At 41.9% G+C, this 144,179-nt stretch overlaps 5 protein-coding genes across 12 annotated transcripts; 3 read left to right on the top strand and 2 right to left on the bottom strand.

Moving 5' to 3' along the window:
* Nucleotides 1-39,777: 39,777 nt before the first annotated feature.
* Nucleotides 39,778-43,128, bottom strand: CRYGS (crystallin gamma S). Its single transcript, XM_016200136.2, has 2 exons — nt 40,432-43,128; nt 39,778-40,051 (listed from the first exon to the last, which is right to left on the bottom strand). The coding sequence occupies exons 1-2, from the start codon at nt 40,600-40,602 to the stop codon at nt 39,779-39,781; spliced, it is 444 nt and encodes a 147-aa protein (XP_016055622.2). The 5' UTR covers nt 40,603-43,128; the 3' UTR covers nt 39,778.
* Nucleotides 43,129-47,017: 3,889 nt separating this feature from the next.
* Nucleotides 47,018-65,447, bottom strand: TBCCD1 (TBCC domain containing 1). 2 transcript variants are annotated; one of them, XM_016200082.2, is made up of 7 exons: nt 65,069-65,447; nt 61,893-62,048; nt 57,957-58,323; nt 55,874-56,060; nt 55,229-55,726; nt 50,111-50,261; nt 47,018-47,904 (listed from the first exon to the last, which is right to left on the bottom strand). In XM_016200082.2, exons 1-6 carry the CDS (start codon nt 65,402-65,404, stop codon nt 50,132-50,134), a joined length of 1,674 nt encoding a protein of 557 aa, XP_016055568.1. In that variant the 5' UTR covers nt 65,405-65,447; the 3' UTR covers nt 47,018-47,904; nt 50,111-50,131. The 2 variants fall into 2 exon arrangements, with proteins under 2 accessions (XP_016055568.1, XP_016055569.1); XM_016200083.2 differs by having other exon boundaries at nt 61,893-62,003.
* Nucleotides 65,448-70,703: 5,256 nt separating this feature from the next.
* DNAJB11 (DnaJ heat shock protein family (Hsp40) member B11) lies at nt 70,704-87,963 on the top strand. Its single transcript, XM_016200081.2, has 10 exons — nt 70,704-70,873; nt 73,562-73,718; nt 77,415-77,512; nt 78,773-78,905; nt 82,991-83,133; nt 83,907-83,989; nt 84,622-84,679; nt 86,016-86,127; nt 86,583-86,742; nt 87,480-87,963. Exons 1-10 carry the CDS (start codon nt 70,806-70,808, stop codon nt 87,542-87,544), a joined length of 1,077 nt encoding a protein of 358 aa, XP_016055567.1. The 5' UTR covers nt 70,704-70,805; the 3' UTR covers nt 87,545-87,963.
* Nucleotides 87,964-106,478: 18,515 nt separating this feature from the next.
* Nucleotides 106,479-113,149, top strand: AHSG (alpha 2-HS glycoprotein). The gene is made up of 7 exons (XM_016200188.2): nt 106,479-106,691; nt 108,911-109,021; nt 109,197-109,281; nt 109,644-109,810; nt 110,995-111,096; nt 112,105-112,185; nt 112,841-113,149. The coding sequence occupies exons 1-7, from the start codon at nt 106,479-106,481 to the stop codon at nt 113,147-113,149; spliced, it is 1,068 nt and encodes a 355-aa protein (XP_016055674.2).
* A 16,889-nt stretch (nt 113,150-130,038) lies between these two features.
* On the top strand, nt 130,039-143,939 carry FETUB (fetuin B). 7 transcript variants are annotated; one of them, XM_087817899.1, is made up of 7 exons: nt 130,039-130,263; nt 130,609-130,719; nt 132,014-132,101; nt 134,024-134,187; nt 134,919-135,020; nt 142,636-142,719; nt 143,640-143,939. In XM_087817899.1, exons 1-7 carry the CDS (start codon nt 130,039-130,041, stop codon nt 143,937-143,939), a joined length of 1,074 nt encoding a protein of 357 aa, XP_087674025.1. The 7 variants fall into 7 exon arrangements, with proteins under 7 accessions (XP_087674025.1, XP_087674023.1, XP_087674022.1 ...); XM_087817897.1 differs by having other exon boundaries at nt 143,550-143,939; XM_087817896.1 differs by having other exon boundaries at nt 143,538-143,939.
* Nucleotides 143,940-144,179: the final 240 nt, after the last annotated feature.

The following is a 144,179-nucleotide window of genomic DNA, read 5'->3' as shown; positions in this document are numbered from 1 at the left end:
GGGAATGAACAAGGGGACAGGAGAATAGCCCTTAATCATTAAGCCCCCAGGACAATGAGGTTCTGACCAGCATCAGATACGTCTAGGCCTCAGTTGTATTTCAGCTGCAGGCCCAGAAAAGCAGCAAAACCAGAAAAGTGACATCATGGCTGGCATCAGGACCAGCTGCATTGACTAATGACCCTCTCCCTGACAGTGACCAATCAGTGGAGACCATGGGGACACACCTGGAAAGCTGATAAATATTCTGAGATTCTCCCCTGAGAACTCAGATAAACCCCTTCAGAAATAAGGACCCAGCTTGTGTTCTCTCTCTCTCTCTCTCAAGCATACCCACACCTTCCCCCCACCCCACCTTCCCCCAGGCACATTTTCTTTTCTTTTTTTTTTTTTTTAATATATCTTCATTGATTTCAGAGAGAGGAAAGGAGAGGGAGAGAGAGATAGAAACATTAATGAAGAAAGAGAGTCATTGATTGGCTGCCTCCTGCATGCTCCCTACTAAGGATCGAGCCTGCAACCTAGGCATGTGCCCTGACCAGGAATTGAACCCTGATCACCTGGATCCTAGGTCGAAGCTCAACTGCTGAGGCGTGCCCGGCCGGGCAGGCAAATTTTCTTTGTCTCTCTTATGCCCCTAAACTCCAGTAGCCCTTCTTTTGCCCATGTAACGTTTCCTGAGCCCATATCTTCTACGGCTCACTGCTTCTACCTCTGTGACTTTCTAAATAAACTTTCTCTTATAATTTGAGTCGTGGCTCTGAATTCTCTTAGCCAGAACTCACGAACTGAGGTTGCTGAACTGAGGTCCAATCTCCAATAACACCTGGTGCCATTTTCGCTGCCAACAGACCCAGCCAAGTCAAATCACTGCACACACTGTGTTCTCCTGTATTAAGTAGCACCCTCTGGCAAGTCCATTTGTATCAGTGGCCAAGATAAAAACAGAAGAAGCATTCTGATCAAATCTGAGACACCACGGAGCTATAAGAAAAAAACTAAAAAACTAAAGAGCAGAATTCGGTTCTAAAATCATCTCAACAAATTTGGAAAATTTGAATTTAAGCAGATAAATGGAAAAGTTTTCACTAGAGTCCAAAAATCACAGTCACATGTACAGAATGAGTGAAGCATAGCTTGAGAGCAAGCAAAAAGTGTAGCAATCTTTTGGACTTTTTAGTTGAGTGCAAAATTAGCTGGGGCCATATAATGTGGTCTCCTGAATGGCTGTGAGTTAGTGGTCTGCATTGTCTCCATACTGGCCAGAACACCACAGGGGGCTACAAGCAGTTTTGTAGGAAGGGCTTCTGCAATGGAGAGATAGCAAGCATGAAAGTGATAGGATGGTAGCAAGATTCAAAATCATGCCACATAAAGGACAACTTAAGGACTTAGGCATGCAGCCTATATGGAAGAAGGCTGTGGGCAGGGTGGTCTGTGTAATTTGTAGGGCCCAGTGCAAAAAAATGCAGGGCAACTTGTTGAAAAAAGCAGGAAAAAGGGCCATTAAAGGTACTAAAATATTAAGCTTTTTTCTTTAATAATATTTTTTTAACTTATAAAACATAATGGGTCATAAGTAGCAATATATGAGTAGCAACAAAAACTTAGAAGTTGCAAAATAATAATATTATGGTGTCATGCTTTTATGTAATACAATAAATAATTATACTTTGTTAATGTGGTAGTTTGACTGGTCATAAGGTTTTTTAAAAATTCATATTTATAGCAACTTCATTTTCAATCAATATAAATTAAAGACAGTATGAGTCACTCTTGGCAAATGCAAGACCATAAACTGACAATTGATCATGTTAATTTTGAGAATAATCTCTCATATGGTACAACTCTTACTGAGCTATTAAGAGTATTTTATAAGTTATGATGACATTGGAATAAATTTCTGATAAATTATTTTGAAATATACATTTTAGTACACATCTGGAGATGTTGATTCTCATGAAAATTTTTCTAAAAAGATTTAACTCTTTTTAAAAAAATATGTTTTTACTGATTTTGAGAGAGAGAGAGAGAAAGAGAGAGAGAAACATCAATTGGCTGCCTCCTGTAATTGGGCCCGCAACTCAGACTGGGAATTGTGTGTCCTGACTGGGAATTGAACTGGCGACCTTCTGGTGCATAGGGCAATGCTCAACCCACTGAGCAACACCAGCCAGCACAAAGATTTAACTCTTCATTCAAACCAGTTTTGTGTAGTCTGAATTTAATTTTAAGGTAATTTTATATGCTAGCATTTCAAAGTTTCCTCTGACATTTCCTGTAACTTGTGAAAATATACAAGAAACCAAAAGTGGCTTCATGATATCATATACATAATTCAGAACATCCATTTATGCATTCTATCTTTGTGTCTTACCAGGAAAATTAATTTTACAATTGTCTTCTTTACTAAAAATTGGTTTATCTAAAGCTTCACATGAAAATCATGTTTTTTCCATCAAATGCAATAATCTAAATTTAATTTTTACTCTGAGGCTATGCATATTTTGCTTTGCAATGTTACAGCAGTTTTCAAAACCAGAGAGTTTAAACTATTTGAATAATTCTAGTAACCCCCTGATATGCTTTGTTGCAATGTGTACATCTTTATTAAATTCTTTTTATTGATTTGAGAGTGAGAACATCAATTTGTTGTTCCATTTATTTATGCATTCATTGGTTGATTCTTGTATGCGCCCTGGCTGTGGATCATTGAACCTGCAACCTTGAAGTATCAGGATGACGCTCTAACCAACTGAGCTACCTGGCCAGGGCTGTATGTCTTTATTTTGTAATATTTTGTCCTGACACAGTTTACTGTCTGAGCTTTGGAAGCTCCTATCTCTTGTTCAAGCCAGAGAGTTGACTTCGTGCAGATGCTGCAGGAATGGGTTGCAAGGACAGTCAGACATGTTTCTTTCTACCAGTGGCCCTGTTGCTGCTCTTATGCAGAGTTTTTCCTCCTCCCAGGGCTTGGCTGCTGTGGCTGCCACTGCTGCTTCTGCTGCTACTGGCACTGTCATCACCACCAGTCTTGGCCCCAGTCCTGCCCAGGCTGCCTGGCCAACTGTTTGGCTCGCATGCTGGCCACTGTGGCAGCAGACTTGGGACCATGCATATCCCAGTGGCCCCTGGGGCATTTCCTCTGCTCACACTCACATGCTCCGTTGTCCCATCAGAAATTCACTTACAGAGCACAAGTTCTAAGATAAATGATTAATAATTCACCACAGTGACAGCAGAGCATTGAACCAAGTGCAGAGCCCCTTGTGTGGGTGGGCCTGTGTGACTGTGCGGGTTGCACACTCTGCTTGTGGAAGAGGGTCAGGCATGTGATGGGGTCCCATGCAGGACTTAAACATAACTGAGTAGTAGGGTGGACCCTGAACATTGATTTTCTTGTTTTGCTTTGTTGTGGTTTTTTCCCCCTTATACAAAATGCACAAAGAAGCTTGTGCCTCAGAAAGGAGGGGGTTGGGGGAACAAGATGGATCAGTACTTGAACCCTGGTCCATTCCAGGGACAGGCTTCCTACAGAGCCCTTTGCAAAGAGAGGTTGCAGGCAGAAGCTGAAAGAGCCATTTTTCTCAGGGACCCTGTGAGGTGTGCAAATTCCACTGGGTTGCTTGGGGCTCAGGTGATGGCATGGTACAGAGCCCCTCCCCCACAGCTCTGAAGGGAAATCAGTCATTTGCTGGTCCACCAAGTTCTCCAGGAAGCCCCAGCTGTTCTGGCCTCTCGGGGCTGCAGTTCTGGGGGTACTAGGGACACCAGCAGCAGTAAGTACGGGGGTAGTCTAATCTCAAGGGGCCTCTTGCTTTGCACTGAAGGGGCCAGGTTGGAAAGGAAAGAGAACTGTGGAGCCCAAGGGAATGGAGGAAGATTTGTGAGCTGGCATGGTACATGCCTTCCAGAGGGGCAACACCAGTACCATTGAGTTAAAATCATCACTAGGACTCTGTAACCAAGGGCTGCTGAGGCCCAGGGGGAATGGGTTGCAGAGAGGACCTTGGTTCTGAGTATTTAAAGGTTATTGATAGCCAGCTCTGTGAAGAACATCGATGTATGTCAATAATGGGGAGACTCTTTAACCAGACATTCTTTGACCAGGAATGGAGAACCATTCCAACTGTCGAAGCTGTCCAGCCTTAATCCTGAGGCCTCTGTCACCCAGGAACAAAACTATCAATGAAGAAACAGGTCTTTATGGAGGCTGGAAATGGTTAATCTTAAAATCAAACTTTTAAAATGACATACTTAATGTTTTTTAGTAAAGGATACGTCACAAATGACTGATCATGATAAAATCTAGAGATTATGCCCAAGTCACACGAATCTAGAAATCTATTAAAACATAGATAAACAAGCAAGCAAACCAACCAACCGCTGTCCAGCCTTGAATGAGTTCCAGCTGAGATTGTGACGTGGGTCTGAAACCTTATGCAGAAGATGCAAGGAGGGGGTGGGGCTAGATGAGGGGAAGCAAGTGGTTTTCAATGTGCTGCTGGAGGACCACCTGCATCAGGTACTCTTTGAGGGGGACACATTCCTGCCTCCCACCAAGATTCTGATTCACTAGGCTTGTGATAGTCTGGGGATCTGCATCTTAATCCCAATGGGCACTGAAGTTGGAGAACCACTGTGGTAAGGCCTTTGCAGCTGAGACTTGATGACTGTCTCCCAGCATCATTCTCTTGCCCCTGCAGTCACGCCGAGAACTATTGGAGAGAACCGCTGAGTCTATAACCCACGCAGGTCCCTGTACTCTAACATTAAATATTAGAAAAATGAGCAGGAGAAGGAGTGAGTCTCCTACTAATTTCTTTCACATGAATTAAGTCTTATTTTCACAAAAACACTTTAAAGGTTTCCTAAAATCTCTCTTTGCAATCCAAACCATCCTAAGCACTTGGTGTAGGCAGCTTTCCCCACAGCATTCAAAACACTCTGCAAAGAGGACACTCTGTGCAGGGTATTGGCCAGGGTCTGAGCTACTGCTGCCAATTCAGCATGGAACTGGGGAACAGTCACATTTACCCATCACATGTCTCCCCCACTCCACTTTCAATATGTTATATCTAGTCCACACATTAGCCCAACAAAATAAGTGGTATCATCCACAATTTGCAGATGAATAAACTGAGGCTCAGACAAAATTGCTTAAAATTCTGGAGTAGGCAGTGGAGGCAGGATCTGAGACAAGAAGGCCGGGGTCAAATCCTGGGCTATTCACGGTGCCCCTTTCAGGGACCGCCCCCACTCTCTATGGCCTCAGTAGAGCTTTGTAAATGGTAGCTATTAGTCATATCTGTTCCCTCCCTGCCTTGCAGATAGGAAGAGAGAAATTGCAGATCTTGTGCCTTGTCAGTGAGATGTTATTAGCTATAAATGCAGGTGTAAGCATCTGTAAGAGTCAGGCAGATTACATAAGTGAATAAATTAAGCAAAATTAAAAAAATTAACTTAGATCCACTTAGCATATTAAACATATAAAAACAGTTTTTGTTCCACTAGGAAATACATTTCAGTTTTTTTAAGTGCATGGCCTTCTCTGCCTAGCTTTTGTTTGTACCACCTTCAAGGAGACACGAGAATAAGTAAAGAAAAATATTTCACAGTCATAAAAAATAGTGTTTACAACTGTTTAATGATGTGAGGATGGTAACAAAAGGCAACCAATATTCAACCCCAGTGTCGAGGAGGCAGAAACCGGTGGGAGAGATTGTGTCAAACGAAAAAGTCCACATCTTGTCTAAAGGGCATTATGGAATATTAGGCTCAAACTTCAAAATGTCTTTATTGTGTATTAAATATGACCACAGGAAGGATGGAGGGTGCTTTCTCCAGCAATAGCTGAATACCCACTAAACCCCCCTTCCTGTTTTACTTGACAAAAATCACATGTTTTACTTGACAAACAAAATCACATCTTTTACTTGACAAACAAATACAAATCATGACACCTTTAAGAATTGCCGGGTGATCATCAGGGGAGGGAGGGCCTCCTGACACTCAAGTAGGGAAAGGGAAGCAGGACCTTAGAATGAAGGTCTAGCAAACTTTTCAAAAGCATGAAAGAATTCATGAAATATATTTGAGAGGGGAAACAACGTTCATCCCGTGAGATGTTAAGGACCTACCAGCTTGAGGAGCCTAACTTCCGTTCTTGCACTCCTGCTGTGCAACGCTGTGGTTTTGTGGATGAGCTGATTTCTTCATCTGGGTCACAGTTGCTTTCAGTTCGAGTCCATTACTGCCAATAAGGGCCCAAATGTTGCCAAAGTTTCCTAGTTTTGTAAGAGAAGCTAGAGAGCAGTACGTTTATGTGAAACTTCTAAGTTTTTAAAGGTTGGCAGGAATTAAAAGTAAACTAGTAAAACCCAATGCAGACCAACCACAGCAGGTGTGGTGGTCACTATCAGCTTACCACTTTGCATCCTTCACATGGACTCCAGGGTATTACACCAGGATATCATTATGGGGCCTGTACAGAATCTCAAGGCTGGGAGGAGCTGTTGTTTGAGAGATAAAGACTAGATGATGGACTGGCAAGACAGAAAAAACTATACTCTGTGAAGGTTATACAATTAGGTTTATCTTGCCAAGTGTATGTACCCAGGTAAAATATGATTCGTGAGAATAGGGACCATTCCTAGTTTCTCTCTTCCACCAGCATCTGTCATAGCCAATGTTCATGGAATGCAATGAATGACTTGCTTGGAGGGAGGTATCCCACTCTACTGACAGGCTCTCTGGGGGCAGACATGTGTGACGCAGGCCCCATTACCAAGTCACATCTGAGCCTCACAGGTTTCTGGAGGTATGAGAAGAAGCTGGATGCTGTGTCTTCATCTCTGAGGTGTAAATGAGGAGGATTTCTTCATGAAATTTTGCTAAGAAGAGGGTCGAAGTGAGGCAGCCTCTTAACAGTAGACTAAGGCCACTTCTGACCAATCTAGGGAACTTTTCCATTTTTTCATGTTGAGTTGAAGAGGCAGTGGACACAACTGGCATCTGGAAATCTCAGGCAGCAGATTGTTGGAATAAGACCTGGCCCAGACACTCACAAGGCCGACCCTCCCTCAAGGCTCCACCTTCTGCAGGAGGCAGACTAAGTCAGGTAGGTAAAACTAAGTGAAGCCAGGTCATGGGGCTGTGCCTGCTTTTTTGGGATGCAACATTTTCCTGCAGGTCTGTTGCTCCCCATTTGAAGAGAGTGAGCCATGGGAAGCCCTATAACTCCCTATCCCCAGACTTTGTACTAGCCAGCGGTAAGTCCCCTCTCTCCTCCAGACAGATGTGTCCTCACAGAGGGTTGGGACACAGGACCTCTAAGATCCCTCCCAAGCCTCATGACCATTTGATCTTCAAGATGAGTTCTAGCACCCCTATGGAGTTCTCCTGGGGCTTTTCCCCTCTTCCCCTCCTTCCAGCCTCACCAAAGAGCTGCACCATTTGTTTTTCCCTAGACCTGCTCCCTGTGGTTCTCTCACCTGCTGCTCTTGTGAAACCACTAACTTTAAGGTGCAAAGTTTCCCAAACCAGCCAATTGGTCTCAGAAAGCAGTTATTACATTTGTTTTCTCCTTCTGCCCCTGCACTTTACTCAAAAAGCCTCTTAATATTCTTTTCCTTCCTGAACAATTTGTCAGATATTATTTAAAATTCGATTGATTCATTTTCCACTGAGATGGCTCCTCAAGCCCTAATTACTCACCTCTTTCACAAAATAGAAGCACAATTTACTCAGCGTCTACCATGCGCCCGGCCCCCTCTTCCCTCCCCTCTGTCCTCTCTCCTCAGGTCGGTCCATTCACCTTCAGCATCTCACTTCTTCACACCTTGTGAAATGGGTATACTGAGCCCTGGCACAGGACCAAGGTCCGCCCCTCATCCCACACCTCTCGCTGTGGTGGGACCTGGGTTACAAGAGGATCTGCTTGTTCCTAAAGGCTTGTCCTAAAGCCTGTGATGCATTCCAAGCACCTAAACACCTGTGGGTGCAGCACCGGTTCATGAAGGCTGGGATCTTTGCTTAGTTCAGCACTCGGTCCCCAGGGCATAGAGCAATGCCTGGCATGCAGTACTCAGTAAATGTTTGTGAATAAATGAGTGGGAATGTTGATGCCTGGTGCTTATGCTTGGAGATTTTGGTTTAATCTTCTCTTTAATAGAAATTAATATTTTTTAAAAGTTTCCCAGGTGAGTCCAATGTGCACATTCCTCTGCCTTTCTTTTTTCTCATTCTATTTTTTTTCTGATATATGATCTATTTATTGCATTGTGTGCCCACCACCCAAATTCAAATCATCTTCTGTCATCATATATTTGGCCCCCTTTACCCTTTATTATCTCCCACCCCCCCTTCCCTACAGTAACCACCATGTTGTCTGTGTCTGAGTTTCAGTTTTATATCCCACATCTGAGTGAATTCCTATGGTTCTTAGCTTTTTCTGACTGACTTATTTAGCTTAGCATTATATTTTTAAGGTCCATCTATTTTGCCACAAATGACAGTATTTCATCTTCTCTTATGGCTGAGAGTATTCCACAGTATAAATGTAGCACATCTTCTTTATCCAGTCCTCTATCCCAGGACACTTGTGTTGTTTCTATGTCTTGGCCACTGTGAATAGTGCTGCAATGAACATAGAGGTGCATATATTTTTGCAAGTAAATGTTTTCACATTTTTTGAGACCCAGAAGCAGGGTTGCTGAGTCATATGGTAACTCTATTCTTAATTTTTTGATGAACCTCCATAATATTTTCCATAGTGGCTGTACCATTTTACATCCCCACAAGTAGTGAACGAGGGTTCCTTTTCTCCAAGACCTCTTTAACACTTGTTACTACTTGTCATGTTGATAATAGCCGTTCTAACAGGTGTGAGGTGGTATCTCACTGTAGTTTTGATTTGCATTTCCCTAGTAGCTAGTGAAGTTGAGCATCTTTTCATATATCTGTTGGCCATTTGTATATCTTCTTGGGAGAGGTGCCTGCTCAGGTCCTCTCCCCAGTTTTTAATTGGATTGTTGGTTTGTTTGGTGTTGAGTTGAATGAGTTCTTTATATATTTTGGATACTGTATTAACCCCTTGTAGGGTACTGATTTAACCAAACAATGTGATGTAACTATGTTTGGGAGATAGGGGAGGAAAATGGGAAGGAATATTGGTATATGAGAGCCAAGTCCTTGTCTACCATGGTATGAGGTTAACAGGAAATGGCTAAAATTGATAGATTAAGAATCAGAGAAGAATTGGAGGTAAATTCTAGAAGAACTAGCTAAAAGAGTGGTGGGTAGTTTTCTCTAGAGAGCAGGACTAGAGGATGGGAGGGTTGCAAAGAATGGGTGAGGGACTGATGTTTTCACTATGAGCCTTTTAGTTTCATTAGACTTTCAAGTTATGAAGATGCATCACTTTGATTTAAAAAAATCATTATTGATAAAAAGAACATGGCTAAGGATTGAGACAGACTTACTTGAAATCAATGAACAACAGCAACAAAAAGACATCATAGGCTCCTTATGGTACATAGTAAGCACTCAAAAAGTGTCAGCAATTATAACAATGAGCAGAGAAACTAATCAGTTGTGGCCCTTAGTTTTCCTTTCTCATAGACTTTGCAAGATCATTGCCCATCCATGACTGGCCTTTGTCTACAACTGGCAGGGATTTTTCATGTGTCATCTGCAATATCCAGATTTGATTTGAGAGCTGAGCACTGTGACTGAACAGAGGTCAAGGGAAAGCCTTAACTTGGGAGGAAAGAGTAACTGCAGTGGAGAAACCTGACAGACACCCCCTTACCCAAGTGATCAAGAATAACATCCTCAGTGATATCATGTAAGTATCTTGTGTAAGTTTAATGTTATTTCAAATATAGAAGTTAAAAAATATATAGAAAAGGAAAGGCAAAATCTATAAATAGACAATTTACAGAAATACAAAGTGGCCAAAGAACCTAATGAAAATATGCTCAGCATTCTTAAAAATCAGAGATATTCAACATTTAAAAAATAAGAAGTGTCACTTTAGCCCCACCAGAATGGCAAAACATTGAAGAGAAGGAAAACAGCTACTCCTTATGATAATGTTGGGGGTGAGTTTCTCACCAACCCCCAGATGCTATCTTTCATTATAAATTGAATGTGACAATAACCCTTTTTGGAGATCAACTTTGCTCTATCTTTTAAAATAAAAAATTCACATAATCCATATATCCTTCCACCTAACAGTCTCTCTCCTTGAATCTATCTGGTAAAATAGAAACAAGAGTCCATGAGATATAATGACCATATATTCAATGACATTTTTTTAAGTGGCCAGCAAAAACCACAATTAAAATTTAAACCAAAGGAAAACAGCAAACAAACAACAAATCACCAGGGACCAAACTAATAAAAGGAGTTAGACTTAAATCAGAAGGCTTGGAGATATTTCTAAACCTGGAATCATTTCACAGATTGGATGGTCTGCTCTACCCACTGCAGAACAGGAAACCAGGCTGAGAGGAACTAAAGCCCCTGGCCACATCACACAATTGAGAGTGCTCCCCACACAGCCCCCAGGAACAGGAGATCACTGGAATTCGAAACCTTCTCAGTCTCCCAGGCCAAATTCTTCATCTTGCTATAGTGTAAGCTTCCATGCCAACCCACCCTCCCTCAAGGTCAGGTTGCAGAGCCGCCACTGCCCCCATGAATGCTTCTTGATTAGAGCACCACTACCATTCTCCTACCAACAGCCCATGGCAAAAAAATGCAGTCCAGTCGGCCAGCTTACAAGACGATGCTGGCTGCTTTCAGGCCCTAGGCATTGCTGCAGCCCATCCGTGCCTCCTGTGAGCCTGTTTCATCATCAGCTCCCTGACCAGTTACGTAAGCCAGCAAAACTCCCACAACAGAAACCACCTGGAGGAGAGCCAGGCGGAGGTCTTGACATCAGTGCTCTAGGCCCTGGGAGGAATGATACACAGGCCAGCATCGCAGTGCTGTAGTGATCGGTTTCTCCAGCCCCAACCTGGCCCCTAGCTGCTGCCCTCGGAATGAGTTTTGCCTCTCAATTAAAATAACAGGCTCTTAGAATAATAAAATCAGCATCTTTGAATACAGAACCATTGACTCTTAGAACCTACCCTCTTGAGAGCGGGAAGCAGGGAATCCCAGAATCTCGCAGGGGAAGTTACCCTGAGGTCACCTGGGCCTATCTGCCCGCCTAGGTGACAGGAATTTCTGAGAAAGCTGAGTGCAGCCGTGGTGTGGCTACACCATCTTGTGAATGTGAGGACATGCCCAAAGTAGCAAAAGTAAGATACATGTTTGTGTTTCTAACTTCTGCCCTATTACAGGCGGCCCCAAACTAGTCACTACCTGAACTACTGCTCCCAGAAGCCTAGGGTACTTTTCACTCTCTTAAAGCTCCATCCTCTGCTGGAGGAGGTTTGAGGAGGAAGAGGAGCCTTTGGAAATTCTTAAAAATGCCTCCACCACTTCTTCCAAGGACCCAGTCTTACAGATCATCCGTGAGAAAACAAGAAAAAAGGGGGAAGTTCCTACCTCCCTCCACTTCAGAGCCATGGACTATTTTTGTTGACATTTTGCCCCTCCCTCACAATTTTTTCCCCTCTTATATGTAAAAACAAACAAATGAAAACAGCCTGTTGTGTGAACTATGTAGAATCTAAGCTAATTTGGTCTTCTCCTTCCTCCCATCCCTCGCAGACTCTGGCCACGGCCCGTGAGCATTAGAAAATAACTCGTCACCCGCTCAACTCCTCGTCTCATTCTTAAAGGAAAATATTTATATTGTGCCACAGAAAGGGTTTCCATGGCAGTGACGATGGTAACACTGTTGCCTTGGCAACCACTTAAGTCCATCTTGAATAATCTGCAATCCCCTTCAGAGACAAATAAGGAAAATCTGTCAGAAGTGCTGTTCTGCTGGGGGAGGCCCCTTCCCCCCCCCACTTCTCCCTTCCGCTCCGTCTCCCCAGCCTCCTCAAGCTCATCTCCTTTACACACACTCTCTTGGGAACTTTCCATATGTCCTGTTCCTCCAAGGGCTTCCCCTGCCCTTTCCCTGGCCCACTGTGGAGACACTGCCCAGAGCTCTGCGAAGGGTTAAGGACTGGCATGCAAAGCCACGCCAGAGATAACCGGGGCAGAGTAAGCTCACAGATCACCCTTTTTATAGAGCTTGCTGCCTGCCCCTGGAGACTGGGGGCTTATTCTCTGTCAGCTCAAAGCAGCTCTGACTGGACAGGTTTACAGGAAAGAAAGACTAGACATTCCTGAGGTACAGCCCCCAGTCGCCACCTGTGGGCAAGTCACCTCTGGGCCTCAGTTTCCTCATCTGTAAAATAAAGGAGCTGGATGCAGGGTCCCTCTGGCTCCTACATTCCAAGAATTTTTATGAATCAAGAATGTATTATCCTCTATCTCACAAAGACACCAGAGATGTCTCTTAGTCTGCCTTCTGGGAGCTGAGAGAGGACTGGGGAACAGGAGAAATCCCAGTGAAGGAGCGTGCCTCCACTGTGTGAGTCAGCGCCTTTTAGAAGCAACATGTACACACAGGCAAGTATCGCCATTGTTACTGACCTCATTAGTAACACAATAAGCACTAAACTAGAGACCCCATCTCAGGGTCACCCTAACTCAAAACCTTTACTGAGAAGGTGTGCCAGCAAAGCTAATTAAATAAATGGGCCCTCTCTGGGAACAGGGCCTTTTCTCCTGGAGAAAATATCTTTAGCACAATTCATGTCCATCTCTGGAGTTTTCTTTGCCTCTTTCCTTACTGAAAAGCAGCTTAACAAGCTAGCATCCTGAACTGTTTGGTGTGTTTTTTTCATTCTTCTTCCCGCTTCTGCTAACTGATGGGGACACTTAGGTTTTTTTAAGTGAGGAAGAGAGCAGTTTAAAAACCATCTTTCTCATTTTACTAGTAGGCAAGGAAGCCACTCTTCTAGTTTGGTATGGAGACTAAGAAAAATGCAAGAACTCATGGGAAAAGAAAGAAAGAAAAGAGAAGCGAATGCTACCTTGAAAGGAAACTGAAATACCTCTCCCCAAAGCTCCTCTTGGAAAGGAGCAAGTCTGCAAAGCTGCCTCAGACTTACTGAGCCCTCTGGCCTGACTGAGAGGCAGGAGGGTACAGGAGTGAATGGGTGGGCTTTGGACTCACACAGCCAGGGGCAGAACCTGACTCCAACACACACCACCCTTCCCACCGTGGGCAGCTCACTTAACCTCTGTAACTCTCAGTCTTTTCATCTATAATGGGAGAAGCAATATCTACCTCATTGTGCTATGTGATGTTGAGATATTTTGTCAACTTGGCTAGATCATAGGACCCATATATCTAATCACTCATCTAGGTGTTTCTGTGGAGAGAGGTAATCTGTAGATGGGGTTAACATCTACAATCAGTTGTTAAGTCAAGGAGGTTACTCTCAATAATGTGTGTGGGCCTCATCCAGTTAAAGCCTTTAGAACAAAACCTGGAGTTTCTCAGAGAGGAAGAAATTCTGCAGCATTCTTCGAGACTGCAGCATCAACTCCTGCCTGAGCTGCCAGGCTGCCAGCCTGTCCTGTGGATTTTTAACTTGCCAGCCCTCACATTTGTGTGAGCTAATTCCTTACAGTAGATCGATCTATCTATCATCTATCTATCTATCTATCTATCTATCTATCTATCTATCTATCTATCTATCTATCATCTATCTATCTATCTATCTATCTATCTATCTATCTATCTATCTATCATCTATCTATCTATCCATCATCTATCTATCTATCATCTATCTATCTATCTATCTATCTATCTATCTATCTATCTATCTATCTATCTATATCTATCTATCATCTATCTATCTATCTATCATCTATCTATCATCTATCTATCTATCTATCTATCTATCTATCATCTATCTATCTATCTATCTATCTATCTATCTATCTATCTATCTATCTATCATCTATCTATCATCTATCTATCTATCTGTCATCTATCTATCATCTATCTATCTATCTATCTATCTATCTATCTATCTATCTATCATCTATCTATCTATTTATCTATCACCTATCTATATTACATATAGTATATATATTATTTAGTCATATGTGTATATATATATGTTTATATTCAGTATATATATATATATTTTTTTTTTTTTTTAATTATTTTTATTTTTATTTTTTTTCTTCTTTTTCTCTGGAGAATCCTGACAGATACAAGCTGTCTGGGGATTGAGATGACACACATGTACTGACATGTTTGCTGGGCCTACCCAACTGCAGCCCATGTAGGGGAACTGGCCAGTCCACAAGCTCTGCTGTTTGAGGGGCCTCCTTTGCCCCCACATCCCCTCTTGCCTGATGGCCACAACTGATTGGACTAGACAGGAGTAAGCACTCTGTCAGTCTCTAACCAAAACAAATTCCTACAGTGCTTAAACCTCCAAATTAATTTCTTCGGATAATAAAGCGCTATGCAACACCTGCCATGTCCCAGGTCTGCACAGGTGTGGAGGACACCAGTGATTCAGTCGAGTCTGCCATCAGTGAACCACAGGGCTCCGGAATGTGAGAGTGAGAAAGGTGAGGCGCCATCGGGTGCAGCCTCGCATTATACCAGGGAGGAGGAGGAGTCCCAGTGTGGGGACGTCTTACTTCTCCAGGTTCCACAGTTAGTGTCAGAGCTGGAATCAGGACCTTATTCTTTGGTCTCTTGGGCCACATCTTTGCCATAAAGAGGCAAACTTTAGGTTTCGACACTGGTGACCCAAAAGAGTGATGTGGGCAGAACTGGGGACTATGTTGAACTGAAGAGTATAGACCCCTCTAAAGGTGACCCCCACTTCTTAACCTTTCATACCTCAGCCACCTACTTATCCACTGGGCAGGATGCTTTGCTGTTCTCTGCACCATGCAGACAAAGCCAGAGGAGGGTCAACAAAGTCAGCTAAATCTAGTCCCTTAGCCCTGCTTGGTAAAACACCCTAATAACTGAAGTCTGTTTAGCCTCATTTGCATGGCCTAGCCAACAGGCTCAACTTTAATAGGCATAAGAATTGCCTTGGGGCAATTTTTTAAATGCAGATTCCTCGACTCTCCCTAGAGATTCTGGGCCAGAACCAGGCTGATATCCAAGCTGGTGACAGCCACTGGGGAGGGAACAGAACACTGGGCTGGTCACTGAGGAACGGGGAATCTGGAGCTGGCTGGTGAATGAGCTGTGTGACTTCACTTCTCCAGGTGTTGTTACATAAGGAGGTTCAATGAGATAACGCCGGGGACCTTCCCGTTCTGGCATCCCAGAGGGGCGTTATTCAGCATATCCTGGACATTCAGACCCCTTGATTGGGCCAAGCAGACAGACACAGTTTGACTAGGGGTATTGACCACACTTAAATCCACCTGAATAGAGTTCCTCAGACAATACTCTCTCCTGCAGGTAAACCTGGAGATAACTCCCTGGCCCAACTGGAGCACCCTCTGCCCACTGACAACTTCCCAACACCTGTGCTCTTTCCAGAGGCCCTGAGAACAGAGGCCAGCCAAGCCTGTCTAGATGGGTCAAGTCCTTCAGACTCAGACACTGTGTTTCCTCTTCTTTCTCCCACTAATGTGTGTTACTACTGAGGATGCTCATTTGTAACCTAAGAGGAAATGAGCCCATAGACACATGATCCAGAGGTGAGAAAAGGAGTAGTGCAGGGGCAGTTGAATCTGAACCTGAGAGGTGGAGCAGCCCTGCCTCTCTCTCCCCTTTGAGCCCAGAGGCACCACGGAGGCTAGAGAGGCTTTGGGGTCAGACCTGAATTCTAATCCGGGCTCTGCCACTTGCCTGCTGGGGGTAATCCAAGTAACTCAACTTCTTTGAGCCTCAGTGACGCCTTATCTGAAAAAACGAAATGGGAATAATCAAGCTTATTATTTGCAGGGTTGCGGTGAGAATGAAATCTGATCACATACATGGAGCTCCTGACACTTAAAAGGGGCGCGGTAATCCTCCCCCCTCCCGCCTGCAGCTCTTTTTGCGGCCACCCTCTGCTTGGGGGAAGGTGTCCCTGCGTGTCTCTCCAGCTTAGAAGTCATCAAGATAGAGTGGAGGGGGCAGGAGGATGCCTTCTCCCTTTAGCATTATTGAAAACGATTCAAAAGAGACATTTATACCAGAAGTAACTCTGGGGAAACAAAGGGGAGTGAACAAAGCAAATATAAATCCATAAAATGAAATGCAGATTGCAGCTCCTACAAGAGCCTCTGATAAACGCCCCACAGTTCTCAGGGACAATGGGGCCGATTGGAGCTGCGGATGTCTCCAGCTGGAAACTGAAGCCTTGTCCCTCCTGTGGGGCCTCCTCTGCTTCTGGGCTGTTTTCTCAGCCCAAGAGATGCCTGAATCGGAGGCACAGACAGTACTCCACTTGCCAAGATCAGCTTTGCAGCTCCTCCCTGGCTCCTGGCCCAGTCCACACAACCCTTTCCCACACCCTCCACCCCTCTGGTGGCCCCTAAAAGGACAAGAACTATGGTCCCGCCTGCGCAGATCTGCACAAAGCCTGTCACGACTCGGGGCTCAGGGGGCCTCGCTCTCATTTGGGTGGGTGTTGGACAACAGCGGAAGCAGGAGGCTGACAGCACTGCCTTTTCTGCAACTGGGCTAGGCCCTGTGCAGGCTGCTGGGGACATAAAAGAACCAAGAACAAGGGCAGAGGGACCCGATCCTGGAATCCCTGGCTCACAGCCAACCACCTGGACTCAGCCCTGGGAGGGCTGGGGGCTTGGAAGGGAGGCCCGGTGCAGCAGCCTCCTCAAGGACAGAGCTGGTTAAGGCAAAGCCCTGACAAAGGTGTAACACCTGGAGGTGAGCCCGACCCACAGCTGGCTGAGACTGAAGGAAGAATGAGATCCTCAACTGCCAAATGCCGCCAGCCGGAAAAGCAGGAGCAACACCACAGCTCAGGCTGCTTTGCTGGCACAGAAGGGGTTAAGTAAGGCCTCCTGGGCCCACTCAGATGTGGAAAATTTGTGAATGGGTGACTGAGGGAGCTGAGGGTGCTTAACAGGGAGAAAGTAGCCTAGGGGCCTCTGGGTTTACATATGTGGGGGTCCACCTGTGGAAGAAGGATTTGCCATAATTAGGGACACCTCAGGGGAGAACTAGAACCAGAGAGTAGAAGGTACAGAAAAAATTTTCCACTCCTCAGAGCCATTAACAATAGAGTAAGCACTGAATGAAGTCTTTAGAGGGATGGTCTGGTTTGAAGTTTGAAGAGAGATGCCCAAAGTGAGATATGTTGAAGGGCATTATACCAGTTAAGCAGCTAACAGAGGGCCTGGCAAGCTCTCTTCAGTATTTTGAACAGGCTCATGATGCACAAGGATAGTCTGAACACAGTCTATATGTATGAATTCCCAGTTGGAATATAAAAACCAGGATTTCCAGGAGTAAACTTCTGGAACCCTGCTTTCTAACATCTACTCAACTCTCATAGCTTATTCTGAATTGGACCTCTTCTCAGTTTGAGGCAGCTGATTGCAAGTTGATGCCTGGCAGTGTGGTGCTCTGTCTGGGCCTTCCCTGAGCCTGGGGAATATGCATTGGATCATAGGAGTGCAGTCATGCCCCCGCTGATGGGGGCACAGGTTCCTACAGAAGGAAGTGATAGTGTGTCATTACACCTTGGCAGACCTTCCTCCTGGGCATCCTTTTTGTGTCAGATCCTGGTCCAGTGGGTCCAGCTGCTCATTCATCCCAACCCCCATCCTGTCTGAATACACCATTTATGGTGCACTATCTAGGAGACCTAATAATCTATAAACAGAGAGAGTCCCACAAAAGGACACTCCAAATGGCTGCTCCTGCCCATTTCCTATGTGTCGCTGTTGTTTTTCTTTGTCTCTTGGCCGGAGTTTGCCCTGTTGTATCCTAAAAAAATTAGCCCGGCCGGGTGTGGCTCAGCGGTTGAGCATCAACCTAGGATCCAAGCGATTGGGGTTCGATTCCCAGGCAGGGCATATGCCCGGGTTGAGGGCTCAATCCCTAGTCGGGGACGTGCAGGAGGCAGCAGCCGATCAATGACTCATCATTGATGTTTCCATCTCTCTCTCTCCCTCTCCTTTCCTTTCTCTGTAATCAATAAAGATATATATTCTAAAAAAAATTAGACCTAAACTCAACCCTCCATAACTGCCATATCTTTCCATCATCTCAAACAAGAACATCTTGTTTAGACCAGACAAAGGGGGAGAAGCTGTTTATACATTGGAAACAAACTAGTGGAACAACCCATTTATTGCGTCCAGAGCCCCACATCCTCTAATTTATCCCTCACAGCAATGCTTTTAGTGTCTGCCATGACAAAGTAACCACTTGAGCTAAAGCCAACCTGGAACAGTGCTTTTAGATGGGCTGCATCCCATGGCTTTTTGGATCAAGTAACTGTAGCAGGATGTGGACTTTCCATTTGCTTTGATAAGGCACTGAATTTGTTTGGACTTCTCTATTGCATTGGAAGGTCTCATCTAGTTTCCACCAGGATGGGATGAAGCATCTTCCAACCCCTGCAGAAGATGGCTGTCTTCTCCTAACACCAATCCTCTACATCTTCTAAGAAGAGGGATCCTGGTTTTCTCTTATTTTTGAATTGCTAATGATTTGAGCTCCAGTTTTTATAGATGGAGTAGACGTTTGTTGTTTTATGTGTATATTCACTTTGACTATCCAGCATTCTTTTCCTGTCTAAAAACAAAATAACTCCCTGTCCTTTTGGGGAGTTACCCCCACAAGCACATTGTGTGCAGGTTGGTGTGTGGCATATTGGTGTGCTTTGCACCTATTTCAGGAGACTCCCTTCTTGAGATCCCTTCTCTGTCACTGCAGTACTGCCAAGGAGGTAGGCATGCCACCTAGGCTCAACCAATCAGACTCTCCCTTGGGGCTTTGGTTGTTGAGCATAGTAACCCAAAGATGCAACACTCTGATGGTCAATTACCTCCTGTCCTGCTCCCAGGCTGTCTTTAGTCTCCTTATTACTTCCATGAGCTCCCTGATAAATTTCCTTTTTTGCTTAGATCATGTTTTAGGGCTTGGCCAAAACCAGTGATGACTCCCTTCCCTGGCATTATTTTGATTCTTTATAAAAAGCAACATGATGAAGAATCCAGTTACCGAGAGACCCAAATTTTGTACTTTCTACTGTCCCCCTCCTTCTCCCCGAAGACATCGCTGCTTAGTGAATAGGCTGAGAGAACTGCTTCAAAAGACACATTCAGGTAAGTACTGAGGAGCCAGATCTGACAGCTTGCAATCCACCCTCCTTATTCCCATAAGTGGCACCTTCACATCCCCTGCAATGGGCCTAACCCATCTCTCATGTAGTTTTGAGGTGAAGGCGTACATCATTTCAGATGTCAATCAACCACAACCCTAGGTTGACACCTGGTCCTTGCTATGAATCATCATGCTGCTTTCATTTGGCCTCATCTATGAGGATACCCTGTATAGAGCACCCAGGACAACTGGAAGCCCAGAAAGGGCATGGACTCCCAAGAGTCTAGAAGCTCTTGTGCACAGGTTCAGAAGCTGAACTGAACCCTCTGGAGAAGTAATTGCTAAGCCAGTGGGATGTGGAGCCCCTGACTCACCATGTTCAACAGAAAATGACTCAAGAGCCAATGGGGTGATGTGACTCCTGACAAGCTCATCCAATCTGGAGACTCGTTCAATGATGCCTGGAATGTTGGGACAGCTCTGCACCCTCCACTGAGGCACATTTACTCCAGAAGATGGAGTGACGTCAGAGCCCCAGCAAGAGATCAGGTGGGGTGAAAGAGTGAAGTGGGCAGCTAGCTAAAGCACTGTCATGTCCAAGAGGAGTTGGAATTTTTTTTGTATCAGACAAAACTAAAACTAGAAGTTCTAGGGTAGCAAACTTGGATCAGAATAAGGAAAATCTTTTAAACAGAGCAGCACAGCAGCAAAGTGAGCTGCCTGAGGAAAGGCTCTCAGGAAAGTGGACAGGAGTGTGACCTCAGGGGGCAGCCACCTGGGTCAAGTCCCAGATCTGTTACTTAACAGTTGTATGAACTTAGCATGTTTCTTAAATTCTCTGTCTTCATCTGTAAAGTGAAGGAAATAATGGTATCTACCTCCTGGGGCTATTTTAAGGTCAGAAGTCAATGTTTGTAGTGAGCATTGAATAGTGCCTGACATATGCTTACATAAGTGCTGGGTACTCACTAGAATTATTACTGTGAGGTGGTGAGACCTCATTGCTGGAAGCAGTCAAACCCGGGCTGGATGATGAGAGTCAGGGATGTTAAAGGTCATTCCTGCACTGGCTGAAAAAATTGGACTAGACCACAGTGCAGAGAACAGAGCACGAGGTTTTGTGGAGGAGAGATGACTTCATGTTGTGACTGGGGCCGAGCTCACAGTTAGGCCAGAACAGAGGCCACTTCTTAAAAAATCCCCTTGAAAACTATCTGATCACCCCTCCCCTGTGCCCATAGTGTGTTGGTTTGTACTGTTCCTGAAAAGGGTTGTTGCCCTACCCCATGAAAGTATGTAAGGTATTTTCCCCTTATCTGGGGGGGGGGGGGAGGATTACATGCTAGGACCACTATCCATTCTGCCCTGTCCTATATAACCCCTTAGCGCCTGCCGAATGGAGTGTAGAATACCTGTGTCATCTTGCCACCTCCTGAGACAAGCCTTGTATATAAATTCCCTTAAGAAACTCTTTAAAAAAAAAGTGTTATTTTTTTATTTCAGGGAGAAGAAAAGAGAAATAGAAACATCAAATCAAAAAAGAAAAAAAAATAGAAACATCAATGATGAGAATCATCAATCGATCAGCTGTCTCCTGTGCATCTCCCACTGGGCATGTGCCTTGGCTGGGAATCGTGATCTCCTGGTTCATGGGTGGATGCTCAGCTGCTAAGCTAAGCCAGCCGGGCCTTAATAAACTCTTGATATAATGATGGAGTTGTCAGCCTCTTCCTATGGGAAGTTGTCAGCCTTTCGGCCCTGGGAAGTTTTACATAGCAGCTTTGGTGGCAGATGGCTCTGGTTTCATGTCACAGAGCTCTCACTGTGACTTTGGACAAACCACAAATCTCCAGGTCTCGGCTTTCACATCTGTAGATGAGGCTGATATTGCTCCCCGCACAGCACTGTCACAGGATTAAATAACCATGTGCCCAGGTAGCTCTCTTGTTGTTTGGACTGTCCTGTATTTTTTAAATCTCAAAAATTAATAATAATGTAAGATCAGCTACCTGTGAATAGTCCATAACACATAGTGGGGGCAGAGCAGGTATGATTATGGTTCCCTTTCCTGCTCACCGAAAGCCCTGTGGCTCTGACACCAGAGCTGGCCTTCAGCCGCCTTCTGGATGGCCTTTTCGTCCTTTCATGAGTGCCCTTTCCATTCAGGCAGCTTTGTGTGACTCACCGTTCTTTGCAATTAACTGTGATGTTCCGCTGGAGGCTTCCATTACAAATGACGAGAACAGCCACCGTGGCCTGAACAGGGTCTGCTGGAGGATTGTTTTACCTCCCGCTACACTGCCAAAGAGACAGAAGATGCGCCCCTGGGCATGTCGTGACAGGCCTGCCTCTCTCCCGCTGCCCAGTTTTGTCCGTGACCTGGGATCCCAGGGCACAGTCAGTCTCAGGGGCAGGGCCTGCACACTCACACATGCCTGCTGGCACCCCGCTGCCCGGTAGGAGCCGGAAAGCTAGGCTGACGAGGAAGTGTGGCAAGGAGAGAGATGCCGTTTCTTCTCTTGGAGTTCATCTTCCACTGGATTCAGGAAGCTTTAATTGAACACCTACTCTGTGCCTGGCACACTAGGAATCAGACATGGATTTGAAGCAGTTCTCAATCCGGAGAAGCTTAGAATTCACCGGGAGATGAAGGCAGGTCCCTGAACAGCCCTGAGCCTCTCCAGTGGCACAGAGCAACTGCTATGTAAGTCGAGAAGAGACTCTCCAACCCGAGGGGCCCTAGAAAGGCTGCATATAGTTGCCATTTGTTGAATCTACTAAGTGCAGGGTGCTTCTCTTATCTCATTTAATCCACACATCTCTGTGAGGAGTAGGATTGCTATTACCCCTATTTTACAGATAAAGAAACTGAGGTTCTGAAAGGGGAAATAACTTGCCCAAAGTTACATAGCCAGTAAGAGGTAGAATCAGGACAAGATTCTTAGTCCCAAACCCTTGTTTTTTCCAAAAAACCAGGCTGCACACTTCTTAGAGGAGGCTGAGTTTGACCAGGGCCTGAGAGAAGGCTGATATTTTAGGCAGCTCTGGGGGTAGGGCACTCCCCCTGCCTCCCTGCTTCTGAGTACACACTGTCTGCTCTGAGCCCCAGCTACTATCCTCCCCTCTTCTTCCCACAAGCGGCTGATGAAGCCTCAGCCAAGCTTCGGGAAGGGCACTTCTGGTTTCTGTCTCCAGCCCCCACCTGTGATTCAACCCTAAATAAAGAACCACACTATCGATCCAAATAGCACCGCCTATCCAGTGGAACCAACAACCAGATTGATTTAGCACCTGCTGGGAGCTATTACTCCATTATGCACCATTAATGACCCATTCAACTCTAACTTGTCAGGCACAAACACACCCCTTATGTTACCTCGAGGCAAATGTGTTCTTGCCTCAGTTGGAGACTTTTAGACTATCAGTGCTGGAAGATAATAACCAAGTTCTGGTACCTCTTTTTACAGGTTCCCACACTGAGGATCAGAGGGGAAGCGCTGGCCTGGGGGTGTCAGGAAAGGACAGCAGAAGAAACACTGTCTTAGTTGTGCTCTTCACCTGCCCTGAGGGGCAGAACTAAGGTGCACAGAACCCATCCTTATATGTCCTGATTGTGCTGTCACATTTATCTTCATCACAGCCTTGATGAGAGGAACTGGCACCCATTTTCAGATGAGAAGTCTGATGAGAGGAATTGTGGGACATACTCAAGGTCATATGAGAAGAAGACAGCCGGCTGTCTCCAAAATCCCACCTCAGAGTCGAAGGAGGCAGGTGTTTTTTCCCTATCCCTTCTGGGCTTATAAAACAGACTTAGGTTTGCTATGGACCCAGGAGGCCTACGACCCAGTTTCTCCAGCTCAAAGGGGCCCATTCAACACTGGACCTCCCCATGGAGGAGGGAGAAGTCCGAGGTGCCTGAAGTGATGAGCAGCCGGGGGCAGGCACAGGTTGACACACAGAGGGCTATGAAAAGTGTACGTGCATTTCTTGCTTTGTTCCTGGATGACTCATGCAGCCCACATAACAAAATTAATGTCTTCTCCAGCACCAGCAAATTGTATTTCCTTCTTTAAAAAATCACATTCAGCCTGCAAATGGCCCTGGTTTATTCTGGAACAGGGAGCCATCCTGTGGCCACTTCCGTGGACAGGCTGGAAGCTGCACAGGACCCCAATGGGAGGCCTCTCTGGGGTTGCCTCTAAGTCCTGCGCTCTGCCTCCCACTAAGCCTTCTGCTCCTGCAGTAACATTTTATCACACCCGCATCTCCTCAGAACTGATGCTTCACATGAGAGCAGGTGCTCTGAAAGCCCCTGTCACCACTCCCTCATAGCGCCCCTCCCCCAGGTGGCCGGCCCACTCACCTCTCCTGCTGCAGCTCCACTCTGTGAGCTTTTTCTGCCTCTTCTCTCACCCCAAGTAGCATTGGCCCTCCTCTCTTAGTTGTTTTTTTTTTTAATTCTGTTTTGTTTTGTTAGTGTCCATGAGTTCCCTCTCCCTCTTTTTTCTTTTTTGCTCAATCCCTTCATTCTTCCCCAGCCCCCAACCCTCCTCTCTTTGCGATCTCACTATCTCTGTATACAGGTCTCTCACAATAATAATAAATGACAGCCAACATTTATATAGTATTTACTGTGTGCCAATCACTGTTCTAAGATATTGTACGGTAGTCTGGTTTGTTACCCCACAGAACTGAGAGAATATAATCAATTGTTGTTTTAAGCCACTAAGTTTTGAGTGGCTTGTCACACAATAATAGATTCTGGAACAACTTCTAAGAGCAGCTCAAGTACCCACTCCCCAATGAAGAGACCCCGGAGCCATCGGAATGAAAAAATTGCCCTCTTCCGTGTGTTCCCACAGCTCTCCATGCCTATCAGAGATGAGACCTATCACAGTCTGACACATGACTTAATTAGTAAGGGCAAAGATCTGGCCTTATTCATCCTCGAGGTTCTGCTGCCAGCCATAGTTCATGACACCGAGTAGATGCTCAAACAAAGTTTGCTGAATTGAACTGATTTCCTTTCCTTCTCTGATCCCTCAAGGCAGACAGGCAGCCTGAAGGCAAAGAACCAAGGAAGCCCAGAGCTTACAGTATTGACTAGTGATGTTGGGTGACCCAGTCAGTCGCCGAAAAGGTTTCCAAACAGGGGGAAGGAAACCTTTGAGACAATTTTTAAAAGATGAGTTGAAGAGAGATGGAAGAGGCTAGAGGTAACCATCTTTCCTCGCTCACTGCCAACAGACAGACACTGTAGGCCCGAGCTGTCCGTGCCAGCAGCATGCTGCCCCAGTTCCCTGGGGGGTTCCCGCAGGTTCTGGGCTGGAGGAGTCTAGTTCACGTGGGACACGAGGGACATCCAGGGCATCCACCACGGGTCCACCTGAGATGGACGCTGGATACATAATTCACTGGACAATGCCAACCCAGGTCTTTTAACTACTGTTGAGCCTCAGACAAAGAGAGCACCAAAGCCCTATTGTGGTCCAGGAGTAAATCTTCTAAGTCATGACCCTCCCTTTCAAAACACACTCCCAGACCTTCGATCACCTTCACTCCCTTCCTATTAAACAAGCATTATTCTGACCCTTATTTTGCCAAACAATTTTAGGTATGTTCTATGCAAATTGCAGCTATCACATTATACAAATGACAAGAGTCTCTACTCTTATAGGATAGGATTCTAAATTCTCTATGTGACATGTGATGAGGCTCTTTCTAGGATTTGGCTTGTTACACCAGTAGTTCTCTATCTTGACTACATATTAGAATCCTGGAAAGTTTTGAAAAAAATACCAATGCCTGGGTCCCATTCCCTAACAATGAAATGAGACTCTCCAGACATTGGGTCCAGGTATAATATTTTTAAAATATGATTCTAATGTGCACGAGAGATAACCAATGTTCTTGAAGATCATAAACATCGGTAATGTCTGGGGCTCCAGGCAAACCCAGGCAGTTTCCTCCCCAGTTCTTCTTCTCATTTTAGCTACAAATTATCTGTTTGTAAAATATGGTTTGTCCCAATAGGACAAGAGGAACACTAGACAGACAGGAAGCTGTCGTCAAGAAAACCTTAACTAAATTCAGGCCAGTCCCATTCCATGAGTTCAATTCTGTGTCACTGAACATTGATTTACTGTCCAGCTATAAAGTATGTTTTTTGTAAGAACTCTGAAGATTGTAGAATGAGAGAATATCACACTATTAGATGAGAAAGCAGATTTTTCTCTCTTTAATGATTGCAGGCATATAAAAATATTTTTATATTTTTATATTTTTTAAAGCCTGAAATGAAAACACAAAATAATCATAATTAAGGTATTGAATGATTTCCCCCTGTTTTTCTAAAATTCTTTTGTATTGATCATCATACTTTTAAAACTTAAAAAGCAAAGTCTGAATATTTGGATTTACTTATGAAGAGACCTCCTTTAACCTACGATCTGGATGAAGGCACACTGTGTCACTCAGACAAGTACCTTCCTTGCTCTTGGCCTCAGTCTCCTGTCTGCAAGTCACACCAGAGGAGGTGAAAGGCCTCTCACAGCACCACACTCTAATTCCAGGCTCCCATGGTGCTGTTTCTATGAGATCAGTTAAACAAATGTTACCCAATATGCTTCCTTTGGTGAGGAGTGGGCTCTGAGCCAAGCTGTTCACCTTCTCACCTCCTGAGCACACCCACCCACAGCTCTGCCCTTGCCTCCTCCTACACTGTGCCTTCCCACATGCCAACTTTCCTCTGTGGTCCCCTTCGCCCACTCATAACTGCAGGCCTCCTTCCGGGCCACCCCTACACAATGAGCAGTTTGCCAGTTAATATACATCAAGCTGCCACCTTCAAACAGCTCTGAGAGCCCCATCTGTTCTCAGGAACATTCTGGCTAGAAGGACCACCCACCACCAGCATCATACGGGCCATCCCAAGAGGGTCCCTCTGAGTGTTAAGCAGGGGGCCCCCTCCCAGACCAGCAGGGCTTGGCCAGAGAGAGCATGAAGCAGGTGCACCCGATCACCTGGCTGGACTAAAGGCTCCACACTGCATCTAATAAGAACTTTCTTCTCATTTTGGGAGCCTTTGTGGGTCAAGGTCTATCCTGAGCCACTCTCCCATGGAGAGATCAGAGGGCTGAGAACTACACAGCTCTGGATACTAGCACAGGGGTTGAGGAAACTTCATCCAGTGTGGATCTTGGATGCTTGTCCCTTACAAAGCATCACATAATAGTTGCTACCATTGCTTCCTGTGTGCTGGCTGCTCCAGACTTTTTATCCCATCTAATGTTGTCAGCAACCCTGAATGTAGGTACTATTACTATAACCATGCTTTTAGATCAGGACACTGAAGCTTAAACAAGTTAAACAGTTTCCTCCAAACACCCAGGAAGTGGTAAGAGAGTGTGAAGTATTGGTTCTGAATTCAAACTGCTTGGATTTGAATTCTGTTTCTGTCACTTACAAAGTGTGTGATTTTATTATTAATCTCTCTGAACATTAGCTTGCTCTTCTATTAAATGGGAGTGATAATCCCTATGTATCAGGATGGATGTGGAAGGATTAGATGACATCATCCATGAAAAATGCTTAGCACAGAGTCTGGACTCAATAAATACAAGCTATTGTTTTTAGCTGGATCTGAACCCAGATTCATCCTCCAGGTCTCAAAAATGATTTTCTGATTGATTGATTGATTGATTGATTGATCTTTAGAGAAAGAAAGGAAGGGGGAGGCAGAGAGAGAGAAAGAGAGAGAAGAGGAGAGATGCTTTGGGGCCATTATTAAGTAAACTAAGCTTACTTGAACACAACACTGTGATACCAGGACAGTAGATCTGATAACCGAGATGGCTACTAAGTAACTGGTGGGAGTGTGGATGTGCTGGACAGAGGGATGATTCATGCCCTGGGTGGGACAGAGTGGGATGGTACAGATCTCATCTGCCTACAAAGAACGATTCCCAATTTAAAACTTATGGATTATTTATTTCTGGAATTTTCCATTTAATATTTTCAGACTGAGGTTGACAGCAGGTAACCAAAACCATGCAAGGCAAAACCACTGCTAAAGGGAGGACTACTGTATTCTCTGTCATTGATAGAGAATTCAGTATTTAGTATTTTGACAGAGAAATTGAATTATATAAAATATCTCATTTAAACCCCATAACAACTTTATGCAGGAGATGAGATCAACACATCTTACAGAAATTGGGGCTTAGGGAAGCAGATGGGAAGCAAGGATTCCCACCAGGCTTGCTTCTAAAAACACATGTTCTTTCCACTCTACTGCCTCCCTCTAGTTGCACGATACATGCAGTTTATAAAACAACTCACATAAACTATCCCATTTAACCCTCACAACCCTGAAATCTAAGAATTCTTTTTAATTCCCATTTGCTATGGACTGAATGCTTGTGTCCCCCCAAAATTCATATGGTGAAACCTAATCCTCAGTATGATGGCCTTTGGAGGTGGTGCTTTGGGGAAAGTAATTAGGTTGTGAAAGTGGAGCCCTCAGGAACAGGATTAGAGATTTCCTCTTTTGCTGCTCCCTGCCATGTGAGAAGATGGCATCAGCAAACCAGGACCTGGGATCTACAGCACCTTGATCTTGGACTTCCCAGCCTCCAGAACTAAGAGAAATAAATGTTTATTGTTTAAGGTCCCAGTCTATGGTAATTGGTTAGACACCATGTTAAGAGGGGGAAATTGGGGCTCAGAGATGGGCATATAGAGGCAGCAAAGTGTGGGAAGAAAAGGACCCAGATCCTATCCCTGATTTTGCCCCAGTGAACTTCCCGGACCATGGGCCAATCATACATCTTCTCTGACCCATAATTACCACACCTGCAAGGTAGAGCGATGGGACTCGACAGTTTATAAAACAACAGCTCAGTCTCCATGTCTGAGTTTCTACAGTTATGATCTCTTAGTCATAATGACACTGCTTCTGGAGGGCCACCAACATTCCCATCGGAGATGGAAATGCCCAACTGCTAATAGCAGTCCAGGGGCTTTGCGCCTCATGCTATCATCAACCTAGATAAAATTTTAGCATAGTTAAGTTTATTAAAATATCAACTTTTTTTTGGTTTAGAAATAGGGAAGTCTATGCCAGTATTTGTACAAGGGCAGAAAAAAATTAAAAACTCAGTCCACCAGAAACAAGACATTCCACATGTGTACCCAACTCCACTGAGCTGATGGAAACATCTGAAGAGCCCAGCTCTGCCTGGCTGCCCGTGGCGGGGGTGAGGGAGGCTTCCCTTTGCTTTGGGCATTGCAGCAGCAGCAGCAGATTAGTGCCGAGTTGAAGCAGCAGCTGCAGCCAGTGTGGGTGGAGGCCCATGACCCTTATCTTGCACGGTAAGGTATTGGGTGAAGTGGAAAGAGAATGGGCAGGCTAGGTTTACATTTGGGCACTGTCACTTGAGGCTCTGTGATCCTAGGCCAGTTACTTCACCTCTCTGAGCTTTAGTTTCTTCACCTATAACTTCCCAGCATTTCTGTTTTAGGATTACTGCAGGATTGACAGGGCGTAAGGTGTGGAGAAAATGACAACAACTAAGTAGGTAGTTTTACTATTCCCATTTAGTAGATGAGGAAACTGAGGCAAAGAAAGATTAAATAACTTACCAAGATTTGAACCTGTGCTATTTAGCCCCAGAGCCTGCATGGTAACCATTACACCAGGCTGTCTGTCTAAATTTTAAAAGTTCTCATTTGTAGCCACACCATTCCATGGATGTGTCACCTCCTGGGGATGCTGTCTCTGTCCCAAGTTTTCCCAGAATATTTTTCACTGCTTTGGTAAAGTTGTCCAAGTCCAAGATCTGTCTCTCAGACTTGTAAGCACAGAAACCAGCTTCTGTCAGCACAGTGAAGATGGACCCACCTCAGTTGGTTATTATAAATATAATGACGAATAACTACCCGAGGACGCAGAACCCTTGAGCCCTATGACCAACAGCAAACATGTTACTTGGAAGCCAAGTCAGAATCAGAAGGTTATCTGAAAAACATGATAGTCAAGATATGAAAGCAACCTAAGTATTCATTGATAGACAATCGGATAAAGGAGATGTGGTACATATATTTAGTGGAATATTGCTCAGCCATAAAAAGGAATGAAATCTTGTCATTTGTGACAACATGAATGGACCTAGAGGGTATTATGCTAAGTGAAAGAAGTCAGACAGAGAAAGACAAATGCCATATGATTTCACTTATATGTGGAACTTAAAAAACAAAATAAACAAACTGACATAACAGAAACTAACTTACATATACAGAGAACAAATTGGGGAGTGGAGGGATGGGTGAAAAGGTGAAGAGATTAAGAAGTACAAATTGTCAGTTATAAGAACAGTCATGGAGATGTGAAGTACAGCATAGGGAATATAGTCAATAATATTGTAAAAACTATGTAGAGTGTCAGATGGGTACCAGACTTATTGGGGGGATCACTCTGTAAGTTATATAAATGTCTAATCACTATGTTGTACACCTGAAACTAATATAATATTGTATGTCAACTGTAATTGAAAAATTTTTTAAAATTTAAAAAAAGACTGAGTGGAGTTACAGGACTTGTGTCTGATAGCTGTCAACTCATGAATCCACTGTAAGCATGCTGCCCACTTGCTCCTGCCCTTGGAACTATGAAATCAGAAGGTACCAGCCCAGGCTTCCTCTTCCAAAGGCAGCATTAGGACATACTCACCTACTCACCCAATATTTGTCCTAGGACTTGACTTTTCTTGGATAGTTTGTGTCCACACATAAGGAACTTCTTGCTTTCAATCAGAATACAGTAGAACATGGAGGATGGGGAGCCTTTCTGTCTCCCTAAGATGACTTTGAGGATCTCTGCTGTGATCCTTGACAAGGTATGCTTACGTTTAGGTCTTCAAGAGAAATCTTTCTCCTAAGTTCTAGCCCACCAGTACTGGCAACAGTACATAAAGCACCTGACATATAGTAGGTGCACAATAAATATCAATGTAACAACAGACATATCTGGTAATATATGGACAAGACGCAGTGCTTTACCTCAAGGAGTCCACTGTCTAAAGAGGAAGAGAAACATGGATAGACAACCACGACTCAGTATACACAATCACAACTATGTTTTAAAGAGAATACTCTGAAAGCAGTTAGGCTGATGGATTGGAGGGGAGTGAGAGAAGGCTGGGAGGCCTGGGACAAGAATACATCAAGGACACAAGCAGAAGCACAATGCAGGGACATGGAGCAGAAACAACAGCTTTGAGAAATGCTTGGAGCATGGGTGGGACAGGATTTTGTAACCAACTGAATATGGAAGATAAGAGGGTGAAGATACGATGGTGGCTGGGTTCTGAAGCTCGGGAGAGAGTGTGGCCCTGGAGTCATGATTTGGGAATCATGTATATGGAGAGAGAATAGAAACCCATCGATGAGTCTGGTGGGAGAAAGACACAGAGCAAAATGTCAGGGAAACCTAATATTTTAGAGACAGAAAAAAATGTTCTTGGGTGGGGTGGCTGAGATCATGCTGGCCTTCTAGTCTTAGTCTTTCTTTTTTGCATTAAGTAGAAGGCTGAGGTATCTGTAGAGACCAGCCTGTAGTGTGCAGGGGCTGGAGTGGGAGGGGCATGTGGAGAGTGAGGAGGAAACAGCTGCTGTGGGGCGTGGGTGGGGGAGTTGACTGTGGCACTAGAAGGACCGCGAAGCACAGATTGTTTTCTCCTGGCCTGACAGCAGCTGTCAGTCAGGGGACCAGATGGAGTAATGAGGTGAGATTCTCCCAGTGTAGAAGCTACGCTGGAGGAGAATAGGTCCCTTTAGATACAGACTCGACTTTACTCCTCCAGACCACAAGAGGGCCTCTGGTGCTGGTGTAATCCTTTGCTTATGGGTGTAGGATGCAGCTCCCAGGTGCCTCTCCAGTTACAGCCTGGAGCGGCCCCTCACAACCTTTGTGGGTGTGCAGCAAGTGTTGAAATGGAGGCCCCTATAGCAGATGACTAAACATTTAGTAACTATAAATTAAGCTATTCCCACAGCTGGCCTGCATTCCCAGCCAGGGCCTCCCAACCCATTCCCAGGCATCACCCTTGCATTTCCCTTGGCTCAGCCTGCACCTGTGGGGCTGAGGGGCCGCTCACATCTGCTGGTCTGGTCTGGGACACAGGCTGGACCTGAGCCTAGGACCACCAGCTGTGACTAGACACTCTGAACCCAGGACAGAGACTGACACATTCAAAGTCCCCAGAAAGCCAGGGCAAGCAGGCCAGTCTCCCTCCCTGTATGTTATTTTGCCAACTCAGGATTTCCAGGCAGTTCTAAGCACCTCCCCAAACCACATCACCCGTGTAGAGAGAAGGGAAAGAGCATAGTTCTCTTGTGGAAACTTCTCTGGCTAGATCCTTACTTTGGGTGATTTGAAACAGCTATAAACAAAGCAGAACTTCTGGAAACAAACCAACCTCCTTCAAATGGTAGATGGTAAAGCACAATGTGCTACATACAATTGAATACCAGTCAGTAATAAAAAAAAAAGAATAAACTACTAATATATGTAACAAAATGTAAGAAGTAACTCAAAAAGCACTCAAAAACATCACTGTAAGTGAAAGAAGCCAGGCACTGAATGCTATATACTGCAAGATTCCACTTATATGACATTTTGGAAAAGGTGAGCTATGGGTAGAAGACAAATCAGTGGTGGTCAGAGCAGGAAGAGGGGAAGTGATGAACATCAAAGAGACATGAGGGAAGGTGATTGGGTGATGAAAATGTTCTATATCTTGATTGTGCTGGTTGTTATACAACTGTATAGGTTTGTCAAAAGTCATCAAATCAAACACTTGAGAAAGATGAATTTTATAGTTTGTAAATTTTACCTTAGTAAAGTTTACCCCAACTAAGTCAAGAGGTAAATCAATCAGACCCTCTTTCTTTGGTTTTCCAGGACAGAGGTTGTGCTTTTCTCCCTCTTCCCTGGTCTAGGGGTCATTTTAGCCCATATGACCCTCTCCTGTGATTGTCCTTCACTCAATTGATTATCAAACCCGAGAGAGAGAGAGAGAGAACTCTTTGATAGTAAACCTTCTATGAAAATTGCATTTTTGTTAAAATTTTAAATGTGCATTTTAAAAAAGTCCTATAGCTAGTCATTGGAAAATGAATATTTCTCCCCTTAACTTACCTGTTTCGCAAATTTGAAAATTTTCATGGAATGGATTTTCTTATGAGGGAGTGTACCTGAAGGAGAAGCCATCAAGCCCCCATTTGCTTGGTAGATCTGCCATATGTGTCTTTTCATTATGGGAGGGCCCAGCTGGAAACCAGAAAAACAGAGGGCAAAAGCGTAAGAGACAATACGAAATGATGGGTAAACAAAAGGCATTTCTATTTGTCTTCCTGATGCGTCCTCACAGGTCCTCACACAGTCCTCCCCAGTCTAGCACTCTAGCCTAGGAGTCACTTACTCTGAACGGAGCCTTAGACTTGTGATACAAATGACAAAAGTGGCTTTTTTAAATTGTCATATCATAGAGAAGACTTTTGGCATGAACACCTGCAACACCAGAGAGCTGCTCCTAACTATGGGGGTCTAGAAGTGTGTGATCCTCCCTAAAGCCACCAAGCCTTTCAGTGACTCACTTCATTCATATGTAAAATGTGAATAACAAGAACTGTCTTTTCTCACATAACCACAGTGAGGGTCAAGTGAAGTATTGTATGTGAGAGAGCTTTATAAACTTTGAAATGGTACAGCCGGGCAAATGTGAGCTGCTCCTGAGAGGCTGTAAGACACAGCCAAGGTGGCATAAAAATTCGACTCCCTGGAAACTGCCAATGCCTCTGCCTGTGGTGGAGGCCCCGGACTGTGGTGGAGGCACAAAAACTTTGTTAGTGATTGAGATACTTTTTATTTCTAATTTATAACCAACCTGCTGAGCCCCCTTCCCCCTCCTCCTACTCACAGGAACACAGTCTAAAGATTTCTCTTTCCGTTCTGAGCCCTGGATGCTGGAGCAGCAGCCTAGTCAGGGTCATGAGGTTGACAGTGAGCCGGGGCAAGCTGTCCAGCGTGTACTGAGAAACCGTGGAGGTCAGCACCACAGCCAGGCCACCATTGTCTGGCCCCACGGTTCAGTGGACAGGCTAATGTGGCCTGTTCCGGGAGGTGTGGCGTGAACAATGGGAACAAATCTCTGCCCACTGTGCTCCCAAGGGGCAAATTGCTGGCAGGATTTTCCCCAGAGCTAATCAATTCCAGAGCCATTGAACCAGGGTTTTGAGCCAGTTGATTGCTGACTCACAAGGGGTGGCACTGGTGCTGGGGAAATGGGAAACCATTTTCACTAAAGTGAAAGGAAATGAGATCATTTAGCAGAGAGAAGAGAAGACCACGGGGGCAGCACAGACCTGGCAGAAATGAAGTGAGAGAAATTAACTTCTGCTTTCTGTGCACTAGCTACTTCCCTCTGCTGCACAGAGCTCTCTGGCTCTCCTGTAGCCCCCACCGCTGCTTCGCCTCCACTCCCTGCCCCCTCCATCTGCTCCCAGACAGCATCTCATGAGTCATTTAGAGACACCCCAGTTACTGATCATTAAACTGGGGAGGGGCTGGAGAGACAACTGGTCCACTGGTTTCCAACCTTTTCAGCACCAGTGACTGCTCTTATGCCTCCTCCTGCAGGGATTCCACATTTAGGAAATTTTAGAATAGCTGTTTTTATTGAGTATCTGCCCCTTTGGGTAGTTCACTGGGCTATGAATTTTCCCTTATTATTTCATCTAAAGCCAATAAGACCCCTGAGAAGTAGAAGTAGGTATAATTCTTTCTATTTTACATATGAGAAGACTCAGACTAAGAGAGGTATAGTTGCCTGAAATCTTGCAACTAGAAAGTAAGAGAGTTAGAATTGAACCTAGGTCTCTGTGGCTTTAAGGCCGCACATGCATTTAGGGAGAAACAGCTCAAGCTCCCGGCATTTGCACTTCTAAGTATATACTCAAGAGAAATGAAAACAGATGTCCACATAAAACCTTGCTTATCGCCATAATATTCGTAATAGTCAAAAGGCGAAAACAATTCAAATGTCCATCAACTGATGAATGAATAAATAAAACATAGGCTGTCCATACAGTGGAATATTATTTGTCCATGAAAAGGAATGAAACATGGGTACAGCTACAACATGGATGAACTTTGAAATCATTTTACTAAGTGAAAGAAGTCAGTCACAAAAGAACACATAATATATGACTTCATTTCATGAATTGTCAAGGATAACCATATATATATGTGTATATATATACATATATATGTATATATATGTATGTATATACATATATATATTACATATACACACACACATACAGAAAGTAGATGAGTGATTACTCAGGGCTAGGGGAGGGGTGGGAGATAGGTGGAGATCCCTAAAAGGTACAGGGTTTCTTTTTGAGGTGATGGAAAATTTGTAAAATTGGCTGAGGTGATGGTTGCACTTATCTGTGAACATACTAAAAACCAATGAGTTGTACAATTTAAATAGGTGAATTGTGTGGTATGCGGATTATATCTCAATAAAGCTATTTAAAAAGGAGTAGCTCATGCTATGACTGACAGGTACCATGGTTCTGTCTTGTGAAGGGTGAGAAGCAGAAGCTTCATGGTGCAGGGAAAGAGCAAGAGGTTTGGGACCAGTGGCCTTGGAAAACTTGTTTAGCCTCTTGGAGCCTTAGCTCCTTGTCTGTAAACTGGGGTTAGTAAGCCCCATCTCACCATATTATTATGGTATGTGGGAAGCACCCAGCCCCTCCAGTTCTAAAATTCCCTGATTTTGAAGTTTGAAGCTTGAGTGAAGAGGTAGAGGTGGGAGGTGTCTGTGGACAGAGAGGTTTCCCTTGCTTTAAAATCACACCACAGGAATCCTTCTTTCCTGTGTGTACCAAAGGGTGGTCAAGCCAGAGGGCTAGAAGGAGAGCTTGGCGATTCACTGCCTTCTGTCACCTGATAGGCCCCAGGTAAGAGAGACTAGGTAGAAGCTAGAAAACAAGGAGGGGTTGTGTGAACACTAGAGACAACCCTACTGACCTTGGAAACTGGTGGTACCTAGAACCAGGAGAGAGGGGAATGAAAGAGCTAAGTGGAGTCCAGGCTCCTATAAAAATGTGGCTGTTGCTAAGGCAGTGGGATGGGCTGGGTGATTCTGATGTATTTCTTCCCAACTATAAAACATCTGCCAAAAATGCAGAGATACTTTTCTGAAAACAACTGGGGAATATAAAGAGATATAAAAAAGCTAAACAAGTAGCCTTGGCTGGTGTAGCTCAGTGCTTAGAGCACATCCAATCAATGTGTCTCTCTCACACTGAGGTTTCTCTCTCTCTCTCTCTCTCCCCCACCCTCCCTCACTTCTATTCTCTAAATACCAATGGAAAAAATATCTTCTGTGAGGATCAACAACAACAGCAAAAAAAATAAAATAAAATAAAATAAAATAAACAAGTAAACTAAGCAAAAACAAAAAAAATTGCCAAGAGAGGTACTTAAGTACAAAGGAATGGTGTTAACCATGGTGGTAAAGTACAGTTCATCTTCATTATTCACAGATTTTATACTTGTGAATTTGCCCACTCACTAAAATGTATTCATAATCCCCAAATCACTACTCATGGTGTTTTTAAGGTAATTCACAAAATGAGCAGAGCAGCAAAAAGTTTGAGCCTCCCAATGTATATGTTCCCAGCTGAGGTCAAACAAACGCTCGGCCACTGGTTTGAGCTCTCATACTGTAAACAAGTACCTTTTTTTGCAGTCTGTTTAGTGTTATGTGTTTTGCATTGTTTTCCTTTGCTTGGAGATCTTGCTGTATGAGAAGACCCTCAGTGTAGTGCTCAAGTGCTGTTCGGTGTTTCTTAGCACAAGAAGGCTGCAATGTGCCTTACAGAGAAAATCTGTGTGTTAGATAAGTTTCATTCAGGTATGAGTTGGCCATGGGTTCAATGTTAATGAATCAACAATATATTAAGATGTCTTTAAATAGAAACACATATTTTAAAAGGTTATGTATAACCTGTGTGGAGGGTGTTTTTAGCTAGAGTTGGAACTCATTGATAAAGGGACATAGAACATGGTAGAAATAGTATCTTAGTTATCCCCTTTATTCCTAGTGCCTAGAGAAAATTTCTGACTAACAGCTAGGCCTCCATAAATAAATATTTTGGAAGTTTAAAAAATTAAAAATTAAATTAAAGAAGGTTATATATTGATTGGTTCCCAAAAATGTTGTGACCAGAGGCTCGCAGGCACCTAACCCTATATTTCCTCTAGGAGCAATGATTCAGTATTCACTATTCGTGTTCGCAGTCTTTATAGAATATAACTACTATAAATAATAATTGTATGAAGAATAATAATAATGTATTCTTCATACATTATCTCTTTTAAAGCCCACAGAGTAGTGTTGTCTTTGCTTTACAGATAAGGAATTTGATGTTATACATATTAGATTGCGTGACTTAGAGCTAACATGTGGAAGTGACAGGATTTGAATCCATTTCTAACTCTCCAGAGGGGAAGGGAACTTTCTCCTTGAACTGGAATGCTAGTTCTTAGGAAAGGGTGGCCAGGCCCATTATCAGGTGCGAGGAGAGCTGAGCTTAGTCAAGAACAGTATATTTCTAAGAAAGGAGGGTGCAATCAGCAAAAAGGGAGGCATCAGGATGGTGAAGAGTCTGGGAAACAACCACATCAAGAGAGAAACAGTGGAAGGAATAGGAATTGTTCCACCTAGAAATGAGAGTTTGGAGGCAAACAAGAGGCACCTTTAAATACCTACAGGGCTATCTTGGAAATGAAGAATTAGATGAAAAGCCTAACTAGAATAGAGGTTGAGCAGATTTTGACTCAATGAAAGGAACATTTTCTGATGTTCAGAGTTCTCCCACAAGATGGGGGACCGAGGGTCCATAGACCAAATCCAGCTGCAGACACATCTTGTAGGCTCACAGTGCTTTTTAAAACATATTTAAATGCTCTCTGTAGGGCATGTGTCCCCAGCTTCCACAGCCTGCACCACCCCTGAGCTTTTAGCCCCGTGTCACTCCTTTGCCTTGTCCTTTATGTATAGGGATGAGAGATTTAGCAAATAGAAATACAGGATGCAGATAAATTTATATTTCAGACAAATGACAAATAATCTTTTAGTGTATGTCCCATCCAATACTTGGGGTATACTTATACTGTGTTTATATTTATGTCTGACTCGGGATTTACTAATACTGTCCTGTATTTAATCTGACGACCCTACAATGGAGCTTTATTTTTTTATTTAAAAGTTTTATTTTCCCTCAGTAAAGGAACAAATAACTGGTCACATTTAACCCCCCTCCCCCTTCCCAAGTCCTTTCCCCCCTCGTCTTTGGCAACCATCAACAATTCTCTGTATCTGTGAGTTTCTTTGTTTTGTTTTTTTAGATTCCACTACTGTAAAGGCTTTAAATAGGAGCCCCTAATGTTATATTTTGAGGAAGTGGGCTTTATATTTGACGAATATTCAAAGACTTGTCTCCCAGGAATCCTCAGAATGGAAACAGCACTAAAGTGGTTTAAGTGAGCCATCGTCCTATTTTGTTGAGACACCTCCCTCCCCCATTTTAGAGCAGCAAAACCACAGAAAGCAGAGAGAGAGAATACTTCTGAGTAACACCCCAGGTGTTTTCCTGGGTGTGCTTGAAGGGTAGACTCGGGCTCCTGGCTCTAACAGCAGAATGTTCCACCAGAGCTGGACTGACGAACAGGTAAGGACACAAGATGGTTTTGACTCTAATATCAATTGCTACTAAAATTCCTTTTAAGTGCAAGTTGATTGATGTGTCCACAGCTGGGGAGAATGGTCACAAACTCTTTCTGGATCAGGGCATGAACCCAGAGGCATAAACCATCCCCAGATGATCATTGTTTTCTCTGTCAAAAGCCATCTTCTACTTCTCTGACACTGTCGTTAGTCATCCTAATGCCTGTTTCCCTATCCTGCTGCCAGGACTGCTTTTCTGGCTGTTTTGAACAGACTGTGACCAACTCACCGAGGACTGGAACACAGCAGCAGTCAGTCTGAGGGGAGAGGCTGGCAGTAACTCACTGTTACCACAGCCTCAGTAGCCTGGATCTCCGAGGTCATTCTCAGAAACTGTGCCTCTAAAAATAGGTGTTAGTCGTCTTTAGACACCAGCTAGTCTTTCAGCATCCTTCTGGCCTTCAGAGAATTAGAATGTTTATGTTTGATGGGACTTAAGCATTTGGTCCAACTCCCTCATTTTGTAGATAAGGAAAGTTATCTTCATGGAAGGTTGACAAGGTCCAGAGCTCTCTGCAGCTGGCAAGTGACCTCCCATTCCTCCTGCTCAGGTTACTGTGTCTTCCTCCCTCACTGTCACACAAATTTTTCAAAGTCCTTCACTCAAAACAAAGAAATGACAAAAGGCAGAGCAAGTTAACAAAATGAATAAAAGTATTCAGGGGGGAGTGTGTGCTACACACCAGAGTACAGACTGAAGTCTACACAAAGGGAGGGTCCTTGGCTATTTTAATGTGTCCTTTCTAGGAAAAACTCCTAGGAGTCACGAGCTTTGCCATCTTTTAAAAGACAGGTGCACCCAGAATATCCCCGGGTTCAGTAGGACACTCACTAAATATTCCTAGCGATGCCCTATTTCCTTCAAGATTAAATAAAATCTCAATAAGACTCTATTTCAACTATTGTAAAGTAGGGACAAATTGTTTAACATGTCCTTTCTTTTTACAGAAAAACTGAACTTAAGGGTTGAGCAGTAACTGGCACAGGAATCTCTGGATCGTAAAGAACTTAAAGGGACTTACGGCATTGCTGCTCTTGCCATAGCCCTGTTTTCACTGGCTGTTCTTGATAGGTATTCTACCCCAGGGTTGTGTACTCACATTATGCACACAGATCCCCAGCCAATATGTCCAATGAATGAGTTAGAAATAAAGAAAAAAGAACAGGTTTTTGGAATCATAAATATCCTGGTCCCTTCATTCACCAGCTGGTGAACTTGGGCATTTTTAATTTCTCCAAGCTTCAGTTTCCTTATTTGTAAAATGCAGATGAACCACCTCTCTTACAGGACTGTTGGGAAGGGAAAAGGGAATAATGAAAGAGCTCCATGAATGGCAGCTATTATTATTGCACCTGTGAACTAACACAAAACGTAAGCAAAAGAACCACTATGTGGTGGTATGACTTTCTAGACTTTTCATGCAGTCCCATTTTGAGTCAGTTGCTTTGTGTAACTTTCCACTCTGGTGGGTACTGTTTTATTGATCCCTAAGAGTGTTTAAGGAGACACATAACAGTCAACAGCGGATGCATGCCAATTGTTTTATTTATGACGCCTATTTGGATGACCAGGCCAGCCAGGGTTTGGCCCCCAGAAAGAAGCTTAAGGCCCCCATCCATGTCATTACTCCACAACGCGGCGGAAAGACTGGACACCTGGGGAAGCTGCGCCCCACTCGACGGGCTTCCGGTACTCCTTCTTGTCCAGGAGGTACTGCCGGCCGCGATAGTTGGGTAGCTCGTAGAAAATCCAGGCACCCTGCAGCACCTTACAGGAGTGCACCTCTCGCATGTGAAACTGCTCCAGGATGGAAGGACAGTCTTCAGTGGTCTCGTACATCTGACCATTAAAATCTCCTTTCTCAAAGATCTGCAGCTTATACTGGCCTCCACCAGACTGAAAAAACACAGGAGGAAATGAACAGTAACCATTATGGAAACCACCCAACAGGCCACAGCCTCAGAGAACAGCATGGCCAGAACCATCATCTTGAAATCTAGATGATCTGAACTCCCATCCCCACTGTGCACTGACTGAAACAGCTGACTTTCAATAAGAAAAACTTAATTCCTTAAAATCCTCAAGGGGTAAAGTGCTACGGAAATAATTAGTGTATTCAGTCTTGTGATGAACTGACCTAAGATTTAATTTAAGCCTCCACAGCTAAAAAAGACAGCTCCCCATTAAGAGGTAGAAAAACCTCAAAAAAGCTTTCAAGCAAATGCCAAAAAAAAAAAAGGCTGTGGGGAGGAGAGAGCCAGCACCACCAGACTCACCAGATGAACAGCTCTGCAGGAGCCCAGGCGGTCGTTGAGGCCCATCCAATGCTGGTATTCAGGGTACTCGCCCCGAGGTAAGATGTACATGTACCCAGCAAAGTTGGGCCTTTCATACACAGCCCAGGTGCCCCCTTCCACTCTGATGGAGTTGCAGCGATTCAGGTACATGTGGAAATCTGCACAGTCGCAATCACAGTCATAGTGGCGGCCTTGAAAATTTTTGTCTTCATAGAAAGTAATCTGAAGTACAGGGCAAACAAAGAGAACTGAGGAGTTGGGTGGCAGTATTCATACATAAAATAAAAATTAAGAACATATTCCCCACTTCAGAAATTCCTTCCTCCTCTATTTTGCTCTACCTCACCTTATAACATTTACATTCTGGCAGACAACTTTGGTTGTCAACAATAGGTATGAGTACTTTCTGAAGGCTTAAAATGAAAAACAAAAAGTGCTCTAATACAAGCCAGCAATTTCAGACTCAAGCTCATTGCTTCCTCCTTTTTGTTTCCACAGATCGCTGTACTTATCACGTTATATAATGAGTTATCAACTAGTATGTCTGTCTCTCTCACCAGGCTCCTTGTAGACTTCTTCCAAGGCCGAAGACCAAACCTTATTTGAGCTAAGAACCCCTGTGCCCAACGCCTGACACACCCTCAGATGCAGACATTCATTCTAGGTGATGTGGAAGATATGTAGGAAAAATTAAACATAGATCTTAGTTTTAGAAAGCTTATTTTAGATGGGTATCAAGCAAACGCACATGAAAATGTAAGATATTGTTCTGTATTATGATTTTATTGCCAACAGAATTGTTGCACAGTGACAATACAAGGCAAGCTGTATTCTTTGTTTCAAGCTCCTACCCAGTTCCTAACAGAATGCTTGGGGTACACCCTGAGATCTGTGATGGCCCTAGAAAACACGCAGCCCTGAGAAACCAGAAATAATAAACCTGGGCTCTAGAGCTGCATCTTCATAATCAGCACTACTACCTTAGCCAAACCATCTGTCAGCTCCAATCCCCCGTTTGTCAATGAAAGGAATAGACTACATTGGAAGGCTTGACTGTAAAATAAAACTCAGAGCTTTTCTGGTTGAAACAGTAGATGGAGTTCCTAGAAATTCCTAGGGCTTCATGAAACCATGTCTGACAAATGCTAGAGTTTGTCCATTCTTCTATAATTCTGCAATCCAAGATCAATGCTAGGTTATAATTTAAAACTGAAATCACAGGGGTCACTGATTCAATAAATTAATTCTTTGGCGTTATGCTGCCACCTTGTGGCTAATTTCCTCTATTGGTTTAAAAAGAGAACGCCATGAAAGGAGCAGAGCCAAGCAGCCTGGAGAGGACATTTGAGGTGAGGCTTGAAGGGGTTTTCCAGAGGCAAAGAGAAAAGGATCGCCTGTTCAAAGGAATGAAGGAATGAAAGATCATGACCCATCGTAGGGACCAGTAGTTCATTAAACCTGGTACATACTGAGCATTTGTGAAGAATTAGGAAACAAAGCCAGAAAAGAGACACAGGAGCCATGCTAGAGTCCCTTTGGTGATTATGTGGGACATGTTTCTGTTAATAGATGGTTGCTATGGGCAAGGTGAGTGATGAGGGCCAATGGAAAGGCAACTATAATGTGAATGATGAGGAAACAGTTAAAACAAATTTAGGATTTGGTGACTAATTAGATGTAGAGAATGAAGGACAGGAAGAAATCAAGAATGACTCACAAATGGGCATAAACCTTTCTCTTCCACCCCATGTGATTCCTTCTAGATAGTTCCCTATTAATAATTATTTCCTTCTATCTTAATCCCCCCTCCTTACCTTTCCCATTTCTTTCAACTCTTCTATTCAGACTTAAAATGGAAAAACAAAAGTGCTCTAATATAAGCCAGCAATTTCAGAAGTTTTCTAAAAGCTTCCTTACTCCTTTCCACCTCTAAATCATCTATTTTATCTCTTTTCTCCCATTTCCAAATTTATCTCTTCCAGTGCCCTTTCCCATTTTAGCACAGCACATATTTAGAGCTGCACGATGCCCGTTTACAGATGAAAAAACCAAAATCGCAGCACCACTAGTTACTGTCTCTGTGACCTTGGACAGGCCATTGAATCTGAGGCTCAGTCTCTTCATTTGTAAAACTGGATAACAATATCTACTGCACAGGGTTGCCCTGAGGGTCCAATGGGAGAATGCCCATTAAGCACTTAGTTTAATATCTTGCAGGCAAACAAGTGGACTGCAGTGCAAATTGTTGCAGGCAAACAAGAGGACTGCAGTGCAAATTCCTGGTTAGTAATCTGGTTCATGTTATTTTACTTTCTCTCCCCCTTTGCTGTCTTCCTACCTGCACAGCTATCTCTGTTCGACATACAGCATTTACTCTCTTAGAAATGGAATTAACACTGATCCTGAGTCTGAGGGGCTTTTCCCAAAACCTGTGGAAAGATCTTTAGGAAAATAAAGGTAACTTTTCTAAGAATAGATAGATCCAAAGTTCTTAATTCAACTTACCTTATGTTTTTGGCCAACTAATCAGAAAAAAAGAGCCTATGTTATGGGAAATTAGGTTAGTATCATCTATTTCCCTTCATTGTTTCTCACACTTACTGCCATCCGCACATGGGTCTGACATCAGTAGCTGAGAAATGAAAATATCCAAGATGTTCTACAAGGTCACCTTGCTGTCCAGCAGAACAGCCAACCATCTCAAGATTGAAACAAAGCACTAACGTTGCCGTGGAACCATTAGTGAGCTCCAGGACCAAGCTCCCCTTCAGTGGGAGACCTTCCAAATCTCAGGGCCCAGAGAATGTTGCATAGCTACTCACTTTCCATTTGTAGGACAACGAAATTTATGGGCAGCTGAGGGAAGGTTTTAACTCTTGGGGGGAGGGGGTGTAGAGAGCTGCAAAGAAGGCTAAGAAATGTGCAGAATACTTGCCTAGAAATTATTTCACAATTCCTCTCATTTTTAAGTTTTGTTTTGTTTTTTTAAAGAGTACTATTACAATATAGCAGAAAGGTGTCTCAAGTATTCCAGAGGTAACAAAAGCAAACATAATACATTCCTTTTGCCAAGCCCTTAACTCCTCTGATTAAACTGCTAGTAAGAGTGGGAAAGGGAGAAGTAATGAGAAAGAGTAAGAGATACTATCTTCTTTGGTCTAGCAAAGAAAATTTAGTTAAGCAAAAGGCCAGCTACAAGAAATAGAAGAGAGCACACCATTACTACTTTGGAAATCTCTGAAAGCAGGGATGTTTTCATCTAAGATGGTTCTGTAACAGCCTTCCCTCAAGCCACATGGATATCCTTCTAAGGACTTCAAATTCTTTTCAGTGGGATGTGCATGGCATATTTTTAAGAACCTCAGAGCACTAAAGACACTGTCTCATTTTTCTCCTCAAACCTTCTGAATGACAAGAATGATTACTAGTTCTATTTTCTAAGTGGAAAAACAAATCAGGCACTAACCAATTCTGGAACAAATTAACAGGTGCTCCCTAAAATGATGCAATGGGAAGTCCTTGACATTGCCTATGTAGCTTTCTTGCCAAAGATGGTTAGTTGGAATCTAAACATGTGAAAACAATTAGACAAATCCAGCTTTCAGGAATTTCTACAAGACCGCTGTTCTGGACTTTGAAAAATGTCAATGTCTCAAGAAACAACCACCAAAAAGGCAAAGGGACTGTTCAATATAAAAGAGGCTAAAGGAAAAAAAAGATCCCTGGCTGGGTAGCTAAGCTGGGTAGAGTGTTGTCCTGATATGCCAAGGTTTCAGGTTTGATCCCTAGTCAGGGCACATATAAAAGTCAACCGGTGAATGAATAAATGGAACAAAACTTGATGTTTCTCTCTGTTCTCTCGCTATATAAAATAATAATAAAAAAAATTTTTTAAAGAGGCTAAAGAAATATGACAACCAAATGCAATGCATAATCCTTGGTTGGATCCTACATCAGAGGAAAAGCCAGCCATGGGCACATTTTTGAGAGCAATAGGGGGAAATTTGAATATAGTCTGAATATTAGGTATTATGATAAATTTGGGGGATGTGATAATGATATTATGTTTGTACAGGGGGATGCCCTTGTTTTTAGGAGATATATGCCTAAATATTGAAGGCAGAAGTATTAAGATTGCTATTTTCAAATGGTTTAATAAAAAAAGACAGAAGAGACAAAATAGGGGAAAATGTTAACAACTGAAGAATGTAAGTAAAGGATATATGAGTATTCATTCACCATTTCTTTCTTCTTCTTTTAAGATTCAATGGGTTTGGAAATTTTCAAAGTAATAAGTCAGGGGTGAAAATCAGGCACCAATGGCTTTGTTTTAGACAGTGGCCAGTGGAAGAGCTAAAAAGTGAATGAAAGTATATTCCCATTCCCAAAACTCTGCCTGAGGAATCAATAGCCAGTCCAACTGTGAATCAAATATTTCAAGGCAGTTTTCCTAACTTAGCAAGCATTTGATTTGGGGGAAGGGGTAAGAGTAACTACTTGAATGAAGAGGATATGTAGGATTTAATTCACTTGATTGTTCCATCCACCTTGGCTTTTAAAATATTAATGGTTGAGGCTAAATTTCATAAAATTTTCATTGAATACCAAAAGATTTCTACTTCATATAATCATCCGATCAGCATATCCTATTCCTGTGGAAGTTCATGGAATGTTAGTTGCTAGAAGACAGAAATCATATTTACATGTTACTCAACATACTAACCCTAACCCTTAACAAACTGTTTGGTAATTCTGTTAGAGTAGAAAATATAATAAGCATTTCTTAACCTCTCCTAATTCCAACCTTCTAACCACTATCATACTCACCTCCAGGCAAAGTAGCTTTTCTCCAAGTTTCTTTCAATGTGTCATTAGGTGAAAAGAAAGTGGGTAAGCTAACAATCAGCACGACCATTTACTCACCTTGCTTCCAGTTTTAGACATTTTTGGTGCATAGACTGGTTTCCCCAGTGCTGAAATCCAGGAATAGCTACAGAGCTAGAGGTTCAAAGACATTTATACCGAGCTGGTTTCAAATCAAACATTTGCTTGGTCATGAGAATAGGATCCAAAAATTGAGTCAGTCATTTAGAAACTATTGATGGTTTCTAGAAAAACAATTGGGATTATGAAATAAAGGAAGGCTTCAGTACCCACTTTAATGCTTACAAAGCCTTGCTGTACTATAGACTTTGCTGAGTCAAGACACCAAAACTCAGCCAAAGTTTTCAAAATGAAAATGGTCCTCTTACCCGGGCAGTTTGATTTTCTAGAAATCAGCCACCTTGAAATCCCAAATGTGTTTTTTTTTCTTTAATAAAACTTGCAGGAGATGAGTCAAAAGGATATCCTCTATTTCTGAACAGAACTGACATGGTGCAAAGCAACATAACTTACATAGCTAAAGGCAATGCATGATCTTGTGTTTGAATAAAAAGTCACAACAAAGGACATCTTTGAAACAATTAGAAAAAATTTTAATATAAACTGTAAATTAGACAATACTATTGTACCAATGTTAAACTTCCTAATTTTAATCACTGTATTATGACTAGCTAAGTAAAAGAATGTCTGTGTTTTTATTAAATACACGCTAATGTAATTAGTAGTAAAGGTCCAAGATGTTTGCAACCTACTCTCAAATCACTGAGCAAAAATAAAGTAATAATGGTATATAGAGAGTGGTGAAGTGAATGTGCAAAATGTTAACACATGGCAAATCTAGACAAAGGCTATGTAGAAATTCAGGTTCTTGCAACTGTTCTTTAAATTAGAAATATTTTCAGAAAACACACATACACTTCTAATCCACAGAAAGGGTGCTACATACATAGCCTGACAGACAGAAAGCTACTATGAGGACTCCTGAATTTACAAAGGTTTAGCTAAGCCAGGTGGCATTTCTCTGCGATGATATCATATTGTGACCTGTTTAGAGAGCATTTGGCACTAAATATACCTCTGTCTTTAGGAATGATATTACATCTTAGATATGCTCAAAAAAACAACAGTAAAAAACAACAAAACACAACAAATCAACTGTTCTCCATTTTACTTTTCCTGGTCAAGTATATTTTTCTCAAAAGTCCAATTTCCTTATCTTTCCACTAACCAAGTATCCAACAAATATTTTTATAAATGAGATGCCCCCAAGGTACATTATGGTCAATTCAGAAAATGGCAAATGTGCCTTGATATGAAGATTTCTAGGGAACAAAGTATTAAGTTATATGTGCAGTTTTCTGAATTTTATCAACTTTAAAGAAATTAATACCATTAATTTCATTAACCAATGGCAATTTACAAAACACACTTCTATTACTCCAGTATTTATTTGATAATGCTCTGCTCGCTTGCATTTCATCTTAAAATAAAAACTATGAAAACCCTAATTAGAATTAACACATCCCAAGGTTTAATTTTCATTTTAGAAATAAAAGATCAAGCCCTTTTTTGATATAATTACTAAGTAAATGGTCAGTGAGTATATAAAACAACGTTTAACAGCAATCAAATTCATTTTACTAATTTGATTACTGTTGTATGTTATCTTAAAGAACACAGCTTTCCCAATCAAATGTAAACTTTATTTTGATATAATATCACAGAATAACATTCGAAACCTTTTCAAAAGTTAAAAGTGAAGCTTTATCTTTTTATAAAAGGAGAAAATTACTTTTTAGAGTTTGTTTATTGAAAATCTGAAGCAAAATGAAAAATAAAGGTTTTACAGTTTTAAGTTTCATACTTTAAGGACTAAAATATCTTTGTAGAAAACTATCTCTGCTATATTTATATACCAACAATCATACTCTCTTTCCAATTATTTTTGAAAAAAGTAGCAATTTCCTTTTAAATAGTTACAAAGAACTATAGAACTCCTCTTAACTCCAGAAAGGATGAAACCTTTTATCATACAAATTAAAATGTGAAGTTAACTTGTAAATCTACATTCAATCCCTTTAATATTAACATATATTCAATGGGACTAGCTTCATCAAATTTTCCATTTTGGCATCACAAAGATGAATCTTCTGATGTTCTATAAATAGTACATTAATGATAGTCAGTTTACCTAAAATTCAACTGAAATGGTAATAAATGAGTATGGAATGGAAATCAAGGAAAAGTCTTAAATAGGAAGAGAAAGCCCCAAAGTCTTTTAAAGCAGCAAGAGCACCTTCTAAATTTAGTTTCAAGATGTACATCATTGCCTGGCCGGGCGTGCCTCAGCGGTTGAGCGTCAACCTAGGATCTAGGCGGTTGGGGTTCGATTCCCAGCCAGGGCACATGCCCGGGTTGCGGGCTAGGCAGCCGGTCAATGACTCTCTCATCATTGATGTTTCTATCTCTCTCTCTCCCTCTCCTTTCCTCTCTCTGAAATCAATAAAGATATATTAAAAAAAAAAAAGATGTACATCATCTTCCATTCATCCTCATGTTTTCAGGGCCCTGAAGATAAAAAGAAAAATTAAAATTAACTGCATTTTCTATTGCCTTCATGCAAATAATTAGAAAAAAGCCTTGTAATTATAAAATCACACAACTCTTCAAGGTCAGATGATAATTAGGAGCAATAAAATACATAAAGTTTAAAGTTAATTATATTCCTTTTTCTGAAGAAAAGAAATTCATACATAAACCTTAAAATTTGGCAGGCTATGGGGATTAGTTTAATCTAAAATTTTACCGTCATATTTCCCATTTCCTTATAATCTTTATCAGATTTACGATTCTTAATCTTAGCATTTACTAACTAAATATTGTAAAATTCCTTTTTAATAAAAAGTAATACCTTTGAAATGTAAAAATATATAAAGTAAACAATAAAGAATAAGTACACAGCTCTGGAAAACAGTTGAGCAGTTAGTCAAAGGTGAAACATATGACCTATTTCTAGGTATATATCCAACAAAAATAAAAACATGTCTACATAAAAACTTGTACACAAAAGTACACAGCAACATTATTCACAATAGCTAAAAAGTGGAAACAACTCAAATGTCCATCAACTGATGAACAGATAAACAAAGTGTGGTATATCCATACAATAGACTATCATCCAGTCATAAAAATCAATAACATACCAACACATGCTACCTGAATGAACTTTGAAAACATTATGCTAAGTGAAACCAGACACAAAGGCCACATGTTATATAATTCCATTTATATGAAATGGAATTTGACAAATTAAAAGGCAAAAAGATTAGTGGCTGCCAGGTACTGGAGGAAGAGGAGATATCCACAGTTGGAGGAATTGGGAGTGACTGTCTATGTGTATGGAGTTTATTTTTAGGGTGATGAAAATGTTCTGGATTTGTTAATGGTGATGGTTGCACAAACCTATGAATATAATAAAAGCTGAATTTTTCACTTTAGAAAGGTGATTTTTATGTAAGTGAATTATAGTTCAATAAAAATTAAAAATAAGTTTCTCGCCACTCTAGACACACAGTCTCACTTCTCAAAGATAAATACTGTTAATTTCTTTATATCTTTTCCGAAATTTTAAGGCATATAATTAGCATATAAATGTGTGATAATCCTCTTTTTTCAAACACACAAAGGAACATTTTACATACATATTCACCCCACACCTCCCACCCCTGGCTTAGCAATCATTCAGTATCAGCACATTCAGATATACTTCATTCTTTTAAAAGATGTATTCCATGACATGAGTGCACCAATTCATTAGGCACCGGCCCTCTATTGAGAAGCATTTGGGTTGTTTCCAGTCTTCAGCTATTTCAAACAACGCTGCAGTGATCGTATTTTTTTACAGAGACCTTCTCATATATGAGTGTATCTATAAGATATATCTAAGAAGTGAAATTACTAAGTCGAAGAATATGTGGGTTTTTAATTTTGATTTTGTCAAACTATCCTCCAAAGAAGTTACACAAATTTAGACTTTCCCCAGTGGTACGTGAAATGTCTTGCCGGTGTTGTATATCATCAGTTTTTGATCCTTGCCAATCTGACAGATGAAAAATAATATCCTATATTTCTTTAATTTTAAGTGAAAGTGAGCATCTTTGTGTTTGTATTTTTCTACCTATTTATGTCCTTTGTTTTTCTGTCAGTCTTTAAAAATATTTTAAATGGCAAAGTATACTAATTTCTATAAAAAACTACTACATATTTGAGTTAAATAATTTCCATTAAATTTGTCTCTATCTCCTCCATTGAATCTGTGATCTCCTAGAGTTCAGTATTCAAATCTTTGTTTGGATTAATTCTGGTAACTTATTAAGGTTCATGTGCAATTAACAAAGGCAAGCTATTTATTAATTGGTGTGGTGGGCGATGGGAAAGAAGAAAGATGTGTTCTAAAAGGGGAATAAAACTAAGACCTTTTAAGGGAAAGTAGTATCTTTGGACAGTACAAATTTTGCCAAGCAAGAGACCAAAACGACAAAACTTGGCCGTTATGTTTGCCCATAACTCAACAGGCTCACCTAAATATTTTGTTGGTCTTCTCACTATAAACTGGGGCAAACATGGGTATGTAAAGGTCTGTACATGCTGGTGGGAGTGGTAGAAAAAATTTGGCAACAGTTGGTAACATAATATTCTGTGCAGTTTTTTTAATATGCTTATCATATTTCCCCAAAGTAATTTGTTTTAAGTGGTCTGCATTATAAATGCCTACCAGTGTTTTGACGTAGGAGTCTTATCCTGCTGCTTGTTTGGAACCTGCTGCAGGGGGCACAAGGCTGTCCAGCTGTTGGAGGTGTCCTGTATTAATCAACCATTCATAAAACTTGTTCTCCACAAGTACCTGGAACTGCTTCCTTTGATCCCTAAAATTGCAGTTGAGAGCAAAAAGAATGTAAAAACACTAATTCATATTAATTTTACTCTAAGTGACTATAAAACACGTTAATGGAATAAATGTTAAATTATTTCTAGCTACCCATTTGTTCTCTGCAAATAACTGTTCTGTTCAGTTCTGTACTTTGGACCACCACCCAAAAAAATTAATTTGGTCAGATACAATGTCCTCTTTGTAAAGACTTATCAATGATTACATATTTTTTTGTGGTTATTTACTCAACAGATATTTACTGAGGACCACGTGATGCTGGGTAGTGTTCTGAGTTATGGGGATAAATGTGCAAAGAAAGAAGAGAAGGCTGCTGTCCAGGCAGGTCTGCACTGTATAACTCGAGAGGGCGTCATTCACACTGTGATCTGGGTAGTCTATGTGCCTGCTCGACTGTATATTCTAGTAGAGAAGACAGGTAATAAATAAAATAAATATATGATATGAACTTAAGTAGTTGTAAGTGCCTCTGAGAAAAATACAGCAGAGTAAGGGAATGGAGAGTACTGGAAATGCTATTTTAGAAAAAGAATGAACAAAGAAAGCCTCTCTAAGATAACACTTAAACAGAGGTCTGAATGAAATGATGAGTTAAGCAAATAATTATCTGGAGAAGTACATTCCAGGCAGAGGAAACAAAAAGTGCATAGGCTCTAAAGTGAGAGCATATTTAACAAATTCAAGATAAGAGAAGAGTAACTCCTGAAAACCAAGAGCTAGCTTACTATCAGTTAGGCCTTAATGTAGCTAGGATCTAGACTGGCGTGGTGGTCGCGCTTTGAACATAAACGATTCCATAAAGACCAACATTAGACAAGGCCACTGTGGGCTGATAATAGATCAAGGCAAGAACAAGACCACTCCATAATCGTATCTCAGCCCAGACAAAAAACAAAAACACTTTGTGGTCCAAACCACAAAAATAACCACACATCACCCTTTCCTGGCTAATGAGTAACTGCTGCTTCTTTATAATTATAGTTTTAGCTCCACTTTATTCTTCCTGCCTTTAATATAAAAATTACTAAGCCAAATTATAGAATCTCTTGCTTCCAGATAGCATCCAACCCACAACAAAGCCTCGCTTCCTAGAACTCTCCCCCAAACCACCTAACACAAGCCAAAACCCAATTATAAGTTCTTTTTAACAGTCTTTTCCTGAGATGATACACAAGCCTCTTCCTACTTGCAATGAATAATAAAACCCAGGTTTGTTCTACATATTAGTTCCTGGTGATCTTTGGTCAGAGGGCAATGGCTAAGTAATAGCAAGACTGCAGTAAGGTAGAAGGGGAGTAAATATGGAAAAGAATAACAGAAGATGAGACAGGAGGGCTGGTAGGTATGGTAAAGATTTTAGATTTTATTCTAAGTATGATGGGGAGCCATAGAGGGGTCAGAGCAGAGAAAGGATATGATCTAACCACTTTAAAAAGACCGTGTTGGAAGTTTGTTTTCAAATTGATCAATACTTCTTCTGTTTTCCTATATTCCCAAAATTAAATTGAGTGCTTTTCCTATTTTTAGTGTTATCCTGGATCTTATTACCTGAATACACAATGATTCAGATTCAACATTTATTAAATACCACATTCCTGACTCTGCACGTGTATAAGCTTTTCACAGGTGTAAGGAAAATCTAGGCATCTAAATACTAGAAGCATTCCAACAACTTGCTTTAAAAGGATATTTTTCCAATGATCATTTTTATAAAATATCATTATAAATATATATCATATTGTATTATGTTACATTACATTACATCATATTGTATTATATATATAACAATAGTTCCCAAAAAATAATAGAAACTAAGAACCCAGGTTCTGGAACCAGGATGACTAGTTGTGAATCCCAGCTCCTGTGTGGCTTTGGCTAAATTACTTAATCTCTCTGTTTCTCAGTTTCCTTTTCTGTAATAGGGTACTGTTATAAAGAATAAATGAGTTAATACATAGAAGGTGCTTAAAAAAGTGCTTGCTACATAGTCAGTGCTCAATACATATTACTTGTTATTATGGTAATCATTATTCTATGATATGCTAAACTGAGAATGACTTGTCTGTAGTATTAATGTCTTGGTGGCTCAATTCATGAGATACAAACCAGGTGGAATGTTTGCAAAAGATAGCACCATTATCACAATGAATTCCCAGATAAAGCTTGAGCTGTAACTGTTAATGATCTTTATATTTTTTTATAGGTAGCAACTGTGTAACTATGTATATATACAGGGTGAGGCAAAAGTAGGTTTACAGTTGTGAGTACTCGAAACACAATTTATTCTTATATTATTATTTATTGTATTATTTTCTATAAAAACAACTGTAAACCTACTTTTGCCCCACACTGTATTTCATTCCTTAATCCATATGATGAGAACAAAGCCACAAGAATGCATCCAGAAAATTACTGTGGCTGGATCAAGTCTTTTTTTTCTTTTAAATCTTCACCCGAGGATGTTTGTTTGTTTTTTATTGATTCTAAAGAAAGAGGAATGGGGGAAGAGAGAAAGAAACATCGATGTGAGAAAGAAATATCTATTGGTTGCCTCTCCCACACATTTCAATTGGGGATTGAACCCAAAACGTAGGTATGTGCCCTGACTGGGAATCAAACTTGCAACCTTTTGGTACATGGGATGACACTCCAACTGACTGAGCCACCTGGCCAGGGCTGGATCAAGTTTTTTTTCAATTACTACTTCTCTTAGAATAAACTTCATTCTAACAGGTCAGGTCTCAGATATTCTGGGTAAACAATCTTACCCAGATGTGTCCCACAAACACTAAACAGAGTGTCTCCCATGCATAACTACTAAACACAGTACAGTACATATCACTACACACAGTGTCGTGCGCACACACACACACACACACACACACACACACACACATTACCTACTAAATCTTCATATCAATCACACAAGGTGGAAAATATGCTTATACTTTATATATGATACAATTAAAAGCCAGAAAAGTTAAATGACAGACTCATATCACATAGTCAAGGGGCATGGTCAGTACTAATTCCTCAGTCTGAGTATTTTCCAGTACAATAGAGACACAGCTATCCAAAGAACGCTAACCTTAAAATCTAATAAAACTAAGGTCTAATTAAAAGAATCATTTTTATTTATATATCAAACAGCAGTCTGGATCATCAGAAACAGAAACATTTTAGAATGGCTGACACTTTCTAAAAATAATGACAACCAGAAAAAAAATTGCTAGGAAAATGAAATCCAATTACTAAAGACTTTTTCTGTCTTAAGGAAAAGGGCCATAATGATCAAGATATCTTCAGGACATATGGCATTTATTGTAAAGATCCCCCGAAAGAACTTGATACTCTTTTCTCAAACTAGCTACAGCTCTCAAGTGGACAGTGTTGTAGAAGCAACCCTTCATCTTTTGGAGCTAGCTGTGTTTCCAATGCCCTTTTCCTAATATCCCTAACAAATACATTGATTAAATATCAAATACTTGTATAAACAATAACTATTTATATTCTGTGTACCAACTATTTCAAGATGTATATGCTATTTTTTCCAGAAGAAAACTTATTAATCAAAAGTTTCTAAACTGGGCTCCAATTTTTGGAGTGATCTTTGATTTTCTTGTGTTCTTCACAAAATCTTACATTGAATCCTGCCTCCTGTCAAACTATTTCTGGTCTCCAACCCCTTTCTCTCCATTCTAGTTCAGTTTCTTAGTCCAGGCCATTGGAATATCACCCTGACTTCCCTCTTTCAAATCTAACCAGCGGATCTTCATATATGCAACCACATTTCCCTACACATTTTAAAATCTGCCATGGCATCTAATAAAGTAGTTTGCAAACTGTAGGCATTCCATAAATGTTCCCAAATAAATGAACAGCTTTCTGTACTTCAGTCCATTGTTCAAAACCCTTTAATGGCTCATACGGCTTAATTCCACTTAAGTCTAACTTTCACTGCCTGGCATTCAAGATTCTATAATAACTTAGCTCAATCTACCATCGAAGCTTAAATACCACTATTCCATACCCAGAATCCTAGTTCAGCAATTGATTTCCAGGATACCTAAGGTCTGCTTTTGCTTCCACATCTGCTCCTCTAGTGCTATGAAAAGTATTTTGCTCAGTCCTCACTTCCTATCCAAACTTGACTCATTCTAAGGCGCAACACAAATTCTACTTCTTCCATTAATCTTCCCTAACTACCACATGGATGTTTTCTGAATTGCTAAAACGAGGTAGTGTGTCCCTGGCTCCTAGAAGTCAAAGACCAATGTTCTTAAAATAAAACTCTGTGGTAGACATAATAACCATAACTATCTACTACCACAGCATGTTATGAAAAATAACACAGGTTAGTACTCAAAAGTAGGAAGAAAATCATCTCAGAATGAAAACCAGTACTTTAAATTGACTAAATTTAGATTTATTTGAAAACACTGTATGGATTAGGGAAACATATATTAGGGAAAATTTTGACAAAAAACTGGCATTAGTCCATGGACTAGCATGAAGAATCTATCTGCGGTGTGGTGGAGCTAGGAAATCTGTATTTTTAACAAGCCCCTTGGATGATTCTGGTACATGACCAAGTTTGAGAACCACCATGATAGTGTAGAAGAGTAAATTAAAAACTAAAACCAATCCATTTAAGGCATAAGATTATGTGGCACATTCTATATATGATCTTTTATTCATATAAGCTTTATATCTGCCAACTAAACTTAAGCTTCACTGAAAAAGGGAGTCTAATACTTAAGTATTCATTCACTCTCATCTCCCCAACCAAACTGTGCCTGAAATACTGACCTGAAACACAAGCCTTAACCAAAGACATACTTTGTCTTTTTATTACTTTAGCACAGCTATAAATATGTGCAGATTAATTTGCTTTCCATGGAGTTTTACATAAAAGACAAATTATTACTTCTAGAAAATACTTACTTTGTCAAACGAGCCTCCTTCACAGTTTTCTGCCAGATCTGTATCTTCTGTTCTCTTTGACCCAGTGCTTTCTGATAAGAAGATGGAAGACCCCCAGGTATCTCTGTTGTGTCCCCTTCCATTTCAAAGGGAATAATAAATACATAGAATTCACAAGGTGGTAAGAGCCGGAAGACATTTGTGTCTCTGTTTTCTCTGCACACAATCATTGGATTATCCCAATAGTTAGGCACTGTAGCAAGGCCAGTTCTGGCCATATGGTCCTCCAGCATTGGGTAATGGGTATGGAAAGGGGCAAAAGTTACTGTGTGGTTCCCAGAGAGAATAAGTGGGCGTGTAGGCGTCAGAATGTGAAAGATGCAGCCTGTCGTGGAAGAGATGGACAAACGATGACAAACGGCAATGACTTTAATGTTGTCACAGCTGTGGAGGTGAAGAGCAGTCTCTACGGGGCCAAGGACGAAGGTGCTATTTCTGCACTTCTCAATTGTCACAGATCTGAAAAATGAAGAACTGAGGTAAATCTCTATGAATGAGAATAAGATAAAAAAGTATTTGACTACAAAATTATTCTGATGATAAAAAGATCAATCCTAGTCCAAAGAAAATATAAAAATATCAGAACACTATGAAGACTGTGCTTACCGTAAGGGAGAGAGCAGATAAATAAAAGATTCGTTGCAACGATGAATCTTTACATGTGACCCCACCAGAGTATCTGAGCTCTTGGCCAATGTCTGCTTGTAAACCTGGCTCATCACCACCATGCGGTGCATCCTAGGGGCCACATGAGTATTACAAGCAATCTTAGCTCTTTTGGTCGTCCCTTCAACTATTTAAGAAAAATATAAATAAATGAGATAGTTTCAAATGAAAGGAAAACATCAACCATATGATGTTATACATATCTACATGTACACAGTCTAAAGTTAGGTACCGGTAAGGTTTAAAAAATGTTAGATCTGGGTACTGGGTAAAGAGGCTTTTGCTATACTATTATCTATACTTTACTGTATGTTTGCAATATTTTGTCATTTTTTGTTACAAAAAAAGTTTAAACCTATAATCCATTCAAGATTGCCTAGATAAAGCTAAGATATTTTTCAAGACTACCCTTCAAATTAAGTAATGTGCCTAGGGCGAAATTGCTCGTAAGTTGGACACCTTAATTTATCATCCCTACCCTTAAATAATCTCTTCAAATTGCCATAATACTAATTCTGAACCCCTCCTAAGTTACTTACCACATCATTCCATGAATTCCTTTCTGGTTTATATCTTTACTGCCAAGATCATTACTGAAAGCACATCTTCCTCTCAAACACAGTTCCTTGCACAAACTGATACTCAAAAAAATTTGCGCCCATTGCCCTCCTAACACAGTCCTGCCATTATGGGATTGGCTTTTCAGACTGTACTTCCCTGCAAGCCACCAGGACACCCTTGTAAAGAAAACTGGCCAAATGTGAAGACATCACTTAAGTATGCTATTATTCTTCTTTTAAAGTAATTCATATTATTACCTTATATTAAATAATACATGATTATTGTAGAAAAATTTTAAATACTTGTTATCCTACTATCTACCACTATTAACATTTTTATTGTTGTTGTTACTCCTCACCTAAGATATTTTTCCACTGATTTGAGAGACTGGAGGGGATGGAGGAAGAGAGAGGGGGGGGGGGAGAGAGAGAGAGAGAGAGAGAGACTACCTCTGTTAACATTTTAGTATAATCCTAAGAGGATAGATATCCTTTTTTCACCCCCTACTAGTGCCTACTCTAACATTTAAAAATTTACTTGCACCTATATTCTTTTATCAAGAATTATGTAGTACCTCCCATGTATTTATGGGAGTCTCACATATCTGAGTTTTAAATCTCATACTAGAGCAATAACTTGGTTGAAAATAGAATTCTTAGATCACTGTTTTTGCTCAAGGTTCTGTAGATGTTGATCAACCATTTTCTGTTTGGCATTATAAAAATTTGATACAAAAATGATTTTTTTCTTGTATTTGCACAGAACCTATTTTTCTTTATCTTTAAAATTCAGAGATTATTAAAGTATATTCTAGGGGTTTGTCATTAATTTTGTCTGACATTTGCCTCAGTATAGGCACCTACTTCTCTTTAAACTTACACCTGGGTCCCTCTTCTCTTAAAACTTATACCTAGGCCCCAAGAAGTCACATAGCACCTGAACCTATCCCTTTAGCCATCACTGGACCATCGGGAATAAGTAACTGATGAAACCAAAGTCAGATGCTCTCTATGATAAATTTAAATTTCCAATTTAGAAATATCTAGTCTGCTTGTGTCTGTGGAGCAAAAAAGGACCTCATCTCTACACTATGTTGAGGTAACTGGAGAATGGCCAAATTCTGCTGTGGTGCATAAGAAATAGGAAAGCCTCAAGCAAATGAGCCTCTGAGAATGAGAGGAAGAAAGAGTCAAAAAGAGAAAAGCAGAGCAAAAAGAGGAGTAACTTAAGTTGGAGTTTCTGTTAACTGAAGTCAAAATGACCTGGACTAATAAATCAATTCTCTGAGACTGCTGCTGCCTTGAGAGAAAAGGGCATATACACTAGAGAAATGTTCCCTTTTTCTCTTTTATAGGAGCAGTATGTTTTAGGTCTTCTACAGATGTATGATCATTAATACACAAGAAAACAATAGGTTCTCTAACTTGTCATTCAATTTAATATAGATTAAAATATTAAATACCTTGATGAGCCCAAGCCAATTTCTTTCCAGACTTGAGGCAAGCAGAAGTACCAAATGGATTCCCAGTCAAACAGGCTCTCAACCAGGCTTCCAGCTTGTAGAAAGAAAAGGTCTTAGAGATCTTTGAGAAGCCACTTTCTGCATGTAGTGGCTGCCACAATGCAAGTTCATGAAGTGGATATATCTTCCTGGCTCTCCTCAATGTACCTTCAATAAGAAAGCTGAGAGCAACAACAGCTTCTCTAGAGACTAGACTACTATTGGTCGAATGAGACGATGCAGTGAGTTGTTCTGGATCTAAAAGCAGCTCAAGGAAATCTGACAGATGATCATAGACAAACATTTGGTGACTGTAATCATTCCAGTTCTAAAAAATATCAAAAGAAAGCACTCTTAACATTAGAGATTCTATAAGACCTGAAACTCTTATATTTTAATTATTTTGTATTTATACTTTGCCTCATCCCCAACAAAGAATTTAAGGTGCCAAATAAATCTTATAAGATTTTGCATGTGTATATGATCAGTATAAACAGATTCTCTCTCCACCTTAGCCAATTCAAAATACTAAAAGCTAACCCTTAGTGTGTGGCAAGCAATAAGTGCTACGCAAAGTTAAACATATTTAATCTTAACAACTTTAAGATAGTCCATTTTATAGATGAGGAAACAGATATATAGAAAGGTTAAAAAACCCTGGCTGGTGTGGCTTGGTTGGCTGGAGTGTTGACCCATGTACCAAAAGTTGGCGGGTTCAATCCCAGGTCTAGGCATGTGTGGGAGGCAACCAATCCATGTTTCTCTTTCACATCAATGTTTTCTCCCCCTCTCTCTGTAAGATCAACAACAACAAAAATTAAAAAAAGGTTAAAAAACTCACCCAAGGTCACACAGCTAGTAAATACTTTAAAAGTTTCAGATCAAACATAAAAATACCATCTTGAACATTTATTAATTGAAATTTTCGGTTTATTTACTTGCTCAAATTACAGGAAAAATTTCAAATTCCACTGGATGAAACAAGGAAACTAATCTTACAGCAACTAAATTTAAGAGAGGTTATAACTTTGGGAATAAGCTTTGAGTTAGCAGATGTCCCAATGACTTGGCTTATTCATTTGACAGATTTTTTTGTGTGTGATATGAGTAGTGTTAAGTGATGAATTATGAAAACTGAGCAAGACATAGTTACTGCTCTCAAGGAACTCAAAATCTATGTAGTGAAAAGACAATATAAATAAATAACTATAACACAATGAGCTAAAACCTATACTAAAGATCTATAAAGATGTTCTATGAGCACGAGGGAAACAATGAACTCCACTTGGGGGGGAAAATTGTAGTGGGTGTTGTGTGAATAGATTCTTGTTTGATGTTGTGAGGCAACAGACAAGGAAAAAAGGCATCTGAGCATAGGAAAACAGCATATGCCAAGACCCACAGAAGTAAAATTATCTGCTATTTTCATCCGCTATTTTCAGAGAGCTGAAAGTTCTGGGTGAGGTGAAGAAAGCATTCTGGGAAGTGAAAGGTTTAAAAAAAAACAAAGTTAAAATAGTAGCCAGGGACCAATCATGAAAGGCCTTGTATGAAACACTAAGACATCTGGACTTTATTTTTGTGCCAGAAACTTAAACCTATTTTCTCAATCGCTATACCTTTTTTTCTTTTTCATAAACTCTCATTTGGATGCCAAAGAACATATCAAAGCAGAGTTTTCCACAGCCTCACCTGTTCTTCCTCCCTCTTGCTGCATCTCTCCCCCATAGTAGGCCCCTCAGTGGTTCCATAGAGTACAATATGAAAATGAAAATGATGAGAATTCACTGATGGAGTTTGTGTAGAAGTGGGATATAAACCATCTACATTTCAGAAAGTCCAGTGTAGTGGGTGGACTGTAGACTAACAGCAGGGTGACAAGATAGGACCTGATTACAGAAATCGAGGCCAAAAAAAAAATAGCATTAGGGCCTATATAAGAGGAAGAAAAGGGTCACATTTTTAGAGTTACTTGGAGACAGAATCAGTAGGAAGATAACTAACTAGGTATGGGTAATGAGAGAACATGGGTGGCTGGTGGACTTTCACTGGCATAGGGAATACAAGTTAATTCAAGTAAAGGGTGATTATACTGTAGGGACACACAATCATCTCCTAAACTGCAGTACAGGTAGGTCTCATCAGAACTGTAACTGGAAAGCCATCTTGAATCTGGTTCTTTCTCGGGGCCAGTGTCTCTCTGTATTTCTGTTCCAGTCTCTTCTTTTTCTCTGATTTACCTCAGAGTTCCTAATCCCTCATAACTCCAGGTCACTCATGAACTTGGTGGCTATTCTGGTCCCAAGGCCACATGAGCTGTCAACTCAAGCACCCATCACCAACTGTTTTTCTTCAGTCCCTGGGAATACTTATTGGGTCAGGTCATCATTTCAAATCAGGCCAATTTAAAATATATACCAACGAATTGGCTACTCCAGTCAATTGTCCATCCCTGGTCTAATCAGTTGTTGGGAGAGGTCATGCTATAGCACAAACTGGAGTCACCATTTATTGGCGCTTACTATGTAATAAGTCTCATGCTAATATATTACTGAATTCTCACAGCCATTCAGAAATAGACATTATCATCCCCATTTGGAGAAGAGAAGCCTAGAAAAGTTAACTGACTTGCCTAAAATCATGTGATACTAAGTGGCAGAGCCAGATTTGAATGCAGGCTACCTTAGTTCAAAACACCATCTCTAAATGGTGCTCATTCAGCAGGAACTATGTGTGGAAACAGAAGACAATGGTTGGCATCTGAACTTGCACATTCAGAATTTAAGGTACAGACAGGGCATCTATGTCAAGAGGGAAGTCTAGAATGGAGAAAAACTTAGGAGTCATTGAGATATATGAAGTCATGGGAAGAGAAAGAATTATGCTGAATAAATAAGTCGAATAAGACAAAATTGCTACAGGAAGAATTCTAAGGGAAGAGTGGCTTGTAAGGACCAGGCAGAAAAAGGCTCATGAAGAGTGACAAGAATCAGAAGCAGAACCAGGAGGGAAGATCATTACAGAATATAAGGGTAAACAGATTCCTTTGAAAAAGAAGATCAAAGAGCCTACACATGACAAAAATACTGAGATCTACATTTTACTTTAAGTTTTAAAAAAATACTTTTACATAAACAGATAAAAACATTTTGGGTTTCTTTATAAAAACAGAAAGAAATGAGATTTTCTAAAACTCACAATGTGAGGCAATTAAATTTAACTTCTAGGATATCACATCATAAATAATTACTTAAGCATGCTAAGCTTAATTAAGTATACTTAAGCATATTACCTAAACATGAGGAGAAGATATTTTTAAAGAATTTTTTTCAGTATATTTCAACAGGCTTTGCAAACACTGCAGTTTCTTATTTATCCTTAGACAAATAAGTAGATCCAAATTCACTAACATTTGCAAAAATGGGAATGCTAATAAGAGTCTGGTTAATGATATATCTGAAAATCATGTGATTTTTGTGTCAGTGAAGGAACTGAAATCACTTCTATATTTTAAGATTGCACACATTGATTTTGTTTTATAATTTGAGGGGGGAAAAAGTAAACAAGCCATCAAATCAATGGTTTATATAAATAATCCCAATATAATTTTTAAAAATATTTTAAAATTGATTTTAGGGAGAGAGGAAGGGAGAGAGAGAAACATCGTTGTGTGAGAGAGAAACATAAATCAGCTGTGTCCTGCACACCCCCACCAGGATGGAGCCTCCAACCCAGGCATGTGCTCTGACTGGGAATCAAACCGGCAACCTCTTGGTGCATGAGACACTCAACCAACTGAGCGACACTGGCCAGGGCCCAACATAATATTTAATGAGGACAAATCATCTCCCTTACAAATTGTCTCTTTCAGAGAAAGACGCCAAAATTAAACAGTACCTTACTATGACAACTGGATTTTTCATTCAGGTCAGGAGACTGAGATCTGTTTCTGGGACTAGGCCACTCTTCTCCAATCAAAGATGTCCTCAGGGAGACCTTATTTAACTGCTGTATGTACAAGAAGAGCAGAAACTGTAGGGTATCCACTGAAAGCTGTTCAAGAGGAAAATAAATGATGAACACAGGTTCTAAAACCACACCAATCACTAGTCTACAACTAAATAGATATAGTAAAAAAAATTCACAACAGTTTGATGATCCTAGGAAGACAAATGTAGAAACATTGCTAGCATTGTATGTCTCTGATACCCAGATGTAGCAGTTTCTAAAACTAATTAAACTGGAGTCACTTTCTTGGAAAGCTGTGTAGCATCTATGGCCACAGACATTCTCTTTCAAAATTGATGAAGAAGAAAGAATGAAGTACATATTTGTAAAAAAGTATTTATATTATTTCAGAAGTTTAAAACTGCAGTTAAAAAAAATACCTTAGCAATATGGATAAATAAATAGATGAAAGAAAGGAAGAAGGGAATTTAGTCAAGACACAGAGGTCAGTTAATCTAAGACTCACACACAGTCTTATTGAGAAAGTTTAGGATATCAGTGCAACACCTAAAATTGTATGTAATTTTTTGGTGTATGTGCATTTTGTAGGGAGCAGGCCTCAGGGTTTCCATCAAATTCTTAAAGGAATGTTCGCTTGACTTTTAAAAAAAAGACTGGTCTGACAGGTGTTTATAAGAAGGGTGTGGTTTGAAACCCAGGTTTTGAAGCTCATGATTATTTTCATATATGCATTCCCACACCCATACAGGAAAGGCAAAAAGTAAAGTAATACACCTGGGACTATATTTATGTTCACCCTGATTCCCGACCTGGCTAAAAATTGCTACTGCTAAGGAACTTAAAAATAACAGATTCACAGGATCTCCTAGATCTATTCGATCAACTGTCAATGTGGAACTCCACGAACCTACATGTTTTCAAAAATTTTTACTTTGTTAATTAAATTCTTTGGGATAACTGTAGATTCCCATGCAGTTATAAAAACTAAAAGAGAAATCCTATGTACATTTTACCCAGTTTCCCATCTTGTAAAACTATAATAAAATATTACAACCAGGATATTAACATTGATAGTCAAGATACAGAACATTTCCATCAACCAGAATCCCTTATGTTGCCCTTTTATGGCCATACCCACTTCTCTCCCACTCTCACCCCTACTTCCTTAACCCCTAACAACCACTTATTCATTCTCTATCTCTATAATTTTCTCATTTCAAGGATATTATATAAACAGAATCATATAGTATATAAACTTTTGGGACTGGCTTTTTAAATTCAGCGTAATTTCCTAATTTTATACATATTTCCATTATTACATTGTTATTATTCCATTATGCGCCTGCCTCCCCATGACACTACAAGAGCCTTCCCTTTTTCATTTTTATATTCCTAATAAGAATAGAATCTGGTACATACTAAGCACTCAAAACATTTGGAGTTTTTATTCATCTCTGTATCCATAGTATCCTCTACTGCAGCTAGCACACAGTAGGCATTCAATAAATGTTTGATTAATAATTAACCGTAATGCCCTTCCCCTCTTGATTGCTTTCCAAACTTTTTTCAATCCCCAAAAACCATGTTTAGATATTACCCCATGTGGTAGAGACTGTCTAGATGCTAACTAAATACCTTTTCTTTTCTTCCTGGGCATACAATTAGATGGCATTTCCCAGCCTCCCTTCAAGTTAGATATAGTATAACTATGTTATAGTCAATGAGATGTGGGTGGATCTTCGCATACCATTTTCAAGCCTCCCAATGCCCCCCCTCCCAAAATAAAATAGAAGAGAAAGGCTGTGAGGATGTAGTGGGCAAGGCTGTGGCAAACTGTACTACACAGGGTGTCCCAAAAACATGTATATACATTCTGAATAATTACTCCTTCCAATGTGTTAATCTTTTCATTTTTTGAGGATACTCTGTATTTGCAACTGTTCACTTCCCTATCCTTCAAGAGGTTTATACGAACCAATGGGATTTTCCTTAATTCCTGTGAGGTAGTTTACGTTCCCCCTTCATTGATTTTAGGCATGGACATATGACAAAACATTGCAAATGGAATGAAAGTAGTCATAGTTTATGTTACACATCTGAGCAAAAGTTTTAAGAGGCATCATGAGTTTCCTCTTGCTCTGTTGCTCTTCCCTATCACAAGAATAGATGAGCTACACAGAAGCTGTTTCTTCAGCGTGGATCCTCAAATTAGAACATAGAGCCAAGCCACAGCCTGGAAGAGAGCCATAGCTAAGATGCAGCCTACATGTAAAATATGCAAGAAAAAAAAAATTTGTTACTGTAAGCCACTGCAATGTCATTCTTGTTTTAGTTTTTAACTGCAGCAAAGCTGACTAATGTAACAGTGGCGCCAAAAGACAGAAGAAGCCTGGATTCCTGAGTCACTGATTGGAAAACAGCAGCCTAGAGATCCCCTGTGTTGCACTATGCATAAATGAGATAATCTGTTATTGTGCAAGCCACTGAAATGCTGGATTGCTTGTTACTGTAGCCTATTCTGATTAATATACTTTCTCTGTGAAGCCCTTCCTGATCATCAGAATCAATCATTCTCTTCTCTATTCTATTTCTGTATGTTATGCATACTTTGATTATTTTCTATTTCACACTACTAAATAGCGCTTTTTTACGTATCAGCTTCCCCCACTAGTCTGAGCTCCATGAAGCCATGATAGCTGACATGCTGTTCTAATCTTTGAATTTCAGCACATAGCAGATGCTCACTTAAAAATAGTCAAGTGTTTCATTACCAACGGTTCATAAGCATTCATTATCTCAAAATACTTTTAAAATCAGTGAAAATATTTCCCTCTTTCAATTACAGAGTTCCTATAACTTTATTGTTTGGAAGCAGGTGAATAAAGATTGCTAAGTAAGGACTAATACATTAAATGCTGCCAAACAGAACTGCTCAAACCCAAATGCTTTGGATTGCAATGGTCATTAACCTAAAACCACACACTGTACAGCTGGTGTGCACATTAAACATTTAAAAATAAAAAATTTTAATTCAAAAATTAAAAGTTAAAATGTTTATTTCCCAAAGTAATTAAAAACACATATATATACATATAAAGCCATACCTGATTTCTCTGCTTTTCGACTTCATCCTCAGATGTGCAGTTGGACAGAATCTCAGACCATTCCAGGCGCTCCTCTGGTGTCTTTACTGCAAGACTATCAAATATTTCAAAGTAAAGCCACGCCAGATCCTTAGCCAACTGCAGCTTCCCACATGCAATGTGCCTCCAGGTAGACCAGTACAGGCGTGGGTAAGCTCCCTCTGTGGCCCGGGTTCGCACATAGGTGGATATCTTCCTGAGATAGTGAAGGCTGAACTTGGATGGAGGGGGGATCTGTAAGGCACCCACTATAAAGGGTTCTGCTTTCACCCAGAGGAGAACTCCAGACTGATCCATATTATCTTTAAGGACATCTGTGTAAAAAAGCTTCTTTGCATACCTAGGAAACAAAGTTTGTACACAAATTGATTTGAAACAAAACTCATTTATGCATTTTTTGTAAGGTGACCCTTCCCTTAACTGTTTTAAAATGTTTTATATCATTTTAAAAAGCAGATCTAGTTCATCAATCAAGAGTAGAATTTATTTTTTTGTCAGTTCTCATAACAATCTTTTGAACAAGAAAAATTTTATGACAAAACAAAATTATCTTATTTGAATTGTTCAAAGTGGTTGTTTTAGGAAGAAGTATATAAATGCATAAGGTATGAGTTAGAAAAAAAGAAGAAACAGGAAAAAGAGTCATCCTATGGCAAGACATCTTGCTCTACCCTGAAAGGGAATGCTAGTCAAAATTAAGGGAATAAAACTTCACAGAGTCAAATCACTTACACATAAGAATGGTTGGTTAAATATAAAGCACTAACACAAGATGGCAGACAAGAATACTTGTCTGCAAAAATAGACCAAGGAGAGTTAAAGCTATTCTCGGTACAGGTATAATTTATTATGTTCAGGTGCAATATTTTTAGATTTTATTTGTTTCTTTGTTATAACAATACATGATTTTTATGGAATATTTATAAAATATCTAAAAATAGAAAAGGAGAAAATCATCCACAGTCCCACCACCAAACAGAAACTAGTTAGTATTTTATTGTACTCACTTTTCTGTCTTTTTCTACACATAGCCCGGATGTTAGTTTTTGAATTTTCATAGTGGTGATTACACCACATATACAATTACACCATGTATGATTTGGAAAGCTTCATCGTAGCACTCTAAATAAATGTACCACAATTTATTCAACTCTTCTCCTGGTTTTAGACATTTAGTGGGTTTAAAATTTTTCGCAAAAACAAGATAGGGAAAATACTGACCACTGTTAAAGATGGGTCATTTATCTATTTCTACCTTTGTGTATGTTAAAAATTTCCATTATGAAAAGTTTAAATGTTTTCGCTATCACAAATAATGCTATATAATACCACCTTTCTGCATTATTTTCTGCATTAGGATTACTTCCCAGAGAAAAGTTTCAGATGTGCATTTGTGAAATGAAGTAACTGACATTTCTGAAGCTCCTGACATACAGTTCCAATGCTTTCCAAAATGATTGTATCAAATCGTACCCTCATTTGACCCAATGTACTCTCTTCACTGGGTACTCCTCAACTAAGTAACAACACTTAAAAAAAACCTTCCTTCTATGACTGATGAAAAATGTTTTGCTATTATTACATTTTGCATTTGATTCTAAAATAGTGTGTTTTGGGGAATTACTTGTTCAAAAAATAAGTGACATCAACTAATTGCTTACTATGTGCCAGGTAGGTAGCATGCTAAATATTTTTTTTCTACTTGGACTCTTTTCATCCTCTTGGAGATTCGTATGATTATCCCATTTTCAGATGAAAAAATGGAGGCTTAGAGAAGTTAAGAGACTTACCCAAAATCACATACTTAAATTGGTACAGCCCTGGATTATGATTCAAGTCTGCGACTTGGGAACTCTGTTGCTTACAAATGTACTGTAAGAACTAGTTTTGGGGAAACCTCTGGTAAATGGGAGTAGATCCAGAGGAGAATTAACAGGATGAATGGCTTTAGACATGAGGCCATATAAGGCTATGCTCCAAGTGAAGGAATATGGGAGCAGGAACCAGAAGGAAGGGTGTGAGGGGGTAAATGCTGTTTTCGAATATGGGAATGGTTTCGCATCGTTCTGAATAAAAGCAGACGATGAAAGTTACGTGAGGAAGATCGTTCCCCCCAGAATAGAGACAGGCTGCCCTGTGCGGTCCCGAGCTCCTGTGCCTAAAGTGTGCGATCAAAAGCCAGATCCTGACACGAACCCTCTATATTAAGTCCGGGACTGGAGACGGCTAAATTCGTAAACATAAACTTTCATTACCATTATTACTGATCAAAGCGTGCTGACCTTTCCAGCAGCTACTGCCTCCCACAGTTCCGTGGAGCAACAGAAAACTTCCTACTCCCCTGCGCTGAAAGGCTCGATACCAGAAGGCCGGGTATGGCTCCAGGGCGCAGCATCCAGGGAGCTCATTTGCCTCGGACAAACGTAAACTGGGGCTGTTTCCCTCTTCAAAAACTACTCGCGAGTGCGCTGGGATTAGGGTTTTTCGGGTGGGGAGGTCAGAGGGAGGCCCATGGCGGTCCTTCTGAGGCTTCGCCGCAACTCGGCCGCTGTCCGGGGTAGGACACTGCGTGGGCCGCCCGAGCGCTCCGACTGGACTTGGGGACAGAGAACACCAGCCGACAGGGTCCGTAGCCGACAGAGACAAGGCGCGAGCGAAAGCAGCCTCCTCAATTGGGGCCCGAAGCGTAAAGGACCACCCTCCCCTCCCCAGCACCGACCCGTGCGCCGTTACCTGCGGAGGCTGGCGCCGCCCGTCGCACCTCCCCGCGCACCTCCCCGCGCACCTCGGCGCCCTACTCACCAGGCCCGCCCCTCGCTTGCCGCCGCACACAGCGCGCATGCGCGAGGCCTCGCACCACCGAGGACCGGAGGACCATATTGCTAGAGCGGCCGACCACTTCTCCAGAGGTCAGAGAAAAATTTGGCAGAGGCTAATGAGCTCCCGGGATGCTCTTGGCTGGAGCCGTAGCTGGCCGCTTTCTGGTATCGAGCCTTTCAACTGAGGGACTAGGAAGTTTTCTGTTGCTCCACAGAACTGCGGGCCAGGCAATAGCTGTTGGAAAGGTCAGCACGCTGTTATCAGTAAAAATGATGACAGTTTACATTTTGGAGTGCTTACCCTGGGTTGGGCACTGTGCAAAGCAGCTTTATGTGTATTATCTCGGTCTTCCCAAGAACCCTTTAAGTACATTTGTTTTATTGACAGAAAAGCTAGGGCGTAGAGGGGTGACAGTAATATACCCCAAAGGCCACACAACAAGACTCCAGCCAAGATACAAACCCAGGCCTTCATGAAGCTTTTTGGATTCCACCCAGCGGCAGACATCACTCCTTCTTTTAAAACTCCATTTCATGATTTTTAGCCATTTCCTACTTTCTTAGTTCATTTATGGTCTCTCTAGGTGTGAGAGATACAAAAGTAAAAAGACCATAAAATGCATTTAGTTCCTCTTTTATGTAGCCTCTCTCCCCTAGTTGGCATCTTCCTGAAAGCATAACCTTATCTTTCTCTTAACTCTTCATGAGTCAAGGAGTAAACAGCAGGGGCCTTCCTTCTATTCAAACAGATCTAGGTTATGATCCAGGCTGCACCACTAAGTAGCTCAGTGACCTTGAGCAGATTCTCTCTAAGCCTTCGTTTTCTGCAACAGCAATTATTTGTTGAGTACAGTGCTAGGCACTAGGATTATAGTAGTGAACAAAACAGATGAGGTCCTTGCTTTCTTGGAGTGTATATTTTAATAGGAAGAATAGATAATACATATTAAGAAAATAATATAGGATAATATCAGATAGTGATTATTGGGGGAGGGAGTCAATGTTGAAGAATTTGAGCTGAGGCCTGAAGAATAAGAAGCCAGCATACAAAGATCACAGTCAAAGCAACTTTTATTCACAGTTCTAAGGTATTGTTCTATACAGCTAAAAACAGAACAATCAGCTTCATGCTCTCATGAAACTGGCATTCCAGTTTACTTGAGTATGGAAGGCAGGAATGGAAACAATAAAATAAAGCAAGGTGGTGTAAGAATAAGGAATTCAGCAGGGGCTAATTTTGATTGGTTGGTAAGGGAAGTCTTCTTTGAGGTGGTGACATTTAAGTTGATATATGTGTTTAAAAAGGAGTCATCCATGTTAGGATCTGAGAGAAGAGTGTTTCAGGCAAAGAGAACAGTTAGAACAAAGGCCCTAGACAGGAATGAGCTTGGTGTTCAAAAAAGAGAAAGGAAACCAGTTTTGCTGGAACATGTTAAGGTGTATACTGACTGGGTGAGGGTACACAGATCGTATAAGGTTTTCTTTGGAAAAAAATTTTTTCCAGCATTATTGAGACATATAAGGTTTTATAATCTACCACAAAGAGTTGAAGTTTTATTCTAAGTGCAATGAAAAGCCATTTGAGGCCTCTAAGCAAGGGAATGATACCATCTGGTATGTTTGTAAAAAATCATGGCGGTGGGCGGGCAGGAGGGAACGAGATATTAAGAGTGGAGGCAGGAAGACTAGTTAGGAAGCCCTGGCCAGGTGAGGGATGATGTGACTTAGCCCAGAGAAGTAGTGGAAAGTAGTGGAGAGATTCGATTATAGTTTAAAGGTAAATATTTGAATAGGGGATGCAACACAGCAATTAAGGAACACAAGAGTTCTGTTGTGAACCAGGTGGTGCGTTTACTGAGATGAGCAAAGGCGGGGGGGGGGGGGGGGGGGGGCGTCAGAGTTCTTATAACTAATAATAGTAATTCACTGCGTGAAATTTATTTCAAAGCGCTGTGCTAGACAGTTTGAAGATTCTCTCCTATTAAAATGTCACAACACTGCCAGTAAATAGCTCAAGTTTGTAAATAAAGAAGCTTAGGCTCCGACTGGTGGATAAGGGGCGTGGGTTTCTCACCGCTAAGAAGTGATGGAAGCTGAATCAGAAGTTCGGTCTGTCGGCCTCCAGGGCCTCACCTCAGTGAAACCAAGACCATTTCCTCCTGGGCTGTCAGAAGATGGTAAAGTAAGATCTCCTAAACAATGTGTTCGCAGTACCATTGGTTTTGAAGTGATTGTCCCCGCCCATTTCGCCCTCGTCCCTCCGCCCCGCTTCCAGCGCGTTGTTCTTTATGAATGAAATTCCAAGACTGGTGGCCCGCGTCAAACTTTCCGCCAGCAATTGGGCAGAGCTGGAGGAAACGCCTCGTGATTGGTGGAGAGTCAGAAGAGGCGGGAGGGAGAAGTTCGCGTACCTTAAAGATGCGGTATTGGCAGCAATTTCTCCCTCTCCCTTTGACGTAGTTTTCTACGAGTCGCGCGAGCTGGACTGAGCGGATTCCGGCGGCGGCGCGACTCTCTGACGTTCCCTCTTCTAATTGGCCAGGAGCCGCAGCTGCAGTTCGGTAGCCTAACTGGCCGCCGGAGCCTCCTCGGAGGTGAAGTGTATTGCGCTCATTGGCTGCGAGGAGCCGGTCGCGTGTGATGTCCCGAGCTGTGATTGGCTCTCATCGGCCGGGGGGCTTCTCTCACCGGGACTCGGGACTCCCGGGAAGTGGACTGGCAGAAGAGTGGGCCAGCTTGCGTCGCTTCGGACCGTGCGGGAGACCCCGGCGTGAGGCGGCCTTTCAGGGCCGGGTGGGCTGGCCGGCGGCGCAGCGGCGGCGGAGACAGTGAGGAGTGTGTTGGACAGGGGCCGGCATAGAGGCTCGCACAGAGAAACCATGGCTCCGCAAAACCTGGGCACCTTCTGCCTGTTGCTACTGTACCTCATCGGGGCCGTGATCGCCGGGTGAGGAACCGGCACCCGCGCCGTACGGGGCCCGTGAGTCAGTCTTGGCTGGCACCAGGCTGGAAGGAGGAGGAGGGGGCATTGCTGTGGTGAGACAGTGGGGCGGAGGAATGGGTAATGTCGACAAGCTAGTGGGGTGGAGAGGAGAGAGCAATGGGCGACTGGAATAAGAGGGGCTTAGGTCCAGGGGTCCTATAAAGCTAGACTTGCCTGGGGGTGGGGTGGGAGTTGGATGCAATTCCAAACACTACGCGGGGACGGGGTGCTGTTGAGCTGGAGAAGAGGGCGATATAATGTTAAGCCTGCTACGAGGCAGTGGGGAGCTGACATTAAAGTGGATGGGTTAGTGCCAGGCTGAGTGAAGTTAGCCGAACAGGTGGGGAAGCCATGCAGGGACTGAAGGAAGTTAAATTGAGGGAACAAGGCAGACCCTTTGGAGTGCCCTTGTACAGCTCCTTGAAATTTTGAGCCTAAGCTGTCATTATGCCTCGGTGTCTCTCTCCATGGTACATTTTTGAGAAGCTGAATGGTATGAGCGGGAAGAGTATTTCACCAAACAGGCAGTAGATTAGATTCTAACACACCTCCCGTTTTACGAATTATGTGACCTTGAAGGAGCCACCTAAATTGACATCCCTAACATGAGAATAATAATGTGCCTCCTGTATGAAGGGAGTAAGACCACTCGAACTCTTGAGGATCCTTCCAACCTTTAAGATCCATGACCCTATAAGCCTGGTGACCTCAGGATATGATATGCTAGGGTTATACTTTAGAATGTGGGGAATAGTAAGGTCCTGACTTCTAACAATTAATAGGTTGCTCTAAATGGAGAAAATCCTACCTAGCAGAGCTTTAAAATTTAAGTGCTTGTTATTGTCCTTAAAGGCTTTTCCCCTGTGCATACTTAAAGTTTGTCATGTTAAAGGCTTTTCCCCTGTGCATGCTTAAAGTTTGTCATGTTTTTCCTTGTAAAACATCTTAACTTTAAAAAAAAATTAACTCTGCCTAGGTAATGCTTTATTGTTTTTGTTAGTACTTTTTATACTTAAAGCAGTTAGTCCACTAAGGTGTTTAAACAAAATATCAGTATAAGTGTTGTTAATACTGTAGCTTTAAATTTCAGTCTTTCACAAAGGAGTCTCTCGGGCACTGTAATGTTGATGCTGGGCTATGCCAGCTATCTTTTCCCTGTGTTTTCCTGAGCTGTTACTTAACCAGTTTTATATTAAACAGATTTTAAGTAAACCTTATTCTTTATACAGTTAGCTCTTTTGTTATTAACTTTAGTGAACCTTTCTATTTAGTTAGTTCTTGTCTCAAGAGATGTAAAGTTTTTGCAGACTTTTGGAGACGAGGATAAAGCACAATTCTAATTAATCTTCATGGAACCCCTTGTGGTCATAATTTTTAAAACTTATGTTAAATGATTTTCCTAAAGCGTGACTAAAAGCTTATGAGTATTTTTTATTTTTTAACTAAATTTATTGGTGACATTGGTTATTAAGATTATATAAGTTTCAAGTGTACAATTTCATGATACATCTGTGTATTGCGTTGTGTGCCCACCACCCAAAGTCAAATCTTCTCTTATATCCCCTGAATCTTGGTATGCCAATGAGTGTTCCCCCCACCGCATTATAAAATTACCGTCACTGCTACATTAGTGTGTCCACTGTAAACTTTCTCATCCCCTTTGTTGACAGAATGCATTTTCAGAATAACTTCTGGTGGCTAAAGTGACTTTGGCAAAACAGATTTTTGTGACCATGCTTATTTATTCATTTCATTTGGTGAATATTTACTGATGACTTCTGTGGGCTAGATATAGTCCCTGCTCTGAAAGTTTATTGTAGTTTTAATCCATCTTCCCAATGGCCCTTCTTGCAAAGATTACCATTATAATTAATTTGTGGATCTCTAACTTGTCTTGATACCCAGCTCATGCCATATGCCTATTTGCAACTGCTGAGATTTATAAGCTCCTGCATATGGGCTTTAGCAGCTGTCCATAGTTAAGATTTGACCTAGACAAACTAGTATAACTACTAGCAATGACTGCAAGATTTTCTTTTTCAACAACAAATACCACAATTCATACATCCAAATGGGTATTATTCTCTTTTCAGGGTTCTTATTTGGGCTTTGGCTTAACCTGTGCGTTAACTTCCGAAGTTAACTTCAGTCACTTCATTTTTAACATTTCAACTGTGCTACTATTAGTTGGAACATTTATGTAATGCAATCTTTTCTAATAAAGAAAATCATCCTTTGAGATTGCTATTTGACCTTCAGAAACAATCAAAAATCATTTGAAGTCAGTAACAGGAAAAGGAGAGAGTTCATTTTATTATACCCTTATTGGTTGAAAATAACATGTAAACATAAAATAAGAATATGGTTTACTTGGCCGAAGGTAGTTCTATAACAGAAGAATGCCACATATATTTTGAATAATTCTAGCATTGCTCAAAAAGTAGATAGCCTCTCACTATGATTACTTCAATATATAAGACTCATTACAAATCTGGTGTGTTCTCTTTTTAGTCATTCTTTTTTGTGTGTATGTGTCACATATATACTTCATTTTCCTGCCTCTTTGCTCAGAGACAGGAAAAAAAATTCACATTTAAAAATGTATTATGTGACTCTTTAATGAAGTATCCTCTCCCTCTACCCACTTCTCAGGAGAGACTTCTATAAGATCTTGGGGGTGCCTCGAAGTGCCTCTATTAAGGATATTAAAAAGGCCTACAGGAAACTAGCGCTGCAGCTTCATCCTGATCGGAACCCTGATGATCCACGAGCTCAGGAGAAATTTCAGGATTTGGGTGCTGCTTATGAGGTGAGTCAGGAAAATGGATAAACTATGAAGAAAACCTACAGATATAGAAAAGACTATGTAACATAGGGAAACATTCTCTTCTTTCAGGCCATGTCTTTTTAAAAATAGGCAATAAATAAAAGTACAAGTAGTATTTGATGCTATATTGTACATTAATGTCTATAGGTACCATTTCCTGCCTTTTTCATATTAATATTTGTTTTATTAAGCAGAGTAATGTTGAAAAAGATGATTGGAAGAAAGTTAATTGATAGGTGAATAAATAGATGGATCATCAATCAATTTGGGAGCTGGAGCTAGAAACAGAAACAAACTCTAAATGAGAATCACAAATCCTCTTGCCTGTATGGGCTAGACAGATAACATGCAGGACAGATATAAGTTAAAGCATGACAGTGGATATTCTGCCTCCAGTATTGGAAATCAATAGGGATTAATCAGGACTGTGACAAACTGAAGCCTTCTTGCTGGATTTCAAGGGAGCGGCTGTTATTCAGCCCCATTCAGTTTTTGCTGTATACAAATGCAAACTGTTGCCGATAATTTGTTTCAAGAGAAGTGGAAATCCAGATTTTTAAGCAAATTCTCTTGGTTGTAAAATTTTAGTAACTAATTCAATTTAAAATTTTCTTATTCGTGCAGATCAAACAAAATAGGTATCGTTTGAATTTGCAACATGTAATCTAGAAGTCAAAACACTTTCATGTGTACCATCTCATTTACTCTTCAGTAGGGCACCATGAAATATAATAGAACTGGGTATATTCTTATTCCCACTTTCTTTTCTTTTTCATTTTTAACAACACTGAGGAATGTTAATTGAATGTTTAATAAATTATTTACTATTTGAAAAACTTATACACAGAAACTTTCAACACTATAGTGAAAAAAATTGTACAAGTAAGCTATTGATAATCTTTCATATCTATTAATTTAGGAGTAAGCTGTTTTACATGTGTTGCAACTCACCTTTCTTCTAAAAATAGAATAAGAGATCTGTGGTTTTATTTTTTTTCAGCTTTATTGAGGTATAATTGACAAATAAAATTGTTATATTTAAAGTGTTCATCATAGTGATTTGGAATGTGTATACATTGTAAAAGGATTCCACCCATCTAGTTAACACATCAATTACCTCATATATTTATCTTTTTGAGGAGATTATTTTAGTTCTGCTTTCTTAGCAAATTTCAATTATACAATAGAGTATTATCAGCTCTAGTCACCATGCATTTCCATTTGCTAAAAGGTCACAGAAAAAAAAAAAGTAACTCCAAATGTCATGGAGCTGAAACTTCTGAATTCAAACTAAATCTCTGTATAGTGAGAATGCTAGAAACAAATCTGAAAAATATGTTAGTAGTGGAAAAAACACAAAGGAAGGGATCCCAAGGCTTCCTAGATTAAAGAAGTGAATGAACTAAAAACAGAGACTTATACCCAGGTGAAACCTAGAACTAATGTGTCCCCCCTTTCTTGTCTTGGCACCTTCATGGATCTTATAGGACTGAAATATTTTCATTTCAGACTCACAAATAAACTTGAGAGGGCTGGTGTAGCCTCTTACATTATATGTAACATTTTATCTCCTGTTAATAATATGGATTCTATATTTTTGCACTCTATTTCCTATGAATATTCATTCCGGTTGTTTGCTAGGAACCCAGTACTCAAAAGTATTTTCTAAGGAAGCTGTTGCTATAAATTTACCATGTTCTTTAAAGAACCTGTCATGTTCTTTAGCCATAACCTAAATGGTTCATTCATGATATTGCAGTTTATTATCTCTAAGAACCTTTCTAAGTCACAAGTTCAGTTTGGTTTTGTTCGTTTTGGGGGCCGGAGTTGTTGTTTTTTGTATCATTCACTTGACTGCTTTTGTTTCCTAAATAAATTAGAGTTGTAAGGTTAAAGGGTCTTTTGTGAACACAAATCTGTCTTCTCTACTGAGCTGGGATTACTGCATTTTAATAAGTCAACACTTTGTGGGTTGGTTAGCCAACCAACTAACCTTAATAGTTTCTTTCCAAGACCATGGAATAAAATTGCATTCCTTACATAGAAGAAAAGTATGGAGGAAGTGAATGAGAATAGATAACTTTAAGGATAGTTTTAGGGGAGTTATTACAGAAGCCTCTAATGTTCAAAAAGAAACTGACTAAAAAATAGTCTTTGTTTTGGGGTTTTGAAGTGGTGTTTCTTATAGATCCAAATGTGGGGTTCATTTCCAGACAAGACCAGAGAAGTAGACTTGAAAGTGGAAATATTGGCAATCCAAATTGCATAATAATAAGAGTTTTATTGTTTTGGGGTTTTTTTAAAGTTAACTGCCCATTTCTGCTTTTTCAAAGTAGCTACTTTTTTAGGATATTTACCAAAACATTCCTTCTTCTCACCTGGTCTATCATAGTGGCTTTAGTCAAATACTCTCTAGTCACTTCTGGATTAACCCATTTGCCTTTGCTTTTAAGAATGCTCACTTTCACATACACTCAAATTTTTTTAATTCTTCTAAATATATCTTAAATGTTAGTAAATATTTGCTGGGCCACTTGCACATCATTTAGGTCTTGAGCCAAAATGTGTCCTATTTACATATGGCAGTCAAATCTTCCCTTTCTTTTGCTGAGTCAACAAGCCCATCTGCCTCCATCTTCTTCTCCTGAGCCAGCATGAGTATGGATTTACAATAACTTCCTCCTCCATTCTGCTGTTTAAATAGGAGTTAAAAATATCAAGGAAAGAGCGTTTATTTAATTTTTGAAGGTATATGTGTGCATATACTTAAGATTGCTCTAAGTAGACAGGAAGCTTTTTTTTTAGAGGAAAATTCTGAAGAGTATAGAAGCTTATTTTGTTTTTACATTCTTTAGTATTATGTATGGAGTGGACCTACTGAGAAAACATATACCTTTGACTGTGCATGTAGTTTTCTAAAACCATTAACACTTCAAAAAGTCTTTTCAAGCTGTGAAATTGACCTTGAGCAACTGTCTTTTTACTCTCTGCAATTCAAACACGGAAGGTTATGAACTTAAACGTATATATATGGCAGACAGCATTTTTCCAAAAATGGATTTCTACATACCCCCCAAAATGAAAAAGGAAATGTGAAAATATAGCAGTATAGGCCTTTCTGGAGAGTCTATCATTTGATTCCCTTGATTGCCAATCTCCTAGTGAGGGGACGGAGAGGGGGAGTGATATAGACATGTAGGGTTGAGCAAATTTTAAGGCTGTCCTCATTTACTGTTTCTGGAGCTAATGACAATCTGTCATAGTTATATCCTAGTTATAGTTTAGGGAGATAATATAGCAGAGTGGTCAGTAGCATAAGCACTGGAGTCAAACTGTATGGGAGGTAAACCTGAGAAATTTATCTCATCTCTTTTCTGTTACTGCCCTCACCTTCATAGCCACATTGTTAATCTCAGATATAATTTTTATGTGACTAGGTGAGTTTGGGTAAATTTAAATTAAAAACATGAATTGAGCAATCTGGAAGTTACAAAAAGAACAGTGCATCAAAGAATTTAGTCTACCAAAGAAAGTAACTTTATAAACATGCCTTAATACCATATATGATAAAAACTACATTCACTAAAATCTTAGATACAGTATCGGAGTTTTAAAAAACCATAAATATGAATATACCTTATCTGAATATTACCAATTCATGATCTTTTTTGTCCCCAGGTTCTGTCAGATAGTGAGAAACGGAAACAATATGATACTTACGGTGAAGAGGGATTAAAAGATGGTCATCAGAGCTCCCATGGAGACATTTTTTCACAGTATGTAATTTACCCATCTGCAAAGTGGTAGTGTCTGAGAATGGATCACTTAGTGATTATTAAGCAATTTCCTTGCTCCTTTGTTCAGAAACTTTTGATGAAGAGTGTGACTCAACTAATCCTTGACCAAAAGGTCAATCATCATCTTCCCTGTGGGAATGTATTCTTCCATTTTCACAAAGCTCCAGAAAAAATAAGCAAAGTTATTGTAAGCAGAGAGAAAGAGAAATTCCTACCCCCATACCCAGAGCTGCCTCTCTTTTGTCCTATCAACACGAGAGGGGCACTTATGATAACCAGCATTTGGGGAAGGAATTAGAATAGAGGCTCTTCATCTCCTGCTATGAGGTGGCTTTCTGGAAGTGCAGAGTGGCTGGAATAGTAAACACCTGTCCTTCCCACTTGTCGAATCCCTCTTTGTTGAACATTTGAATTTCCATATGCCCTGATGATGTCTTATACTAGGAGATCTTAACGTAGGGTTTCAAGTCAAGTTATAAACAAAAAAATGTTTGAATATGCATTTCTATGGGGAGAGAGTTTATTGCTTTCTTCAGATTCTCAAAGGGTTTTGTGAACCCTTCTCCAAAAGAAGTAAGAGTCACTGTGACATACAGTAGTGTTTGGGGGTGACAGTAAATTTTCAGGACTTGTGAAGATGTGTGAGTAATATGATTAGGAAATTCTTTTCTTCCCCCAGAGTTGATTTGGGTTTAGCCTGCTAGGGAAGTGTCCTGTTCCCCTAGCTGTTAGAAGTGATGCTTTTTTAGTTTATTTAATTGTGTACCCAAGATATTTGTACAGAGCAGTAGCTTTCTACAAAGTTAATTTCTAAAAAGCATACATATAAAGTGAACGTTGCAAATGTTCAAAATTACCATTAGGTTCAGCATTACATGGTTTATATATACTATACCCTTTCTCATAAGTCCATTATATCTTGATATTTCTCAATATTGAAACATTATTTCATTGATTAAGCCCAACTTTGAATTCATTGGTATACTGTATGTATGCACTGTACTATATATCTGGACAATACTATACTGAAAAGTAAATTTTTTGTGGTGGGGGCAATATAGTTGATATTGTATAAATTAACAATTATGTATGATGTGTGACTCCAGTGTATTAAAAATGTCTTTCAGTTTTGTACAATATGTTGGTAGGACACAATATTTTATGAATGTGAAGAAAACTCAGTCATTGTAAGACATGAACTCTGATTTCTTTTCCTGTTGACGTTACACCTATCTACAGCTTCTTTGGAGATTTTGGTTTCATGTTTGGAGGAAACCCTCGTCAGCAAGACAGAAATATTCCAAGAGGAAGTGATATTATTGTAGATCTAGAAGTCACTTTGGAAGAAGTATATGCTGGTAATTTTGTGGAAGTAAGTTCAAACAATGCAGCTATTCATATTCACTCACAGAACTTGTTCTTTTGACTAAAAAACAAGGGGTTTCTGTGCACCTTCTCTGTCTTTTAGTGGGTGGGGGGAGTAACCAGGTTGTAGAATTGCATTAATCATAATCCTTGGTTCATGATACATTTATTGTTTCATGAACTCATCACCCAGCCCAAGAACTAAATAAAACAATACTACCACTTCCATCTAAGTTCTCCTGCCTCCCTTCGAAGGTAACTGCTAACCTGAATTTTCTCTTTATTATTCCCTTGCCATTCTTGCTTGTTGTATTACATATGTATGAACACCTGATTAATATATTGTTACTTTTCATTGTTTTTGACTTTGTAAAAATGGTATCATGCTGTGCGTTATCTTCTGGTACTGGCTTTTTTCATCCATTGTTGTTGCTTATAGCTATAGTTCTGAGTAGAATTTCACTGTGACCACAATGTATCAATAGGCACATAGGTTATTTCCAGTTTTTTTCTATTTCAAACAGTGCTTTTATGAACATTTTTGCACACACACACACACACATACACATATATGCAGGTACATACAAGCAAGAATTTCTCTTGGGTGGTTATATGTAAGAGTGGAATTGCTTGGTAATACAACAGCATTCATTTGGACAAGATAATGCCATATTGTTTTCTCGATTGGTACCAACATTTTCACCTGCAATTTATAAAAGATCCTATAGATCGGCCCACCTCTCCAATACTTTGAATTATTAGATTACTTGGCTTTCACCCATTAAGTGGGTATAAAATATTGTCTTATTGTGGTCTTAATTTGCATTTTTTTATTAATTAGGATAAGCATCTTCATATTTTTTTGGCCATATTTGTTTCCTGTTTTGGGAAATGCCTGTTCATGTCTTTTGCCCATTTTTCTTTTGCCCTGTTCTTATTGATTTCTAAGAAAAGTTTATTCTTACTACTTACTAATCCTTTGTTGGTTGTATGTGATACAAATATATCCTATCACTTTGTAATTTGTCTTTATATTGAAGATTTATTTAGATGAACAGAAATAATTAGTTTTAATGTGGTAAATTTATCAGTTTTCTTTTATGGTTAGTTTTTGTGTTTTATTTAAAAAATTCTTCTCTGCCTTAAAATCAGAAAGCAATTCGTCTATATTTTCTACTAAAACTTTAGGATCTTTTAATTTGAGGTTATTAATCTTTTTTAATTCTGGAAAATTTATCTCTACTATAGTTTTAGATAATTAATCCACTGGCACTTCTGCTTCTATCTGCTCTTAACTTTCTTTTAAATATTAAAAAAAATACTTCTTTATCCTTCCCTGTTTCCTTCAGGGAGAGTGCCTTATAGTCTCCCAGCTCACTACTTTAATCTTCAGTTATGTTCATTCTATGCCCCCTTCCACCTCCACCCCCCCCACCCCGCAGTCACCACACTGTTGTCCATGTTCATGAGTTCTCTCTTTTTTTTGTTTGTTTGTTTTTTGCTCAATCCCCCTCTCCACCCTCACCAGAGCTGTCAGCCTGCTCTCTATCTATGAGTCTGTCTCTATTTTGCTTGGTAGTTCAGTTTGTTCATTAAATTCCACATATGAGTGAAATCATATGGTACTTGTCTTTCTCTGACTGGTTTATTTCACTTAGCATAATGTTCTCTCCAGGTCTATCTATGCAGTCGCACAGGGCAAAATTTTCTTCCTTTTTATGGCAGATCTATTTGATTCTTGTATTATTTCTTACTCTATTTCATTTTGCTAATACCTTCCTGTATCTCCTTAAGTATTACCATGTTTGTATTAATTTCTTAGACTATCTTCTTTAAGAGGTTTGCTTAAAATACATGTGTTATCCAGTTTGTTATCTTTGAGGTGTGTGGTAGGTAGTTGGGAGACCTCAGGTTTCTAGTTGTTTCAGCCTGTGAGATCATATGCCCCCTGTGGATATCAACACTTCCCTTCCCTTATAAAGCATATTAGGGCAAGCCCTTACCTAGTGGTTTTAACTGTGTTTTGTTTTCTTGGAGTTTCTGTTTGATGTCTGGTTCTATTGTTTTCTGGGGAGGAGGGGGCCAGGCAGTGCTTGTCCTAAGGCAGTTTAGGAATGAGGCAAGAGCAGAGCTTCAACTGCTTGTTGTTGTTGTTTTGTTTGTTTTTGTTTTTAATTTATCTTTATTGTTGAAAGTATTACAGATGTCCCATTTTTTCCCCACTTGACCCTCTCCATCCCACTTCTGCCCCCTCCCCTGGCCTTCACCCCATGTCCATGGGTTAGGCATATATGCTTTTTGCCAACATCCTCTCACTGCCCTTGCTAGCTCCTGTTGCCCCTATGCACACCAGTTCAAAACAGCCTTCTATCTCTGGAGTTTTCTCACACATTTTGTGTTATTATTATTTCCTGGAATTCATGTGTTTTTGCTGTGGTTTTTTGGTGTTTTGTTGTTCTTTACTTTTTAGGGAGAGAGGGAGAGAGAGAAGCATCAATCAGTTACCTCCCACATGCACCCCAGCCCAGGATCAGACCCGCAACTTGGGTATGTACCCTTACTGGGAATTGAGTCCGAAACCCTTCGGTGCACAGGGCAATGCTCCAACTAACTGATCCATACTGGCCAAGGCTGGAACTCATCTTTTCGTGTAGTTGTGCCAGGATTTTAGAGGAGAGAGCAGTAGCCTGTGCATATGTGCCATCTTGACAGGAAGCATTTTCTTCTTAGTTGTGGCTTTTGTTCTTAACATTTGAAATAGAACTAGACATTATAGAAGATGCAACTGGCTTATAATACAGTTGTTCAGTCTGAAGAATGGGAAAAGGGGGCATTCAAAATATGGAGGTCATTTCTCCTTCAAAAACCGGATAGCTTGTTCAGGTGGGAGAACAGAGGTGAACCTAGTGAACTCCTCTGTTCCCTTCCAGACCCATTGTCTGCAGTCATCGCTAATACACAGTGTACATCACTTTTTGCAGTTAATGTGTCTTTAAACAAATTCTTTTTAATCTAATTATTATGAAGGATGTAAGTGACCTTGCTATTTAAATGAGCCAACAATAAATCTTTTTTTAAGCAAAAATTATTTTGAGAGAACATAGTGATTAAAAACATGGACTTTGGAGCTAGACTACCTGGTTTAGAATATTGGTTCTGCCATGAGCTAGTTATGTGACCTGGTCATGTTACTGAACCTTTGTGTGCTTTCATTACTTCCTCTGTAAAATGGAAATAACAGTACCTACCTTATAAGGTGGTTGTGAGGATTAAATGAGTTCCTATATATAAAAGCAATTAGAGCATTGCTTAGCACATAGTAAGTGCTGTAAAGTATTTGCTCTAATTACCGTGATTGTTGTTATTCTGTTGGCCTGGGCTTTCGAATGTTGGTAGGCTTTCAGGGATTTGTCTCCAAGCATATGTGTCATCCTGTTGCTTGAGCATGTGCTGTGTGATTAGGTGTTTGACTCATTAAACAGGTGAAAGCTAGAATACATTTCTCCATATAAATAAGGTTCCACATACTTAGAGGGATCAGAATGTTTCATTGCAATCAACTCCAAAGAGATGATCATTGTATCTCTTCCTATGTGCTAAAGTATCTGAATTGAGATAAGGCTGGAAGCAATCCTAGACTGAGCTGCCTGAAACAAAGAGTTGTTTTCATTTGGTTAATCAGAGCTAATTCTCTGGTGGTAGCCACATACCAGCTCTTAAAGGCTGTGGTTGTTCTTTAGGGGTTATGCTTTACATAGCTCAGATTTCTAAATGATAGTAATTCTGTGAACTGCTTTAACTCAGTAGTATTTAACTGTGGCTCAGAAATACTGATATATTACATATTATTTTTCTGTTCTTTCTTACTCCCTTTTCTCCAACTTTAGAATGTGAGTCATTTAAATATCTGTGTGTTTCATTACTGTGTGGGGCTGATTTGTAACTCCTTAAATACTTCTCTCAGCTCAGGTCTTCCTACTGGAAAAGGGGAAGTTCCAGCTCTGGCACACGTGCAGAGCCCTGGTCAGTTTAGGAAGCCAAAGGCTGTTTTACATGTGAGAGGGAAGCTAATATTGTTTATACACTTCTTAGGTAGTTAGAAACAAACCTGTGGCAAGGCAGGCTCCTGGCAAACGAAAATGCAACTGTCGGCAAGAGATGCGGACCACCCAACTGGGCCCAGGGCGCTTCCAGATGACCCAGGAGGTGGTCTGCGATGAGTGCCCTAATGTCAAGTAAGTGACATTTGTTCTACCAAGAGACACTTTAATCATTTCATTTGTCTAATAAAATGCTAACGGTCCATTCCTAGATATTTTTTTTCCCCTTCCTCCCCTCACTCCTCTCGTGTTCTGCCAGAGCATAGAACAAAGAAATGTACATTTTTATTTTTTCCAAGGGTATTTCTTCTAAATATCTTCCCTTATGTTTTTGAACTAATAAGCAGTGGCCTGTATATCTGAATATACCTGATAAATGTTTAGTGTTTCATTTTTCCTACTTGTAATATTAGAGCAATATTTTATGTCCAGTTAACATTTCTGATTAGAGAAGTACTATTTGCTGATTGTGTTATAAATACAACTATTTAATTAAACTTTAAATTGTATATATCAAAACTAGATCAGCTGTTTGTAGGATCAGGGAAAAAAATCAGATAGGATAAACTTTCCTGCTATATTCCTGATAGACATGACTGCCCTTCCAGATACAAACATATGTAAGTGTGAGTAGTTTTCTCTGTGAGGGATCACACAGTTCAAAGTAATCATTCCACTGAAGGCTTTTTTGGAGGCAGCAGTTACATGATTGTAAACTATATAGTAGTAGCTTTGTCCTGTTTTGGCAAGTAGATGTGAATAGATAACCAGATGGCTTTGTCAACTAGAGATACAAGATAGTCTTCTGGGAAAAAGCACTGATAGACTAGAGAAAACTTTAATTATTCATATCTGGGGTTTGGTTTGTATTTTCTTTTCTTTTTCATTTTAAATTCTCTTTGTCTCAGACTAGTGAATGAAGAACGAACACTGGAGGTAGAAATAGAGCCTGGGGTGAGAGATGGCATGGAGTACCCCTTTATTGGAGAAGGTAAGATATTGGTGTTGATGTTTTATTTTCATGACTTTCTGCTCTCTGTTTGTTGTGAGTCTGCTCTCACTCTTACCTCACCCCATATTCTCAATGGCCACATGTTATTTCTAGCACTCTTCAGTCAGTTTAGGATATAGAAAGCCTGTTGTGACCATCATGATTGGTCACCTTAAGCAGTAGCATACTGTTTACTATTTGACTATCATGTTCAAGTAGCCTAAGTTATATCAAAATTTAGGATGTTCAGACATTAATGGATTAATTTTAACTCAGCAATGAAAGAAGATAATGTAACTCTAGTTGACATTAATAAAGTAGTCTGAGACCTTACCTTTAGGGTTAAATTTTAAAACTCTAAAAGAAAAAAAGCTTTAAGGCCTCAGGTACAAGAAATCAGTGAATCATTCTCTGTTTAAGAAATATGTCAAGTTATCTATTGCTGTGCCTGAGGTACAGGTGGTCACTGATTATCTGAAACTTAATATAACCAGGTAGAGACACTGTTCTCACAGAGAGACTTGATAGTGGACACCTTAGGTAGGGGTTTTAAAATATTCTCTCAGCTGAGAAGTAGATTTGTAGTGTCAGACATGTGTGGCTCACAGTTGTCTCTAATCTTTTCTGACTAGGTGAGCCTCACGTGGACGGAGAACCAGGAGACTTACGTTTCCGAATCAAAGTTGTCAAGTAAGTAAGCTAATTTTAGAAGCCTCACTTCAGCACCTGCTTTTCAGATGAGTCAGCTTATAGAAATATGGGTAGCCACTAGGGCACTCCAGACATTTTCCTCTGTTTAACTTCCTTCATACCCTAGATGATTACTTGTAACTCTACAACTGCTAAAGATTTTGAGTTGGGGCCTAGGATTAAGCCTTGTGATATATTTACTCATCACCTACAAATTGAAAAGATGTTAGGAGGAAAGAGTAAAACAAGTAAGTAACTGTTAAAGAGAAGCAAATAAGAATGGGAAGTGGAGGAGACCTGAGATTTAACTGAGGAAATGTGGCACATACAAGAATTGGGAGCCTTCTGCACAGAAAGGCCCTTCCATTACGTAACCTGCTGCTTCTGCGCAGAGAGCTCTGTGCTGGCTTCTCTTCCGCATGAAGTGCTGTTGACAAGAACTTTGCCTGGGACACAGGCTGTCTTGCTTATCATTTCTCTCCTGTCACCACTTTGGAGAACAGGGATACCTTTGCTTCTAAGGATTCTTTGAAACAAGGTTCCCACCTAAATATGGAGAAAGGGGCCCCACCACCTGGGACTTTCCCTCACGGTGCTCTTTCATCCCCACGGCCTTGCCCCTGGACTCTCCACTTGTCTGCTCATCGCTTCCCGGAGACACTGGAGCTTGTACTTTTCCCTGAATCAGCCTGGCACCTTCCCGAGTTTTTGTCTTTCCCAGAATTCCCTCTTGCCCGTCCTCATCGTCCCCTATGCCCAAGACCTTCTCCTTGTCTCCAGAGCTGACCCGGCCTTGGAAGCCCGCCCTGGAAACCTCTCCAGACTTGTTCCCAGTGCGGCCTCCCCAGCCCCCACTGCCGGAAGTTGTCTTTCTCTCTTTTCCATAAGCTAATTACTTGTACTTTCATTTGTATGCTTTGGCTTCTGCTGATTGTAAGTTCCTTAAGAGCAGGATTCAATAAATCTTACACACCTCATAGATCAATACTACACACAAAAGAGTGTCTAGTAAATGCTTATTGTTTAAATGAGTGATATTTCTTTTTTCAAAATGTTCTAAAAACGGCCCGGCCGAGCATGGCTCAGCAGTTGAGCGTCGACCTAGGATCCAGGCGATCGGGCTTCGATTCTCGGTCAGGGCACATGCCCGGGTTGCCGGCTCGATCAGTGACTCTCTCATCACTGATGTTTCTATCTCTCTCTCTCCCTCTCCTTTCCTCTCTCTGAAATCAATAAAGATATATTTTAACAAAAAAAAACAAAATGTTCTAAAAACGTTTGGAACTCTTCCCAAAGAAAGACGGAAGTTAATGATTTTTACCTTTTCTGTTTTTAGGCACCCAATATTTGAAAGGAGAGGAGATGATTTATACACAAATGTGACAATCTCATTAGTTGAGTCTCTAGTGGGCTTTGATATGGATATTACTCACTTGGATGGTCACAAGGTAAACAAACCAATGTCCCTGCTTTCTGCCTGTCCTCTTAAAGCTTTCACATGGGTGGTTTCGAGATTATTTCAGCCACTTCAGTCATTTAGAACCACGGGGACTTCTTTCTCAGTCTTTGTACTGCCTCCTCTCCTCACTCTACTGCCAACCGTCTGGATGGTTCAGCTGCTGTTGATTGCGCAGCCTGTGTCGTCAGTCTTGTCCCTACCATCTCCATGGGCAAAGCCTTACCTGTTTTACTTGTTTATGTGTTTGGTTTCTCTTTTTCTTTTTCCTTTGAAAGCCTTCTCTTTCTTTGGCTCCCAGTGTTCTGATGAGTTTCCCTTGCCCTTTAGTCCTTTCTGCCTCCTCCGAGATGTGACATGAGCTTTCCATACTAGTGTTCACTAGGCAGTGGTGGTGTACTTTGGGAGAACCAGTCCCGCTTTGGTTCATTCCCTTTTGCTCTCCAGGTACACATTTCCCGGGATAAGATCACCAGACCGGGAGCCAAGCTATGGAAGAAAGGGGAAGGGCTCCCCAACTTTGACAACAACAACATCAAGGGCTCTTTGATCATCACTTTTGATGTGGATTTTCCGAAAGAACAGTTAACAGAGGAAGCAAGAGAAGGTGAGGGATTTGATGTGTGTGAGTGTGTGTTTGTGTGTTGTATATGAGTATGAGAACAAGGTAGTTAAAGAAGACAGACAATAAAAACAAAACCCTCCAATGACACCCGACATCAACCACTAACCCTAGTGAACACAAGACTAGGAGTGAACTTGCCTTTCTGTGAAGGCAATATTAAAAATTCTTCTGTCACAGTGTGACCAGAGGCTGGGTAAGCTGGGCTTGGAAACCTGGGGAGTAGTCGTTTGTGCGGATGTGTGGGTGTGAAACAGAATCGCTTAAAACAAATGATCCGGACCAAACTGTTCAAGGAGAGATGAGGTATACATTAGGGTTATAGGCTCAGGGGTGATGTTTGCGATGACTGGTTGAGAAGAGGGCCCGGTTGGTGGGTACTAAACAAAAGGAAGAGGTGAGAGAGGTCAAAACTGGAAAGACAAAGATGAAGGGAGGGAAGACAGCTAAAGAGATTTCACTCCAGTTGCCTTTTCTTGTAGGGTTTTGTGGGATGTGTGTAGTATGTGTGCTTGAGAGACAAAGACAGGAGATCATCTTATACTTACATATGCATGTGTGTGGGTATCTACATGTGATGAAGTTGGACATTGGTGGTTATTAGTTTAATTCAGATCATGGTTATCATAAGCCTTTTGTGAGCCTCCACATGAAACATGCTCTTTATACTCCAGGGGCGTCACATTTTTGTTAATGGAGCCATTTCTTCATTCTTTCCCCAGGTATCAAACAGCTGCTGAAACAGGGATCAGTGCAGAAGGTATACAATGGACTGCAAGGATATTAAGACTGAATAAAATTGGACTTTGAAATAAGTGAATCAGCGATATTTATTATCTGCAAGGTTTTTTGAGTTTGTTTTCATTTTCAATATGCAAGTTCGGCTTAATTTTTTCCTTCTAATGATTGTCATGAAATGAATAAGAAGGCTTAGGAATTTGTCCATTTTTGTTCAGAAAAGAATGACCAGCAAAAGGTTTAATAATACCTCTCCCTTTGGGGATTTAATGTCTGGTGCTGCCATCTGAGTTTCAAGAATTAAAGCTGCAAGAGGACTCCAGGAGCAAAAGAAACACAATATAAAGGGTTGGAGTTAATTGGTAGCTATTTCATTGACAATACCAACTGGAGAAGTCTGTTTTTAAATACATTTTGTTGTTGATTTTTCTTGACTCCTGTTTCTTGTTGAGTTATCTACACTGTTGTCTTTTCTGTTTCCATTTTGGTCATTTTCCCTTTATTTGCCAGCTTCCCTCCTTGGTGCCTGTGTGCTGGGTTGTCCTCCCATCAAGCAAGATGGATACATAAACCTGCAAAAGACCCAGTCCCCATACCAGTCTTCTAGAAGGGGACTTGAAGAATCTGAATAGGCTAAAGATTAGGGTAGGTGAATCAAAGTTACACACAGATCTCATTGTCCTTCAGACAGTATACTTCCTCACTTAATTTGGGAATAATAAAATCTGATATGGGTACAGCGGTGCCTCGGTTTTTGAACATCTCCGTTGACAAACATTTTAGTTTACGAATGCTGTAAACCCAGAAGGAAATGCTACGGTTTTCGAACACACCTTGGAAGTTGAACATGCCACATGGCTTCCTCTGAGTGTAAGATCCTGAGGCCTTGCTGTCTGCTGTTGATCCCTTGGTTTTCAAACGTTTCAGAACTCCAACGGTCTTCTGGAATGGATTGCATTTGAAAACCGACGTACCACTGTACTTTTCTCTTTAGAAGGCACTTTCATATATCTGATCTCAGTTGACCTGATGATTAAAAGCCTTTGATTTGTGTTAGGAACCAGGATTACCGTTGGCTCTAGAAAATGAATGCTAAGTGGAATTGCAAATTACATCGGCCTCTCCCACAACACCTCATTAGGATGGTACATGGCCTCCTTCACTCCTACATTATGCAATCAAGTCACTCTCCTTTGCATGCACTGTTGGCCTTCTTGCCTCATCTAGTGAGTGTTTCAATGTTGTCAAACGATTTCTGTCACAGTGTGTGTGGAGCTGTCTTCCAGCCACCAGTGTAGTTTCCCCACCTTTGGCTATGAGGCTGCCAATGCCACTTGCCTTTTCATTGCATTTTGCCCATTTTACAAAAATGAGTGGAAAGGGTGAAAAAAGGGAATTTCATCAATTTAGAGAAGTTAAGAATAAAGTGAAAGCAGTACACCTTGAACTTTAGCCGCTCTTTGGACTTGCATTGTTCAACTCTGTTCACTTGTGAAAAAGAAAACAAAATTAAAAGGCTTATTCGAAATACTGCAAGCACTACCTTAAAAATGAAATGAAATGAAACCACATAAACACATGTGTAAGTCTATTGGACTTTTTATACACTTAATATTCATTATGGACTGAGTTGCTCTAGTTGAGCATTTCATAATGATCAATATTTCCCAGACATGTCTTAGACCGGGAGAGCTCTTGATCATTATTTGCACTTGCTGATGCCCCTTTCTCCAAGATTTTTGCAAGATCAGTCATATACTAAGCTAGTTACTAGTCTTGCTAGAAAGACCCCAGAGAGAATGCTCTTGCTACAAATGATGTCAATGAGGCTTTGTCACTCCTGTTTATTCATGGTCCAGACTGCCATGATTTAATGAGTTATAAAAGAATATTCTTTCATTACTTGACTCTGAGCTTCAATTCACCCTAAGTGCTTTCTCTGAAGCCCATTATAATGTGGAAGGATTTGTATCAAAGTTCCACAGATTTTCTTGTAATAAAGAAAACCATAGTAACAGGGTGATGGTGATGGAGATGATGGGAAGATCAGAAAACCAGCTTCCAAAGCCCAAGTTTTTTGCACTGTGGTACACATGTGTCCCCAGAAATTAATGCTGTCAAAAATGGAGCGGTGGTCCCTGAGGCTCATCTGTCCAGGAATGTTGTAGTGGGGGCTCCTGGCCTGGGGAGGCTATAGTAGTCAATATATAAGTTCCCTTTGAGCCAGAAGCTTCTATACATTACAGTTTCCAAGTGAAAGACTGAAAACATGTTCTCTTCTCATTCAGTAAAAAAAACATTTGAGTGTTTACTATGGGCTGGTGTCTGTTCAAGTGCTTTATATGGATGAGCTCATTTCTACGGAAGAGTGACTGTTACCCTCAATTTACAGTTGAAGAACTTGAGTTACATCTCACAGTTTACAAGCAGTGGTACCAGTATTTGAACCCAAGCAGTTGGCTCCGCAGAATGTACTTTCAACTGCCATGCGTTCATGACTTCTACCTCTAGAAAATAAATACTGTGGGGAAAGGATTTTAGGTAGTGATGGCAGGAGAACAGGTGACAGTGTCTTCAGTCCTGAAAGGAAAAATGTCATTCCAGTGAGTCATGTAATTAGACAGAAAGGGTGTTGGCCTGGGATCAGATTGAGTCTGTGACACCTGCAAAATGGGAATAACGAAGGGCCATATGTTTTAACCTGAGCTTCTGTGCATTTCTAACACATTTTAGCCATTCGTTTTATTTATGTTCACTTCCTGGTCCTCTGCTGCATTCACTATTGGTTAGGTTGCCAGATTCCTGAATCCTAGTTGGGTGTTGGTGCTCAGAAATCAGTTTTTGGAAAAGGGAACAGGATATGGAAACTTGAGACCAATTTCAAAAGTCGCACTGGTTGTTGTTAGAAATGGGAATAGAACAAGGATTTTATTGTATTTTTTGAAAAAAAGATAAGCTGCTACTAGCTCTAGTAACAACGGCTACCGTGAACAAAAAGGCACATCCAGGAGATAAGCAGAGGATAAAAACGGTTTGGTTAAGTGTTCACTCTGAAAAAAATTCTAGTCTTTCAGTCACTGAAATTGTGCCACTACTCAGAGCAAGGGTTGAATACAGGTCACAGGCAGTGGGCGCAAGTACACTTCTACAGTGATTTATATGTCAAAGAGCCCCACCCTTTCTCTTCCCACTAAAAGAAATCAATACTTAGGAGTGGTACAACTTTAGGCATAATGCCTCTATTAATGCAGCCAGCCTGAAAACGACGTAATTGAGGGACAGTCTACTCACAGACCTGAGTGTCAATAAAAACCCTCTGAAGCTGCATTGTCCAATACAGTAGTCACATGTGGCTATTGAGCACTTAAAATGTGGCTAGTGCGAACTGAGATGCTATGAGTATAAAATACACACTAGACTTTGAAGACAGTGAAAAAAAATTTTAAATATCTCAATTTTATATATTGATTACATATTGAAATGATAGTATTCTGGGTATGGTTGGTAAAATATATTAAAAATACATTGTTAAAAATCACCTGAGTCGTTCTTGTTTTTACTTTTTAAAATGTGGCTACTAAAAAATTGAAAATAACAGGTGTAGCTCACATTATATTTCTAGTGATAGCACTGCTACCAAGTCACTCCTCAACACGGGAGAAGTGAACTAGGACTTTGGGAAGAAATGCTCATTTCATCCCTATTTAATTATCTCTCATTCAATTCAGTCCAATGGTCCAGACTGTTAGGATGTTCTGGGACACCTACTCAGCTACCCAATATTTTGTCTGTGCTTCTCTGCCTGATGTTATCTGCCCTCTGTATTGGCTGAGACGTGAAGATTTTCATCCAAATGATGAATAAAAGTGCCAATCAAGAGTCAAAGGCTAACTCTAGGATTTTGCCACTTAAAGCCTCTCTCTGTGTTGTCTGTCATTCATCAAAACGTCAGGAAAGCCACGTCAACCTCCATGGAAGTAACTAATTTTGGATCTAGCCATATTTCTTTATCGTGTCTACAAGGATATGCTGAGAAGCCTTGTGGAAATCCAGTTGTACAACAGCCTGTTAGGAAATGAGAGGTGTCAACATGAGTTAGTCTTATTGAGCCCTTACTGGGTCCTACTGGTCAGCACTTCCACATCTAGGTGCTTACAAGTGATGCCTAACATGGCTGTCATGCTCTTACCTTTTAGAAAAATTGCCCATCTCCACCACCCCCACCCCCACTACCACCCACCAACCAGCACTAGGGGGACCAACTCATTCTGTTTGCCTGGGACTTGTTTCGAGTTTTAGCACTGGGAGTCCCACATCCTCCAAGCCCCCTAGTCACAGGGAAATCAGGACAGTCGGCCGCCCTCAGGTCCAGCATTGAAGAGGCCACTTGCATGGAAGCCCCTGCAGCTCATGTCATTCATAACTGTCAAGGGCAAGTGCAGAGTGATGGCTGAAGGGACTGGAGAGGCTAGAGCCAGGCCAAGTTCTGAGAATGTTCCATGAAGGAGGAATCCATGGGAAATATGCTTGGAGAACTAGAGGGTCAAGGCCATGGTGCAGCTGTTACAGGACGAGTGTGTGCAGGGTCAGGCCAGACCCAGGTGATCTTCCCGGGCTGGTTCATGGACTGGCATGTGTTAAACACAACATTCCCTTTTGGACACTTATGGAGGGGCATGGAGAGAATTTTTTTGTGTGCAAGTTGCACATGCACCTCATCCTTTATATTAAAGGTTAAGAGAATCATTCCATGTACTGACTATATAATTAAAATGCGAACTTAGTAGAATTGTCTGTCATTTCACAGTTTTCCATTTATTTTAATGAGTAACTATGTACTTATGTTAAGAACATAGGCTACTCACATGGTTCTGGGCTAAAAGTCCTCTAAAAATGCCTTTCAAACTATTTTTTTCTGACTGTTGTCATAATTCTTCCACCTTTGTTTGTTTGAATCTCTTTTTATTTCTGTTTGTTTTGTTTTTATTTGTTGTGTGGTTATTTGTTTTGTGAATCTTGAGCCAGCCATCTTTTTAAGAAACATATTCAGGGTTTTCATATTCCATAATAAAATGCACTAATTGTTTCTGTAAGCAGCGGTATTATTCCATTTCAGAATTCCAGCCACCCTGACTACTAACAGCAGGCAACAGCCAGCTGGCTGGTGTCTGAGTCCCCATCACAGATGAGCTTACAGGCTCAGATGGCACAAACCTTCCACAGGGAAAGCTAAGCACCTGCAAGGAACATTTTTTTAGAATGTTTCTTTATCTCCACGAGAGGGCGCTGTCTACCGTGAAGGGGATGGACCTGACATACATCCTGTGGACTGTATAGTCACGTATGGAACTTCCACTGCCAGGTTTCCAGTTTGTTCTAGAGTCATTTTAGCTCCCCCTTACCGAGTGGCCACACATGCCTGCCCTTCCCCATATGACTGAGGCAGTTGCTCTGTGCACTCAGAAAAGCCCACTGTCTCTGGTGTAGAGAGGGAGTGGGCAAAATCACAGCAAGGGGGGAGAGAGAGTGCAATTGTGGAAGACAGACGAGCTGCATTTTGGTAGAAAGACAATTAGGAGCCATTGCAGACTTTTTCCAATGGAAACACAGAGAAAAATAATACACTCTATTGATTCCTTACACATTTATTAAACAGCTGCTACGTACATGAAGTTTGGAAGCCCTGAGGAACCAAGGATGCCAGGAGCTCAGCCCCTGCACAGAGGAGCCAGCTAGTGCAGGTGACAGTACAGGCTTGTTCCTTCTGCACCCTCCCCACTGACCCCTACTCTTAGACTCCTTCTCATCCCAGAGCTCCAGGGGAACTTTCCAATCTACTGGGGGTCATCACTGATGAGTGTTTGCTGACAATGGTTCTCATTCATGGGAAGACCCTTTCTAATGATCTGCTGGGTCCAGTTTTGAGCCCTTTCCTCCATTCCTGGAGCATGGCCTCCATCATCTCCTCCATCCACCTTCTTTGAAATGTTATTGTGTGCCTCTCTTATGCATGGCACAGAGCTAGACCCTGTCACCAGTGAAAGCAGGAGAGTTGCAGCATAGCAGCCTCTGTGTCGTCAGGGCCACCAGGTAAGTTGTCACTTCTGCAAACTCACTCTGAAAGATGACTTCTTCCTGGTTTGTGAACTTATCTGAATGGAAAGTGCAGAACAATAGGAAATTTAAGTCAGATTTATATAAATACTTAGCAAGTTATCTTTACTGGGGGGAAAAATTAAGCAATTGAGATAGCTGCAAAAAACCAAGGTCTGACAGCCACCATGATTGTGGCCCTGTTTACACAGTAGCAGGCTCCCTGGTTTCACCCTTCTGCACCCTCAATGAGTGAAAGAGTATGGAGTGGGGAGGAGAGAGAAGAGAGAGAGAGAGAGAGAGAGAAATGTCTCCTCCCTGAGGTTACAGCTGTTCTCATCACAGCAGGGAAACTGACCCCAAAGTTAAGTGATACCATCAGAGAGTGACGGAGCAGAGGGGGAACTGAGGCTTCAAGGTGGGTTAGATTTCTACTCAGGAGTGAGGCTCAGGGTAACCTGCCTGGGGTGGGGGAGAGCTGCTGACACGTCATAAAGTGGCACTCACACAGCATTCATGTTAGCCTGAGGAAACATCAATAATTCATACCACAGAAGGTAAGTGCTGATGGAAATCAGGGCCTCAGCCCCACCAGCAGCCTCTCTCGGTCACCCTGTACCCCCTCCTGCCCTCCTGCCTCAGGTTCTCTGGTCATTACCTTTTCCCTAGACTTACCTGTGAGCTCATGGACAGAGGACTTAGGAATAACAAACTTTGAACTTACATTTCATTATATCAGAAAGTAAATAAACCTTGAACTGTTAGTTTTGGATTTTTTACAAAAAGATAACGCTGACACTCCATCTCCCTACACTAACCTGATTACATGTAGTGTCTGATGGTTTAAACTTTCCTGGGTTATCATTTCCTGTTCCTTCCTAAATGTGCTGTTCCCACATTTCTTTTGGTTAAATGTCGTATTCTCTGTTCAATTTTTAAAAAAATATATACTGTGCTTAGCTATTTACACTGAATTGACATTGTTTTCTAACAGCAATCAAATGACACAGGGACCATGAGAGCACCACTCTCTTCTGTGGGGCACCACTGGCTTTCCCTGCATGGCTGTCTGGCCCTGGGAACCGCTTTCTGTGCCCAGGTACTGCTGGCCCTTGGCCTGGCACCACACTGCCCTCTCCCGCCCAGCTGAGGCCATGGTGCACCCAGGGCCATTCTGAGTTCTGTGCAGACTGTGGGAGAAGGTCTCTGCTCTTCTGTGTTAGAGGCTGTCAGTGGGCATCAAAACAGAAATGCTTGAACTTCCCAAGGTCCCTCCTGATAGAACCTTCTTTAGTTCTTTCTCATAGTAGGACTCAGATAATGAATCCAAAGCAGAGCCAGGTCAGGAGACAAATCTGAGTGCCAGACACCGTTTTCTTGTTCCCTTGACCACGGAGGAGGCTTCAGTATTAGGCAGGCCTGCCGGTCCTGGCTCTATTCCAAGAAGGTGGGTTCTGGCCCAGAAGGCTCCCACCCCTCCTGCAAGTGGTGTCCTGGTGATCTGTCCCACCAGTCCGCAGACAAGCAGAAACACAGCCTAGGAGGAGGCTCAGGCTCGACGACTACCCAGGACCTGCTAGCTACTATGTAACTGTCCCATTCGATATAGGAGAGAGCGCTCCAACTTTAAGAAGCCATGGGATGGTCACACTGGAAGAGAAAAGTCAAAGCATGCTGATCCAGCAGCAAAGTTTAATAGTTATGCACATCAAATGGGATTACAACAAAAGGTATATTGGCGTGTCATTCATGATCCATGTTGTTAATTGAAGTAAATCTTCAATACAAATGTTAGGATAGTAAAGTTATAATAAAGAATAGAGATTGTGAGATGATGAAAATAAAAATGGCCTTTTCATTTCATTGGCTCTCATCTGTGTCAACAGGGTATGACTATAGGTAATTTTATTAGTGCCAAAGCTCGCACTGTTTTTTGGGCCACTCCAGGCTTCTGCTGAGGGAAACCCACCACTGTGGAGTGCAGAGGGGCCACAGCAGTGTGGGGTAGTGGGCAGAGCACAGGATATGGACCCTGACTGGAATTCCGCCTCCACCACTTGTCTGCTGTGTAAATCCCTCCACAGAACTTGCATTATAAAAGATCAAGAGAGAGAGCAAATTAGACTACGGGGATTCCTGATTGAATGCTTTCTTGATCTGTATTTGATCTATCATTTGACCCACTTAAGTATTTTCATTTTTATTTAAATAACCATACTTTTCAATTGAAAATTTCTGTTTGATTCTTTGTTAAGTCTGTCTCTGCCTGCCCCGTGCCTCGCTTTGTGGTTTCTATGAGTAACATGGTTAAATTTAATTTATTAGTTGGACAGGTACCTAGAAGAATCGCACTTGGAGGAAAGGACTATGAAAGGCCTTGAGAAGCCTGTCTCTAGAAAGGTCAGCCGAGCCTGGTACTGCCCTGAAAGCCCCTGCGAATCGCTCAGGAACAGGACTCCACATTTACAAGGATTTCTTCCCATTCCCTGAACAAAGGCCATCCTCCTCCACCCCTTCACTTTGCCAACATATTCCTTCCAACCAGTCAGTCATACTCATTTCTACCTGTTAAATCTTGCCACCTCTCAGGCAAATTCAAATGCATCCTCTTACACGGTGCCTTCTTCCCTCTCCCCTGCCCACCCTCAGCTGGGAATGAGTCTCCCCTTCTCCCACAAAGGTCTATAGCGCCTCTTACGTGCCACTGATGATTAACAGGGCTGCTGATGATTTCATGGTTCTATGCAAAATGAAAATGCAGGGCCTCTTGTTCAAAAATTGTTAGGAATTGCAAGACAGCTACAGTGGTGGATTATGCCAAGCCCATAGCCCTTGTAAGTGCCCTGTCACCACAGCACAAGACAAACGCCTGGTCAGCGGCCAGATAATTATACCCAGACACTCCTGGGGGAACTGAGAGGCCAACAGGCAAATGCAATCATTGAAAGGCCCATTCTAATCCTCTCCCAGGGAACCTCCTGAGCTGTCCGCCTTCCTGAGCCCGTCTAGTGCTCTGGCACCTACATACCTGGCTCTCCATCTCTTAGCACTTAGCTGAGGGTTCTGCTTCTTGAGCCGTCCTCTCCACCCCCCAGCCACTCTGATCTATGCTTACTGCCCCTTATCACTGAGTCCTGCCTCATTGACTTCCTTGGGTTGGCCACCATCACAAGAAACAGGGAAGAATGTATCAGTCATTTTTCACAGTACCCCTATCTCCCTTTTTCTCTGTGCCCTCCTGTTGCCAGAAGTTGCCAATATAGAACCCTTCTTTGCCAGCATGTGGTGCAAAAACTGCAGTCACTCTCTTCTACCTGTTCTATTTCTTCTAAGTGGCAATGTAGATACTTACCTGATGCCAGGAATGTTAAACATACTATCTCAATTAATGTTCTCATCATCTAAATATGTGTTGCTAGGTTAAAAAATAACTTGACAGACGACAAAGACAAGGAGCCCTTCCTCTGAGCCAGTGGGCTATATTGCCAAAATAGGTTCATTGAAGGCAAAGGCCATATCTTACTCATGTTGTATTCACCATGGCACTTCTTTGTGCTTTCAGTACTAATGTATTGTTGGGGTTATTAAGAACTCCTAATTACTGATAATTCACTGTATGCCATACCCTACGCTGAGCATAGCAAACGTCATCTCATTAAATCCTCAGCACATCTCCACAAGCCAGGTTTTACTGCCCATATTTAACAGATGAAGAAACTAAGGCTTAGCAAGATTAAATTTCTAGTTAGATCTCATAGTTAGTATATAGTGGCACCATGGTCTATCTTGACTCTAAATGCGAGGCTCCTAAACAAGCTAAGCTGCACCCACACCTTTGCCCCCCACCCATCTGGCCCTTCTCCATCTTACTTACCCTTATCTTCCTGCTCTATCCATCCTCCCACTGCCTCAGTCTCCATTAGAATATGAGTCCTGGAGGTTGAATTGTTGCTTAATGAACCAAATTATTTGGCCGCCTATTGCACAATCCCAGTGCAGAAAGAAATTTGCCCACATTACCTTCCCTGGCTCTATGATCAGACCCTTCTCAACTTCAGCTTGTTACCTAATGTCCTAACAAGAACACCAGAGGCAAAGACTTTCACATCCCTGAGTGTTTTCTAGAGGTCAGACCACAAGTAGTGAAGAAATGCTACCAGCTGAGAGCCTTGCTGAATTCAAGATGAATGACTTGGTCCCCTTTTACAGGTCTTCCACTAGCCTCATATATGTTCTGTCTCAACATTCAAGAAATATAATCAAGGCAATCTATGGAGAAGAATGGCTTCTCTGTTGGTTGGTTTCATTGTTATTCCTTTTAAGAGTCCAGATAAATCTCCAGAAAGCGGGAGAAAGCCTCCTGTCCTACAAGTAGCAAGCGGTCTACCTTCTTTCCTAGTAATTGTTGAATAGTCTTTCACTTGTGCCCACATGTGCATGCACAGGCACACAACCGCTCGGATAGCTATGCAATTGATTTGATTCCCAATCACAAGATGATTCATCCTAGTTTTTAACCACTGATGCTAGTCTGATTTATTTAATAAGATAATAATAAGTAACCTGAGAAGTAATTCAAGGAAGAAAGATGATGAAAGTTGGAGAAGGTTGGCAGGATATAACATGGATGTCTCTAAATACCTAAAGCCCAACATATAAAGCAGGAAACTGATTTAGTCTGTGTAGTCCCTAAAGGAGACTCTGGACCCATTGGTGAGGTTACAAGACAGGTAGGTGTTGACTCAATATGGAGGAAACTAGTTACTTTCTAGTTACTAGAGTGATTCAACTGTAGAATGGGCTGCCAGGGTGGTGGAGGGATTCCTGTATCTGAATGTCCTCAGTCAGACACCAGATACTGGAGGGAAGCTCTGAGTTGAGTGGAAGACTGGCATAGAGCCCCTCAGCGATCACGTATGGGTCTCAGTGTGTGCTGAGCAGGAAGAAGTTGCTGGGGATACAAGATTGAAAATCACATAGACACTGCTGTCCTCCAAGAACCCTTCCAACTCAGGGATTCTGTGCCTTTGGATTTAATGCAGGCTGAGGGCAGAAACCACAGCTTATGCTTCTCTTGTGTGCTCACAAAAGCTAAACATAGTGCTATGGAGCCAGACCCAACAGAGAGCACCTGGAAGGCAAGAACTATACCTTCTGTTTGTGAATCCTTAGCACCTAGCAAAATGTAAGAAATTAGTTTTGAAGGTAATGAATGTGTGTCCACAGAATACTCAATACAAGTCAATAAATGGATCCACATAATCTACAATATAGACTCTCTATTGAAAGGACCCATTCCAACCCCAGTAATCTAGATGGTGGATAAAGAAGTATCCAAATTACTAAGGTACAATGAGTTACTTGACTCTAGTGGTCTCATTGTAACTCGGATGGTAAGGCCACAGCTCTTCTGAACATGCGTGTCCGAGGGCTCCAGCAAGCCAACTATAGGGCTCATTAGAAGATGATGATTTCGCCTCTCATCTCCCTTCCTGTCTGAAAAGTGTCACTAATCTGGTTTTGAAGATATCAAAAGCTAAAAAAAGAAACCAGCAGGAGAGATGGATGTGATCCTCTGCATTGACTAGCATTCCTCTGGAAAACATTTAGCAAGAAATAATCTAATCATTTACCTTTTATTTACCTTCTAAATCCAAAGTAGAAGTCATTTCAACACCAGCTAAGTCCTCACTAAAGTCAACAGCTCTCTTCTGCAATATTGATTTCCAGGTATTTTCTACTGATTGAAATTATGTGGGTAAGCAAATTTTTGCTTTTAATTATTAACCGAATGCAATACATTTTTCTTTCTCTTTTTTCACTTTTCTTCAAATACAGTAGACAGCCATTTTTCTTATTATTAAGAATAATGGTGTGTTCATTTGTAGGCAGCGCCCAGCAGCCACACTCCTTAACTTTCTTTGGGGCCTACTTCTTTTGGTTTGGGGCTAGCAGAGATAAAGTGATTGGGCTAAATCCGGGCTCCGCCTCTTTGTGATATGGTCAAGTTCCAGAACCTCTCTGAACCTCTGCTTCTTCCATAAAGAACAGAAGATGAGAACAGCACAGCTCCCATGGAGTTGCGAGGATTAAAGCACAACTCCTTTTACAGAATAAAATATCAGCATGAGCTATGATGACAATGTCTTCCTGAGGAGGGGCCAATCCAGCCCCAGGAAGCCCAAGTCTCCCCATGCTTTCTTTAACCCTAAACTGATTCTCTCTTTTGAGAGACCATCATCTGAGTGGGTGTCAAAGCCGCACTAAACAGTATATAGTTGGAAGTCTTCCAAACAAAAAAGAAAGGGAGGTTTTCCATAGTTTCTTATGTGATGATGAAAACCCTGTTGCAAGGATCACTCTGTTCCTGAGGCCAGTTTAGCATATAGGATCACCAGTGCAAATGGGAAAAGAATTTCCTTGAAAGAGTAGAATATTTGATGAAGTACAAACTTGCTTTCTATTCTGGGTTTTGATCATGCCTCTTCCCCAGGGCTGGGGCTAGAGGCCAAAGGCACTACATTTAAGGAGGCGCGACTCCGAGAATGAGCGCGGCCTTAAATTTTGCCCCTTCACCCTCTCCGTTGCCCCACCCTAGTCCAGGCCCTACTTTTTTCTATTTATTCCCTCAAATGAGTTTCTTTTCAGGGTTTGGATTTTCAGAACCAGGTCATGATTATGAGGGCAGGACTGTGGGAAAGCCTGCAGAGCCCTTTCTCCACCCAAAGAAAGGGCGTGATCACCTCTGGTCACTGTGGTTTAATCATTTTTACCACGACAGGTTCAGGCACTTTGGTGCGCTGGGCACTGAGCATGAAGGGCTCTTCCGAATTATGTCCAGGGCAACTGGTGCCAAGTTACCTTCACAGAAAATCTGACGGGTCCTTGGACAAGGGTGGCCTGTGTTCCATTAAGCAATGTTTTACATTGGAGAATGAAATCCCAATCTGTCTCCACGGGACAAATATTATAATTTTGGATAACTTACAGTTCTTGGCTCATCAAATGTCACTGGACCAAATGGGTCCAGAGGAGCTCCTTCTGGTAAAACTGGGTCTTCCCATCACTCTGTGTCAGGCACCAACATCACAGGCAGTAGGTGTTCCATGCGTGCCGGCATGAATGAAGAAACCCCACACTGATCGGAAATTAACCCTTGGCCTCTCGGGGCCCAGGCCCTTTAAGTACCAGGAGGGCAGAGCCAGGCATCCGGCCCAGCGATCTGAACACCAAGCACTGCCGCGTCCTCTCTGCGCAGGCCAGTAGTTCCTCTGGCCTGGCTGACACGCGGCCGGGCCCCGTTCTGAGAGGCTGGCTTCCAGCTCTCAGCTCCCCGCCTGGCTTTCAGCCTCTCCCAGCTCTGTCTGCCCCGCGAGACGCCGGCTCCGGGCCCACGGGAACCACCCGGGCACCTCCGACCCCGAGCTGCCGCCTCCCGCCTGCCCGCCTCCTGCCGGGCAGCCTGGGGACAGCCCGAGGCACTGCTGCCCGGGAAGCGCCCTCCTGACAAATTCGGAGGCTAGGGTCAGCCTCACCCGGGCCAGCCTCACCCGGGCCAGCCTCACCAGGGCCAGCCTCATCCGGGCCCGCCTCACCCGGGCCAGCCTCACCAGGGCCAGCCTCACTGGGGTCCAGCCTCACCCGGGCCAGCCTCACTGGGGTCCAGCCTCACCAGGGCCAGCCTCACCCGGGCCAGCCTCACCCGGGCCAGCCTCACCAGGGCCAGCCTCACCCGGGCCAGCCTCACCCGGGCCAGCCTCACCCGGGCCAGCCTCACCCGGGGCCCAGCCTCACCCGGGCCAGCCTCACCCGGGCCAGCCTCACCCGGGCCCAGCCTCACCGGGGCCCAGCCTCACCCGGGCCCAGCCTCACCCGGGCCCAGCCTCACCGGGGTCCAGCCTCACCGGGGTCCAGCCTCACCAGGGCCAGCCTCACCCGGGCCAGCCTCACCGGGGCCAGCCTCACCTGGGGCCCAGCCTCACCCGGGCCAGCCTCACCAGGGCCAGCCTCACCCGGGCCCAGCCTCACCCGGGCCAGCCTCACCCGGGCCAGCCTCACCCGGGCCCAGCCTCACCGGGGCCCAGCCTCACCGGGGCCCAGCCTCACCCGGGCCAGCCTCACCCCGGCCCAGCCTCACCCGGGCCCAGCCTCACCCGGGCCCACCCTCACCCGGGCCCAGCCTCACCCGGGCCAGCCTCACCCGGGCCCAGCCTCACCGGGGCCCAGCCTCACCCGGGCCAGCCTCACCCGGGCCCACCCTCACCCTCACCCGGGCCCAGCCTCACCCGGGCCCAGCCTCACCCGGGCCCAGCCTCACCCGGGCCAGCCTCACCCGGGCCCAGCCTCACCCGGGCCCAGCCTCACCGGGGCCCAGCCTCACCCGGGCCAGCCTCACCCCGGCCCAGCCTCACCCGGGCCCAGCCTCACCCGGGCCCACCCTCACCCGGGCCCAGCCTCACCCGGGCCAGCCTCACCCGGGCCAGCCTCACCCGGGCCCAGCCTCACCGGGGCCCAGCCTCACCGGGGCCCAGCCTCACCCGGGCCAGCCTCACCCCGGCCCAGCCTCACCCGGCCCCAGCCTCACCCGGGCCCACCCTCACCCGGGCCCAGCCTCACCCGGGCCAGCCTCACCCGGGCCAGCCTCACCCGGGCCCAGCCTCACCGGGGCCCAGCCTCACCCGGGCCAGCCTCACCCGGGCCCACCCTCACCCTCACCCGGGCCCAGCCTCACCCGGGCCCAGCCTCACCCGGGCCAGCCTCACCCGGGCCCAGCCTCACCCGGGCCAGCCTCACCCGGGCCCACCCTCACCCTCACCCGGGCCCAGCCTCACCCGGGCCCAGCCTCACCCGGGCCAGCCTCACCCGGGCCCAGCCTCACCGGGGCCCAGCCTCACCCGGGCCAGCCTCACCGGGGCCAGCCTCACCCGGGCCCAGCCTCACTCGGGGCCTCACTCGGGGCCTCACCCGGGCCAGCCTCACCAGGGCCAGCCTCACCGGGGCCCAGCCTCACTCGGGGCCTCACTCGGGGCCTCACCCGGGCCAGCCTCACCGGGCCACCCTCACCCGCCATCGCCCTCTCGAGGTCTCCACCACCCGCCGCACACGTGGGGAGCCCCCGGCCAGCACCTACCAGCGCCCTGCTGCCACCTCCTGGAGGCGGCCGGTCCTCGTCGGCCCCTTGGCCCCTCGGGCCTGCTGTCCCCAACCTGCTGCAGCCCCGGTGCCCCCCCCCCCCCATGCTCTCAGCCCGGTGCGAGCAGAGAGAGGGGCATTTCAATACAGCGATGCGGGCCTCAGAAAACTGCAGAGCCCGGGAGTCAAAAGAGGGAGACAAAGGACCAGGAGGGGAAGCGAAAATGCCTGTCTCCTATGGGCAGGCAAAGAAGCAGGGGGTGGGGGTGGAGGTGGGGGGGTGCGGGGGCTGGGGGGTGCGTGGCGCTGACCCGGGAGCACGCAGGAGTGTCCGCGGCAGGTGAGCATCTGTCCGGGTTTGAAGGCGCCCTCGGCCCAGGGAGAGGCCGCTAGCGTCCCTCCGGCGCTCTGCTGCGGCTCTTTCGGAAAACGTCCCCAAATATCACCTGTTTTCACCTTCACTGTCAGTAAGTAAAGGGTGACACTTCTTTCTAAGGAAACTGAAAGAGTTTAAATGAGGGATCATATTATTCAGCTTGACACCAAGGTTATTTTAGTTTATAAGCATTAGACAGATGGGATATTTGAGATAAACCCAAAGATACAAATAAATTGCACTTAAAAAGAGTTCTGCTGCTTTCCCCACATCTAAGTTCCCAGAAAAGTGAGTGTGGAAGCAGAAGCAGAGGAAAACAGAAAACAGCTGACCGGACACTGCACCAGTCCAATGGCAGGGCTATAACTGGCAGAGCCTTTCTGATAGCAGTTTGGCCAAAGAAATTAAGAGCTTTAAAAATATCCAAATCATTTTAATAAGTTATTTCACCAATAAGGATCTATCCTGAAAAAATAACTAGAAAGCCAAAGATTACCCCCCAAAATGTCACTGATGCTTTTGAATAAAGTAGTGATCACTTGAGAACAAACTAAATGTCCAACAGTAAGAAAATGCTAAAATAAATGAGAGACAAAACAGAATTACAGACAATCATTATAAGCATGTTTTTCAAGTCTAATAACATGGGAAGATATTCCAGTTATAATGTTACATGAAGAAAGGAGAATACATAGACATTGGTATGGGGAAGGCCTGGGGGTGGAGTAGATGTGGGGCCCAGGGGATCAATGGGGGAAAAAGAGAACATCTGTAATAAAAAAAAGAAAAAAGAAAGAAGACCACAAAGTTATATATGCAGTATGATTTAAATTCCATTAAAAAGACAAAGTGGAAATGCACTAAAACATAAACACTGTTTATCTTTGTGTGATGAGAATTTGGATGAGTTTGTTTTTCTGTTTACAGGTGATAGGATAATAAGTGTGTTATGAATTGCTCTTTATTTTCCTAGCATCAGCAAAACAGGACAATACCTAGTGTTTCAGAAATTGTCACCCATGGAAGATCCAAGAGCAAAGATTCCAAAATAAATGATCCTTGTATAATACAGGAATGATCAGAAAGGCTGATCAAACAGAACTTGCCTTCCCCCCCCACCCTCTGGTTGGGATGGCAATAGAACCATCCCAAGATCAGTGCAGAAATCCCAGGGCAGAGGGGACCTGGGCCTCACCATGGGGACGGGGGAGGAGAAGGGACACACAGATAGCACAGGGAGACATCACATGGCATGGAGGGGCCCCCTGAGTAGCAGGTGACACCGCTGCAGTGGTAGGCCATGACTGCACGGGGGTGTCTAGGCAGATGAGCTTGAAAGCAGCTTTTTTAGGTCCCCACGCCATGGGTGAACACAGCAGCTAAATTTTCCCAAGTTTAAGGAGAGAGTAGCACTTAGGTGAGAGAAGTCTAGAAAGGGTTCCACAGGTGGATGTGACTAAGGACAGATGAGACAGATGATAACAGCATCGGCCCTTGCAGGCTAACTAGGCAAAAGAGAACGCTCCTTTCTGCCTTTACTAGCGCAGTATTTGTGGAAGACACCCCGTCCCCAGTTCAGGCTTGCTTTTAACCCCAGAGGGAGAAGAAGCATGTGAGGGGCAAACGCTCCTTGGTGGGGCTGGGTTTCAACCCAAGCACCTGGGAGAACAAGTTACATGGAAGTGATTAAATCTTCACAAAAGAGGGCTCAGAGTCAGAAACTCAATTGTGTGGTGGAAAATAAAGTTATATTTTATATACCAGAGCTTATGACATACGAAATATTCACTCACTGCATATATTTTTGTGATTTTCAGATTTTTTACTAATGACCGTATTTTGTATTTTGTATTTTAAAAAATCATTTAAAAAAAGAAAGAAAAGCATAGCATCCACAAAAAGTTGCTCATGAGTCAAGACCCTGAAGAAAATGGGGCAGAGTCACCCTCGGTTCTGAGGATCATCTTGGCCACAGTTCCTTTTGTGTCTCTAAGTGCCAGGATCTCCCTCTCACAGAGAACCTGGAATCCTGACCACACCTCTGAACTTCTGTCATTAAGAACCTTTGCTAGAGTAGGAGCAGCAGGGAATAAATGAGAAACTAGTCCTTCTGGCTGCTTCCTGTGCCTTTCACACTACTCCCTTGTCTCCCTTCCTCCCCCAACAAGTCAATATTAGTCAGCTCCCCTGTAGAAGGCCCCCTCTTTTTTCAAAACCAAGTTTTGTTCTCTGAAGCAATAGCAAACAGAACAAATCCACCCACACACAATGCTGACCTCGAAATGTTTGAAGAACATGTTGGTCCCCATGTTAGGGCTTCCTTGCTCCAGGCTAATCCAAGCCTGGTCCTGGGCTCTGGCCAGAAAGACTAACTCTAATTCTGCTAAGGCTTCAAAGGGCACTTAGGAGGCATGCTCTCAGCTGCCCCTGCGGTGTCTCAGCCTGCAGCGGGGGACTCAAACCCAGAGCTTTGCCAAGTGAGTGGCTGTTAGCCCAGGGCTCCCCTCTGCTGCACTTATGCATTTGCTGGGGACTTGGGCTACGGGGGGCACATGGCCACTGGTGCCAATCACACCCAGCCACCCAGGAGACCCAGGTCAGTCTGCCTGTGCTGTCACCTACAGGGCCCTGGCAGTGAGGTCTGGAGCCAGAAGGATGCGAGAGTGCAGAACTCCATATTGCTCCGCTGGCAGTAGCCCTCCCCCGCTCTGCTTTGGGAATCTCCTCTTCTCACCCCCATTCCCCACTTTAGGCAGAAACATCTCCCTTCTTTCCTTCTTGTCTCCAAGGATCTTACCCAATATCTTGGCATGTCCCGTAGCCCCCTTCTCACTCTAGAGCATCTATCCCTTGCTACATCTGTGGGCTTTGTTCTCCCTCCAGGACCCCTTTCAGAGGAGATAACACTCCCTGACATTAGAGGATTTTGTCAAATTGCTGCACATCCCCCTTTCCCCTCACAGACCCCATGGTGTGCTCAGGTCACAACAGAAGGCACTGCCTCTGCTGCCAAACCCACAGCACCCTGGGCTTGCCATGCCAGCCCCCCTCGCCTCCTTGCACACCTCATCCCCTCAGCCTCCTCTCTGCTGCTGTTACCATGTTGCAAAGCTGACCCTATCCCTAGAAACATTGATTTGACAGGTTTCTTGGGGGCCAGCAATGTCCTAACCTATTTGTTTTTCCAGGGCTGATGTTTGCAGGAATTTTCTTGGAACCACAACAGAAATCATCCCACATCTTTATGCAATTCCTCTGGGAGGTCTCGACAGATAAATAAAGCCCTGGGCCTGTCCACGGTCTACCTTTCCTGGCAGAGCACCTGAGTGTCTCCTGAAACCTGCAGCACCTGCCCACCTGCCAGGGCCTCTCTGGAGCAGCCATGAAGTCCCTCGTCCTGGTCTTTTGCCTTGCTCAGCTCTGTGGCTGCCACTCTGCCTTGACTCCCCCAGATATGGTTCCTAGAGTACTGAACTGTGATGACCCAGAATCAGAGCAAGCAGCCCTGGTGGCTGTGGACTACATCAATAAGAACCTTATTAGAGGCTACAAGCACACCTTGAACCAGATTGACAAAGTGAAGGTGTGGTCTCGGGTAAGTGAACCTGCTGTGTATGAGCTGAAAGAACCTGTTTGTGGAGCTTAACTGGGTGTCTCAGAAGATCACATCTCTCAGCACAATGGAACCACAGAGGGCTAAACTCTAATTTCTTTCCAGAGGGAGGGAGGGGGCAGGTGCAGGGCAAGAGAGGACACACCCTATTCTGTAGCCATGGGTCTCAAGGAAAGTAAGTGCTGGAGGTTGGGGAGATTTCTAGAAGAAAAGGATATTTTGAAGATTGAAGGTAGAAAGTGTGGCTTGATAGAAAATGCAGGATGCAAGAGATTGAATTCTAGTTGCCAAATTATCACTGACTGGAAATCACTTATCTTGCTTTTCTTCTGTTACCTCTGGATGAAGACTGAGAATGAATGAAACTAGCTTTTGGCAGTTTACCTACTATATGCCAGGCCCTTTCATATATGTTATCTGCTTAGCTCCTCCCACCCCTCAGTTCTGTGTGGTAGGTATTTTCCTTGTCTTACATAAGAAGAAACCAAGGATCTTATGTAAGAAGAAACCAAGGCTCCCCCCCTCCCCCACAAGTCATATAATTAGTAAGCATTTGTCTGGGATTTGATTCCAGACCTGTGTTCCTTCCTCTGCACATGCTGCCTCCAAGACTCTACATCCCAGAGAGAAGTCTTGGCATGAGACTTCCTCATATGCTAGACAGGAAAACAATGCAGTCAGTGACAATAAAGATCAAGCAAGAAAACATGTCTTGGGAATCAGTAGAGAGATCTGGAGAGGCAGGGAAAAGGCATCTGTCTCCTGACTATTTTGAAATTAGATTGTATATCTGATGAGGAATAATTCTTTCCAAAAATGTTGAGTATAATCCTTCTGAGGGCAAGAATCAGTGTCAGGTGCTATATTGGGTTGAGCCACATGAAATTGCCATTTTTGTATATTAAAAGCAGTCAAATATTGGCATTTTAATGGTTCAACCCAATACAAAGATGAGAAAAGACATAGTTAGTGCTCACAAGAGGTTTAGAGAGGAAAATAAGGTAAACATCAGGATATCTGAAGTAACATCTGATCTCCTAATGGGACAAAATATCTAAAATCAGGATTGTCCCAGATGGGTTTTAAGAGCTCTGCAACCGTACTGAAATACAGAGGAAACACTGATCAATTCAGGGGGAATAATACACAACATGCATATGTAAGGAAAAGGCAATGAACAGACATTGTGGTTTTCACTAAAGGTGGAGCTTGAGAGTTACTTTCTTTGAGAACCCAGGAGTGTGAGTCTCCTGTTCCCTGCAGCTCTAAGTGTTTTCAGGAAGTTAACCTGGGCACATCTACACATCATAAAACACAGCTTTCTCCAGGAGATGAGATTCCAAGGCGTCAGGTGCTAGTGATAAAGGCAGAACAGAAATAAGGGGCAAGAAGAACTGGGGTGAAATTTTAAAAAGGCATACTTGTACCTTCTTGATTTCGCAGGCCTTGAAGAAAGGATGCAGAAACAGGTGAACTGGCAAAAACGATTCCAAGGAGTTATACAAGCTCTCCTATCACTGTCCCCCCACAGCTCCTTTTTCAGGTCTATGCTAGTGACTTACACACCGCTTCCTCTGTCAAAGGGGCTCCTCTTCCCCTCAGCACCAGAAGGGGGCAGGAGAGGGCGGCAACTTTGCATCAGGCATTTACAAGCCAAAGCCCAAAGCCAAGGACTTGTCCTTTAGGAAGGAAAAGGAAGTAGGGAAGGAAGAAAAGTAGATGATGAGAGGGGAGGAAAAAAGAACAGAGGGAGGGATGGAGAAGGTAGAGACAGTAAGATATCATCCTAAAGCACCTTATTTGCTGCTTAACTGCGAAAAATCCAAAGCTGACTTTTTCAAGGCACTGCTTGAAGGGCGAAATTTTAAAAATTAAATAAGGTGTCAGCATTCCCTTTTAGCTTCTAGACAGAGCTCAGAGCGGTGGCTGTGATCCCATCATCCTGTCGAAGCCCACGCCCCCTTCTTCCCGGTAGACACCGCTGACCACCTGCCCAGCTGGCCGAGGAGGACCGGGAAGCCCAGCTGTGGCCCGGCTCACAGGGCAGGGCAGAGCGGGGCGGAGTCGCAGGCACAGCCCTAAGGACTTCCCTCACCTCTCCAACAGGTGGTGGGTTCCAACCCAAGGGGGGCTTACACTTTGCCCTGATCAACAGCACGAGGGCAATACACTGCTCACTTCTTCCTTCTGTGTCTCCACAGCGGCTCATGGGAGAGGTGTTTGAGATAGAAATAGACACGCTGGAAACCACCTGCCACGCATTGGACCCCACCCCCGTGGCCAACTGCTCTGTGCGGCAGCTGAGGGACCATGTGAGTGGCACTCTTAGGGTGGCTGCGGGTAGTGGCCCAGCCAGTTCCACCGTGGTTCTACACAGAGCAGGCCCATTTATCCAGTTGCCGAGCCTGCCCTCATGGCTAGCCGATGTGCAGTTTCTAAAACTGCCAGCCCTCCTGCAAGGCCCTCACCGTGGGTTTATTTCTCTAGGCTGTGGAAGGAGACTGTGATTTCCATGTGCTGAAACAGGATGGCCAGTTTTCCGTGTTGTCTGCAAAATGTGATTCCAGTCCAGGTAGAGATGATTCTTCTTATTTTGACCTTGTAGAGAGAGTGAGGAAGGAACCTGCATTGTTATCAGCATGAGTAGTTCTAGCCACTTGGTTGGTGAGGAAAAAGAGAAGCCAGGTTTCCTGGGTTCTAGGACTGTAAAACTGTTTTAGGGAGCTGTTCTCATGGGAGGTGAAAATTGCCCCTTGATGAGAGGGGGTCCTGCAGAAATGTCAGCATGACAGGAGCCACCCAAAGGTTTAGTAAGAAGCAGAGAAGATGCCTGAAGCCATTTGGATCATGTCTTAGCCCTTTCTAAATAAGCAGAGCTGGGGTGAATGCTGTGGAGAATTGCAACCCTGATCTCTTCTTTTTCTCTGTGCCTAGACTCCAAGGAGGATGTGCTAAAGGTGTGCGCAGGCTGCCCCCTGCTGGTCCAGCTTAACGACACCAAGGTGGTGCATGCTGTAGAGGCTGCACTGGCCGCTTTCAACTCTCGTACTGATGGCTCCTATTTTCAGCTGGTGGAAGTTTCCAGGGCTCAACGAGCTACAGTAAGACTGAGAACTTTTGACAAATCAGGCAGTTTGGTGGCACTTTGGGAATGCACGTGGTGAACGACCAGTGAGGGACAGAGCAGGTGCAGGGGCAGCAACGGGAAGGCAAGGAGGGTGGTGGGAAAAAAGGGAAAAAGAGTCCTGGAAGGTATGAGGACCCTGAGCGTCAGGTGGACCCAAAAAACTCTCAGGGCCTCCTCCACGCTGAGCCACTCTAACATAAAACAGCCAGACGTTGCCTGTCTCCAGTTTCTCAGTTCTAGTTAACACCAGGGCTCTCCATTCACTAAGTGGGAGTTCCCACATTCTCTAGAGGCACTCACTAGAAATTCATGCATCTCCACATCTTAATAGATATTTATGAAGGCAAGAGCCTACTCACACAGATAGGCGTATAGTGGCAGGATCCTAAAATGCCTTTTAAATCACTGACGAAAATCTAATTATACGGTGGATAGTTCAGCACATTTGAATGCAACAAAATTCTAATATTTACAAAAACTGGTATTGTGGATACCAGCCATGGCATACTTGGAAATGCACTGTATATATAAGTGGTAAATTCTATTAACCTGAATATGTGCTTCTCAGGACACCCTCACCCCCAGACTATACCAAATAACAGATATTTTATTATTGTAAATATCTGTATGCTCCATAAGAGCTATAAAAAAAGAAAAGCATAAGTATCTTCCATACTTTCATTTCTATTTTGCATTTGATCCTGCTCTATACAATTGGTGGGAGAGGTATTAATTAATTTCTTTACTTTCCCACTCCATCTTGGAGTAACCTGAACCTTGGGTCTCAAAGTGCAGCCCCAACAGGGAAGGCTGGGGTGGGAGAGGCAGAGTTCTCACTCAGGTCAGTGTAATCTTGGCCTCTGGGTTCCTGTTTCCTATTTGAAAACTCACTCTGCCCTGAATGATGGGCAGTGGGTACCTGCACCTTTTTCAGGGGAGACCCACCCCTGAACTCTGTATACAGCACTCCAGAACAGGAGGTCACAATAGCCACCCTATGCAACCCATCTTTTCTGGCTACTCATTGCGGTCTGTGTAAAGGTGCTCCCTAGAGGGTGCAATGACACGGCCCTTGCTACTTCCCTCCAGCCTCTCTTTCCCTGCCTTTTTCATGCCAAGTCATGCTGCCTCATGAGCCTTTTCATTTATTCTCATCAGCCTTCTGCATTTTCAACCTACGTGGAGTTTGCAGTGGCTGCTACTGACTGTATTGCTAAAGAGGTCACAGACCCAGCCAAGTGTAACTTGCTGGAGGAAAAGGTGAGTGGGCCAGGCCCTGGGGATGGCAAAACTGGTCATAGAACAGAGCATCTTTAGAGCAAGCCAGTATCTTGGGGCTGTGCAAAATACCCACTCCCGGTGGGGCTGTGTCATGCAGGCCTTCCTTTGGGGAAATCATCTCACTTGCTGGAGGTCCCTGGTGTTAGGAAAAAGACAAAGACTGTCCCTAACTAAGCCAAGTCATGCCCAGTTGCTGGGACTGTGAAGTGTAGATTTTCTAGATATATCTCTGATATGAAATCTTTCTAGTCCTTGAGCCAATAAGGTCTACTTCTAGGAATTTAGCCTAAAGAGAACATTAGAGATGTCTGACAGAAATATATCTATATACACATGAAACTAATATAAGATAATATTGAATGTAACCTGTAATTGAAAAATAAAAATTTTAAAGTAAATAAATAAAAATAAATTGTTCCATAATTGAGAAATATATCTTTAAAGATGATTTATCATAGGTACAAAATGACCCACAAAAGATCTGAATGTTTAACAGGGGAGAGTCTCTGAATAAAATAATGGCACATCAGTAAATAGAAAATTACACAGACACTAAAAAGTATGTTTTCAAGGAATAATAAGTGATGTAAAAAATGCTCTCATATTATAGTAAGTGAAAAAAGCAGAATACAAAATGGTATAGTCACAATGATCCCAATTTCAAAATGATATTTAATCAGTATTTAAAAATAAGAAAGAAATACATGGATGTTAATGGAAGCTCTCCTGAGTTACCACCATTTGGGGAATTATGGTGGACTTCTCCCACTGTCAAAGCATTTCTGTATTGTCCACATTCTATATAGAATTATATTTTATATATCTTCTGTAAGCAGAAACTATAAACTTTACAAAAAAGTTTTTTTAAAAAAAAGAAATTAAGAATTCAAGGTGTTTTTTTCCTTTTGATTGTTGGAGTATCAATGAAACTGGGGGAGAAATCCACTTATTGAACCAGTTCAAATAACTCTTGTCTTTCTGTGGCAGCAATACGGCTTCTGTAAGGGAACAGTCACTGAGAACGCTGGTGAGGCTGTTGCAGTGACCTGTACACTGTTCCAGACACAGGTAACAGGGTCATGGATACACTTGCCCTCATCTTCAGAATACAATGCCCCTTGACATTTATGCAGTGTGTTAATAATTATAGGGCATTTGCTGCCCTGTCCCTTTGAGCCCCACAATGATAAATAGTCCTGGGGTATGTGGGACCATCAACAAATGGGAGGATATTTCAGCCATTCTTTCCATTCTTTCCCCCTGGTGAACTGGTGCCTACAGGTAGAACCATCCTAGTGGGTATTTGACAAAGCCCCCTTTTTATTTGTGGGCGTGGGAGTGGTTTTCTGAGTTGCAGAGACCAGGTGGCCAGAACTGCCTGGCAGCTCCCAGTGGCTGCAGGTGTAGATGTCAAAGAGGGTGACACTGCTGGTGAAGGTTAGTGATCAGGTGGGGTGCTTTTGCTTGTGGGATATGTGTAAGTTCACAATTCCCAAGACAATTGGTGAGAAGGGGCTACCATAAGCCAGTTACCCTCTCCTGCAGCTCTGATGACAATCTTTTGCACCGAGGTAGTTCTTTTTTGCTAGATTCCTTGCAAATAGAAATTATTACTGTGAGAGAATTAGGTGGGGTTCCACCCAGAAGCATGGGTGGCCTTGTCTAGGAGGAGAAAGATAGCTAGCTAACCTAAGGAAACGGTTCTCTCTCCATGATACCACAGCCTCAACCAGACAACACCAATGCACCCACCCCTGTGGCGGCCTCAGCTGGGCCTATGCCTCCTCCAGCTAACCTGCCTGCAGCTTCAGCTCCACCTCTGGTGGAGGCAGTTCCCCAGCCAGCCCTGCCAGAGAACCGGGCACACCATGACCTTCGCCACACCTTCACAGGTGTGGCCTCAGTGGAGTCCGCCTCAGGAGAAATGTTCTATGTGGGAAAAGCACCCAAGTTCGTGCAGCCTAGCATGGCTGTTTCTTCGGTTCCAGCGTTCCGCCCTTGTCCAGGGAGAGTCAGACACTTCAAGATCTAGATGAAGGTCAGAGATGAGAAGGATTGGCGGAGAGAACATAGCCACATTTTGTCCAAGTTTGAGTAGGGGTAGGGGCCTTGTCTGCTATCAAAGCAAGTGCTACATGTGGTCTAGATTAATATCAAGTCTTGAATCCCAGCTTCTCTTCATTCTTCAGGAAACAGAAGCAGAGGGAGTGATGGTTATGTCTGATAAAAGGCATAAGGCCTACAACTTGTCACTGTTTTGATACTAAGCCACCACTATTACGTTCTCTGCCTTCTTTGACTTCAAAAAAACAATTGGAACTGTGACTTTGAGAGGTGCTCTTGCTAAGCTTAAATCTGCTTGTTAATAAAAGTGTCTGAAGGACCTTCCTTAATAAAGAAGGTTCTAAGCAGAAATGTGGTCATGATTATTGCCTACTTCTTCCAAGCTCATGTGTGGGGCCTGTCTTCCCAACAGCCACCCCACAAGTGTCCCTAAGCAAAATCAAAGTGAAAATAGAGACAAAATAGAACAAAAACCTGCTATATTACTATACACAGGAAAAAGTGACACTAGAATCTGCTCAAAACCCATAGGATATACCCATTTCCTTATGAGAAAATAATTCTTTTCATTTCATAAAGGTCAAAAATATTGCTAAAGGAGTGCTAAGTATCTTAACTTTGTACAGACAGAACAACCGTTGTTTTCCCCGATACCCAGGTAAAGGAGAGATTGGTAATTAACACAGGAAGCTCACTTTAATTACATCTGTTTATCATTTATGTTTAAAATAACTGTTAATTGTACTGTATACACTTCATGTTATAATGCAGGATTACTCTTTCTAGTCAATCCATTTCAAGGCTTCAAGTGAAAGCTCTGGTTTACAGAATGATTAGAGGAAGGGTACCTGGACAGGTAAATTCAATGGATATTTGTAGACACTATTCAGGTGCTCAGCTAACATAAAGGAATAAACAGTTCCCACTATAGAATGGTGCTTAGACAATTTCATTTTGTCTACTATCATTAGGTTGTTCTGAGCAACCTAAGTGATGGGGACTTTCATATGAAATTTTAAAAGGATGGGACTAACGACCAGTTAGTGGCTTCACTTGAACCAAGAAGACTGAATCAAGCATTGACCCTCACTTTATCACTCTTGCTTAGAGGTTTTACCAATATTCCAGAAGGAATGGCCAGGAAGGTGGGAAACCACTAGGTATCTCAGAAGCCAAGGAAGATGAGGACAGTATGGTCAGCTGGGCGAAATGCTGCAGAAAGAGCAATGAGAATGAGGGCTGAGAAAGGCCATGGTTAGTTATCTACTTGGAGGTCATGGTAACTCCTGGCAGATGCAGTTTTACTAGAAGGGGGGTTGTAAAATCCTGGTTACAGAGAGTTGATTGGTGGTATGTCTACGATAAGGAAATGGAGAGGCACCTGCGTAGGAGAAATAAGATGTAATTTAAAAGGATAACTGGGTGGAGAGGACTGCTTTTTTCAAGAAAGAGTTTTGAGCCAATTTAGGGCAAAAGATAGAAGAGATTGAAGAAGAAAAAAAAAGGAGAGGATGGGGCACAGTAACAGGGACATATTTAGTGGAAATGGGAAGATTAGAGCAACTCTGCTAAGGACTCTAGTCCTTCCTTGAGGGAGTTTGCAAGAAGATCCTGAAGAGTCACATTTCACCCAGCACTAAAAGAGACCCACCCTCAGTCCAGCCTTGTACACACAGGTATGGCTGAGAGGGAGCACATGGAATATTAGTCAGATGTTTTCCATGAAAAGTGAGTGATACTCAAACCAAGGTAGCTTAAGTAAAAAGGGAAATGCTACTGCTCTGTGTACTGAGAATTCAAATGGAGGAGTCCTACTGAAGGCACAGCGAGATCCAGGGGTTCAAAATATGTCATATCTTATTTCCACCCCCCCCACCCCATCTCTCAGCAATGCCTGCCTTTAGCCTTAACCACAGTGGCCTTTGGCAGTCTCACAACTACAGAAGCATTAGTGCTTAAGCCTGAAGAAAGAGAGAAAGGTCAGTCAAGAAGAGCCAAGGAAGGAGCTGTTCCAGGAGAATAGCAGGCATGAAGACCTAGGGGCAAGAAATAGGTTGATGTAGCCAAGGATGAAAAGGGAAGCTGGACTGAAGCAAGCAGAGGAGGAGGGCTGTAGAAGATGAGGTTGGAGAAGTAGACAGGGGTCAGGTCATGAGCAGCCTTGGGGTCCCCAGAAGGAGATGGAATGTTATTCTCAGTGCAATGGGAAACCATTAAAGGTTTTAAGCAGGGCAGTAACGTATTCTGATTTACGTTAAAAGATCACTTAGGCTCCATGGTTCTCCACCTGGGATGGGGTGAGGTGGAGTGAGGTAGCGTCACCTCGCCCTCACAGAGATGTTTGGAAGTAAGTGGAAGCATTTACTTGGGAGGCTACTGTACAGAGGCTAGGATGCTAAACATTCTGAAATGAACAGTACAGCCCAACCAGTGAAGTCCCAACAATGTACAATGATTAATTGATGCTCCAAATACTAATAGCATTCACCTTGTTAGTTGGTGTAGGGAAAATGGATTGTAGCTGGGCAAGTGTAGCCACAGGATAGGAGGTAACTGGAGCTTTTTAGGGGAGAGATAAGTGTACCCTAGACCAAAGTATTTGGGCAGCAGATGTAGTAAAACAATGATATAACTTGCCGGTAGAACTCCTAGGACCTGCTGATGGATTTGATGTGGGAGTGAGAAAGAGAGAGGTGAAGGATAATTCGTGAATTTGTGGCTTTGCTAACCGGGTAGATGGTGGTGCCATTTACTAAGGTAGAGGGCGGTGGCTCATTTCATCCGAGTTACATTAATTCTCTCCTCTCTATCTTGAAATCGTGCAGTTTATCATTCTGTGTCAGGCTAACCCATGCTTCTTAAGGAAGTAGTGAATCCAACAGATCTGCATGACCTGGGCCAAGTTGCTTTACCTTTCACTTCTCATTGCCCTCATTATACAACCAGGTGTATACAACAGCTCAGAATGGCTGTAGGATTAAATGAGATGCTAGAAATAGATGCTTGGAACCTTCTTGACACATTCTAGGTTTTCCCTCTTTGCTTCCTCTTCCTGTCCTCTGAATTTGGTGTCTTCAGACGATCATGTTTTTTACCTTCTCTTAAATGTGTTCTCTCTGCTTGGCAAGTTGATCCTCTCTCATGAATTAAACTCTTCGTCTTACACAGATAACTTCCAACGTTACAACTCCAGTTTGGGCCTCTTTTTTTAATTCCAACACTGCATTTCCAAATGTCTCCAGAATTTCCCCACTTGAATTTACTTAAAACAGTTTCTTATGTGATTTATTTATCTAAGAGATGCATATCTGAAAACTTGGCATTATTCAAAATGTGCATATCCTAGAAAAATTTCTTCCCGAGAATAAACAGAGAGGATGAGTTATGGATCTGTTAAATTTACTGTGTTTATTGCACATTTTTGCATTAGTGCTGCTCTGTATTTTCTCAAAATCATTCTTAACATTTTGCAGACTGCTCTCTCCTAAATTAATAGTATTGCATGTGTCCCATTTACTTGCCTTCTTCTCGGCTTTTTAATCACATCTAACTCACGTTCTAAAGTTATTGAATTTCAGGCCTATTTTTCAATACTTGTACCAATTAACAATATTTGATGGATGTTAGGATAATACAAACATTAATTTCCCAATTAATCATTTTTATTAAATATTGCTAGTGTTGACACACTCCTATCACTGCCATTGGGATGCCCCTTCCCATCCTTGTCATTATGACTCTGATTCCCCCAAGGACACCCCACACTCACCAATGACTTTAGTGTCTCTCCTCTCCAGCCCCAAAGAACTTCAACACCCCTGCTGATGCTCCCCCCTCAGCATTTCTCCCCCATCTTGCTTCCTCCACTGTTTCTCTGTTTCTGCCAACCTCTTGTTCCCACCTCCACACCCTCACGGAGCAGTTGATCACATCCTGATGACAAACCTTGCTCTACCCTTGCTCTGCCCTTACTCGCCTTTTTGTCCACCTCTCAGTCATCCTCGATGAGGTTAAGCTGGTTGTTCAGCCTCACTGAGGGCTTCAGCCCTCTCTTTCTATGGACTAGTCCACCTGCCAGACTCCTCCTGGTTTCACTTCCTTGTCTGTGAGCCCCAGCCCCCCCCCCCACCCCGGTCAGTTATTTCAATGATACACAAACATCCTCTTGACCTCTGTCCTCTGGACCACATGCCTTTCCAGGGCCCAACTCCAGCTGGACCTTTCCATTTCTGTTCACAGCTTGCCCGGTTGAGCTGAAGCGCTCCCCAAGGCATGGCTCTTGATACCCTAACAAATGTTGCTTTCCATCCTCCAGTGGGACCACGAGGCTCCTTACCCACATGCTCCTCACTCGTACTTTATTTCCCATTCCACACAATGGCTAATCCACGTATTTGCCTCTCTCACGTCCTTGATCAAACTCCTATATCTTGACCCTCAGTAGACTGAGACTCCCAGTTTCCAAAGAAAATAAATGTTTCCAGGTAAAAATGTCCTCCACTTCCCTCCAGTATATCTCCAAAGTCACCAGTTGCTACCTTCTCTCTTGCTCAGATTAGGTGTCTTTCTCTTCTCTCAAGCTGCCCCCCCCCCCCCGCCCCTCACCTTCCCTAATTACTATGCCCTCCACAGCATCCTTTCTACCCTCACATCAGCCTCACCCTTTCCACTGACCTCAAAGACTTTCACATAATCCCCTTGATCCTGCATTGCTCCCAAGCCACCTCCCCATCCCTCTGCTCCCCTTTACCATCAAACTTCCTTTTAAAAAAATGTTTACTTATTTTTTTACTGCTGCACACCCACTAAAGAAAATTTGGGAAATACCGAGAAGCTGAAAGAATAAAAAAGTGCCTCCTATAGTCAGTCCTATGTCTCAGATACAAACACTATGAACATTTTTGTCTTGTTTTCAGTCTACCTCCCAGCCCTTTTAGAAAGCACCTCTGTGCTTTATGCAGTATATTACCCTGTAGTTTCAATAGTCTATCCAGCTACTATGCTTTTAACTTAACATTATAACATAAACATTTCTGTCCCTATATAGGCCTCACAAACATAATTTGTAATGACTAGTCAGTATTTTAGCAAATGGACATACCATAGTTTACTTAACCATTCTCCTGTAGTTGGACATTTAGGTGGTTGCTACTTTTTTACAGTTGTAAGTGGTGTGGCAGTTGTTAACCACAAGACAACAGGCCTAAAATGGAGTTGGTTATGCTAACTCTCACATCACCAAACCAAGACAACTTAATTACAGTTTTGGCTCTTCCAGAAATGAATTTTTAAACTAATCAATCAGGAGTCTCCTGACCAGTACTAGTTAGGTAATGTGCCTGGTAGACCCCTGCCACCCCCTAAAGGAAAGTAACTTTGCAATAACTATCCTGCTTTTTTGCAGGCTGAATTCATACTAGGATTCAATATGTCATATCATTTGATTGGATATTATGTCTGTTTCACTCTAACTTCAAAATTCTAAATTTTGCACTCTTTCAACCTGGGCTTAACCTAAATGAACTTTTTTTTTTTTAACTGCAATTTGTTTTCACCCCCAACACTCCCCTGAAACTATTGATAGCACAAGCCACCAGGCACCTCCTGGGTGCTGAATCCAATAGACACATGTTTAGTTTTTTTTTATTTTTGTTCAAGTCCTTGGGGTCATCTGACCCTCTGACTACCCCTTTCCTTTTTTAATTCAATCCTTCCTTGTCCATGGAGCCTGACTTTCTCCTCTGCAGCCTTTCGATCTCAGGCATTTTATTTTTTTTAGCTCATTGTCCTCTGCTTGTCCCTCCTTGTGCTGTAAATATTAGTTTTTTTTAGAGTTTCACCTTGATAGTTATCTTATTGCCTTACCTGCCCTCCCAGAGTGAGATCATCACTGTCATGGTCTTAGCCTCCACGTTGTACTGATGATGATCTACTCAGCCCCTTTAAGCTTCAGTTCCATATATCCAACACCTCTTACAAACCTCACTTAAAGATCCATCAGGCCCTTCAAATTTAACAGTCCCAAACTCGGTTCTCCATCTATTCTCTTTCCAAATCGGCTCCACTCCTTCGATGGCAGCACAGCTCCTCAGCCCTGTCATTGAGTCTGAAACCTCTGTCATTCTTGACCCAGCCCTCCTCCTCACTGCCATATTTCATGGTTCACTAAGTCTTTATTTTATACATATCACATCCACCCCTTCCTCTCTGTTTGCACTGTCAATTCTGTCTCTGCAGCAGCATCACCTCCTACAGGTCTCCCTCTGACTGTATCAGGATTCAACTAGAGGAGGTATTACAGGGAATTGGCTTAGCGATCATGCCCCCTTATTGTGGGATCTGGATAAACAGGACCCTGTAAGGCTGTATCTATCTGATTCTGGGCAGGTGCTCAGGAAGAGATGATCAATGTGAAGTTGTGGGGGAGGGTCGAGAGCAGGCTGGAACCCACAAGCATGAACTGGAAACCCATGAGGATAGACTGACACTGTGATTGTTCTCTTGCCTCTGGTCCTGGTGATGAGGGTACCCTGCAGAAGCTGGCATCATTTATCACTGCTACTTGGAGCAATCTTTCTGAGAACCAAGCCTTTAAAACCCTTCTGTGACTCCCCAGTGCTTTGAGAGTATTATACTTGGTAGCTTGTTATTACCTCTTCATTCCCCTTCTTACCTCTTCCTTTTTGCCTTTTAATTTAAACACACACATACACACACATGCTCAATTCATATAAAACTGCAGTAGGGAAAAATTACCTATAATATTTGGGGCTTGGTTTATTTAAAATTAACAGTATTTCTAAAGTTCAGCTATTTAACTCCACAAAAGGAGAACAACTGAAAAGCTTATGTCATTATCTGCTAACTATAGAAAAGGCTGAGAATTGTCACAAATCATGAGTCACAAGCCAAGTATCTGCCATATCACAGGGAGATTCCATTCTAAGGAGTTGTGACCCTGTGATCCTACACAGGGCCCTCCCTGTAGTCACTGACTGGTCATTTGCAATTTCATGGTATCTGTTGCCTGCCACATGACACTGAAGCAAATGATTATCCAGTTGTTACAATAAAATGGATTGAAAAATAAGCACTCATTTAAAAAGCCTTTTAGAACATTTCTGCATTTGGATTCACTGGTATTTAGATTCCCGGTATAATTCCCCTGAATCTGCTTGCTCCCACTTCGAGGTCGTGAACATGTGATCCCTCTGCCCTCCCACACTTCTTGGAACTAACTACTATTCACTCTTCAACGCTTATTTAAAATGTCACCTGCTCCAGGAAATCTTTGCTAGTTCCTGTTGTCCCCTCTGTCTGTCCAGGCCAAGGACAAATGTTACCCCTAGACTTTCTTTTGTCTCGACTTACCATACTGTATTCCAATCTGCTCCTCGAGGCAAGGAATATGTTTTCTTTTTTTTTCTTTTTTAATATATTTTTATTGATTTCAGAGAGAGGAAAGGAGAGGGAGAGAGAGAGAGACAGAGACATCAATGATGAGAGAGTCATTGATTGAGCCCTCAACCAGGGCATGTGCCCTGACCAGGAATCGAACCCTGATCGCCTGGATCCCAGGTCGACTCTCAACCGCTGAGCCACGCCTGGCCGGGCAGGAATTTGTTTTCTTAATTCTGTATTTCCAGCTTCTAGCATTGTTCCAGTCACAGAGTAATGACATTACTCACTGGAGAAAAACTTACTGTATTGGTTGAATGGAGGAACCTCCTTCTTACCCTCCAAAGTCCTGATTTATCTGTCCACTGAGGAGCTGAGAAACCGCAGCTTGGGACATTCAAATGAAGATCATTTGCTAGTGTTCTATATACTGTTGGTGTGAATACTATTTGTTATTATTTGTTTGGAGAGCAATGTGGCAAAGTATTTCAAAAACTTAAACATTAAGAATTGTCTTTAACCCAGTAATCCCATTTCCAGACATTTGTACTACGGAAATAATTAAGGATGTGAACAAAGATTTACTCACAGGACTATTAATTGTAGCATCATTTTTAACAATAGATAATTGGAAACAATCTACACATCTATCAAAGAGAATTGGTTTGAATAATTGAACCAACTGTCAGTGGACAACTATGTAGTAACTAAAAATTAAGTTGTACAAGTGGGTTTATTTATATGTTAAGATGTTCACGATCTAGTGTGGGATTTTAAAAGCAAGTTACAATATAGTAGAGACAGTATGACACTATTTTTATATAAAAATTTGCATGATATATACATAGAAGAAAATCTAGAAGGATCTCAATCAACTGTTAACAGTGTAATAGAATATTGTCATCTTCTTTACTTTCTGTTTTTTATTTTTTATTTTTCTAAATGCACATAAATTGCTTTGATAATATCCTTTTAATGAGAAAAATGTTTAAGTAACTTGTATTTAGTTCTCTAAGCCCTCCACCCAGCTCCATTAATAGACATAAATGCTTCTGGACCAAAAGGAAAAGAAAAAAATTACCAAGTATTAAGACTTATGATTGGGTGGGCATGTATTACATGCATGATCACGTTTAGTCCTGTGAAATATGCATGTTGTCCCCATTTTTACTGATAAAAAAAACTGAGTGTCAGAGAAAATAAATTGCACCTGTGCTTGAAGCCACACAGCTCATGACAGATCCCATCCAACAGGTCTATCCAACTACAAGCTCTGGCCTTTCCACTGCACCACACAGCAGAGGCCCTCTTGGGACTGCCTACCTCTAAGGCCAGTGCCCACACTGAGAGGGGTGGAAAGAAATCAGTCCCTGATGTCGTTCTCCTCTGATATAAGCCCACCAGAGGCCAGGAGCCCTCGCGTTGGCAGAAACTGGGTCAAAGCTGTAGGGGCGTATATTTGTTTTGCACTGTGGTTAATGAATAATAGTCTGAGTGTTGACCCAACAAGATCCACAATGAAGCAGAACAACAAATACCAGAGAAGAACCCTGGCTTAGGGAGCCCTGGCTGGATGTATTTGTCTTGGGCAGGTCATCTAATTTCTCAGATCTGCAATTGTGTCATTTACAGGAAGTGGGTATTTGCCTGTTCATTTCTAAGGACACTTCAGTCTCCATTGCTCTACACATCTGTGATAAGATACACATCCCATAAACACGTAGGAAGGGCATCTTCTTAAGAGAAGACGGACAGGAGCATGTTTCCAGTGTCTCAAAGACTTCAGTTTCACCAGCCCTCAGAGAGAGATCCTTATTCTTATTTTCAAAATGAAGAAACTGGTTCTTAGAAAAGTTACAGAGGCAATTTCCTACGTCTTTCTTATTCTAAGAATCTGTGATTTCACGGTAACTTCCCAGTTTTCAAGAAAATTAGAGAGGGATAAATTAATGCTTTCTCTGGCAGAGAGGCAAAAAGCTGGCACATCTCTTTCCTCTGACAGAGCCACAGAAGTCTCTGCCCAGCTCAGCTGCGAGTTCTTTAGGCTGGCTCAGGAGATGCCAGACCAAATCTTTCTTAAAGGCACATTCCTCAAAGTTTATTTATTCTTTACTTATGACCAAGAAAAATAACTGAATCTTGCAGAGCGTCATCTCTTCCTAGGAATCCTTAACAGTGTGTGTTCTCTGTGTACTTTAAATGCCTGAGTCATGAGACTTAACACCCAGTACAGCCAAGATATAGCTTAGAGTCCCCAGAACTTCTCAACTGTGTCTTGAAAGTGGAAAAAAAAAATTAACAAACTTTGTGAACATTGAAAAGTGGTAAGGTCATACTCACAAAGAAAATGACTTCAGAAAATTTGTTCTCTGTCATTTTCTACTAACCGGAAGATACCGGTGCAGTGTGGAAGGGGCAGAAAATGTTAAATTCTACCTACTACTTCTCTGCTAATCCAGCCTTGTACTCTCATTCCTCTGCCCCACTCTGTTCTCCTCACTCACCCTTATCCTAATAGTACCAACAGGAACTGCTCAGTTCAGCTGGTATGTGGTAATTACCAGCAACAGGCATAATTGAGGTGTTGCATCCTGAAGAACAAAACCCTCACTCCTGTCTCTAATGCACTACAATCAGGGTTAATTGGCAATCGTTTCTTCTCCGTGCTCATAGCTGAGCTTCCACCAAAAGAAAATGTGCTAGAGCTGCAGCCCTCGGTGAGAATGGGTCATGCAATCAAGTTCTGGTTGTTAGTTTGGCAGATGTTACCACACTGAGGTATTAGAAGGGACACATGCTTTGGGTGATATAGTCACCAAATGGGAATGAAGATACCTCCCAACAAGGTATCTCATGAGGATTAGTGTAAGGACCTGGCACTCAGCAGTGCTGGCACGCAGTAGGCTCTCAGGGGTGCTGCTTCCCCTCCCATCTTTGGTCAGTGCATCGGCAGTGATGGTTAGAGTATAATTTAGCAATAAATCCACCCATTGGGAATGAAGCCCATGAGAACCAGTACCTCTGGCTGAAGGAAGCCATCTACTGGGAGGCCACACCCTCCGAGTTGGCTTCTTAAGGTATTGGTGAGGTCACTGGGGAAATGTCCAGATCTGGTCGACGTGCTGGATGGCTCTTCAGAAAGAGACTGTCACTAACTAAAGTTAACCTTCTGCCTAGGACCCCACCTATAAAGCAGGAACCAGGATGTGTTAGTGGCAGCGGAAGCCACTAATGAAGGTTGTGGCTCTGCCAAGCGCATTGTTGCCTGGTGCGCTGAAGTGATCATGCAACCTGGCTGCAGGATATAAAAGGGTGATCAGAGAGGAAGAACTTGTCAGTCTTTGTCCAGCCTGGCTCTGGAGACGCTGGAGAGGCATCCCTCCCCAGTGTAAACGAACCACCAAGGCTTCTGGTTTAGACAGCAGTTGCTTGTGCATACGGTCAGTCTGAGTCAGCCCCCAGGCCTGAGTGACCCTGGGTTCTCAGGAAAGCCTGCAAAGCTCAGGCATCCTTGACATCTCTTCATAAACTGACACTGCTGCCTCCAACCTCCTTCGCGACAGTGAGTATGAGACGTGGGTTTGGAGATCCTACCTGCCTTCCCTTCTTATCTTTTAGATTCTCTTTGGTGAGGTGCTGACAGCAAACCGTGTGCAGGTACTTCTGTGTGATCGCACCTTATCCTCACATCCATCCATCCTATGGATACACTGTGGCCTCAATGTATCAGTGAGGAAGCTGAGATGCAGACTGAGAAGCCTTTGTCACACAGCTGATGAGAGGTAGAGCTGGGATTCCAACCCAGGCTTGTTTGAGCCCACAGTCTGTGCTTTAGGCCACAACACCATAGGGATTCTTGGAGAAAATCCCACTTTTGATGTTGTAAGGCCAATTTGTCCCAAGAATATATAATCCTCACTGAGGATATGTTTTTATTGATTTTTAGATAGAGAGGAAGTGGGGGAGAGAGACATCCATGTGAGATAGAAACATTGATGGATTGCCTCCTGCACATGCCCTGACTGGGAATCAAACCCACACTTTGGTGTACAGGACAATGCTCCCACCAACTGAGCCACCCAGCTAGGGTGCTCCAAGAATATCTTTGCTACCGAAAAATGAGCTCTAAACATTCTGAGTTTTTTCATACATTGCCTAAATAGGATTGATAAGACAGGAAGAGAGGTTCCAGATGCAGGGTACTTTAGGAGACAGACTGCCAAAAGGTGGCCTGAAACTACTGAGTGGATTGGCAGTGACCAATACCATCCAGTTTATAGAGGAGACAGTGGAAAGAGTTGAAAGGACAGAAGGTAAACTATGTAATTCACATTTATTGCTTTTATTGTTCCTGCTCCCACTTCCTTGGACACCCTCCTTTCCTTACCCATCAGGCAAACTCCTATTCGTCCTTCAAGCCTCAGACAGAATGTAACCTCCTCTGAGTAGTGACTTCCCCAGCAGAGCTAGTTTCTCCCCCTGTTGCTTTCTTGGTACCCACTCACTGAGGGCAAGAACTATGCTTCTTCTTGAAAGCCATATAGGCTAGACAAAAACCCTGGCTATAAGACTTTGGGCAAGCTACTTCATCTTGCTGGTCCTCAGTTTTTCTCATCTGTAAAATGGGAATAACACTGGCACCTACAGCACAGCCCTGGTTTGGTTGTGGACCTTAAATGAGAGAAGGAACACAAAGTGCTTAGCACAGGGTTGGTCACACACTGAGAACTCATCATTGTTATTTATCACATATTTGTAACACTGGGCCTTTGCAGCGTATGGAGAAGATATTCATTCAGGGTTTGTGGAAGGAAGAAAAGATTAAGGAGAAAGGGAAAGAGAGAAACAAACAAACCAGTTGCAGAGATCACTTCTAACCGGGTCAAAGCCAGCCTGATATTTTGGACCTGTGGCTGCTGCACAACTTTCCTAAATACATAGCCCACCGTCTCAGGTCAAGACATGTTACCTATATTTCTAACTCCCAGAGACCTAATCCCATGCACCACACCTCACCCCGCTCTGTAGAAAACAATGCCTCACCTGCCTGACCTGTGTTCTGAAACCTGTCTTAAATCGCTGCCCTGAATCACACCTGTCAGCAGGAGGGGATCCAGGAGGCCTGGTACCACTCCCTCCTGGATCAAGAAAAATCAAGTCCCTTTTTCTCCTAACCTGGCTCACCTAGTGGTGACTCCATTCAGGTAGACTGGGGAAAAGCGGCCAGGGGAGTCTTGGGATCTGCACTGTGTGAGACAAGGTAAGGACACAAGGAGCAGTCATAGTACTGACAGCAGACGTAGTCACTAGGTGTTCTGTGTGCCAGGGCTGTGCCAAACACCTGGCATGCATTTCCCCGTAACCAGTCCTTACTGCATCCTCAGGAGAGGGGCTCCTGGTGCCTTCCTCTGACAGGGAGGAGCCTGTGCAGTCTAATCAGGTGGCCACATGTGACTATGGAACACCCTAAATGAGTATGAACTGAGGCATGTGGTAGTGTTAAACAAAGAATGCAAACTACCTCATTCATATTTTTATATTAATTACAGATGGCAATGATAATATTTTTAATATATCGGGTTAAGCAAAATATTAAAATTCATTTCATCTGTTACTTTTTACTTGTTTAATGTGGCTACTAGAAAATGTAAAATTAAACATATGACTTGCACTATGCTTCTATTGGAAAGCACTGGATTAGAGGATTATCCTAAGCCTGAACCCAGACTCAAACCCTGGGTGACCTGTGTCCACGGCCTTGCTCTTCACTCTGCCCTGAAACTTCACTTCTTCACTGGTACTGGAATTGTCCCCACACTTGCTGGGGACCAAGCATAGGTGTTCCTGGAGTGGAGCTCCCAGGAAAAGAGAAAATATGTCCCTTCTTTCTACAAGTGAGTGCAACTGGCGTGTGTGTGTGTGTTTGTGTGTGTGTGTGTGTGTGTGTGTGTGTGCTGGGAGTGCTGCTGTTTTATGGACAGAAAACTAAATGTTGTGATATACCCAGTGTCTCAGACCCCCTACCAAGCAAATGGCAGAGATGAAATTTAAACCAGGTCTGTCTGACCCCAAAGACTGGCCTATTCCCCCTGCCACCTCACCCAGGGCTCCCATACTTCACAACCTAGAAAGGGGCTGGGCTCAGGTTGTTTGAGACTGGGTTGAAAGCTGATCCTGGGCGGTGGTGAACAAGTTCCATTGTATTCAGGGACTGATATCTCCTGGAAATGGAATGAAGTCAGGTAAAGAGAAAGGCAGGGATGCCCTCGCATCAGGATCGAAAGGGCTCTCAGCAGTTGTGTGGTTCTACACCTGACTTCACAGGTGAGGAAACTGGGCTTCAAAAGGCTTACGCCACTTGCCTTTGGTCACACAGTTAAGGGCCGAATCAGGACGTTGGGACAAATCTGATTTATTCTCCCATCAGTGTTTAATCTCCCTTTAAAAAAATTTTTTTTTAATTTTTAAATTGAATGTATTGGGGTGACATTGGTTAATAAAATTTTATATGTTTCAGGTGTACAATTCAATGAGACATCATCTGCATATTGCATTGTGTGTTGTGTGTTCACCACACAAAGTCAAGGCCCCTTCCACCCCCATTTATCCCCCCTATACCGTCTTCTGCTTTCCCCCACCCCTTCCCCTCAGCCCACCTTTCATTTCAATCGCAGTAAAGGCCTTCACAGATGCACATTCGATGCACTTCCTTAGGCCTCAGACTGTTTCCTCCTGTTGGGCCCCTCTCCATTCTTGTTTCCCAGTCCTTCCCAACCTCTTTCGCCTACATCACTCCAGCCCTGAGAACGTTTGTTCACTCACTGGCTGCAAATCTTTGTTGTACCCCAGAATTTGAATGTCTAGTTTCCATGCCCATTTCTGGTTTTTATACCCATTTTCCTAGTGTTGCTCCTGTTTGAAAACAATGTTTAACATCCATCTCTAAGGAGCTGGGATCATTAAATTTGGGTTTGTAAATCAAGCCTGGAAACTGTTGATTGGCTTGTAGAAATTAGTTAAGAGCTGTATCTTATTAATCTAATTACCTTTATTAACCCTTGATTCCAGAGAGCCTGACACAGTTCCTGGCATTGTGGAGGTGCTCAATAAGTGCTTGTGGAATTTTAAGTAACTACCGTAATTATAACAAAGCTGCCACTGTATGCCACATGTGGGTCTAGCCCTCCATGCACATAATCTCCTATGAAGCGGGTGCTATGATGAGCCCATTTTACAGATCTGGCTACTGAGGGTTATAGTAGTTTAGTGGCTTTCAAGGTTTATTCAGTTGATAATTAAAAGGGTTACAGTTAGGCTACTGCTATAATGCTTGGTTTGTTAAAAAGAATTCTAAACTAGAAGTTTTCTGTACTGGTTCTGCCGCTAATTCAGTTATGATTTTGGTTTAGGCACACTCCACCTTCCTACACCTCAGTTTTTTTGCCTGAGATACATGCTGGTTAGATTCACTAAATTCCTATTAAGGGGACTTTTCAGTGATTCTATCTATATACTGCCACCAAATGACCTACAATGCCATAACTTGGTTATCAAATGAGAAGAAACTATTTTCCACTCAACTTTTTAATAAAAATTTAAATTGTATCACAGCAGCTAATTACAGTAATCCTAACTAGCAACACAAATCATTATATTTAAGTTCAGTGTGAAAGTAAATTTTTAGATAAACATAGATAATATTAAATGCCTTGCTTATGTTTAGTTCACTGTTATCAGTCATGGCTTAACACACCTTGAATTTTGGTTTAGGCCAGAGTGAACTTTTTATTTTTAATCCATTTAAAATATCTTTACTTCCAGCCTAAATCTTCATAATGCTGAACAGTTTCTTATCAAAAACCCTCACAGATAGCCATCTTTATCTACTAGTGCAATATATCCCAGACTGTATTTTGTGGGTTAATAAGTATTACGAAGACCTCTCTTCTAGTCAAATAATGTAGGACATTGTGGTATAAATAGGTTTCTTTACCTCAAAGCTTTGGAGAGCTGTTAATATCTAACGTGTGTTGAGAAGGTGTGAGACTGTACACCTATGATAAGTTCCCAAACTTATCTGAGCACAGAACACTGAGGATGGGGTGGGAGGTGGGGGTGAGGCTGGGGAAGGCGTGGAGTGGGGAACACATCTCATAGACTAGGGTTCTATGGAATAACTTCTGTGTTATTCTAATCTAGAAGCTTCCCCCCAGTTTTGGCTCTTTCCTTTTATGACAAACTACCTCTGTGTGTGTGTGTGTGTTTGGTTTTTTGTTGTTTTTTAATCCTCACTGGAGGATACTTTTTCCATTGAGGGGAGGAGAAACATTGATATGAGAGAGACGCATAGATTGGTTGCCTCCTGCATGTGCCCCAACCAGGGCAGGGGATTGAACCTGCAACTGAGATATGTGCTCCTGACCAGGAATCAAACCCGTGACCTTTAGGTGCACAGGACAATGCCGTAACCACTGAGCCACATGGGCCAGGGCTGTGTGGGGCTTTTTTTAATAGCAAGTTTTTAAAGATATTTGTGTTTTGTACAGTTTGAATTAGTAGAAATTTCCTGAACCCCAAGTAGAAGCTGAAAGAGAAAAACAGGAGTCCCAACCTTGTGGGACTTACTGGTATTCCAGCCTACCTGCCAATCATTATCTATCTCTGAACAATACTATTAGGTTTTAGTTCCCTTATGAGTTTGTTTCCATACAGCTTCATAGAAGAAGAATAGATTTGGTGTATGACGAGTGAACTATTTATATACCATTCTTTTTTTCTTTTTTTTAACTTAAATGAAGTCTTTGTTTTTAAAAAAAACCCAAAGGAGACTACATAGACCACTTCCTAGCCAGATCCCAAAGGGCTTTAGGAATCTCACCAGTCTTTCATGTAGGTGATGTGGGTTAGAGCCTTTTTTCCTGATCTAACAAGAATGGTGAATGTGGTAGGTCAGGCAGGAAGTGTGAATTCACTGAGCACCATTGGCCAATGACCCTAGGGTCCAAGCCTGGAATAACTGTTAATGTGGCCAAAGACATCAACTGGAGGGAAGGTGCTAGGGGAAATGGGAGAATGGGACAGTCTGCATATTCTGATTCAGTTGGAGACCTGAAGGAAAACCAGAATCCAGTCATGACCTGCTAGGGGCCTTGACCCAAGTGTTTGTTATGATTTCTTAGGAAAAGGTTAAGATACATAAGTTTGCTTACATGTACACATGAATATGAGATTACTCAGGAGTGTAAGGTTAGAAACATTGGCAAATCCCATCCAAAGTGCTGGCTCAGGGAAATTCACATTTAAAGTTTAACGAGATAAAATGGGACCTTATGTTTTAAATTCTGGTCCAAGGTTCAGATTGTGATTACAGAACTGCTCAAATTGGCCTTACAGAGCCCTATAAGTATCCCATCCTTGTAGCTCCACATATTGAACCATCTGTGTCTTGTTTCCCACAGAATGGGTCTGCTCCTACCCCTGGTGCTCTGCGCCGTGGCCGTGTGCTGCTCTACTAGATCTGTGCCCGTGCAGGTGCCCAGCGGATCCCTTCTCCTCCCCCATGGCTGCAATGACTCAGATGTGCTGGCTATAGCGGGACTTGCCCTGCAGAACATCAACAGCGACCAAAAGAAAGGCTATGTGCTGAGCCTCAACCGAGTGAGCAATGTCCAAGAACACAGGCAGGCAAGTGACAGTCCCCTATCTGAGGCAGGTGTCTGCATAAGCTTCAGTGGCTGGCCAGGGGGTGGAAACCCAGAGACACAAGTTGGCAGGTGCTTTCCAAATTGGAAAACTGCTGAGAACTCTGCTCCCCTCTGCTATGTTGTGCTACATGCTCTTACTGTTACTAGGAACAAGTGCTAATAGTATCCTGCTCTGACACTTGTCCAGTGTCCCACAGTTTATAAGAAATCATCACAAATAAAGTAGTCTCTGGTCCTGCCATAAACCAGAAACATTTTTAGCCAATCTTTATGGGGTTCTGCTTCATGTGGACTGTGGTACATTTTTTTTCACCCCTTCCCATAGGATGGTTTGGGATCTCTGTTCTATCTCACACTGGACGTGTTAGAGACTGACTGCCATGTGCTAAGCAAGAAGTCGTGGAAGGACTGTAAACAGAGGCCCCTTCATGAATCGGTAAGTGCTTGAGTCCCGGGAGCTCTAGGGGAGAAACTAGGTGTCCTCTGTCTACAGGGTGAAGATTGTTCAATGTGTGCCATCTTTTAAATGTCCTTCTTTATAATCTCTTGGGCATGGCACCCATGTGGTTATTACAATTCTATTTGACAAAACAGAGTTTAATCAGAGGTATTTCTGAGCATCCCATTGGGTTATGACCCCCAAATTGTTTCCTACTTCCAAGACCCTTTTGTAGGCTCCAAGCCTGTGTTTAAATTGTGAGAAAAAGATCTGAGCTGTAGTGCTCTGGATGTGTGTTTAAGGAAGACTGTGGAAGCAGTAAAGGGCAAGCTCTTTTATTGGTTTTATTTTGCTTTATTTTGTTTTAATGAACACTAATATGAAGTCTGAGGCTGGAGAACGGAAGGGCTTACAGTATAGGAGCTCTCAGAGGTGCTGTGGAAGGATTTCCTGGAATCATAGAACCTAAAGGGCCTGAGAATTGATCCATTGAAGAGGCTTGAAAATAATCAATTTTTATCTGTTAACAATTATCCTGAGTTATTTCCATTAATTGATATGACGCTTTTGAGTACATGACAGTGTTTAGAAGTAAACTACTTGATCAAGATATCTTTTCTAATCATTTAACTAAATTTGTCAAACTGTACCTATCTGATTTTGAAGAGGTGTTTCTGAGATTCCCATTTACCCTGTTGTGAATCATATTTGTTAAGGTGACACTAGTTACTGTAACACATATCCAAAAAAAGTACATACTGATTCCAATATGATAGAAGTTTACTTCTTTCTCATATAAAGTTCCAAATAGAAATTCCTGCTCAAGAGGAGGCTTTCCTCTAGGAGTGACTGGAGACCTAGGTTCCTTCCGCATCGTGGTTCTAGACTCTGCCACCTTCAACTCCTGGCTTCTGTGGTCACCATGCTCATCGGCACCAAGCTATAGAAAGAGAAAAGGCAGGGAGGGGAGATCGCACATGGGAGATCTTCATGGGCCAGGCCTGGAAGTGATTACAGCCACTTCTGCTGACCTTCATGTGGTTAGGACTTAGTTATACACAGTGACATCTACTCATGAGGGAGGCTGGGAAATGTAGTCTAGCTGTGTCCCAGGAGAAGGTTAAATTTTTTGATGATCAGCTGGCAGTTTTTCACACCCAAAGCCACCAAAATTGACCTTAAGTTTTTTGTTATTTAAAAATAAAATGTCCAATTTCATTTTGGGGGGGGGGTTATTTGACAAAGTTAGAGTTTGTACCATGATGTCATAAAATGTGTTTGTTGGTTCCAGGTTTATGGTCAATGCAAAGCATTATTTTACGTTAACAAGCCAAGAAGAGTTCTTTATTTACCTGCTTATAACTGTACTCTTCGCCCAGGTAAGAGAGCACTCTGATTTTGGTTATTTTAATGAAAGACGAAAAAAGAGAATTAAGCAGGGCTATTCCCAGAGTGAATAAGGTTCTCCTATTCTTACTTCCTATTCATGCCAAGGCCAGGTTCTTAATATATCCAATACTTGTCTCCCCTGTGAAATTCAATTTGTACTGCTCTTCTTCCCATAATTTGTCTTCCTAAATCACCTGTAATACTTTATTCATGAGTATTGAATTAAATCCTAAATTTTTAATCTGACATAAATGGGATCATCTCTACACTGGTCCCTAGGCTCCCTTTCTAGCTATCTCTGCCACTACTTCCCTAACTATACCAACTCTGTACTTCATTCAACTGAAAACGTCACTGTTTTCTGAACACACATTGCACTCTTTGCCCAATTTCTCTCCAATTTCTGCATCTCGCTTGTACCTTTCCCTTTGCTGAGGATGCCCTCCCCTGGTACCCTTGCCCTTGGAACCCATATCTATTCTTTAAAGACCACTTTCAACGCTGCTTCTTCCATAATGTTCTTTATTCAGGAAAGGAACAAGCTCTCCTGTTCTCATTCCTATGAAACTTAATGTAACCACTCATGGAACACAGGCCATGCACTGCCTTGATTTGAAGTCTTCCATCTTATTTAATGCAGAATATTTTATGCCTTCTTTCTTCCTGCTAAAACCTTCCTCCAGTTCGTACTGAGTGTAAGGAATCCATAATATTGTTGAATAAATGAGTAAATGAACTAAGAATGAGGCTGGAACTGATGACATTTCAAATATGCACATGCATTCACTCTGGATCCTTCTTTGGAAAGCAAGCATCCAAGACACGGGAAAATCGGATATGGCCGCTTGTCAAACTATTATGTGCATGTGACTCCCCTGGTGGATCTTGTTCAAGTACAGACTCTGATTCCACAGTTCTGTAGTGGGGCCTGGGAGTCTGCATTTCTAACAAGCTTCAGGTCATAACAATGCTGCCGGTTCCTTTGAGGGACATGGCAACAGAGCAAATATTTTATTAGCTGCAGTCTAAGCTTCCTGGTTGTGAAGATAAGACTTACTTAAATTATAGAGCAACAACTAGTAAAACAGATCAGGACTCAGAAGTCACAGGTACCAGAGGTATGGGAGGTCAGAAAGTGACAAGGGGGATAGAGCCACAAGTGACAAGCTGTGGATGTAACTCCCCCATAGTACATCCAAATACATTCAAATAAACCCACAATTGATTCATTGTTTTGCTCTGTAAAACAACTTGCAGACAAGTTCCCAGCTTGATTTTCATACTATTTTGTAACTCCCAGCTCCTCCCAGTCAGAATTCTGGCTGTATCATTAGAATGATTATTCTAACCAATCATACAGTGACTTGGCCAATTTTTGTTTTCTGGCTCATTTGCATTTTCTAACCAGAGAAAGTGTGCTTCCACCTTTCACGTGTCACTCATTCATTCATTCATTCAATAAGCATTTACTAAGCACTTAAATTATCTTAGGTGTTGGAGACTAAAAGGTGAATAAGACATACCAATAATGAAATCCCAACCTTTTAAGACACTCAGCTGCTTTAGAGAGGCAATAATGATAGAAGATATGGAACTATTAATAGGGGAGAAAGTTTTTATATCAATATGAACACGTGTTTTTGAACAAAATTTCTAGCATAAATAAATGTGTGTGAGGTGAAAAAATCTTGCTTTGATTTTTAAATAAATTATGAAAGGAATACATGCTCATTGCAGAAAACTCACTGCTGACAGCTAACTTTCATTCCAGATAATGCCTTTTTCACTTCATCCTTGCTGAAATCATCTCTTTTTTCCCCCCAATCTCTGCTTCTGTTGTGGTCATATGGTTTATAGGATTAAAAATCATTAAGGAGTTTTATTTTTAAACTACTCTCTTTGGCATCAACAGTTTCTCAAAGAAAGATTCAGCTTATGTGTCCTGACTGCCCCGGCCCCGTTGACGTGTCAGATCCCAAAGTTCTGGAAGCTGTCACTGAGACTCTTGCAAAATTCAACAAGGAGAGCACCTCAAAGCAATATTCTCTCTTCGAAGTCATTAGAGCTTCCAGCCAGGTGAGGAGGAAATGCCCAGTTATACCAACAATGTATCTCATGACTGTTGCTATCAATTTCTAAACTGAAAGGAGACTATTAAGTCACTTCTTTTGATTAGAATCCAAAAGCCTTCCTTCACTCCCTACTTTGGTAGACCTGATGCACATTCAGTCATATTTCAGCTTCTACGTTATTCCATGGAATTTCCACAAGAGTTGTGGGATTTGATTTTACCTCTACCTCATTGCCCTTAAGGCACAAATGGAAATGAACTCATAATCTCCTTGGTTTATTCCACCTAGGTTCACTATTTACTGCTACATTTTCATATCTGATTGACCATAGATCTCATTTAGCAAGTGAACTTCTGCTCCATGTTAAGATCCAGAGTGGATGCTGAGTTTTGTGAGTTAAGGGAAATGGAGGCTCATATGTATTTGGATTACATTGACATCTACCATATAACAAAAAATTAATCTATAAGTAAATCTACTTGAAGAAAAATAAGCTCACCCAAGGGTAGGTTTTTAGAGTTCATTCAAATTGTTAAGAAGGGAAGAAAGGTATGCTGATTATGTTTTCTAAATAACAAAATCATAATAAATGGTTTGATAATGGTGGGAATTATAGGGACAACAGGAGACCTGTGTTGACAATGACTCTGGGAATGTATGGTTTCTGTAAATATAATGCTGCCAAACTACATGGAGAAGTTTGATTTTTGTTTCTCAACTCTTGTCTCATACCAGTGGGTGTTTGGCCCCTCCTACTTTGTGAAATATTTGATCAAAGAGTCACCGTGCACCAAATCCCAGGCCAGCAGTTGTGCAATTCAGTCTGGTGACCCTGTGGTGAGTATTCTTGATGTTTTCATAATTAAAGATTTGTGTTCCCAGATCATCTATATGTACATATTGAGCATAAATTACATATGAGCTGTAGTGATGCATAAGACACTTTTCTTCCCCTCAAGGAATGACTGACTAGTTAGAGACTGTGGTGGCCCAGATGCAATAATATTTTATTGTAGTTGCAATTTCCATCAGCAATGTTATGCCTTTGCAGAAAATGATCATAGAGGCTGTCAAATATAGAGAAATCTCCTCAATGTTTGGTGGTTGTCCTAGTTACCTGAACAAATCCAGTTACATTTGGAATACAACATGTTTTATTCCTAGGACCACTCTTTAAGAAGGACAAAGTCAAACAGGATGTCTTAGAAAGAATGCATCCAAGATGGAGAGGGTGCCTTGAAACCATCTGACCTACCTGGTGGGAATGCCAGTTGGCACAATGTGCTGTAACACAATTGGGCAAAATGCATCAAAAGTCTTTTCTCCCTTTATTTACTTATAATAACAGCTTTATTAAGACATAATTCACACACCATAAAATTCACCCTTTTACAGTATACAATTCGGTGGCTTTTTTGTCTGTTCTCAGAGTTGTGCCACGCCCATTAGTATCTAATTTTAGAATACTTTCATCAGCCTCCAAAGAAACTCCATACTCATTAGCAATCATTCTCTTTGCCTCATTACCCAAGCCCATGGAAATCACTAATTGATTTGTTATCTCTATGACTTTAACTTTATCTGAACATTTCATATAATGGAATCATACTGTATGTGGCCTTTGGAATCTGTCTTCTTTCACTTAGCATAATGTTTTAAGGTTTATCCATGTTGTAGAATGTACTAGTGCTTCATTTCTTTTAATTATCAAATAATATAAATTAATTGTATGGATATACCATGCATCGTTTATTCATCACTTGATGGATATTTGGGTTTCCTCATTTGAGGAATTATGTTGCTATGAACATTTGTGTACAAGTTTTTATGGATGCATATGTTTTCATTTCTCTTTGGTAAATACCTTGGACTGGGATTGCTGGGTCATGTGAGAACTCTCTGCTTAGCCTTTTGACTAACTGAGAAAAGTGGCTGCACCAGTTTCATAAACCCATCAGCAATTTAGGAGAGTTTCAATTTCTCCACACACATGCCAATATTTATTATTATTATCTGTCTTTTTATTATAACCATCTTACTAGGTATGAAGTAATATCTTATTTTGGTTGTTATTTGCATTTTCCTCATGGCTAATGATGTTGAGCATCTTTTAATGTGCTTACTGACCAGCTGTATAAGTTCTTCAGAGAAATCTCTATTTAAATCCTTTGCCCATTTTAAAATTGGCCTATTTATCTTTTTATTGTTGAATTGTAAGAGTTCTGTACATATTCTGGATACAATCCCCCTTATCAGATATATGGTTTTGAAATATTTTTTCCATTGTCTGGATTGCCCATTTTCTTGATGTTCTTTGAAGTACAAAACTTTTAATTTTTATGAAGTCCTACTTCATATTTTTTCTTTTGTTGAATGTGCTTTTGGTGTCATCTAAAAAACCATTGCCTAATCCAAGGTCACTAAGATTTACTCCTATGTATTCCTCTAAGAGTTTTATAGTTTTAGCTCTTATGTTTAGGTCTATGACCCATTTTGAGTTAATTTTTGTATATGACAAGAGGTAGGAGATTCAACTTTATTCTTCTGCATATGGATATCCAAGTGTTCCAGCACTATTTGTTGAAAAGGCCATATCTGCCTTCATTTAATTGCCTTGGCATACTTCTTGAAGATCAATTAACCATAAATTTAAGGGTTTATTTCTATATCCTCAATTTGATTCCACTGATCTATATATCTATTCTTACACCACTACCACTCTATCTTGAATATTATAGCTTTGCAGTAAGTTTTGAAATTGGGAAGTATGAGTCCTCTTTGTTCTCATTCAAGATTGTTTTGGGTATTCTGGATCCCTTGCATTTTCATAATAATTTTAGGATCAGCTTGTCAGTTTCTATTTTTTAAATGGCCACTGGAGCCCTGGCCTGTGTGGCTCAGTTGGTTGGAGCATCATCCCGAGCAGCAAAAAATTGCAGGTTCAATTCCCAGTTAGGGCACATACCTAGGTTGCAGGTTTGATCCCTGGTCAGGGCACATACAAGAGGCAACCGATTGATGTTTTTCTCTCACATCAATGTTTCTCTCTCTCTCCTTTTCTCTCTCTCTCAAATTAATAAAAACATGTCCTTGGGTGAGGATTAAGAAAAAAAAGGTGGTTGGAAATTTAAGAGGGGTTGCATTGAATCTCTAGATCAATGTGGGAGGTATTGTCATCTTAACAATATTAAGTGTTCCAATCCATGAATATGGGATGTCTTTCCATTTGTGTAGAACTTAATTTCTTTCAACAGTGTTTTTTAGTTTTCAGTGTACAAGACTTTCATTTATTTGTACACATAAATATTTTATTCTCTTTGATGCTACCATCATGTATTGGTCTTCTTAATTTTATTTTTGGATTATTCATAGCAAGTTTATAGAAATACAATTGATTTTTATATATTGACCTGTATCTTGTAACCTTGCTGAACTCATTTATTAGTTCTAATAGTTTTCCAGTAGATTTCTTAGTACTTCCTATATACATACAAGATCATGTCATCTGCAAACAGAGATAGTTTATTTCTGCCTTTCCAATCTGCCTAATATTTAAGCAAATTTATTCATTTATTTGCCTAATATTCCTGGCTAGAACTTCCAATGCAATGTTAAATAGAGGTGGGAAGAACCTGTTTTTAGGCAGAAAACATTCAATATTTCATCATTTAATATGATGTTAACTGTAGGGTTGTTGTTGTTTTTTAATATATCTTTATTGATTTCAGGGAGAGGAAAGGAGGGGGAGAGAGAGAGATAAAAACATCAATGATGAGAGAGTCAGCCCGCAACCCAGGCATGTGCCCTGACCAGGAATCAAACCCTGATCACCTGGATCCTAGGTCGATGCTCAACCGCTGAGCCACATCCCGCTGGGCAACTGTAGGTTTTTAATAGATGCCCTTTATCAAGTTGAGAAAGTTTTCTTCTATTGTTAGTTTGTTGTATGTTTTTATCAAGAAAGAGTGTTAGAGTTTGTCAAGTGCTTTTTCTGTGTTAATGAGATAATCATGTGATTTTCCCTTCCCTTAATCTATTAGTATTATATATAACAATGATTGATTTTTGTATGTTAAAACAATCTTGCACTTTGCGAATAAATCCCAATTGATCATGGTGTATAATCCTTTTTACATGTTGCTGAATACCATTTGTCAGTATTTTTTAAAAGATTTTTCATCTATATTCATAAGGGGTATTGATCTGTCATTTTCTTGTGTTATCTGTGCCTGATTTTATTTATTTATTTATTTTATTTTATTTTATTTTATTTTTTAAAAATATATCTTTATTGATTTCAGAGAGAGGAAAGGAGAGGGAGAGAGAGACAGAAACATCAATGATGAGAGTCATTGATCGAGCCCACAACCTGGGCATGTGCCCTGACCGGGAATCGAACCCCGATCTCCTGGATCCCAGGTCGACGCTCAACTGCTGAGCCACGCCCGGCCGAGCTGTGCCTGATTTTAATATGAGTTTAATACCGGCCTCATAGAATGAGTTAAAAAATTTCTCCTTCTCTTCTATTTTATTTTGGAAGAAATTTTTGGTATTCATTCTTCTTTAAATGTTTGGTAGAATTCACCAATAAAGCCATCTGAGCTTGGGCTTTTCTTTGGGAGAAGTTTTTTTGATTAATAATTCAATCTCTTGTAATAAGTCTATTCAGATTTTTTATTTTTTCTTCTGTGAATTTTGGTAGCTTGTGTCTTCCTAAGAATTTGTTCATTTCATCTAAGTTATCTAATTTGCCAGCATACAGTTGTTCATAGTATTTTCTTTTTATTTCTGAAAGATTAGAAGTAATGTACCCTCTTTAATTCTAATTTTAGTTTTTGAGTAATTTTATTCTTGGTGAGTCTAACTAGAGCTTTGTCAATTTATTGATATTTTCAAGGAATCAACTTTCAGTTTTGTTTATTTTCTTTTTTTTTTATCATCTAGTTTATTTCCTCTCTATTCTTTTTTTTTTTTTTTTCCTTTGTGCTTGCTTTAAGCTTAGTTTACTCTTCTTTTTCTAGTTTTCTAAGGTAGAGGTTAGGTTATTAATTTTTAATTTTTTTCTTTTCTTTTTAAATTATTTTTATCAGTTTTAGAGAGAGTAAGGGAGAGAGAGAAACACCGATTAGCTGCCTCCCATATGTACCCCAATTGGGACTCAAACTCACAACCTGGGTATGTGCTATGGCCTGGAATTGAAGTAGCGACCTTTGGATGGTGGGATGGCACTCACCAACTGAGCCACACTGGCCAGGGCTCTTTTTCTATTTTTAACATAAATGTCTATAAATTTACATCTATAAATTTTTAAAAAATATATCTTTATTGATTTCAGAGAGAGGAAGGGAGAGGGAGAGAGAGAGAGAGAAACATCAAGGATGAGAGAGAGTCATTGATCGGCTGCCTCCTGCATGCCCCTTACTGGGGATCGAGCCTGCAACCTGGGCATGTGCCCTGACCAGGAATCAAACCGTTACCTCCTGGTTCATAGGTCGACACTCAACCATTGAGCAACACTGGCCAGGCTATAAATTTTTTCCTAAGGAATTCTTTAGCTTTATCTCAGTAAGTTGTGCAGATTGTGTTTTTGTTTCCATCCATCTCAAAGTATTTTCTAATTTTCTTTGCAATAACTTCTTTGACTAATTGGTTATTTAGGAGTATGTTACTTAATTTCCACATATTTATGAAATTCCCAATTTTCTTCTGTTATTTTATTTCTAAAATCATCTCATTGTGGTTAGTGAATGCACTTTGAATGACCTCACTTGTTAAATTTAAGGTATATCCTGGAGAATGTTCCATGTACACTTGAGAAGAATGCGTATTTGCTGTTGTTAGATGCAGCATTCGGTGATTGTCAGGGGTACCTGGTTTATAACGTGGTGTAAGATTTCTGCTTCTTTTTGAATGTTCTGCATAGCTGTCTTATCCATTACTGAAAATGAGGTTTCCAACTATTATTGTTGAATTGTCTACATCTCCCTTGAATTCTGTCAGTTTTGACTAAAGCACTTTGGAGCTCTGTTGCAGGTCATATATATGTATAGTTGTCATGTCTTTCTAATAAATTGACCTTTTTATCATTATAAATTTTTTTCTTCTCTCTAGTAATAATTTTTGTCTTAAAGTCAATTTCACCTAATATTTGTATAGCCATTCCAGCTGTCTTTTTGTTACTGTTTACATTGTAATTTTTCCCCATCTTTTTACTTTCAACCTATATATGTCTTTGAATGTAAAGTGTATCTCTCAAAAGCCCTTTGTAACCAGTCAATTGAATATTCTCAATTTTCTCAAGGCATAACTGAGAAAACATCTTCACCCTATTCTGTGGAATCTCTTTTTTGCTTGTCAATGACATCTTGGGCAGATCCTATAGCTGTCTGGTTATTTTCAGAAAGAGAAACAATTTCACTTAGGTAATTAAGATTCACTTTCAGGTATTGAGTGTTCAGTGAATTCTGAATCAACATTTCTATCTCACATTCAATACAAAGCTTTTCCCTTTCTGTAGCTCAAACCTGACCTAGAGCTTAAGACCTGATATGAGGAAGGGATTAAGTTCTGTTCTTTCATTTTTTCTTCCTCTCTTGCAATCTTTTACTTAATTCTGGATCTTCCAAGTTTTAAGAAGGATGAGAGAGGAGTAGAGGGAAGAGTACAAAGTCTTTTTGCATAACTAAATCTGCAGTTGTAGTGTTCTCTTGGTCTACACTGGCTCTCTGTGAAACAAGCTCCAGTGCTGGTTCTCTCAGGTGGTACTGGTGATAGTTCATCCAGGGGTCTTTTCCTAGTAAGATGATGTATTCTCTAGCTGACTCCTTGGAACCACCTCTTCTCAGATTTAGCCCCCACATATTTTTTACTATTAAATGCCCTGTATCTGGAAGTCCCTCCAGGTGGGCCCATTCAAAAGAATACTACATATGACATTTGCTTGTCCCATGTAAACCTTACATATTTTTATGCCAGACATAAAAATTACTTATGCCAGACAGTGGAAATAGGTTTCCCCTGCTGCCCTTTCTCCTTACCATAGTAGACTGCCTTATCCAAGATCCTGCTCTTAAAATGCTCTGAAAGAGAAGCAGACCCCAATCTCCAAAGCCCGTATGTCCCTCTAGGATTCACATACCAAGCATGCTCTCAAACTCCCTTTTTGTGGTCCACTCTAGTTTCAGCACCAGGTAGGCCTATGAACTATGGTAGCTCAACAAATCCTAGGCTGAGTGGGAGGGGCCAGGCTTTACTTGATTCTGATACCTGCAGTCTCTCCAGAAGGTTCTCTTAGAGCCCTTTCCCTGTGTAATTTGGTGATGAAGAGGAGAAGGGAAAGACTGAGCCACCATTCCCCAAGAACTTTCTACCTTAGTGGATTTTTGCCACTCTAAAGAATTTCTAATCTTTTCTTCATATAATCTGGAGATGATAGAGTAATATTCAGGCAATCTTTTTAGACATATATTAGTAAATTCAATGTGAATACTGTGTTCTTAAAATTCTTTAGAAATTGAAGCAATGTTTTATTATAACATTCTATTTACACTTGAAAATGTGTATACTTTGTGACTCTAAAATTTCTCTTCCAGTAACTTACCCTAAGGAGTTAACTAGGGATATATGAAAAGATATAGCTTCAATGTTTAAACAAAACAAATGAGATACAATGTGGTGTCTAACAAAAGGGAACTTGTTAAATAACATAGAGGAATATTAGGTAGCCATTATAAAGATCCTAGAAGACTAATTCAATGCCATGAAAGGATTTTCACAATATATTATTAAGTGACAAAAGAGAGTTATAAATAATATATATAGTATAATTCTATTTTCTAGAAAATATATGCATAGAAAAAAGATTACAAAAAAAGAAATCAAATCATTGCAGGAAACAGATACCTTTGCTGCAATTACAGGTCTTTATATTTTCTTTCTGTTAATTCATATTCTAAATAACTACTACATGTGTAATAAGAAAACAAAATTATCTTATTTTTAAAGAAAGAGAAGTTGAAAGAGCTGAGAGTGGTTTTGTCTGAGAAGAGTTAACTCAGGTGGAAAGCACATACAGGGCTGTTCTATATGAAAGTTGAGAACAACTTCTTTAATTGACCAACGGTAGAAATAAGGCCAAGAGGTACACAGTCTATAGACACAGATTTCCATTCAATTTAAAGAATTTTCTAATAAAGTTCGTTCCTCAATAAGTTTTTAATTTCCTGTCATTGGAGGCAATTTAGCCTTGTTTGGGCAATTTAGCCTTGTTTGGGTAGTTACTTGGAGGGATAATCAAGAGAGAATTGGCTCAGAGCCTGCTTATTGCACGGTAGTAGCATAAATATGCTACTTGGCCGTTTGTCCACACAAGCAGAAAGCAACTTAATTTCTGTTTATGATCACTGATAATTGTAAAATTCAAATAACATTGTATCTTCTCTCTTTTTTTTAGCCTGTTGCTGTTTGCGAAGGTTCTCTGAGTAAAAGAGACGTAGAAACGTTTGTCTCCGTGACTTGTAACTTCTTTGAATCACAGGTATGTTCCATTCTAATTGTTTGTCTTCCTGTGAAGAAAAAAGCAGATTATTGATATTTTAGCTGTCCCTACCCCATCCTCTCCTTTTATTTTCCTGAGATCCATGATCACCACTTTATTCAGGCTGCCCTGAGGCCACACCCACAGGATAGCTCATTAAAGACCCGTCACTCTTTGTTTTAGTCAATATGCTCCTACAGAATAATTAAGACTCATTCAGAAATAGGGACCTTAGAGCTTGGATGGCTCAGGCCTCTGAGACATTAAATTCAGTGTCCCAAAGACCCTTATGCTGAACTGAAGGGAGAAGTTGTTTCCATGGAAATATTCAGTCCCTTTCCAGAAGTATTTATTGAGCACTTACTATGAGACAGCCTGGTATAGTTGAAAGAGTCGTTGAACATGGGTTCCAGTCCTGCTCTGAAACCTGTGAGCTATGTGACCATGGGCAAATTCTTACCTCTCTGAGTCATAGTTGCCTCATTTTGAATGGGGTTGCAACAACTACCTCATTCAGTTCCCTGTGAAACAAGTGAGAAGACCTAGATAAAGGGTGCTATATTGGGCCTGGCAGAGAATAAATCATTAGTAAAGGTGACCATTGCTGCCACTCCTAGAAGCAAGAAGACAACTCACTGGGGACTTTGACAAGTCATTTAACTTCTCTGGATCATTGTTCCATTCTAGATTTGTGAGTCTTGCAATCAAGCTTCTACTAGTTTTGGTTCCCCCTGGCCCTTAATTGTTTTGCTTTATAACCCTTTAACCAGAGGCCCTTCCCTCTAGCTGGGCTCCCTTTGAAACATTCCACTAGAAAGGCACAGAACCAGCTTAGCCTGGTACCAGGCACCGCAGAGATTTCCTTGGGGAACATTCCCTTATTGAAAGAGTTTTTATTTCAGGAAAATTCTACTACCCAGCAAAACACAGAACCCACCCACTCATCCTCCAGAGCTGTGCCAAGAGGATCTGTCCAGTACCTTCCTGAACTGGATGATGAGAATTCTGGAGAATCCCAGGAAAATGGGCCTGTTGAGGCCTTCCCTGTGCAGCTGGATCTAACCACAAAACCCCAGGGAGAAACCCTCGATGTTTCCTTCCTCTTCCTGGGGCCTAATAGTGAGCAGCTGGTTGTCCTACCTTTCCCCAAGGAAGAACACCGCTCTGCTAAGTGCCCAGGACCAGCCCAGGATGGCAACCCTCTTGTTCTCCCACCATGAGGACCACACAGAGGATTCCAAGGGAACCCTGTGCCCTGCAGGAGACGGGAGGTAGTGGAGAAGGGAGACAGAGGGAGAGGGTTTGAATGTAGAGAGTGGCTAATAAAATGTGTCTTTTGACTCTTCTTGGTCTCATCATTTTGGCTGGAAGTGGAAACCCTCCACTTGTACCACTGAGCTGCATGCCTCCTAAACCATCCAAGATACCATTCCATGGATAGATAGACTCCTCTTATGTCT

This window comes from Miniopterus natalensis, chromosome 6 (assembly GCF_054644295.1).
Source record: "Miniopterus natalensis isolate mMinNat1 chromosome 6, mMinNat1.hap1, whole genome shotgun sequence".
Classification (NCBI taxonomy): Eukaryota; Metazoa; Chordata; class Mammalia; order Chiroptera; family Miniopteridae; genus Miniopterus; species Miniopterus natalensis.
Note: the sequence above shows the minus strand (reverse complement) of the source record. Positions and strands in the feature narration are given on the sequence as shown.

Bases quoted from the DNA above. Each gene is read 5' to 3' on its own strand.
- TBCCD1 (XM_016200082.2), bottom strand. From the start codon at position 65,404: ATGGATCAGTCTGGAGTTCTCCTCTGGGTGAAAGCAGAACCCTTTATA. The intron at 56,061-57,956 runs GTATTTAATATT...TTTCTTAAATAG, and splicing joins ATTGGCTTGGGCTCATCAAG to TTGAAGGGACGACCAAAAGA. The intron at 50,262-55,228 runs GTAAGTATTTTC...CTGCAATTTTAG, and splicing joins AAGGAGGCTCGTTTGACAAA to GGATCAAAGGAAGCAGTTCC.
- CRYGS (XM_016200136.2), bottom strand. From the start codon at position 40,602: ATGTACCTGAATCGCTGCAACTCCATCAGAGTGGAAGGGGGCACCTGG. The intron at 40,052-40,431 runs GTGAGTCTGGTG...GTGTTTTTTCAG, and splicing joins CCTGCAGAGCTGTTCATCTG to TCTGGTGGAGGCCAGTATAA.
- AHSG (XM_016200188.2), top strand. From the start codon at position 106,479: ATGAAGTCCCTCGTCCTGGTCTTTTGCCTTGCTCAGCTCTGTGGCTGC. The intron at 106,692-108,910 runs GTAAGTGAACCT...GTGTCTCCACAG, and splicing joins AAGTGAAGGTGTGGTCTCGG to CGGCTCATGGGAGAGGTGTT. The intron at 109,022-109,196 runs GTGAGTGGCACT...TTATTTCTCTAG, and splicing joins TGCGGCAGCTGAGGGACCAT to GCTGTGGAAGGAGACTGTGA.
- DNAJB11 (XM_016200081.2), top strand. From the start codon at position 70,806: ATGGCTCCGCAAAACCTGGGCACCTTCTGCCTGTTGCTACTGTACCTC. The intron at 77,513-78,772 runs GTATGTAATTTA...ACCTATCTACAG, and splicing joins CATGGAGACATTTTTTCACA to CTTCTTTGGAGATTTTGGTT. The intron at 83,134-83,906 runs GTAAGTGACATT...TCTTTGTCTCAG, and splicing joins GATGAGTGCCCTAATGTCAA to ACTAGTGAATGAAGAACGAA.
- FETUB (XM_016200185.2), top strand. From the start codon at position 130,039: ATGGGTCTGCTCCTACCCCTGGTGCTCTGCGCCGTGGCCGTGTGCTGC. The intron at 130,264-130,608 runs GCAAGTGACAGT...CCCTTCCCATAG, and splicing joins ATGTCCAAGAACACAGGCAG to GATGGTTTGGGATCTCTGTT. The intron at 130,720-132,013 runs GTAAGTGCTTGA...TGTTGGTTCCAG, and splicing joins AGAGGCCCCTTCATGAATCG to GTTTATGGTCAATGCAAAGC.